General features: G+C 34.1%; 15 protein-coding genes and 1 long non-coding RNA gene across 22 annotated transcripts in view; 7 read left to right on the top strand and 9 right to left on the bottom strand.

Annotated features, from left to right (window-relative positions):
• APS1 (ATP sulfurylase 1) overlaps positions 1-2007 on the bottom strand; it is a 2689-nt gene extending 682 nt beyond the window's left edge. Inside the window, exons 1-3 of the mRNA XM_022282377.2 lie at positions 1354-2007; positions 352-757; positions 4-264 (exon numbers count right to left, since the gene is read on the bottom strand). Of these exons, the coding sequence (XP_022138069.1) occupies positions 4-264; positions 352-757; positions 1354-1859 (1173 nt within the window). The 5' untranslated portion in view covers positions 1860-2007. The remainder of the gene's footprint in view (positions 1-3; positions 265-351; positions 758-1353) is intronic.
• Positions 2008-21191: 19184 nt separating this feature from the next.
• AGO10 (Stabilizer of iron transporter SufD / Polynucleotidyl transferase) lies at positions 21192-28975 on the top strand. 2 transcript variants are annotated; one of them, XM_022282228.2, is made up of 22 exons: positions 21192-21666; positions 22549-23206; positions 23551-23759; positions 23974-24123; positions 24234-24367; positions 24456-24565; positions 24666-24772; positions 24909-25047; positions 25268-25384; positions 25719-25826; positions 25921-25992; positions 26258-26380; positions 26472-26631; positions 26754-26875; positions 27069-27206; positions 27292-27434; positions 27562-27624; positions 27718-27781; positions 27871-28006; positions 28104-28177; positions 28278-28404; positions 28484-28975. In XM_022282228.2, the coding sequence occupies exons 2-22, from the start codon at positions 22727-22729 to the stop codon at positions 28663-28665; spliced, it is 2958 nt and encodes a 985-aa protein (XP_022137920.1). In that variant the 5' UTR covers positions 21192-21666; positions 22549-22726; the 3' UTR covers positions 28666-28975. The 2 variants fall into 2 exon arrangements, with proteins under 2 accessions (XP_022137920.1, XP_022137922.1); XM_022282230.2 differs by lacking the exon at positions 21192-21666 and adding an exon at positions 21757-22027.
• A 2421-nt stretch (positions 28976-31396) lies between these two features.
• LOC111009143 (uncharacterized) lies at positions 31397-33589 on the bottom strand. Of its 2 annotated transcripts, XR_015790731.1 has the most exons (3): positions 33256-33545; positions 32860-33077; positions 31397-31909 (listed from the first exon to the last, which is right to left on the bottom strand). It is a non-coding gene; the product is annotated as an uncharacterized LOC111009143 (long non-coding RNA). The 2 variants fall into 2 exon arrangements; XR_002601201.2 differs by having other exon boundaries at positions 31397-33077; positions 33256-33589.
• Positions 33590-38678: 5089 nt separating this feature from the next.
• Positions 38679-47514, bottom strand: LOC111009184 (Leucine-rich repeat protein kinase family protein). Of its 2 annotated transcripts, XR_015790880.1 has the most exons (12): positions 46707-47514; positions 45471-45735; positions 45095-45260; positions 44253-45000; positions 43709-44135; positions 43423-43604; positions 43030-43180; positions 42632-42859; positions 42199-42546; positions 39753-39837; positions 39533-39634; positions 39384-39401 (listed from the first exon to the last, which is right to left on the bottom strand). XR_015790880.1 is itself a non-coding variant. In XM_022282158.2 (11 exons), exons 1-11 carry the CDS (start codon positions 47216-47218, stop codon positions 39039-39041), a joined length of 3492 nt encoding a protein of 1163 aa, XP_022137850.1. In that variant the 5' UTR covers positions 47219-47508; the 3' UTR covers positions 38679-39038. The 2 variants fall into 2 exon arrangements, 1 of the variants encoding a protein (XP_022137850.1); XM_022282158.2 differs by lacking the exon at positions 39753-39837 and having other exon boundaries at positions 38679-39401; positions 46707-47508.
• Positions 47515-50860: 3346 nt separating this feature from the next.
• DMC1 (DNA repair (Rad51) family protein) lies at positions 50861-54859 on the top strand. The gene is given in 15 exon segments (XM_022282511.2): positions 50861-51116; positions 51227-51312; positions 51765-51856; positions 51933-52004; positions 52119-52157; positions 52384-52441; positions 52531-52576; positions 52685-52730; positions 53178-53239; positions 53375-53441; positions 53531-53623; positions 53697-53765; positions 53875-53953; positions 54192-54368; positions 54577-54859. Coding segments are annotated over 15 exon segments (1065 nt in total). The 5' UTR covers positions 50861-51099; the 3' UTR covers positions 54639-54859.
• Positions 54860-55059: 200 nt separating this feature from the next.
• Positions 55060-57011, bottom strand: LOC111009449 (aluminum induced protein with YGL and LRDR motifs). The gene is made up of 4 exons (XM_022282533.2): positions 56675-57011; positions 55926-56166; positions 55696-55816; positions 55060-55481 (listed from the first exon to the last, which is right to left on the bottom strand). Exons 1-4 carry the CDS (start codon positions 56872-56874, stop codon positions 55291-55293), a joined length of 753 nt encoding a protein of 250 aa, XP_022138225.1. The 5' UTR covers positions 56875-57011; the 3' UTR covers positions 55060-55290.
• A 3058-nt stretch (positions 57012-60069) lies between these two features.
• Positions 60070-63411, bottom strand: LOC111009500 (emp24/gp25L/p24 family/GOLD family protein). The gene is made up of 4 exons (XM_022282593.2): positions 63084-63411; positions 62122-62308; positions 61903-62010; positions 60070-60328 (listed from the first exon to the last, which is right to left on the bottom strand). The coding sequence occupies exons 1-4, from the start codon at positions 63306-63308 to the stop codon at positions 60195-60197; spliced, it is 654 nt and encodes a 217-aa protein (XP_022138285.1). The 5' UTR covers positions 63309-63411; the 3' UTR covers positions 60070-60194.
• Positions 63412-65102: 1691 nt separating this feature from the next.
• On the top strand, positions 65103-66147 carry ELIP1 (Chlorophyll A-B binding family protein). The gene is made up of 3 exons (XM_088124018.1): positions 65103-65346; positions 65439-65513; positions 65593-66147. The coding sequence occupies exons 1-3, from the start codon at positions 65200-65202 to the stop codon at positions 65935-65937; spliced, it is 567 nt and encodes a 188-aa protein (XP_087980144.1). The 5' UTR covers positions 65103-65199; the 3' UTR covers positions 65938-66147.
• A 1906-nt stretch (positions 66148-68053) lies between these two features.
• LOC111009331 (dyggve-melchior-clausen syndrome protein) lies at positions 68054-75141 on the bottom strand. Of its 4 annotated transcripts, none has more exons than XM_088124017.1 (18): positions 74660-75141; positions 73950-74189; positions 73722-73785; positions 73510-73639; positions 73296-73437; positions 72443-72685; positions 72257-72341; positions 71673-71775; positions 71086-71211; positions 70857-71009; positions 70190-70308; positions 69832-69919; positions 69630-69722; positions 69434-69523; positions 69177-69296; positions 68989-69080; positions 68646-68703; positions 68054-68344 (listed from the first exon to the last, which is right to left on the bottom strand). In XM_088124017.1, the coding sequence occupies exons 1-18, from the start codon at positions 74847-74849 to the stop codon at positions 68261-68263; spliced, it is 2220 nt and encodes a 739-aa protein (XP_087980143.1). In that variant the 5' UTR covers positions 74850-75141; the 3' UTR covers positions 68054-68260. The 4 variants fall into 4 exon arrangements, with proteins under 4 accessions (XP_087980143.1, XP_087980142.1, XP_022138071.1 ...); XM_088124016.1 differs by having other exon boundaries at positions 73722-73794; XM_022282379.2 differs by having other exon boundaries at positions 70896-71009; positions 74660-75140.
• Positions 75142-78287: 3146 nt separating this feature from the next.
• On the bottom strand, positions 78288-80913 carry HSFA6B (heat shock transcription factor A6B). The gene is made up of 3 exons (XM_022282409.2): positions 80334-80913; positions 79945-80142; positions 78288-79126 (listed from the first exon to the last, which is right to left on the bottom strand). The coding sequence occupies exons 1-3, from the start codon at positions 80628-80630 to the stop codon at positions 78623-78625; spliced, it is 999 nt and encodes a 332-aa protein (XP_022138101.1). The 5' UTR covers positions 80631-80913; the 3' UTR covers positions 78288-78622.
• Positions 80914-83884: 2971 nt separating this feature from the next.
• Positions 83885-87007, bottom strand: LOC111009441 (acireductone dioxygenase 2). Its single transcript, XM_022282521.2, has 7 exons — positions 86850-87007; positions 85605-85716; positions 85420-85514; positions 85108-85222; positions 84892-85016; positions 84427-84497; positions 83885-84311 (listed from the first exon to the last, which is right to left on the bottom strand). Exons 1-7 carry the CDS (start codon positions 86865-86867, stop codon positions 84245-84247), a joined length of 603 nt encoding a protein of 200 aa, XP_022138213.1. The 5' UTR covers positions 86868-87007; the 3' UTR covers positions 83885-84244.
• A 6534-nt stretch (positions 87008-93541) lies between these two features.
• Positions 93542-94299, top strand: CLL1 (allergen-like protein). The gene has a single exon (XM_088124287.1). The coding sequence runs from the start codon at positions 93849-93851 to the stop codon at positions 94113-94115; it is 267 nt and encodes an 88-aa protein (XP_087980413.1). The 5' UTR covers positions 93542-93848; the 3' UTR covers positions 94116-94299.
• A 4540-nt stretch (positions 94300-98839) lies between these two features.
• Positions 98840-102831, bottom strand: LOC111009163 (VAN3-binding protein). The gene is made up of 6 exons (XM_022282127.2): positions 102341-102831; positions 102097-102216; positions 100708-101125; positions 99783-100070; positions 99599-99706; positions 98840-99158 (listed from the first exon to the last, which is right to left on the bottom strand). Exons 1-6 carry the CDS (start codon positions 102605-102607, stop codon positions 98950-98952), a joined length of 1410 nt encoding a protein of 469 aa, XP_022137819.1. The 5' UTR covers positions 102608-102831; the 3' UTR covers positions 98840-98949.
• An 8450-nt stretch (positions 102832-111281) lies between these two features.
• On the top strand, positions 111282-113853 carry LOC111009329 (protein IQ-DOMAIN 19). The gene is made up of 4 exons (XM_022282376.2): positions 111282-111971; positions 112439-112678; positions 112777-113388; positions 113572-113853. The coding sequence occupies exons 1-4, from the start codon at positions 111576-111578 to the stop codon at positions 113590-113592; spliced, it is 1269 nt and encodes a 422-aa protein (XP_022138068.2). The 5' UTR covers positions 111282-111575; the 3' UTR covers positions 113593-113853.
• Positions 113854-128734: 14881 nt separating this feature from the next.
• On the top strand, positions 128735-133919 carry LOC111009127 (sulfate transporter 3.1). The gene is made up of 12 exons (XM_022282071.2): positions 128735-129167; positions 129254-129461; positions 129538-129709; positions 129814-129879; positions 131414-131527; positions 131635-131751; positions 131999-132125; positions 132357-132643; positions 132734-132924; positions 133031-133116; positions 133201-133277; positions 133502-133919. Exons 1-12 carry the CDS (start codon positions 128852-128854, stop codon positions 133688-133690), a joined length of 1950 nt encoding a protein of 649 aa, XP_022137763.1. The 5' UTR covers positions 128735-128851; the 3' UTR covers positions 133691-133919.
• A 4073-nt stretch (positions 133920-137992) lies between these two features.
• On the top strand, positions 137993-139721 carry LOC111009372 (Leucine-rich repeat (LRR) family protein). The gene has a single exon (XM_022282433.2). The coding sequence runs from the start codon at positions 138226-138228 to the stop codon at positions 139411-139413; it is 1188 nt and encodes a 395-aa protein (XP_022138125.2). The 5' UTR covers positions 137993-138225; the 3' UTR covers positions 139414-139721.
• The last annotated feature ends 2389 nt before the right edge of the window (positions 139722-142110 follow it).

Consider the following 142110-nt stretch of genomic DNA (forward strand, 5'->3'; position numbering starts at 1 on the left):
TACTCTGAAAGGAAGGATGTTTAGCCGCTCCAGTCCAGGTGCCATGCTCAGTACTTTCTTCCCATGGTCAGCATCATACAGATCCCTTTTCTCAGTAGGATGACCCATTCCAGCAGGGTCACGGCCAACAATGTAAAAGTTAGCCCCTGCATTGATTCTCGCCTTTGCATGCCACTGCACCTCTGTTGGCCCTGCATAGTGCATTGGAGATGGAAATATGGAGACCACCGTTGTCTCTGGATCAAGAACACCATCCTCAAGCACCTGATAGAATCGACGCAGTTCATAAAGTTAGAGCTTTCCTCGTACAATCAACAAAAGGAGTAGGAAAAATGGTTCAAAATTAGGCACCTTCTCATGTTGCTTCATTCGCCAACTAAGTGGAACATCATCTGCCTTGGTGTAGCCACCCAGAGGATGAAGCAACAAAATGGGGTTCTTGTACCCCATATCGAGCAGCCGACGGCGGGTGTCAGTCATTAGTAAAGCATGCCCGTTATGGACTGGATTGCGAAGTTGGAATGCAAATACTGCATCTGCATTTCGCCGGGTAAATTCCTCCCGTAGTTCTGCAGGTGACTGTCGGAAACGGTCCAGACCATCATGGTACTTGATTGGTTCTATAACCTCCAAATCACCCCCAATCAGCCAATTACCAGCATTGGTTATAGCTTGATCAACGTAAGGGAGTCCTGGGGCAGTGGTGCCCCAGGTTCTTGCTATCCTTTCTTCTTCAGGGTGCTTGTAGATCTCAATACTGATAAATCCAAACAAGACATTAGAGAACTTATTAGAAAGTATGAAAAGACCACTGCAGAAAAGTTACTGCAACTATTAGACTCTATCAGCATATACTCTTCAATGGGAGTTGGAACTAAACAGTAAACAAGTATGGTTATAACAAATCTGATCTCCAACAAAGTGAATGTTAATCAAAATCTTCAGAAGGCCGACACCAACAAATAGTCAAAATCTTCCTCGTGCTATCAATGGTATAGTCCCAAGAGACAAAATATGTGAAATCCAATTCCAAACAGAGAAAATCTGAGCTCTGGAATATTATGACAAAGAGAAACACAGATGCGGATGAAATTCTACGTATATTTGAACCTTGGTATAAATCTTAGTATTGTCAAAAGTTAAAAAGAGGGGGTTCTTTCTGGTAGGAGATCTCACTCAGCTAATTAGAGAACTGACCTTCAAATGAATTAGAATTACATGCATGTGTTATTTTCTTTTGCAGACTAACACAGAAGTAAAACTTAACAACGAATTGCTCATACAAAACATAGCGCAGAGATATATTAGAGATAGATTCATAAGGAATTAAGTGAATGGGTAGAGAAATCTCACTCTTTGAGAATGGCGATGGGATTGTTGTTGGCGTCAAAGAGAGCGACAGAAGTGGAGTCGGCGATGCGGTGCTTTTGGGCATCGTCAATGGCGAGAACAATGGGCACTGACATATTCGCCACAGACCCATCCGGGAGCCTGAGGGAATTGAAATGAAGCGTTTGGAGGAACTCGGATTCTCTCATGAATCCGGTGAGAGGGCTGGCCCAGCCTTCGCTGAGCACATGAACCCACTGGATATCGATGCTGGAGAGCTCGATTCTGGGCAAGGATAAGGCCTCCCTCTTCTTCAAACCCCTCAGAGGCTCCTCAACCAGAAGCTCCACCAGCCTTCCGCCGTCCGGTTCGATCAACCCGGCCGAGACCCGGAGCCGGAGGGGGGTCCTCGCCTTGGAGCTCCGAGAAATTGAGATTTTCACCGGAGCGGCGAAATGGGGATTGGATGTTCTGGTAATAGAATGAAATGGGGATGAGGATTTGGTGAAACGAGTCGCCATGGACGCCATCTGAGATGGAGACCAAGGCCTCAAAGCGAGGTTATGGAGAAACTGAACTCAGAAATTGATGAAGAAGACGAAATGGAAGGGAGGGATTAATCGGAGATAGTGGGATGGGATGTTTGATAAAAGTTATTAACTTATAAGAGAGGAGGAGAATTGGAGTTGGAATATTTATGGGCGCAATTGGGCGAAGAAGATTCCTTGTGTTGAGTTTTTTCCTTTTGGGGTTCGGAGGATGAATCTGGACACCCTTTTCCCCTGTCATTGTTTTTGTTTGTTTCTCGCTTTTTGATTTTTCAAAATTGGTCTTTCATTGGAGTTTTTTTAATTCTAAAGCTGTCATTTGGGAGTGGGACCCATCAATTCAAACTGATGATGGGTATTTTTTTGGTGGAAAAATAAAGGCTATAAATAAATATGGTTCTCTCTTTAATGTCAATTTTAACGTTTATATTTTATCCCTAATTTTAAAGGAATTTTAGTCTTTTTTTCTTTATATTATATAATTATTCATTAGTTAATATAATAATATTTCTATGAGTTGTGACGTGTGAATAGGATGAATTTTTAATTTGATGTGTAGAATTAAGTTATGTAAGGGTTCCATTAAAACATAAAATCGTTTTAATTTATACCTAAATCATAGGGGTAGTTATTAGAAAAAGGAAGGAGGAAAACACAAACACATTAGATTGATATTATAAAATTAAAATAAAATATTTATTTCTAAATATTTAAAAGTTCTCATAGAGTCTTATGTTTTCTTTGATTGGATAATGATAAATTACTTTCATCATATGTATAATATATAAGAAAAATACAGAATCCTGGCAATGCCTAGACAATATTGGAATTTATGATAAGTTTCTTTTTGTTTGCAATCATCTTTTCCCTATGTCCTTTCTTAAAATAAAAAGTATGTATGTTGTAAAGTTCCATTTACTCATGAAAACTTCTCAAAAAAATTCGTTCAAGATTGGCCGACAGAGAATAGGAGATTCGCATTTGTCACAATTAGATAAATTTTAAAGTACGATTGTAAATATATCTAAATATTATTTTATTTGTAGTTATTATCACGAGAAATTATAGGGTTTAGTCGTAGATAATTCATATATCTATGACTTTGGTTTCTTGTGAAAGAAGATGATTCTCTAATATTTTATTTTTTTAAGAAATTGCGTTGTTTTCAGACATAATAATATCTTTAAATTGTTAAAAGAAACGTTATAGAGAAAAGATTTTTGATTTTCAAAGTTGTTCCATAAGCATTCAGCATGCGTAAAAAAGATTCAATTGATTTGTATAGTCATAAATTAATCCATAACAACAAAAGGGAACAATCTTTTTCCTACTTTGGTTTCAAAATATTTTACTCAAAACAATGAATTAATGTTATAACGTTTTTATATTTTTTTAAATAAATGGCATACTGTATGATTTTCCAAACATGACATGGGAGATATTATGGTTTATTTCCTATTGTATTATTTAAAAAAAAAATTAAATAGAGCACTAGCAACCAAGTATTTTTTATTGTGCTATTTTTGTAATGGCATCTTTGGATTTCATTTGCATATAAAAAAAATCTAGAGGGACAAAATATATTTGGAAAACATAAAACATATGTCCATTGTGTTTCATGCCATTTATTTGTTGAATTATTTATAATAATGTTTTCTCTTGGAAATCACTTGAAGGGGTAAGTCAGACATTTACTTTCTCAAATCGGGTGGATGCATAAATTCTTTAAAGATAGAATGAGCCAAGTATGATGATATTCTGTGACAGATCTAGAAATTTTGTTGAGGAGACTTCATATAAAGAATTTATAAAGCTAACAAGATCATTTTCGTAAATATGTTTTACGAACTTAGTCTCGAATATTACAATTATAATAACAATTTTAGCTTTTAAATCAAGATATGCCAATAAATTTTCTAAAGTTATTATGTAAAATATCTATAAGAACTATTATTACTTGTTGATGGCTTCATCGCTTTTTTTAATAGTATCTCTCAATTTAGATTTGAAATTAAATCTACAAGAACATTAATAAAAATAAAATTAAAAATTAAAAGATAAAACAATAAGTAAAATTAGTTTAGTTTCGATTTCACTAACTATTATGTTTAAAATAACTTCAAATAGTCCTCAGACGGGAGAATTGGGGATGATTGTTGATGAAATTAGGGATCTAGTCTGCATTTTGTGCGATTTTTTGGTTGTCCCCATTCTTGCAACAAGTTTGCCCATGAACTAGCCAAATATGCCGTGGATTTTCATAAGCGTGTGGCTTGAATACTTCCCCCTTTCCCTGCAATCAGTTTGGGTGGAAGAGATGAAGCTGTCATAGTGTTACTTTTTTTTTTTTTTCTTTCTTTTCCGTTTTTGCTATTTTGTCAAAAAATAATAATAAATAACCTCAAAGAGTCAAACTCATAGTATATACAATGTGAAGTTAATAAAAATATACCTTAGACAATTAATTTTCAAATTGTTGAATTTTTAGATTATACAAAATTGAAATTAAAACTTATATAAAATATCAATACATGAATTTATAGAAGAAATATTACCTATAATAACAATGTATAAATTAAAAACAAAAATAAGCTTTGGAATTGCTAGCCATAATTAGACCATAAAGGTCCCATCAACCTTTACATATATATATATAAATTGACATATTTAATTGTCCAAAAAAAATTAACATATTAATATAGAAAAATTTATAATTTCTCATTTGTAATTCATTTTTTAAAAATTGACCTAATTGATGATTTATTTTCTGTTTTGAAAAATAAAATTGACGAAAATTGTTTTCTTTTATAAAACTTACGAAAAAATTGAATAGAAAAAATTATACGAAAAGCACAGGTGATGAGGGATAGTGAGGTGAGGCAAGTCAAAAACCCAGAGATGGATGCTCGAACACGGGCTCAAAGGTGTGAGAGGTGCCACAGAAGTAAGGTAAATTTCATGAACATTAATCCATTTGTATATTCGGATCCTATAGTATTAAAGTTCGGGGGTCGAGCCCTCCCTCGACTCTTCGTATATCCATCCTTGATACTATCGATATGCATAAGGAACTTGTAACCCTTTTGAAATAATAGTTAAGCTAGATATTCGTATAGGTCCGTTATCAACTAAAATGGAAGACTTGTCTTCCAAGATTAATCAATAAGTGACACACACCCCTAAACATCGTATCATTAATTAGATATAGACATGACAAAAAAGAAATATATATTTTTTAAAGACCATGGGGAAGCTAAGTGTTCTCAATTCTTCCTATTCTCTTCCTCATTTCTCTTTATATTATTGTTCACACATACGCTTTCGTAAAGAAAACAAAGAAAAATAAGTTGATGGGATAATATTTATATTTTTAAGAAGGGCAAAATTAAATATGATAATTTATAGGAAGATAATGCCAAAGGGTTAGATAAAGATGCCACGTTCCACTTTCCTTGAACCTTCTTTTGTTAATGTTTGAATTCAAATAATCTCACAATTCCCCAAACAGAAACGTGATCTATCCGTTAGATTGTGTCAGACTGAACTTAGACCCTTTTGTCGGCGAAATTCAAGTCCACAAAACAGAGAGAAAAGAAAACCCAAAATTTTCCTCTGCTTCTTCTCTATTTCTTATACAAAGTGTTACCAAAATTTTCCACATTTATTATGGAATTGAATTGGGCCTACATGTTGAAAACTAAGTCCTTAATTGGAACCCTCATGGCTTACGAATCAAGCGCCCGCAGCCGCCTTCTTTCTTTCTTTTCTTCTTTAGGTAACTTTTCCTTTTTCGTTTCTCATTTTTTGTTATTGTATTTCATTTTTAGAGAACAAAAAAATTTTAGAAAAGTACACAAATAATTGTCAAGGTTGTTCTATCTCTTTGGTTGTCTCAATATTTAGTATTCTTCTTTTTCTTGATGGTGATACAAATTTTGAAATCAATGTCAATGAAAATATCGATAAACTATTATAGACATATAAGTATAAATTTTAATGAGTTTAAAGTTCTTATTATTAATATTATGTCCACATTCACCATACTTTATCAAAAAAAAAAAAAATTTGTATATTGTTTGATCAAGAATCTGACCAAGTCCGCAAACCTCGACTCAGATAGAAGATGACTTAACAGTCGAGCTGGAAGTATGATGAACAGGAAACAAATCACTCTGACGCCTAAGTCAGTGAATGACCGAGCTATATTTGAGAGAGAATATAGTTTAGCGTACCTAGGAATGAAGCGGCAAATTTCTACTTATAAGTGGAGCTTCCGACAAGGCTTACGACAGAGCTCTAACGACTTTTTAAGGTTCTGAAAATGACGGTGCAATGTCGTGGAATATGTCATAAAGGCAATCTTGACGAAGTGTCCTTTCGTCAGCTCGAATGGCCAACGTGTGGAAGATAAGGTCAGCTCGGCCGACTCGCATAGGGGACCAAACTGAATCAGTTCGGCATATTAACATCTAATGCCACAAGTCCTTTTCAGCGTATCTAAGACTCCACGTGGTCAGTGAGACATTACCTCCACAATATATTTTCTTGATTTTTTTTACAACATAATCGAAAGTTGATTCATTGATATGTATGTCAATGAAAACATCGACATGCTAATGGAAATTTAATAGCTTGGATTGATTGGCTAACAAAAAGCATGTGCATTTTTTTTATAATTGTTATCAATTTTGTTTCGTTACTTGAATGGTATTATATATCACAAACTTGTTATAACCGTCTTATAATTGTTTTAAGTTACATCATATAGTTTTTTATATTATATCTACTCAACTTTATTTCAACTAAAAAGCAAAACACAAAAAATAATTATCAAACTCAAGAAACATAAATAATTACTAAATATATTTGAACATTTAATTTGACAAAAAAAGAGAAACGAGAAAGAAGAAACATTCGTAAGTTTACTTAGATTCTTTATTTATTTTTCTCTCTTTTGGGGCCAATTGTCTCTTACAATCATGGTATTATATTATATTATAATCTCCGTAGAGATGGACATAACTTTCTTATAGAGTTTGATTGGAATTGGACGAAGTCGGGGAAAAAGTTACTTTTAAAGTTGATGGTTGAGGGAGTAATTCCCTGAACCATATATGAAAAAAGATAACACAAAATTGAAATTAAAATAATTGTGATTATGTATGATTGGAGTATAACTAAACTCGTTTAATATATTAATGTCTAGAATTAGATATTTGAATCTTCCTACTACTCCTTGTTTGAACTTAAAAAAAAAACCTTGATTATTGTAGATAAGTTATATAACTACATCACATAAACAATTAAAAAATAACGAAGGAAAGAGGACAACGATATAGGCGTGAAATAGTTGGTATTCTCCAAAATGCGTTGATGCGTAAAAGTTGAATGAACATCTTTTTTAACTTTTTATTGAAGCTAAAGTTCTTATTTCATATTGAATAATAGTAGGACTTCTTTATCTATTATAAAAGAAAAAAATCATCAACTAAATGTTCAATTTTCTAATTTGTATAAACGTGAACAATAAAAATGAAAGGTAATCATTATCCTTTAATCACAAACAAATACATCTTTTCGTCAAATAATATTAGGGTAATGACTTGACTTCTTATCATTTAAAATCTGACAATCATTTATTTTTAAATAAAAATGAAAAAACTCTCTCTTCCTTCATTTATGCATTCTTTTTTTAAGTTGGAAAACATTATTTGATCAAAAAAAATGACCAACTCTGCAAACCTCGGCTCAGACTGAGAGTCGTACGAAGGATGAGCAGGACGGGTGACCTGCAAAACAGAACGCACTCCGATGCTAAAGTCAGTAACTAGCTGAACTAAACTCGAGAGAGAATTTAGTATTCGCGTACCTTTGAACGAAGCAAATGAGTTTTATTTATAGAGGAGATTTTCAACCGTGTTCCCAACAAGGCCTCAACGGCTCTTTAAGGTTATCATGAAACGTGGCGTGATGTCGTGGAGTCTATCGGAAACGAGACTGAGCCGAAGTAAGTTTAATTGGTTCAACTTACAATTTGGGAGCAAGATCTCAAACTTGTTCGACTCGGCCTCTAAGAGTTCGGCTCGATCATAGGAGATATGCTCGAGGTGGTGTAACTTAATCGTGGGTGTTGAATGCCACATGTAATCTCTACGAAGCAATCATTATTTGCCACATGTGATCAGAGAAAGCACTTCCAACAAACATAACGGCGGACAATAGAAAATACCTATTTATCCGTCAGTATCAAATATGATTCTATTTCACCCTTGGCAAATAAAATAAAACCAGACGCTTGCCACTCATCTTTGTGCTTATTAGTTACTATTAATAAAAATTTGACAATTTATTATTATTATTTTTTTAAAATCTGTATTTCCTTTCTTTACTTGTTAAAACTTTAATGATGATCAGTAAAAGATGTCTACACGTATTTTTCAATAAAATAATTGAGTTACAGAAAATGGCAACTCATTCACAACCAAACCATGAGGACTTTTTTTGTTCTCTGTCGGCATCGGCGGTCAAAGGAGCAGTTCCTTATGAAGTTGGAGCCAAAGCCCATCAAATTTTTATTCAAACATTATCCAAAATAAGAGTTTGAAATTCCGTTTTTAAGAGGAAAATAATATTTTGAAGAGTTGAATTAGGATCACGTCGACATTGTTTTAGATATATAAATAATTAAATTTACTTTAATGCATCAACTTAAATTTTTTTGTTTTATTAGTGGTTTAACAAACGAGATGACTTTGATACCATGTTAAATCATCATTTAAATTAAAAGCTTAAGCTTTCAAGTTAGAGGATAGATATCTAACAGATATATATGATTATAGTAATCACAGTATTAAGGGTATGTTTGGGAGTGAGGATCGAAAAGTGATTTTGAAAAAAGAGATTTAACTATAATTTATTCTCCAAAATCACCATCAAAGTGATACATCAAAAATCAATTTAATGTGGTTTTAAACTTTCCTAAAATCAAAATTTTAATTTGCTTAACATATGAATGGAAAATGAAGTGATTTTGACCACAGCATGCCACGATCATTCCCAAACACACATTAATTATATTAAGAATGTGTTTGCGAGTCATGATAGAAGGAGTGATTTTTTAAAAAAAGAGATTTAAAGAATAATTGATTTTCCAAAATCATAATTCAAGTGATATTAATTTTTAAGTGATTTTACGTCTTCTTAGAATTAATTTTTATCAAATCAATCAAGTTTGTCCACCATTAAAGGTTAGAAAATTATGAGGTGGCGGATAACAAAAGGAAGTGTATCCTTAGTTTTTCTTTTCAATTAAAAAATATATGATTGATAAAATATAGTCCATCAGATTGAAGAAAGGACGGGAATGTCGAAATTGCCCCCAACTGTGAATTTCTCCATTTTGATCTCGCTTCGTATCCGATGGGGAAAATGAGGCCCATGCTAAAGCACAGCGTGTGGAATAAGTAAGATGGCCCAATACTCGGCCCAAGCCCATGGCCCAGTAAATTTGGAGAATATTCTATATTGTTTTGTATGATTTTAGTTTTTAAAGTACCGTATCAATATTTTTACCCTTTTAAATTTCACATGTAGAGCAATATGCTTGGCCCACTCATAATTAGTGCAATAATTTTGTTATACTTATCATTGTTATTAAGTTAATACATAATTCTATCATTAATTATTGTAAAATACTTTTTTTAATACAATAATATGCGAGGATGGAATTCGAGCTCACTAGATGCTTTAACAAGTTAAAGAAATTACTTGACAAATATATATTTCATTTACTAATAATATTTTATTTATATATTTCAATGATAGACGTATTTACTTATATATTTTATAATATGACTCATATATTATATATATATATATATATATATATATATATATATATATATATATGAGATAAATACTTGATTTTAAGTGGTCTTTCGTACATGTTAGGGATAAAAATTGTGATATTTAGAAATATTACAAGATAGCGGTTAATTTTAGTGGTTTTTAAGTGGTCTTTCGTACCTCTGTTAGGAGATAAGGGTTAATTTTAGTGGTTTTCAAGTATATCAATAATGTGAGCGGTAATTTTTCAATTCAATTATAATTTTAATAGTAATAATACAATTTCTAAAGTGCAATCATTTTTTTAAAGGCCATAAAGTAATTAGTAATTCATGTGCTTATTTTAAAACTCTTTAATATACAACTTTAATGATTGCTATGTTTCACATGTTGCATATGATACATAAGATCTTGGGGATATGGATAAATGCTCTTTTTGCTTTTTAATTCTCTTTCTGCTGTAAGTAATATGCCTCATGGATTGGATTTGTATAATCTGAGATTGAAAATCTACTATTAAGTTGATATATGGTTTTACTTGTTCCAAACTACAATTCATTTCTAGAATATTATAATTCAAGACAAGGGACCTAATCAGGAATTCAGTTAAATTTAGCATTTCAAACTATTAATTTAGTAAATTCACTTTGCGGAACCAATAACTCCTTAACTACGTACTAATTAATGTTTCGAGACCTAATTGAACCTTTTCAAAATTTAAATTTTTATAATTGAAACTTTTGAAAGTCTGAGAAAACAAATAGACCTAATACTCAAACTCTAGAGACTAAATCTATAATTTTACCCTAAATGTTTACCTCACAAACTAAACATAGTTTATCCAAACACAAGCCTTTGAAACCAAAAGTAGTACACAAATCCAGACTTTTCGCTCCTCTTCTTCCCTACCCACCCTAGACCCTTAGCAACGTATATTCGACAATGAGACAAGTTTGACTATTCATAAAAACCAAACATTACACATTCCATGTTACAAAGTACTATCATTAGTTTTTGCGAATCTGATCAATTATTATGTTTGTTTCTGAACCAAATTTTATTTTTCTTAAAATAAAAGAACTCAATTTAGGTGGTCTCTTCAATAATGATAGGGAATCAAAACCCATCTGCAAAAAAGAGAAGGAAAAAAAGAAAGAAATGTATGTTGATGAGAGAGACCCAAAAGAAAGGTCTAAAGAGGAGACAATGCAGTCAAAAAAGAAAGGGATAATGTTTGGTTTTCAGTCTTTCTCAAAACACACACACACACAACACAATCCCTTTTTTTTTTTTTTTTTTCCTTTCTCCTTTAAAGTTAAAGTCATGCCCAATTCCAATAATACCCCCCTTTTTTCTAAGTTTCATCCACTTTTTAAGATAATGATTTTCATATTTTTCCCAAAAAAAAAATCATGATTGCAGATTTAGACCAATCCAACATTATATATTTTTTTTTCTTTTTTCTATTTTCTTTACTGTAATTAATATTATTATTGTTATAGTAATTATTTTAGTGGTTTTGTTGAAGCGAAGCAACCCCATTTGATTGAAAATATTGTGTACTATTTATTTCTTATTTCGCTTTCATTTGTTTTCAAATTTGTACGGATAGGGGGAAAATTGTGGGAGATTACATGGGGCCCACAGTGAAGTCTTGATGAGCTCATGGACTTTGGATTTACGTTCGAGGTGGGGCCCAATAATAAGACAATAAAAGACAAATAAATTTTATTTTTATTTATATGTAGATGAAAAAATTGTGGGAACTTTCCGAGAGTTGGAATGACGGGAATGCCCCTTGTTCCTCTTTTGTTTCTTGGGATGGGGAGAGATTTTTTTAGGGTTCGGATGAGTGATGATTAAAGGGAGATGGCAAAGTACTTTGTGTGTGTGTGTGTGGGGATTTTATTTCTTTTATGTTTTTTTTTTTTTTGGGAGTTCTGACCATTTTTTGCTTTTTGGGTGAAGGATTAAAGTGTTTTTGGTGCCTTTTGATGGCAACATGGGCAAAGTAGAAAAGAAAAGGGAGAAAGAGAAGAAGAGAGTGAAAAGACAGAAATGCCATTGAACAAATGGAATGAGAAAAGGCAAAAAAATAAGTTATAAAAATAAGGCTGAATTACAAATAAAAAAATTCCCAACTTTCTACTTTGGTTAAAAAATACTTCTATCTTTTTCAAAAAGTTGCAATACTATCCTTAATCTTTTATAAATATTTAAAAAAATATATCGTTTTGAAAAAATTTATTAATATTTTAAACGAAAAGTTGAAGTGTCAGAATCTGAAACGATGTGATTATTAATGGAAGTTTGTTTGAAACGTCAGTTAACTGATACTATAACAAAATTTACCTTTAATATATGGTCAATTGTGGGTCGGTTATTATCTCTATAAGTGAATTTTTTACAATCATTAAAAGTCAAATCCGTTGTTGTATCAACTAATTGTTCCCAACAAACTTCACTTAATTAACACGTCATTTCAAACTCTGGCACATCGACTTTCCATTCAAAATATTAACAGATATTTATTCAAATGATATTTTTTAAAAACGTTTATTAAAGATAATAGTAGTATTGAATCTTTTGAAACGATAGTGGCCACAAATTTCAGGAGTTCCTTTTTTATATATAATTTACTAAAAATAATTAAGTTGGATGTGATAAAGGGACAGAGATAGATTGATGAAAGCTGCAAACCTGCACCAAGCTTTAGCCACTGATAAAAGAAAATAAAAATGGCTTTTTTCTTGTTCTTGTTCTTGTCTTGGAATTCTTAGTATCAAATTTCAATAAACTTTTTTTCAATCTCCAAGGCCTATAATTGTCAATGGAATAGTGATTGTTTCTATTCTTCCCGTGATAAGATTGTGAGTCAATTTCAAAATTCTCTCTTTTTTGGTTCAATAATAATAAGTTAATTTAGTAGCCTTTTTTATTGTTTAAAATGTTTTTCTTTTTCTAAATTTTAGTCCAATTTTGAAGAGAATTCAGAATCCGTATGATTGATAGAGGTATATCAAAATAATTAAAAAAAAAATACGTGGAGAATGAGATTAGTGTGTTTGGAAAAGAATTTTCAATTTCTTTATGAATACTTTTTGGCTAACTAAAAGTAGTTTATTATTTTTCTGTACGATGTTTGTAGTTGTCCAACAAGAATTGTGTTTGAAAATTTTAGAGCTTTTTCTTTTTTTTTTTTATTTAAAATTTACTTCTAAAAAAGATTTTAAACCCCTAACCAAAGCTCATTTGATAATATACTAAACACGTGTTTATTTTACAATATACTTTCTAAGGTTGTTTTTAAAACCCTGATGAAATCTTCAAAACTAAAAAAAAAATTTATGAAAAAATTGTATTCAAACTTAGTTAATGCTTTTAAAAGGACATTAACTCTACGATCACATGTTGATAAGAGAAGGTGAATATCATATAATATATGAGCGATCACTACAAGAATTTTTAGATTTGACGATGGAAAGAATCGTCGCCAAAGGTCAAAAAATCGTCGGCAAAAGGTTTTGGCGACGAAATTTTTTTGTCGCCATCATCGTCGCTATAGCCCCGTTGCGAAAGGTCTATGACGATGAAATTTGAATTTTCGTCGCCAAAGGTCTATGGCGACGAAAATTAGATTTCTATTCAATCAAAAGTATCCAAATTTCTATTGGTCGTCAAAAGTTCTGTCGCCAAAAAATAAAATTTTTGTAGTGGATGGACAATGTGTCCATTAGTACGAGGCACTTTGATTGAATAGACTTAATCAAAGTAGACAATATATCAAAAGAATTTAGAGATAATGAGTTTAAACCTCGTAATGGCCACGTACCTAGAAATTAAACTAATTGGAATGCTAATGGATATAAAAAAGAAGTTGCTAATACTCTAAATTTTATAGAATTAATGAAGGTTATATAGGGAAAAAAAAGATGATGATAGTGCTTATGAGTGAAACATGGGGAATGTACCCCACTTTTTTCAGCTTGTATTTTGGGAAGCAATATTGCCTAATTATTGACAATTTTACTTTTTTTCTTTTTATTATTATTTATTTTTGGGTGCAGCTCGAATCTTGCTATTTGTGGTGTGGCCCAGCCAATTGAGACCATTTTAGATTTCCATGGGCCTTCTGGATTGATCCCCTGCTTCACATCCCACTCCCATTTGAACCCACCAAACAGTCCCCTACACTGTTTTTTAAAGTGAGTAAACCTTTGGACCCCTTCTCAATCATTTATCTCAATTCCCCGCCATCTGTTGCTACTAAATTCAAAAGTTTAAACTACCCGATCGAAATTCACATTTTAATAAGTTTTCATGATGTATCATGTATCCCTTACATTTGAGCTCCAATTTATATTAGTTTGATTCACGAGAAACACATGCTTTTCTCTCTCTCCCCTCTTTCTATTTTTTGGTTAAATTATCATCAAACATTATTATTGTTGTGGACGAGATTAATAACGAAGGGAAGAATGAAGCTTTTATAATATTGAAATTGAAAGGAGAGATCTCCCATAATCAAGCATATCTCTCTTTTTCATAAACTTTATTAAAAGTTGAGATTTAACCTGACATCATTTATCCTAGCTAAATGTTACATCATATTATCAAAGAAAAAAAATTTAAGTGTATTTATATTTGATTAAATAATCTAAATATTGAGGAAGAAAGGAATCCTATTAGAATATAGTTCGAATTACTTGGTCTTTATTTATTTATTTATTTATTATTATTATTATTATTATTTTGGATAGAGTGATTTGTTTTATTCAATTTGGGTAGTAATTTTATCAGTTGATGAAAAACAAATTTTGGGAATGTAAGAATATATAATACCAATTTGTTATAGAAATTGGTGAGAGTAAAAGGGAAATAAAATCCATGGGTTAATGAGTAATGAGAATGGATGTTTTTTGCACAGTGCACACAAGGAGGGAGAGGAGTAATCAATTTTCACCAAAAAAGAAGAAAACAATTAAAACGAACTGACACGCATCATACGAAACGGCAGCGTTTTAGGCATTATGTCCTCTCTCTAGAGTCTAGACTCAGAGTAGGCTATAAAAATGAAGGGAATGGGAAGATTCTAGTTTGCTCTATTTACCTCCACTACCCCAACCCACTACGACATGTCGTAATGCTACTCTCTATTTGTTTGTTTTATTTTTATTTTCTTAGTGTTTAAATTTGTATGGTTAGCCATCAATTTAAATCTTAAACTTTATAGCTGTGATTCCTGTGTAATGCTGGCTAATTTAACATGATGTAGGAAATATATAGCAAAATAAAATAGACTAACATGATGTATAAAAAATATTACATAGAGAAAAAAAAAAAAGGCATGTTGTGCCTAGTTCAGTGGTTAACAGGTTTATATTTGTTTTTTCCAAGAGAATGTAGGTTTCAATCTTCACATGTATGTATAATGTAATGTTGTATATATTGGGATTGGTTGGAGCCAAATAAATGTTGAAACAAGTCAAGATCGAGTCGAAATGAAATGGGAATGAAAAATAATTAAAAAAATGTGGAGCTACAGACCATGAAGGTCGAGGAGGTAGCTTTATGTGGCAGTTTTGAGGCAACGACTCGGATATTAGCAGTAAAGTTGAGGCATATCAAGATCAAGATATTTATTGGGACCTCTGAGAAGATATTTGTGAACGCTTGTACTAATCTCATATTAGTAGAAACCACATCTGAATGGAATACTGAACGTGAACGTAACTATTGTTGAGTGAACCAATATAAAATTGTTTGTGTCAATTATTGTTTTTTCTTTATGTATAATTGTCTTTTAATCTGATGGATATAACTGGAGGAGAAATTGTTACACCCTCACAATACGAAGAAGTTAGAATGTAAATATTTACGTACACTACTCATGAATTTAATTAATTAATTAATTTTTAGTTCGAGTATAGATTTTATAATTTGAGAGTGGGGAGAAAAGGAGGAGGGCTTTGCTGTCTGCCCAGGCTGCTTAATTTTGGAAAGGTGAAGACATATATTTATTATTAATTATTTGGATTTGCGATGCATGCCCATTGCCCATTGCCCATTGACCATTGCCCATTGCCCACGCCCAACCATGTCCACCCCCCTACTTTATCCATCTTTTTAATTATATCCCTTTGTTTAATCACTCTTTTACACTCTCGTTAACTTAATTAATTCCACAATATTCAATTCTATCCTTTTCACGTTTCACTTTCAATAATTTCCTTTTTTCATACCTGCATCATCTTTTTAATACCTTTCCCGGTTTTTACTTTACATTTGAAATCCCTTTTTTAGTTAGTTTAAAATATAAGAAAAATCGGTTTTTTAAGTACAATAAATGTGGGATACGGAGATTTGAACTTTCGGTCTCAATGAAGAAGTAGACGTCATCTACGAACACATCTAAAATCTCTTACCCTTTTTTTTTTTGACTACCGAACATAGGAGGGCTCAAACCTAAATCTTGGATGTCAATACCCAAACCTCTCAACACTGCACCAATATCCTAAGATGCTCTAAAATCTCTTACTTGTACCTTGTTGATCACGATATGAAATTCGTTGGGAATATATAAGTAATTACGACATCTTTATTAATATAAGTTCTTTTAGATGTGTATGTATAGACTCAAAATGAGTAATATCATATTTGTTATGGATGTGTAGAAAAAATGATTATTATTTTAAGAAGTAGTATAAGAAAGCATGCTCCGCCAAAGATAACCCTCAAAATTGATTCACACCTCAATTATTATTTTAACACTATGACTACTTCCAACAAACATATAGTATAATTTGATAGAAAATTTGTTGGGAGGAGGATGGATTGATTATTATTCAATGAGATGATTATTGACGGTGAAAAAAACCGACTTTTAAAAGATGTTACTACTATCTTCTTATAATTTAATTGTGTTTTGGAGGATCATAACTAATCCATATTTGAGTTATTACCGTTTATGAGCAGCTTTCAAGTATTATGAACAAAAATATTATTTAATTTTGGAATAATCTAGAAAAAAAAAGAAGACAATAATAGCAATATATAATAATAGAGAAAAGGTAAATGGCTCGCTAAAGAGGCATTCACAAAACAATATGTCAAGTCACACGCGTGCTCCACCACGCTTAACCCTAATAAAAATTATCTTTTAAGTATTATTTTCATATATCTGGATTTTGTATTTTGTATTTTCAAAACAACTATTTATTTTAATATTTATACTTTCAAAATATCTATTTTGATATTTGTATTTTTTAAGAGATTTGTATTTTTTTTTTCATTTTTCTTATCTCATTTTTCAATCACAATTTTACCATTACTTCACTCACTAAATTTATTGGAAGACAACTATAAATTTATATTAAAGATATTATATTTTTATCTCATTTTTATTTCATTACAGGAATCAAAATTGACGTTTTGAAAGTATGTAGATTAAGATGAACAAAAATTGAAAGTAGAATAATTAAAATAGCCCTCTTAAAATATATAAAGACTAAAAGAACCCAGTACATGAATAAAAATAATATTTGAATTTTTTTTCTTTTTTATAAAGAATATTTGAAGTTAAAAAGTAAAATAAAATAATAGTAATAAATTTCTTTAGGAAATAAGAAACGAGGAATTAATTGGAGGGCATGTGTGGATATTATATGGAGTTTCACCATATTCTTATTCAATTCCTTGGACCATACCTTTACCTTGTCTTATATGCGTTTGACCCCCCCCCCCCCCCCCCCCCCCCCCAAAAAAAAAAAAAACCCTAATGCTCAAATTGGCACCACTTGTTTCACAAGCAAACCACTAATAACTTATTTTTGTTACTATATATTATGAGAATTTCAACTTTTAACTTGTAGGAATATTATTAATATTGTAAACATGGAAAAGTGATCCATGAATATTGAATAGACTAAACATGTTTAAACATAAAATTGTGTTTTGTTGTTGTTATTATTTTGGGACTGAGTCCTGAGTCCTAGTAATGATAGATTAAACTTAAATAATTATGAATTTGTCCTATAAAATAACATAATTCTGAGTTCTAAATACTCCTACTTAATATTGATAGTGAATTTTATCAATGATACGAAAATAATATATCAATATGTTAGTAATATAAAGTTATATTATTGCAAAAACGAGCGTGAAAATCGATGTAATAAATTTGCAAATATGGTCCTCCATTCTATCATTTACTACTTTTTTACTTGTGAATGGACATCTGTTATATTATTCCATCGTGTTTAATATATAAAAAACAGCTTTTAATTTGTAAAGAAAGTAAAGAGACATTGAAATGTAAGAAGAACCAATATTTTGATATTTCTACAACTATATGAATTATGATACTGTAAAAGTTGGAACATTTTAAGGTTAAATTATGTGGAAAATTAAAGTAGATGCATGTCGAAACCAATGGCACTACATGGGGCGGTGTAATGTTTTGTTGGTTATGCAATTTTTTTTTTTTTATAGTAAAAAAAAATTGGTGTCCGAGGAACACAATGTCTCCGACGAGCATCCAAATTTTAATCTGCGGGTGGAATTTGGGCCCCACCACACGCACTCTACTTTTTTTTTTTTTTTTTTTGGTTTCTCTCTTTTCTAATCCCTTTTTCCTTGGGCAACTGGTTGAAGTGGACATTTTACTTGGGAAACTCCCTCTTATTCCTCCCTTTCTTTCTCTCTCTCTTTCTTAAAAAGTTCTCTCATTAGTTGGATGAAGGGAAAGCAAAACAAATGTTGCCCATCTTTCTTACTGCTGTGTGAGAAGAAAATTTATGTTCTTTTTAAAACACTGCTCGTGTGGTAGAAGGAAGTATGATATTTTCGTAGTACCAGAAATTTTCTTCTATGTCACTCCTCTTCTCTCTTATCCAATATTCAAAAGAGTGGGACTCTTCCCGCTAATGAGAATGAAAAAGTGCCACAATCGCCAAAAAAACACCAAGCAAAACAAAACAAGCCCATGCCCCCACAAGATTTTATTTTTCTCCGTGGGATTAACCAACTTACCATCTCTATTAATATGAAATTAATAGTAAAATTATATGGGCTTAGCCGCAAAATAGGCAAAACCCTAAAATATTTGTGTGTGCCATACTCATTCACTAAATACAAACTAAATTAACCAATATGAGTCATAGTCAATTCGATCGATCTCGTCAGTGTTGTCCTGCACACATCACACATCTTCGTCATATACGTTGATACGAAGCTTTAAATCTCATTTCAAAATTGATTTATGTGACCATAAATTAAAGGGGTTTTTGTGGTCCTATGGCAGGGCGGCCGTTTGTAAGTTAAGGACCAAGTTGCGTTTGATCCTTTTCACTAATTTTTCCAAATACTTTGGTCTATAAATTTTACTAGCGTCACATATAACATCAGACTTATTTAACAAAGAAAAAAGAAGGTGTTTCAAGGCTTACGTGGCGAAATGATGGGGCTAGGGGACAGGAATGATTGCGTGTGAGCTGCCCACACCGAAGCGCAGCACTGTACAGAATCGTCAACGAGAGTAATCATCTGTAAACTAGTTTTTCTTTTTCCCCCCACAAGCAATCACAACCGTCCAAAGTGTAATGAGTGGCCTTTGCATCAGACTTAAACCCATTACACAAAATGGACAGGTAGCATGTGGGACCCAGCTCAACCCCCCTCTACGGGTCGTGGATGTCATCATACACAATCACTACTCTGACCTGTCCCTTTATCCAAATCGGCCACGCAAGTGATCTCCTACTTCGCGTCCCATTTTCCTTATGCTGCTCCCTTCTCTTTCTGGCCGTTGATTTGGTGGCAAGATTCTATGAGTCAACAGGTGATTTGTTGGTTGTTTATAAATAGACAAACATGTAATTTGTTTTCCTTTTTAAGCTCCACGACTTGAGGGAAATAAAGTAAACATTACGATTTCTATTTATATCCACTAGGATTTTCATTCCCCTTTCACATCATAATTCCCTCCAAAGGCTTTTTTAGTCTATGTTTTTATTTATTCATAGTTGAGGAGTTACTCCATCTAATTATAAATAATATCAAATAATATCGGATAAATTTTATGAATTTTACTTTTAGTTTTGGCATCAATTGAGATAATTATCTTTATTTATATATCATCATTTTCATCTAGCAGGTGAGCTATGCACTGATAGAGAAAGAGAGGGTCTAGAAGATATGTCTTGATGGCGATCATAACAATAAAAATGTGTATGCCTCATAGTTAGATAGGTATACTTTTAGTAATTAGAGAATGATGTATTGCGACATTAAAATGGTGCTTAGTGTCATGGGACGACACAAAAAGATATCTGTTGCAATGCAATGATGTGATTTCAAGTATATCAAGATTCTAAGTTTTATGCCCACGTGGAAAAACACATGAAGCATTTGGGAGAGTGCGAGCCATGATGAAAGAGAAAGATCTTTTAAGTGTGTTCTTGATAGTTAGACACAATTTTGAGGTTTCGTAAATGTTTCTATTATTTTGTAATTGTTCAACTTTATCATCATCTTGTAGATAACATAACACATGAGAATTGATGTTCGAATAGGTCTATTTTGTCTTAATAAAAAAGAGCAGATTCATTCGAGCACCGAATTGGAATTGGAGAGATTTCTAAGCTAGTTGTTTGGGTGGGCACAAACAAGAACACTACACAAAGAATGAGACGTGTCGTAGGTTTATCCCATATATTTTCACTGTACTAGGAGTTAGGATGGACCATCTCAAAATAAAATCAAAGATTTACACTCCCTTAGAAGCCAACCTCCACATGAGACCATTAACCTTGAAATAAATAATGACAAAATTCATCACTAAATTTCACCCCTCCTTATATATACAATAAAATCTGTCTCACTCTAATAAGAATTTATCTCATAAATACAAAAATATTAAAAAAAAAATAGCAAACCAACACGAATATAACTCAAGTAATCACGATACCACTCACTCTCTAATCAGTCAAAATCAACAAAAGGAAAGGGTGAAAATGGAAGGAATTAAAGAGAAAAAGTGGTGGACCCAAAAATGAAAACCATGGGAATCGACCGTTACAACAAAGCGTAGCAAAAGCCAAGGAAAAGGGTCAAGTTGAGAATTGAGATGGACTCACTCGCTCCATCATAGTCTAGTTAGGCCACACCTCAAAATATTGAATTTTTGGGCCTTTAACGCATAGGGAACAGACACAAAACAAAATAGACAAAAGAAATGAATGGGTCTCAAAGAAAATTGAAATGGGATGGGAGTAGTAGGCTTTAATTAGAGAGAGAGAGAGAGAGAGAAAATTGAGGGTAGAGGAAGCACAGCACAAATGAAGTCTGCAGTAGAGAGGACTGCAAGTTCGAATTATTCTTCTTCTGTGTATGATTGCTTTTATAAATACTCAGTAGTCTCATTTGGACTCACGCCCTCTCTCTGTCTTCCTCTTTAATTTATGGTATATGGTACGTCCCCGAGGCTGCGCGATCAGAACAGAACCGAATTGGAGGAGAGAGAGAGAGAGAGAAGAGACTGTAATTTTTAAACGCGAGGGCCGAGGGGGATGGAAATGGATGGGGGGCTCATGACCCTTTAACACGTGATAAAGAAAACACCAAAAGCGCATTGCATGCGTGTATAAAGCTTCTTCATCATCATCATCTCTCTTTCTCCACGCCCCTCTCTTCTTCCCCTTGCTCTCACTGCAATAAAGCTTTTGTTTCTCCCCCTACTTTTGCTTTTTCTTCATTTATTTACATACCCACCTTCACGTTCTTCACCACACTCTCATTTGTTTCCATTTCCCCTCTATTTTCTCTGTTTTTTTTTCTCGTTTCTTTCCTGTTGCCCCCTCCCCCTTCAAATCACTGCCTGGTTTGGTTTGTTCCAGTTTTGAAACCTCACTGCTTGATTGGATTGGATTGGGTTGCTTTGGTTTTGGTGAGTTTTTTTTTTCCTTTTTCCTCTTTTTTCAAATTCTGCGTTTCTTCTTCACTGGTACTTCGCGGGCATTCAATGGGGCCGGCCCTTTTTGCATCATTAAATCTTTGGGTATCAGCCGGATAGTGATTTTACTACCCTTTTCAATGTTTATTCTTTGTCTTTGGATTTGTTCATGGGTTTTTGTTTTCTTCTGGATGTTTTTATTCTCCGTCTCTGCCACTTCTCCAAGTTCCATATCTTCTCCTTCCTTCTAATACCCTATGTATTTTTTTAATTTACTCCTCCGTTTTTATCTGCTTGGTTTTTGTTTACTCATCGCCATCGAGACTTTCGTTTCAAATAGGCAGACAGGACAATGGTAAATGGTCTGCCTTCTGGGTATTTCCGCTTTGGGTTTCGACACGGTTTATTTTTCTGGGTTTTATTTTTTGTCTTGCCTAATCAAAGATTTGGTCCCTGGTTTAGACCCCGGACTGCTAAATAAGATCTGGGTTTCGAAAATTTTGTTAACTTTTTGGAACTCTTGTCCTTGCATTTAGGAAATTTTCACTCGTTGGTGATGACTTTCTCCGGCTTGTATAAAATATGGGTCCTCTGTTATTTTAAACATTCGTTGGTTAAATTACTTTTGGGAATATGTGTGCTGAAACAGAGGAAATATTATTATTGGGTTTTCGATTTGGCTAAAGGAATAGTAATGCTTGAAGATGTTGAAGAAACGGCCAAAGTTTTACCCGCTTGCAACTTTACTTTGCGTATGAAACAATGATGCATTTCTCTGCACCATTGTTTCTGTTTTTTTAACCTTTGAAGGTTTTTTCGTCATATTTTTGCTGACATGCAATTTTCCTCTTCTGGGTTCTTTTTTTCTCTCCTCAGTTGGATGACGTCTTTAATCAGTGAAGAAGAGGGAAAATGAGTTCAGAATAGACGTGATTCTGAAGGCACTCCATGTTATAAGTTATAACCATTTAGTGAAGCTTTAGCTTCTTCTTCCAAACAATTTCTCGTGCATTGCGATTCGATTTTCAGACAGTAAAAAAAGGATAAACCCACCATGCCCGTACGGCAAATGAAAGAGAGCTCGGAGCAGCACCTTGTAATCAAAACCCACTTTCAGAACGCTGTTCAGAAAGCCCCAAAATCAACCCAAAATGGGAAAGGCCCGCCGAATCTGGAGCCGCCCCAGAACATCAAATCCCGGAACCCAACTTCCCCTCCGAGCAAAAACAGGGGCCGGAGGAGGAGCAGAGGCGGCCGGAAATCCGATCAGGGAGAAGTCTGCTTGAGGCCCAGTTCTCGGCCCTGCACGGTGGCGCGTAAGCCCGACGGACCGGAGATGACCGCCGGAGCCCTGGTGACGAAAACCACTCCCAATGGTGTAAACGCTTGTGGGATGGCAATGGGGTTTCGGAATTCAAGCAAATCTTTGAGCTTTGCCCCGAGGCCTGGGTTCGGGCAAGTCGGGACAAGGTGTATTGTGAAAGCAAACCATTTCTTCGCAGAGTTACCAGACAAAGATTTGAATCAATATGATGTAAGCGCAGAGGAGTATTAACAGTGTTTTTTCCTTTAGCATTCTAGTTCATGTGCCTACAGCAGACAACATATTTTATTTGTTCTTTTTTAACAACTGGGTAGGGGGGAGAAGGGGGTCCCTTCCATCTGACAATCAATTTACGTTGCAATTTTCTTGTAAATTTTTTTGCTGTTGTATTGCAGATGAAAATGAATGTCTCTCTTTTTCGACATGTCCTTTTCTCATCTTAAATAGCCTCTTCACGTTTGTTCTTTTTGCTCGCTTGACTTGTAACTTTTCTTCCTTTTTTATTAATTTATTTGTTTGTTTGTTTTCCCGCCGTTGGGGGTGGGGTTCTGCAGGTTACAATTACCCCTGAAGTGGCATCAAGAACTGTGAACAGAGCCATCGTGGGTGAATTGGTGAGATTATACAGAGAATCTGATCTGGGAAAAAGATTACCAGCTTATGATGGCAGAAAGAGTCTGTATACAGCTGGTGAACTTCCCTTTGTTTGGAAAGAGTTTAACATCAAGCTTGTGGATGAAGAAGATGGAGTCAGTGGTCCCAAGTAAGAATTTACAGTCTTAACAGTGCCTTTGTTTTTTCTCCACTCCCTCTTCGAATTTGAAAAACTTCTACTTTGTGTGTTGTCAATTTCTTGTATTTCTTCATTATGAAACTTAACCGATGCGAAAAGAAACAAATCTAAGATTTTGAACTTATGAGAATGCTTTGCTTGTCATTTGACTAATAGGACTGCAAACTTCTTTACAAATTTTCAGGAGGGAGAGGGAATATAAAGTGGTCATTAAGTTTGTTGCACGGGCAAATTTACACCATTTGGGTCAGTTTCTTGCGGGTAAGCGCGCCGATGCTCCACAAGAAGCTCTTCAAATATTAGACATTGTATTAAGAGAGCTGTCATCCAAAAGGTAGAATATCGATCATTCTATTTATTATGGTTAAGTTCATCTAAGGATCAGCAAAACATGCTCATTTTTGTACCTTTGTTTTTCTCATCATGGTTTAAGTTCATGTATAGGTACTGCCAAATAGGGAGATCCTTCTTTTCTCCTGATATTAGATCACCACAACGGCTTGGCGATGGGTTAGAATCATGGTGTGGTTTTTACCAGAGTATAAGGCCTACTCAGATGGGACTTTCTTTGAACATTGGTAAATAGAGAAACTTCACAACAAAAGCTCTGTGCATAAATTTTTACAGATTTTACTTATCTAATTCTTTTCATTCTTTTGTTAATAGATATGGCTTCAGCTGCATTTATTGAGCCTCTCCCTGTCCTTGAGTTTGTAGCTCAGCTTCTAGGCAAAGATGTTTTATCGCGGCCATTGTCTGATTCCGATAGAGTAAAGGTGCTTGTCGTTATCTGGTCATGTGTTTTTTTACCCCCAAAAGTCCTTTTGATACTTCTTTGTTATTCTTGAGTATAATTTAGCCTGGGACATAAAACAGATAAAAAAGGCTCTTAGAGGTGTGAAAGTTGAAGTAACTCACCGGGGTAATGTAAGGCGGAAGTATCGAGTTTCGGGTCTGACATCACAACCTACAAGAGAACTAGTGTAAGCTTTAAAATTCATGATATGAGTATTGTATTGTGGGAAGTACAAATTCAAATTTTACTCTCATGTTTTTTCCATATAGGGATAGCGGTAATTTATGGAAATGCTCTGGTTACTGATGATACCTCTTTGTCAGATTTCCTGTTGATGACAACTCAACCATGAAGTCAGTTGTTGAATACTTCCAGGAGATGTATGGTTTCACAATTCAACATGCACATCTTCCTTGCCTTCAAGTAGGAAATCAGAAGAAGGCAAATTATTTACCAATGGAGGTAGTTTTTAATCCTTCCCCTATTATGATTATAGTAAAAACATAGACCCTACTGCCTTTGGTCTTGTTTTCTTATTTACCCGAACCCGTTAAAATGATGGTAAGACATGAAGTTTTGGTTTCTAACCAGGTTTATGCACCCAACATGACCCGTTTTCCTTACAGTAAATGGGAACTTTTTTTATGTTTTTACTGCAATTTAAATGCTTTTGTGTTTGCAGGCCTGCAAAATTGTAGAGGGGCAAAGATATACGAAAAGATTGAATGAGAAGCAAATAACTGCACTTTTAAAAGTCACGTGTCAAAGACCTAGGGATCGAGAAAATGACATTTTGCAGGTAATCTTGGGAGACATTTTACGGGCCAGTCTTTGTCGTGTAAATATCGTCTTGGTACTTCAGTTTATTTGGCTATTACAAAAAATTAGCATTCAAAGAGATCGGTCTTCTTGATTATACTATTATAAGATAATTTAGTCTTATCGTTTCTAAATTAAGGTTGTTGATTCTGGTTAAATTGTTCAAGGTTTCATATGGCTGAAATGTGAACATATTCAGTGTCCACGAGGCAGTTGATAGAAAGTTAAATTGAAATATTTTTATGATGTTCTTTCTTGGCTTCATCTGATTACTGGAATAATCGTTTCTTCTTTTGTTTTCCAAATTCTGGTAGACTGTTCAACATAATGCCTATGACAATGATCCTTATGCAAAGGAGTTTGGGATTAAAATCAGTGAGAAGCTGGCTTCTGTTGAAGCTAGAATTCTTCCTCCTCCATGGGTATGCATTACCTCTTTCCAAGTTTTATGTGATTCGGTAAGTTAATAAATAGTCTAGTTTATGCTAACGGCTACTTCATGATGGACTGACGCAGCTGAAATATCATGATACTGGCAAAGAGAAGGATTGCTTGCCTCAAGTGGGTCAGTGGAATATGATGAACAAGGTATATGCCTTTTTAGATAAACGTGGGTCCATTATTTTTCTATCATTTTTACATGTACATCATATTATCATATTTTAATTTCCAGAAGTACCTTAGGAGCAAGTACTTTGACTCTTGTAATGAATTTCCTCCTGTTCTAAACAAAGCACATTTTAACAACCGCCAATTTCTCCTAGTCGATTTGGATGTTATTTTGTGCAAGCTAATGCAAAACTATACTTGCTTGGAAATTAATCTTACACTTGCATTTTCCCATGTATTGCAGAAAATGATTAATGGAATGACTGTTAGCCGGTGGGCATGTATCAACTTCTCTCGGAGTGTGCAAGAGAGCGTCGCTCGTGGGTTTTGTTCCGAACTTGCTCAAATGTGTCAAGTGTCTGGAATGGTAATATTTGGGCTGGTTCTTTCTTGGTTATTTCAATTAAATGTGTATTCATTTTCTCAACCTGTAATTTAACTAAATTACACTAATGTAGGAATTTAATCCAGAACCGGTTATTCCAATATACAATTCAAGGCCAGAACAGGTAGAGAAAGCTCTGAAGCATGTTTATCATGCTTCCACGAACAAAACAAAAGGAAAAGAGTTAGAGCTACTGTTAGCTATTTTACCAGACAACAACGGATCTCTTTACGGTGAGCCTATACGACTTTTCCGCCAAAGATTATAGGCCTTGTAATTGCTTACAAAATGATCAGGAAATTGAGGTGGAACTTCTAAAGTGATATTTTATCTTTGCTATTATTCTGACTTGTAGGTGATCTTAAACGAATATGTGAAACCGATCTCGGTCTAATATCACAATGCTGTCTTACAAAACACGTGTTCAAGATTAGCAAGCAGTACCTTGCTAATGTGTCCCTGAAGATCAATGTCAAGGTATGATTTATGAAGAACCAGTGCAGTTACTTCGTCATTAACTGTCACTTGACCTGATGATAGTGCTTCAGTTACCTAGGAATGAAAACTATGTTTGCTTATTTATATCTCATGGATTGCTTGAAACTCAAATCACTCTGCATTCTGATGAATGTTTACTTTTGATTTCTTCTTCCCCACTTTGCTATCCCAGATGGGTGGTAGAAACACTGTCCTTCTAGATGCTATCAGCTGCAGGATACCGCTCGTGAGTGACATACCAACGATTATATTTGGAGCAGATGTGACCCATCCCGAGAATGGCGAAGATTCCAGCCCTTCAATAGCTGCTGTACAGTCTCTAGTTCCTGATATATTGAACTTGTTTTCATTCCACGTTTCTGCTATATTACTAATGGAATTTGGATCCATTGCAGGTCGTAGCCTCTCAGGATTGGCCTGAAGTGACAAAATATGCTGGACTAGTATGTGCTCAGGCTCATAGACAGGAACTTATACAAGACTTGTATAAAACTTGGCAGGATCCTGTTCGTGGCACGGTTAGTGGTGGCATGATCAGGTATTAGTCTATTAGGTCTCATTCGTTGTCGATTATTTTTCACGTACCTTTTTCCAGAAATGGAAGTAGATAGACCGGAAAGCTTTTCGTGGAGTATTAATATTTGCAGTACCGATTGTTGTCACAGGGATCTTCTGGTTTCTTTTAGGAAGGCAACAGGGCAGAAGCCATTAAGAATAATATTTTACAGGTCATCAATCTCATCTTTCATGTGATTTTTACTGGAAAACTATGGCATTCGGCGACTTTGACTCTATAACTTTTTCGGTAATAATCGTTTCAGGGATGGCGTGAGCGAAGGACAGTTTTATCAAGTATTACTTTATGAGTTGGATGCAATCAGGAAGGTGAGAAACTGATTAATTCTTCCTCTTAAGTTTTGCTTCTGACTATATTTGTTTTAGGTTTTAACTCTCTGGGTATCTTTTGGTGTTAGGCGTGCGCTTCTCTTGAACCGAATTACCAACCTCCTGTAACGTTTATCGTCGTACAAAAACGACACCACACCCGATTGTTCGCCAACAACTATAGAGACAGGAGTAGCACAGACAAGAGTGGGAACATTTTGCCTGGTACATTCTTTTATCCTTGTTTACACTATCAACATGCCCATCGGAGAAGCAAGTGCAAAGTTTTTAGTCCCATTATGTGTGTCGTTTCATTTTTCAGGCACCGTAGTCGACTCGAAAATATGCCATCCAACTGAATTTGACTTTTACCTCTGTAGCCATGCTGGAATTCAGGTATTTACCTCCTTCCTCTCCAAAATTATTATCAGCTCAGCTGAACTGTTGGTTCATAATCTTTGTTTGAATAAACTACAATTTGTTCTCTTTGTTGCAGGGTACAAGTCGGCCAGCACATTACCATGTTCTTTGGGATGAAAACAATTTCACTGCAGACGGAATTCAGTCGTTAACAAACAACCTTTGCTACACATATGCAAGGTGTACGCGTTCGGTTTCTGTCGGTAAGCCAGCTCGTAATAACCGTGCATTAGTTTTTTCTTCCAACTTGAATTTTATAGTTTCGTTTCGACATTCCTGCAGTCCCTCCAGCATATTATGCACATTTAGCAGCATTCCGAGCTCGATTCTACATGGAACCAGAGATGCAAGAGAATGGGTCAGCTGGTCGTTCTGCCAAGAGCACACGAGCTACAGGGGAGACTGGGGTTCGTCCTTTGCCAGCTCTAAAGGAAAACGTGAAGAGAGTAATGTTTTACTGTTAGAAATCAGAAGCAGCAAGCACAGGAGAGAAGCTTGCGGTGGTCGGAGCGATGACCGGAGAGATTCAGCCATCAGAAACTCAACTTGTAAATGACGAATCATCATCAATGTGGTTTGAGGTTTTAGTTTGGAATAGATGTAGAGATGGGTTAGTTAGATCCGTTGGTGAAGAGTTTTTACATGCTTTAATGCTGCACTTAGTGTCAAAATCAAGTAGCACAGCCCACCATAGATAACAGGTTCTCTCTTCTCACCCACATTTGTAAAGAACTGTTTTCCCATAATGAATCAGTATAGATGTGTTAGAAATTCCATCTCCCTCTTCTTTTTTATACCATTTTTCTTGGCTTTCCTGCATGCCTAATGCAACATATGTTACGGTAGATTCTACGTCGAAACAATGTCACCAAGATCGCATTGTCATAGAATCTGTTAAAGTCGAATACCAAACTTATACTTAGCATCCATATAATGTTAGTCGATCTAATAGTCAACCTAACTATATAATATTTGAGTTGAGATGGTTTGTGTTGAGTTTAAAAATAGTAGTGGAATGTCCGGCATTCTCACTGGTCTAGCGGTCGAATATCTCTATTTATAGGCTAAATGTAATTAGTGTGCGTGGACAAGCTATTTGATGATTAAGTTGCATGATCTTAAAAATGTTAGTTATCAAAAGCAAAATAATTGAAGATTAAAGAAATCTTAAAATTTTATTGGGTAAAATAAAATTAGATACCATAATTATTTGAATTTTGAAATGTGTTGATAAACATCCTTCTTTGATTTGGTATAGCTTTTACTATTCCTCAATCCCGCCATAAGTAAAAGAATTGTTTTTAACTAATGAATTTGGGTAAATTTTGGGATTAGGGATAACTGTGTGAGCCAAATTATTTGAATCCAGAATATAAGTTAATAGAAATTCCTGTGAACTACTTGGGTTAGGTTGACACAATTTCAGAGTCGTAAATTTTTATTTTTTTTTTAACTGCACCATTCATGAGGTGAAGAAATTTCTGTTAAATTTATTTAAATATTTGTCAACATCTGGATTCATTCCGTGAATGGAAAGATTGACATCAATATTATGAGTAAATCAAGATTATTTACATATTATACAACTATCGATAAAATATACATGTTAAATGTCACCAATAATTACCAATATGATTTTTGATCTAGTAATAAAATTTATAGCTTATTTGAGGAGTGTTGTAAATAAATTTTATAACTTTTCTTAAGAAGACGTCAAGATTTTAAACTTTATACCAATATGAGTATAAGCATAGTTTAATCTTGGTTGATTTCAAACATTGAACTAAAAAAAAGAAAAAAAAAGTAATTTTGAAAATTAGAACAAAAAGTCACTTAATTTTAGTGCTTTTTACACAAAACCACTTTTTTTAAAAGTACATCCTTAACAATAACACTGGGAAAATTTTATAGATGAAATTTTATTTTATTAAAAGTCTATTAATTTAATTCAAAAGAATGTATTGTAGAGATATCTTTAGGAATCATTAATTTTGACAACTTTAACCATTATTTCATAATGAGTCTGGCTCATTTTAATCGGGATATTTTAATGGATAACAAAAATATTTACCAAATTTGTAGATAGGTATAGGATGAACTCTCCTTTTTTTTTTTTTTTTGCAAATATAATGAAATTTTTAGAATTATTTTTCACTTTCTTTGTTATTCCAATTTTGTTCTCTTAAGATACTTTATTGATGTATATAAATTATAACTTATATACTGTATATATAACTGATACATAAACTATAAATTATATCACAGATATATTTGATAATAAGTATATTAACACGAGAGTTATAATCGAATTTTCTATTTTTCTTTTTTCATTTGTTTTGAGCCTCTGTTTTTTGCTATATTTGCAATTAACTATTAATTTTTTCATTTTTAAGGAGAAAAAATAATTGTTATAACTATCTTGTTTTTTATTTTTTAAAATAAAAGCATGAGTTAGAAATTTAACTATCTTTGTTTAATTTTATTTTATTTTAGAAATTAAATGGAGAGTAAAACAGTGAAAATATGCATTGAAAAATTCATGCAAAAACATGAAATTAGAGATTATTGCAAATCCATAGCTTTTCGAAAACCAAATTTATTTTTTGAAAAAAAAAGTTCTATAACATGAAATTATGTAAAAATCTATCAAAGTTCTAAACACGTTGAATGAAAGAAGTAAAAAATGGCATTAGCAAAATTTATTTTGAAAATATTGAAAAATAAAGTGAAAAAGATATCTATAGCTCTGATTTATTTTGAAAGACTTATTAAGTGTCTTACATGTCAAGCTTAAACTTACGTTAATAGTCTCTAATCTAAACAGACTTATTAGTACTAAACTTTTAACTTTTATACTAAAGTTCCTAGACTTCTATAAAATTTTATTAATGTTATTACTTTATTTAACTATGTAATATAAATCTTGATCATTTATTCCAAATAAAAAATTAAAAAAAAAAAATCTTGATCAGTTCCAAAACTCAACTCATGGCTTATTAAATCTAGCTCCCAACGGAATTAAACTATTACATCTGACTTCGACTTCCGAGAAATGTCTACATAAATATTTTCTCATTAGGTAAACAGATAATTAAATGACACACGACATATAAGATTTTCTTCAATAGATTATGTAAATTTAACAAAAACTAAACTAATATTTATGCCAAATCAAAAAAATTAGAAGCAAATGTATAAAACAAAATAAATATCAAGAGATATTTCTCCCACAAATATTTTATTTTTCCAGAAGTACATACCGATCAGTTACATGGTATTCTGCTTCCAAACAGTACCCAATCCCAAACTTGGAAAAAGAAAACAGTAGTGGTAAATGAAAATTAAAGAATCCTTGCACACTATTCATCAATACATCTCTCTTTTGTGAAACCTAAGGCCTAAGGGGGGCAAAAAGAGAAATCACAGAGATAAAAATAAAAATAAAAATAAAAATAAAACCTTCTGAGAAAGGAAAATATAATGTGATATTCTGAAGCTCTTCAGTGGGTGACTTTTCCTAGGCAGCCTGAAATGGCATGTAACAAACCTCTGCCAAAAACTCCTCAATTCTTAACTATCTTCCATCTTCATTTCATATTTGAAAAAGCCAACAAAAAAAATATATATATCCTTGTAAAGTTGTTTTGTTGTTATGTTACTTTTAATGGAAATATGAAACTTCTCTGCATGGACAAAGCTTACAGATTCCTACCAAAAATAAGAGAAAAGTTCGAGATCAGTATTCAAAGAAAGAAATTAAACCAACAAATATATCTCCGAAGCAATACAATTAGTCATTATTAGTGTGTGGATTAATCAAAATCCCACTTTGTTTATGAATGCTGTGGGAAGCACTATTCATCGAGACAAACAAAAAAATCTCCATTTCTTAAGAAACTTTTTCTCAGTACAACCAGTTCAAATTCATGATCTCTTGGTTAGAGAGGTATGTCAATTACCATTAAATTAAGTTCACGTTGACCCCATTTATTAAACTTAATGCCACTCAAATAGAGATCGTCTCCCCATCAATCTCTTCCAGCTGACAATCATTTTGATCAAAATGAATTTCGATCCCTTTTTAGGTATGCAGAGATCAGAAACCAGAGGGGAGGAGAGAAAACAAACAATTTAGACAACACCCACAGGAAAAGAAATGAAATTTCAGTCATTTTTTTAATCACAGGCTTTGCTTAGAAATAGGATTTAGCAAGAAGAATCAAGAGATGAGACAAAGGGATCAGAAGCATCTGCCATAAATTAAGAGTTGTTTTGGTGCAGTTTTTCAACTTTTGATTAACGCCGTTAAAACTGGTGTATATTATGATGACACTCTTCATCCAATTTTGTTCGCAGAGGGAGAATTAATGCTCTCTCTGTCTTGAAACACACACAGCAGAAGGCAGAGAGCTGAGAGATCATTCACAACATGTGAAAATTTTTATGGCATCAATCCCAAAAACTATATACCAAACAGACAAATAGCATCACCAAAATCTCAATAATTAGGGTGCCCTTTGGGCTTTGCCACAAGTTTTCTACACACAAACACCCTTTTTCTTGTATATAAGCCACAAACAAAAAACCGAAGTAAAATTGAAAACCCTAGCTGGGAATTAGAGCACAAATATACATACATATATATATATTTTTATAACCTGGAATCGATGTCCTGTAGCTTACACCAAAAGCTCCTCGTGTAATCGGGGCTATCAATGACCACCCACTGCTATAACCGACATTGTGGAAGTTGCCCCCAAATGGTGGAACCCTGGCTATACACCCCGCGAGCTTCGAACTAGGGAGAGGTAACCCCATTCGGCAACAAGCCCTCTATGCCACCACCACTGGTGGTGGGAATAGCACAAATACAAACCTACACCAAGGGGAAACCCAAAATTATTTTACCATCTTTTTGGCGATTAGACAAATTAGAGAGAACTTTAAAATCTCGGCCGGCCCCTAAGTTCTCCCCGAGACAGATGGAATCCAATAGTAAAACTAGAAGAAGATTGGAGAGTAAAATGAAATGAGAAATTAAAAGGATGGCATACCTGAATCCATGTAGGGCAAAGAGATAGAATTTTTGTTTAGGGTTTGGTAGGGCAGACCAACAACAGGTGAAACTGCCGCATGATCTGATCTTTCCTCAACGAAAAAAAGGGAGAGAGAGAAGAGAAAAGTTAAGATCATGCTGGCAGCTTCAACTGGTAGTGGTGCACCATTAATTGCTTCTAGGGTTTGGGATGGAGAAGGCAGAGGTTGAAGAAAGGGGTATAAATAGAATAAAGAAAACAAAGAGCTTAGAAAAAAGAAAAAGAAAATTAGGTGGTCCTGAATTGGGAGTGGGTAATTGAATATTATCATGCATCTCTTTTGCAGAGAGCTTAGTGGGTGTTTTGTTTTCTGCATTAATTAGCCTTTCAACCCTATATTTGGCCTTCGCCCTGGCGTGGGGACCTATTTTTTCTCTCTCTCTCTCTGCCTATGAGAGAGAGATTTTTTACTGTTCTTGATGATTCACTACAAAGGTACCAAAAGAGCTCTTCCACAGAACAATCCAAACAGGGGAAAAAAAGAAAAAGATGAGGCTGTTTCTGCATGGGAATTCTTAGTTGTCACTAAGTTTTGAAGATTTTTTTAGTTTTTTTGATCTTTTTTTTTGTTGTTGTTTTCATTTTGATTGATTTATTACAATACAAAACTTTGGTTGTATGTATGTGTACAAAAGTTTTGGATCTTTTGCTCTCTCCTGTCCTCTCACTCTCTCGTGTTGTTCTGGTGTGTTTCTTTGTCTTTTTGGAGATTATTTTAGGCCCTAATATCAAATATGATGTGGCTACCGTTGAATGTTTGAATCGGAACAAAAGGAATTATGGGTTATGAAAAAGTTTGGATCTTGTTTTTTCTCATGTATTGATCACCTCTCATGTAGCAAAGGGTTGTCCCCTCTTAATTTGTTGTGTAATATATATGTATAAAATATATAAGATTATTGTGGAGTTTTATCTAATATATGACTCTCCTTAAATTTTCATAATTGCAATATGACTCTTTAAATTATCAACAATCGTGAGATTTTATATTATTTAGGGATTACTTTATACTATTGATATATATGAGAAAGAATTAAAAAACACTATTTCAAGCACTTATATTAAACTGTTGCAAGGGTTGGGTAGATAGATTGTGAAATATAGCATTCTTAGAAAACAACCACATTGTATAATTTTTCTTTAATATCTTTGACCCGTAATTATTTGGGTGGCTCGTTTGTCCAAAAGAAGGGTTAATGTAAATTGAGAGGGAATGAGTTTAAACTCCATGATGGTACCTTAGAAATCAATTTCTATGTTTTTCTTGACATTAAATTGGAGAGGGAATTCACCTGCGATCAGGATCCTGAGATGATCGGTCCGAACATTGTTTTGGAATTTGGGATGAATCTCTCCTGACATCATTAAATGAAGTTGATGATGTTGTGACTTTGGAGGAGGTAGACATTTCTTTTCCTTCATAGATTGTGATGGTGGTGCATGGACACTATGGTTACGCGGGTCCTGTTTTTTCAGTACATTATTTATTTGTTAAATAAAAAAAAATATGGCTTAAAAAAAATTCTCTAAAACAGCATTTAATGTGCCTTCCAACTGCCAGCTCACCTCTGCATCCTCCTCTTTGATAACGACAATTTGGAGAGAAAATACAAGTGTTTAATTAATGGGGTTGAATGTTAATTAAAACTAAAGGCGTTTGCTTTAATTTCTATTTTTTTATATAGTCCTTTTGATCTAACTTTGTAATCTTTTTTTTTAATCCCATGTGAATATATATAAATGGATAGCATATCTTATGGATAGAAAAGTTTGTGACAAAAAATGTTTATTTTTTTTCTGTAAAGTTGTTGGGTAGATGGATAATACATATACTCTCTCTCGAGGAGTCTCTCTAGAGAGCTCGGAAGAGAGGAGATCTCCGTCTCGCTCGACTCCTCTCTCTCTCTCTCTCTCTCTCGCTCTATCTCTCTATCTCATCTCGCTATCGCCTCTTCTCTTCTCTCTTCTCTTCTCTACTTTCTGGTATTTCCATAAACAGGGACTAACTGTAAAAAATTGTGCTATTAAGAGGGTGTAAGATGCAAAAAGAGGATTTTTAATTTAAAAATTAAGGGAAAAGATGACGTGGAAAGTAATTAATGATATTACTTTAATAGAACTCTACTCTACTCTACAGGGCTACCCTTCTTCTTCTTCCTTCTAGGGTTTCTTTTATGCATTCTTTTTTACTGCTGTAATTTGAGATCACAGTCACACCCATCCTCTGATTGGGTAAATGTTTTTAACAAAAATTATCTTGCAAAAATTCTTAAAAGAAGAATAACTTATGAATAAATCACAAGAGGAAAATAAACCCTTAGTCTAAAAGCTAGGTGTATGTCCTAAATTTATCTCCATTGAATTTTTACTTTAAGATTGAAATTGTTAGAAACTTTTCTTCAAAATAGGTCAAGAGTGATTGTAAAGGTTATTGGATATATAATCATTATTCAAAGGCTCATACTTTTGAAAGAGGACGAGTGTCTGTTAAATTCAAAAAATATATATAAAACGCTTAAGATTTTTAGAGTTTTTTTTCTCTAATTCTTTATGGAAAATACTTGATTCGAGACACGAGACCCACATAAAAAATAGAGACTATTTATAAAAATTAATGAGTTGTCAATTTTTTAATAGTGGTAACCACAAGATTTGGTCCTCACCGTCAACAAACCAAGCATTTTTCAAACTTGGACCATACGTATAAAATATTATATTGTAAAATTTTAACCCTCTCCTAAGAAAGTTTCAAACTAGCTATTCTAAAAAAGCAACTTTTGAAAAACTAATTAACCAAACTTACTTTTACTTAATTTTTGTTTTCATAAATAAAAAATATATATTTTCAACCACAGCTCCCAACGACTTTTTAATATTTATCAATTGGAGCAGATTGACGGTTCAATCTCCCACTACCATCCGGTACCACCCCTACAGTTGAACTCAAAAGGAAATTTAATATCTACGAACCTAGGTTTTACAAGTGGACCATACCAGTTGCTAAAGGAATTTATTCACAAATATTATAGTATTCTTACTTTAGGAAGAGAATATAAAGAATCTAAATCTTTGTAATCAAACCGAACAATTTCATTGCGTTATATAGCGTATAATCCCCTGAATATGATTTTTTCTTCCATTTATTCAATTAATAAATTAATTTCAGTAAATTAATAATAAGTAGAAGAAATTTTTTGACAGATTTGATAGTGGGCCTGGCCCATTACCAGGTTCCACTGTGCTTCAAGATCCCAATATTTGTCGAGTTTCCTTTCGTGGGTACAAATTTTGATGCATAGCCACGCCAATTTGGAAATATGGATCTCACTGATCCCTTTACCTTTAATACCCACACCTACAACTACAAGCTATAATATTTTTTTTTATTTCATTGGACATTTCTATACCATTAATCAAGAGTAAAAGAATTTTAAATAATATTAACAAATTATTTGTAACTTAAAAAAAAAAAAACAAACAAACCGGTTCAAACAAGGGGTGAGAGGTGAAGATTTGAACTTTTGACTAGTTAAAATTGACTCATATTTTACTTCATCACAGAAAAGAAAAGTGATATAAATCTAATGAATTCGATAATTTTACTCTAGAATGAGATTTAAAACTTTTTAAGTCGACATAATAATGCCTCCTCAATGGTTGAGATGTTTGGTAAGTTTTTAATATTAAGAAAATAACTGAAATTTATTTTTTTAATATTACTTCATTGGCAAAGCCCAAAGGGAGTGTCTTGATATTAAACTACCCAATGGCACAATAATTGAACTTTTAAAAGTAGGTGTAATTTAACTATAAATTAATTAATCACAAAAAAGAAGCTAATATACCATCTAGATTAATCGCAGTTAAATTTTCACCAATTAATACTGATATGAGAGGAACCAACATTTAAAAATGTTGTTGGATGTGTTATGTTTCTAAGCTCATTTTAAGTGCTTGGAAAAAAATAATAATAATAATCCAATTTACTCTCATAATTGCAAGTGTGAAATGAAGCACAAACTAGCTCCATCCAAGCACACAGTTCGAACGCATTGAGGATGATTATGACCAATAGGAAATCTGTTGACAGCTAACAAAACGTCAATTCCACTAGTAAATGATCTTCTTACTATCAGCAGAAGATCCGTTGAATGAAAGTACAAATTTGTAGAGTCGTGTATCCCAAGGAATCTCACATTCTTAAAAATACACGACCACTTTGCATTAAACTCAAGCTCAGTTCGTTCAACATCAGCTCATACTAGATACTAACTTAAGCTTTAGAGTATACGTGGTCGAGCACATACCGATGTGAAGTTCTATCTGCAAGTTTCTAGCTAAGCCCACGTTATAGTCCACATCGAATCTCTTGACGACACGTCACACAAGCTAAAATCTCACCTCAACAACAATAAAAAAAAAAAAAAAAAAAAGATGCAAACGTCATATATCAAGATCACATGGGATGATCATAAATAGTTGAGAAATATCCAAAGGTTGTCCGAAAATGTAGAAAGCTACAAAGCTTTGTACCAACCATTTAAATTAAATGCTTATTGTCAACTTTAAGCTTTATGAAAGGAGGAGGAGAGAATGAGAATCAAAGAATAAAACTTAAAAAGAGTAGGCAACGAGGCCTATGGATGCTAGAAAGTAGAGTAGAGTTAGAGTGGATGGTCGCAGGAATAAGGGTTTTAGAGTGGTCCTTTCGGGGCAGCCAATTCCATCGCTCTCTGTTATATATTATTATTTATTGTACACAAAAAGTAAAGATCAGAGGGATGCCATGCCAGGCCAGGCCAATGCATTGTTAATAACTATTATCATAACTTTTTATTAAACAAATTTTCAGTCCTACCTACTATTAGCCATTAGGGTGCGCCAATTAAGATTCCAATTTCAGAATAATCACTCTCTCTGTTTTAAAACAAAGCCGGCCACCTTTTTCTTTCCAGTATTTGAACATTTGAACTATGTCCAAGATACTACCGACAATATTGAATCTGTGAAGACGTACTCCATGTGTCATCAACATAAGGTTGAGTGCGACAGACTCAGAACTTTTTCTAGTCATAGCTTATGCCACATAGCATAAATTGGTGTCTATATATAAGGTTACAAGTCTTGATCGTGGTGCGAAAGCCTATTAAGAGAAACTTTCATACATTTGTTTGACAAAATAATATTTAAACCTATAATATTATTGAATCAAATCTTTAAGATCAATAACCAAACTTAATACCAAACTCAAGCCCATGGTTTGCAGTATTTTATTGGGAGGGGGACTGTGGATTTGAATGAATAAACACGTGCAAAAAGAGGGGAAGAGGGAAGACATACGCGTGACCATAAAGGTAAAATGTCAATTCAAAGAAAGCGTGTGGGTAAAATAATTGATAATATAAAACTATATTGAAGCAAATGATGAGGTACAGCATCAAATGAGGATCCCAATTTCTCTAGAACGGCCTCAATTTTCTCTCAACACAACTGCATCGCATCACAATTGATTCTCCTGTCTAATCGGGCATTGTCCTGTGAATGGGGTAAATCTGCCTAAAAACTTTGTGGATTTCAATTACATTACGATTAAATTATTCTATCTTACCTGACTACTTGGCCACTGTATCCTAAATCAACCTGTGAGACTAACTCATTCTTGGGACAAAGGCCCTACAAGCATCCAGTAGGGCGGCTTCAAAAATTCTGATATGGTTATGGGGTGGATGAGGGTGTTGATTTCATGAAGCTAGCTTTTGTAAAGATTTAACTTTGGCTGCGTGCTCAAGCAGAATTTTGTGGAGTTCTTCAGCTGTTGGTCGGTCGCTCGGTTTCTCCTGAGTACACTGGCAAAACAAGTCGATCAAGAATGCTGCAGTTTCTTGGTCTTTCTCTGAACTATCTGATCCTTGAACAGATTGAGGCATTGAACTTTCCTTTATCGACCCCAATGTCTCCTCTTGCTCATCGTCAATCAAGAATGCTGCAGTTTCTTGGTCTTTCTCTGAACTATCTGATTCTCGAACGGATTGAGACATTGAACTTTCCTTTATTGACCCCAATGACTCCTCTTGCTCATCTGTCAACTCCGGTCGCTTGCCCTTCTGTTGAGATAAGAACAAAATTATTGATCACAGAACATCCTTCAAATTTTCATCTAAATGACAATTAAAAAAGTGAGAATTCAAGCGTGCTGTGTCGATTTCTTTTGCTGACTTAAAAGAGTAGAAAAAACCTGAAGCTGATCGTAGATCTGCAACTCTGTAAGCCCCAAGTAAGGAACTTGCAAGGTCAAGAGTTCCAATAACAGACACCCAAACGACCAAATATCTACTTCCTGCAACCAAGGGGAAGAATAAAATTGTCGAGTTATGGACATTGTAACTTGACAAGATAATGCACAGCTCAATCTAAATGAGGTCAGAAAAATAAGATAAGAAGATAGACTTTCATACCAATTCGCAAAGTGAACTGGAAATAACAGGACGGAAGCAGAATGCTAATTCAAAACCACGATCAAAATGACAATAAAGATAATTTCTACAGAACACGAGAATGAAAGATAAGAGTTAATGGGGGGCAATAATAAAATCTCCAAACATTCGAGAAGCTTGAATCACTCCAAAACTAGTATATCTCCCAAGTCCATAGCTAAATATTTGCTTGACTCACTCCCATGCTCCGTTTCATTCTAGTACTGACGCCTAACAAACTCCCATTCATTCCTAGCTGATGGTTTTACAGGCAAAGGACAACAGAGCCCTTTGACTCCCTAGCCCCATATTACTTAATTAAGGGCTACGTCCTCTCCGCTGATCACATTATTGATTTTTTTCCTAGGCAGCATGAAATGGCATGCGACAAAAATCTGCATTCACTCCTCTCCATACTTGACTATCTTCCATCTTCCTCAATATTCATTTCATAGTTGACAAACCTAAAAAATAAAATAAAACACCTTGTAAAGTTGGTGTTGTTATGTGGGTGTCTCCAAGGCTATAGTTTATATTCTAACTCAGAAGTTATTCGACACATGGCTGAGGGGATGGCCTTAGATCCGGCCCATTTAGCTAGGTGTAGCTGTGACATATTGCAGTTGGACATTTGTACGCGGAATTTGCAACCAGTAGGCTACCTGTCCCACTCACAGTGACAGGTAGACAACTTCCCATTTCTGTTAGCTGCCAGTGAATTTTCCTATAAGGTTTCACTTGATCAACACAAAGTTATCCCCCCCCCCCCCCCAAAAAAAAAAAAGATGGAAAAGATGAACACAAAATCCTGCTTGGAATTGGACATCACTACATCCTAATCCACTGCCTGTTCATTAGGTGCTAGGCTCTTGACAGTTGGAAGTTAAGACCATCCAAGATGGCTTCACAGTCATGTAAGATCTGATATACTGAAGATACTGGGAAGAAATTGAGCATTTTGAACTGATGGAGAAGCTCCCCCACCCTCCCTCCATCCAACCAATACACTTTATTTATAACTACTCTAGCAAGCCCATTATCTAACGATTTTTTTTTTTTATGAGAAACTGCACTTTCACTTGATAGCCCATTATCTAATGATTAGTATGCCCTTAATATCCTAATATTTATCCTGATAGTGCATCCCTAACAATACTCCACCCATAAGAAACACATTATATCATCAAGGAGTGACTTAATTGACGAAGCTAAAATGTAAATGAAGCAAATCCATTGAAAGTCTCGATTTTCCCCACCATGCCCCTTATCAGTCCACTATCTCTGTAGTCTGTTAATAGGGCCCAGATTTTGCTGGCGACACCCAAAAACTGAGCTCTGGAAAGTAGCTAGACTTTCTACAAATAGGCCCACCCATAGGCCATAAAAATTTGTGGCTGCTTGTGTACATTTTTCTCCACAAACAAAATTTGAATGCACTAGAGCTTGCCTTTCCAACCCCATTTGATGTGCCCAACACCCAAAACCCATTTTTACCCAAGTCTGTAATAATATAGAACCGTAACCACTACTGCCTACCACCCCCCGCCCCCCCAAAACACACACACACACCAAGAAGAACAAGAACCTCTGTTGCAAACCTGGCAGAAAACTAAGGGTGGGATTACTTGGGCCTTAACTATTGTCTGAACCCATCCTAAAATCAGTCTCCTTTACGGCTCATCAAAAAGTGTATTGCCGTATTTTATTTGCCTCATTCTTCTTCAAGGTCATGCAGCCTAAACCCAAAACCTCATATACCTCTACTCCTCCCACACCCCTTTGCTGGAATTATGAGTTCCTTCTGCAGTTCCAACTTCCAGCCTCCAACAAGGTAGAACCCAATTTGCTAACAGAACAACATTAACCCAAAAGTCTCAGATACCCTTTACCGGAGGTCCTCAAATCATGTTGCCACCTCAGGCCTCACCGCTGTTAAACCACCCTACAGAGATGCTTCCCAATTTTTAGGGGAAATATTGTGTCATGATTTGAGGGACAAAAAATGGTTTTAGTTGTCATTCTTCTGAAATTGGACTTAATTTTCACAATGTACTTTAGCTGAACCCATGGTCTGTTGTGCCATTAATCTGGCAGGTCCCTGGGCCCAGAAATTCATAGCATATGGCTCTGCACTTTTCATTTTTGTCCTCCTGATTTCCCCATCTACAGAGACCTCTCTCATCCGCCTACTTTATGACATCTCCAATCCCATTCTAAACTAGAAATAAATATTTTCCAGAGATAATTTCCTGTCACTGAGTTTCTCAAATAATTCTTCGTTACTCTAAGGTATTTCGATTCAGCTAAAAGCTAGAATATATTGTATGGTAGAGCACCAAACTAAGAATGATGCACTAGTATAAGAAAGAAACCTTGATCTGAAATAGTGAAAAATCCACGAGAAAAAACCAAAAGCCAATCTACATACCAGTCCATAAACATTTGGTGCATGCATCGATCGTAGAACTTCTGGAGCCATCCATCGAGGTGTTCCAACACAAACATCAGGAGGAGGTATTCCAGTATGAGCAATGCAACAAGTGTGCAATAAAGCGCGAAGGGGGACTGCTCTATCAAAATCACAAAGCTTAACAATGGGAACTCCATCAAATTTTTCGTCAAAATCTATCAAAATATTTTCACTTTTGATGTCACGATGAATGATGTGTTTTGAATGCAGCTCTACCAAAGCACTTGCAACATCTCGAGCTACATGCAATGCCAGATCCATTGGAATGTGCTTTTTCCCAGCTTTGTACAACTTGTCCATGTAGCTCTATAACATACAAAATAAAATGTGCTATGAGAAAAACTATCACCGATATAAACATGGTAACACAACAAGCTAGAAGACTGTTTACCTTCAAAGATCCTCCCTTTACATGCTCTAAAAAAATTGCAGAACGAAGTAACCGATGGTTTGGTTTTCCATTCTCAGAAGGAACCCATTCAGAGGATATCTGATGTCCGTACATCTGTACTATGCAGGAGTGTTTCAAAGCACCCAGAATTCTAACTTCACCTAAGCAACTGTACTCAAAGTTCCTTATCTCATCAAATGAAGATTCACAAACTTCAAGCGTCCGTGACTGCAATATTCAACATGATAGGTGTGTACCCTTTACTAAAGGTTTCTAAGTAAAAATTACAAACAACGATACAACACACAGCATAGCAAAAAATTAATTAAAATAATAGCTCAAATCAGTACCACATAATTTAAAGATAAACAAGACTTTTCACTGGCCTACAACATTACCTTTGCTGCAGCCTCAACTGATCCGACTTTGCACTTCATAACAGAACTAGAAGGTGACTTCTCAATCTCATCACAATCGGAAAGAGAAGGAAAAGTAAACCCCGGACTTCCAAAAGAAATAGGAAGTTCAGCACGACTGAGAGGGATGTACCTATCACAACAGACAAAAGGTGAAAAAAATTCCAGATTATGGTACTGAGTCAAAGATGTGTAATAAAGATAAAAACAAGTACCATACAGAACAGTGCCAAAAATAACACATGAATCTACATTCTCATTAAAAAAAAGAAGAAGCAAACGCACAAGGACACTGGATGTTCAGAATCAATCATCAAACAGGCATCTTTAATTGGACAAAATTCAACGCCATTAGAACTGACAAGAGAAACCTACCTGCAAAAATACTCGGGGTCTGCTTCGTCTCGTATATCATTGGGACGACATGCATCAACAACCATTCGAACCAAAGAATTACCTCTTTTCACTAAGATCACATTCCAGGCATGAGGCATGAAATCCAGGTAGCCTCTCACAAGCTCGCAAGGCAGTGGAGGCTCCATGCGATCGCACAAATACTGAAGTAATGAAAGCTTTGTTAAGTCCGAGTAGATAAAATCAATTATAATAGAAAGACCCAACAACAACGAATATTGAAAGGTTATTGCAATAACATACTCACCTTAAGAAGCACCGCTCTATGTCTGCACACACCAAACTGCAGAGCTCCTAAAGGAACTACGATGGAATTTCGACTGGCTTTAATAGCACGAAGAGACCTCTCACAGATATCAGTAAATAGAATATCCTCATAATTATCCACCATTAATTTGGTGGAAACAGCAACATTATCCCGATCTCCAGTTGAGCAGGTGCAGACAAAAGGCTTCTGGTACTTTGAGCCAGAGACAGCTTTCCGTGTTTTCTCAACCATCGCACTTCTATCACTGCCTCCAAAATGATCAGATACAAATAAAGCAAGTAATTGTGCAATATGCACATCATCAAGAACTTGATGTCTATCGTGGGTTATGTGGTTAATCTGCTTTAGACGGAGCATCAATGACTTAGCAGATATTGCTATAGAGTCTAATACTTCATCGTGTTCCCTGGAGGCACATACAAATAATCAGTATTATTTTCAAGCCCCCAGTATGAAAATCATTGGAACTCATGTTACTCAGTAAATAATCAAAATAACCAATATAATTTCTTAACTGATCTACCTGTTGAGAAGAATGACTTCACGTGAATCAAGATGGAAATTTTGCTCATAATTCCTTAATGGCATGAAGGGACGATCACGCCCTGCATCATAAAATCCATCAGGTAGATGATCCTCAATGCTGCAAAATGAAATACTATTGTACTTGCAAGATAAACTTGAGCTATCTTCAGCTGGCTTTCTTGACTTGCAAGGTTTAGGATTGTCAAGTTCCCTCTCAGAATATCTTTTCAACTTAGCCATATCCTTTGATAATTGGGGAGATGACCCTTCCTGCTCATGTGCTCCATTTCCTGCTGAGGACAAAGACTCGCTAGGCTCACAACATTCATTTTTGCCACTTGTCATTATTTCTGAAGCAGCATCACAGATACTTGAGCAATCCTCAGAATATTCCTTTTTGGGATCAAAATTTTCGTTCTCGCAGCTCTTGATAAGATTTTCCCTTTCAGCTTCTCCAGAACATATTTCTTTACTATCGTATAACTCCTCAATAACTGATGAACTTTCAACTCTAGTTTCAGAAGTAGGAGAAGAATCTAGCCTCCCCAGTTCGTGGTTTTCATGGATCTTCACTTCAGTATGATGATCTACTCCTCTCCACTTCCTGCTGCTGTTCAAACGCTCTTGGCGAGCTTTCTGTTGTAAATAATGCCTTCTCCGCCATCGCTTACCTGATCTTCGAGATGCAAAAGATCTACTATTTGTTGAAGATCCCATTAATAGGTTCGACGAAAGATTACGAGTACCTGCAAAGATAAAGTTTTGGAACAATGAAAATCATAGAACCAAAATGACAACTCCACATTCAACCATTTGGCATAAAATTTCGACAGCACACACCTTTATGGGAGAATTTACCATCACTGTCTTGAGTGGTGGCTTCATAAACATCCATTTCAACTGTAGAACTAATCCAGTCTTCATTAGCTCTATCATCTTCACAATTTCCTTCAAAATTGCAGCATATCCAGGAGGGTATCTGACAGCTTCTTAGAAACTTATTGTACTACACCACAGAGAAAAGCATAGCAAAAACTAAATTTAAGAAGAAGAAAAACATTATGATAGTTCCTATTCGACATAGGAAAGTGCATGGTAAAATTTAGTGAACAGGAACTCACTCTGAAAAACATTGGATTGGTCAGAAAGATTACTATTACCGACTTCCCAAAGAAACTACGTAAATATACATAAAACAGAATCAATAGACAAATACCTGTAAATTTAAGCTTTTAAGGCTATGCATAGATACAAGTTCAAGAGACCCCAATGATGTTAACCTATTACTTGATAGGTCCAAGTTCTCCAACTTTTGCAGAGAGGACAGAGCTGGAGGTAGTTCCACCAATTTGTTATTGGCAACTCTCAATGATATCAAGGCACTCAAATAGCCTATTTCTGCTGGAAGCCTCTTCATCTTATTAAATGAGAGATCTAGATATTCCAAACTATCCAGGCAGCCAATTTCAGGAGGTAGAAATCTGAAGGAAAAGGTAAGACAACATAGATACCTTGTTAAAAATAAAAAGTAAGAAACTTAGAATTCTAGGATGAGTAATGGTTACGGCCTCGCACTAAAGCTCCAAGTTCACATCACAAAACATCATACCATACCACCGGTCTACATAAGTGATTTTATGCAGCATTACATCACAATAAGTAATTTTGCGTCCAACGTTGGTGCCAGAGTTGCATGTCTAGCAGAAATTTCAGTTAAACCAAAAAAAACTGGTTCATATTAACACTTCTAAGACATTAACTATAGAAAAATTGACACTTCCCAAAGTGATATACATGTATGTGCACTAGAACACAAGCTACAAAATTACATAATTTATCATTTAAAATGATTGCCTACAGCAACAATTGAGAAGAGATTCTAGTTTTGGATTCCAACATCACCTAATGGAAGAGCCCACAAGTAATATTTTAAAAGAAACTAAAGAGAGACCATGAGGCTGAAGTCTTGCTGTTGTTCATACTTGCTACTAACATTTTATGGGTTCTGTTATTTGAAATGAGTGGAATGATTCCAGATAAAGAGATGGGTCTATCACACAGATTTGGCACTGTTTTAGGAACCATATAGTCTTGCACTATGACTTGAGAATCTAGGGAGCAGATCCTATTTTTACATAAGGGAGATGGTTAAGAATGTAAAATCAAGTCATAAGATACTATCTTTACTCTCCATGTATAAAAAATAACCCATCCCCATTTATCAAAATTAGAAAATAAAATCATTGGGTTGTTCAAAAGAGAAATAACACTTTAACATTTGTTCAGTTCATCTATTTCTAAAACATCCAACTGACAATAACACGTAATGTTAAAAACAGATAAAAATCCAACAATCTAACTCGTTTCATCATTTTCTTGTTGAGTTGAATATAAAAGATTAGTTAGTTATTCTCCTATTCGACAACCAAGGATATAAATGAGGCTCACTCACCTAATAGAAAAGTGACAAACAGAGAGCTTCGTCAAGCACTTAAGGCCAACAATCTCACTGAGAATTGGAAACGAGGAAGGTTTAGGAGGCATCTTAGATAGCTCGAGCTCCTTCAGACCCTTCAATTTGTGTAATGACAGACCACCAAAAGCCGGTGATGATAATTTCACCTGCAAGCATTCCAACCCCACGAAGTTCTTCAACTCTGGTGGAAACAAGTTAATCTCATTCCCGAAGAACTTCAGCATCCTCAATTCTCTGAAGTCGCCAACTGATTTGGGAATCAAATTGAACGCATTCCGGAATATGTAGAGACCCTTCACTGAGCTGTTGGAGCCTTCCAAGAAAGGGGAGTCCAAGTATCTCCCGGAGACATCAAGAACCGAATCATCATCATCGTTACTAATATCATCGTCAAACGAAGCCAGCTTAGACGATTTCAAATTTCTTGCCTCCACAAGGCTGCTTTCCGAGGAGTCGGCGACCGTTTCTTCAGAGTTAAGAAGCTGCATTGAGGGTGAGATTAGCCGACAGGAGAGAATTGCTGAGAATTTGAAGTATTGAGGGCTTTAGGGCAGGTATCAAAGAATCTGGAAAAAAGATTTCTGCGCAAGGCAAAAGAATTTGAAGCGTACAGCATGGGAATTAGAGGTGAGAAGAGCAAAAATTGAGTTAAAGAGAGGGATAATTCAAAGAAATGAAAGAAGGAGCGGGAGGAGATGGCCCGGAAGAGGTCCGCTCCTGGTCAATAAGTTAAGAAGAGAAACCCTAGAATCCAGTGAGACAGTGGAAAAAGAAAACGTTATAACGGGACGGGATCGAGGAGCGAGAATTGAATAATTGATTAAGTTGGACTGTTGTGGTATACGTTTTGGTTTTGAGCACTCCTTCTCTCCAACACGATCGTTTTATTTTAAAATTTTAGATTTTTTCGAATGTCCATTTTCAATTAAGGGTTTTTGTTTTTTTATTTTTAAATATATATTTTTCAATAATATCATAATTTACTTTTTGGTTTCAATATAACTTTAAATTAGTGTATTTTACCTGAGTTTGACTTTGATCTTATGATTTTTTTTGTAAAATTTTAAACGTTAAGCTATGTTTTAAAATATTTTTTTTTCATTGTGCTGGTAAAATTTTATAGATTTGGCGATATTTGAAATTTTATGTTATTTATGTTAGTGTCTCTATTTTATTTATCTACTTTTATATTTTATTTATTTTTTTGAATCTCAATTTTATAAATATTGTCACTTTGGATTTCGATTGACCCATCAATATGGTGGAGAGTAGGATGTAGGACCATATCAGTCAATCTATAATTGGTATAAAGTATTTTTATAAATTTTAAATTTACTTTTGACCACATCACAAATACTTTTATTTAAAAAATAATAACTAGTTAAGGTATCATTAAAATAAAAACAAAATAACTAAATTTATGTTAAATAATATTTTGATAACTTGTTCAACAAGTATCATTAGAAAACTTATGGCTAAAAAATTTTGTCACTGTATTGTTTAAGGCTAAAATGTAGCAAAATTATAGCTACTGAATGATACACTTTGTCAAAGGATAAGATGTAGCATATTTGTGACCATAATTTTTTTTTATGGTGAGTTAAAAGTGTGAAGCTTAGTTATATAAAAATGGATGACATTTTCTGGGGAGAGATTTTGTTATCAATAATGGAGAAAATTTGTAACTCTTATTTTTATTTAGTGGAATTATTTTATTATTGTTTAGGGTTTTTTTTTTCGGGGATTTGTAATGGGTAGTATATAAGTTTTCTATATTTAACAAAATAGGCATGTCTTTTTTATATTTTCAGATATAGCATTTTTTTGAAAATCCTGATTTTAAAATTTTCAGTATTCCCAAATTACCCTTTTCAGTTATCGCTTCGTTATTATATATCAAACATATATCACATATATATCAGGAGTATATCTGACAACATTAATATATCAGAAGTAAATCAATAGTATATCAAAAGTCAATCAGTTCTATATCAATTGTATAATAGTAAATCACTATTTTACCTGCTTTAATCCTTTGTCTTGTATTTTTTTTTATCAATAAGAAATTAGTAGGTATTGGCATGCATGGAAAATGAGAAAAAAATTTGTATACTTACTGAAAGTGATAAAGAAAACTTGAAATGAACGTTAATGTGAACGTCAATGGTGATTTTCGAAATTACTGTGAATGAGAAATCAATTAGAAATTAGAGGTAAATAGAAACTTAGGGTTTTTCTGTATATCAATAATATATCAGTGATATATCAAGTATACATTGTACATATATCGATAGTCAATTAAGTTTTATTTAAAGTTTTAAATATCAACATGAAAGCAGCAACAATGTCATTCTTAAAATGTTTAAATATCATTCTTGGGTATCAACATCAACATCAAATCAGCAGCAAAGTCTTTCAACCAAAAACTTAAAGGTTTAAACATTAAAACGAACCAGTAGCATAAACCAAAAGTAGACTAACAATGTCATTTTTAAAATTCTATAAAAAAGAAGCATAAGTTCCAATAATCTAGAAAAGCGTAAGTTTCATTCTTGTATAATCTTTAGGTAAAAGCTTGAGACATCAATCTTCGTTCTAGGTGATTGTCGTGTTTTCGGAGATACTATCTTTGAAGTTTTCCGTTTTTCCATAGGCAACACTTTTGGTGTTGGTTTATGTTGTCTTTTGAGACGAATGACATCAACATTTTCGACGATGTTTTTTTATTTCATTTTTCATGTTTGTACCATTGCTTTTATTTGAAAAAAAATTATTTCATATATTAGTATATCATAAAACATATATTAGAGGTAATATGTTCAAAATAATTGGTAGATATCATATTTATATAAGAAGTAAATCAATTTGATATCATATGTATATCAAACATATATCACATATATATCAAGAGTATATATGTTAATCATAGTTATATCAGAAGTAAATCAATAGTATATAAGAAGTCAATCAGTTCTATATCACTCATGATATCAGAAGTAAATCAATTTCATAACATATGTATATCAAACATATATCACATATATATGAGGAGTATATATGTCAATCATAGGTTATATCAAAAGTAAATCAATTAATCAATAGTATATCAAAAGTCAATCAGTTCTATATCACCTATAATAGTATATATCATAGTTATATCAGAAGTAAATCAATTTCATATCAAATATATATGAAACATATATCACATATATATCAGGAGTATATCTGTCAATCATAGTTATATCAGAAATATATTTGTCAATCATAGTTATATCAGGAGTATATCTGTCAATCATAGTTATATCATAAGTAAATCAATAGTATATCAGAAGTCAATCAATTATATGTCACCTATAGTAGTAGATATCATAGTTATATCAGAAGTAAATCAATTTCATACCATATGTATATCAAACATATATCACATATATATCAGGAGTATATCTGTCTTAGTATATCACAAGTCAATCAGGAGTAATTTATTGTTGGTTCGGGCCTGCAGGGTATATTTGTAATTTATAACGTGGGCCTCCGTTTTTTTGCCAAAAAAATGCTATATTTGAAAAACCCAAACTTGTTGCTATTTTGCTTATTTTCCTAACTTTTTTTTGCCATATTTCAAGTTGCCCTTTTTTTTTCTGATTCATCTAGGAGTTTTCCATGTGAATTCACTGTATCCTATTATTTTCCTTATTTTTATCTGTTATTACTTCTATTTTAGTTGTGTCAACTTCACCCTAATTCAACTGGTTAAGACATATATCTCCAATTAAGAAGTCGTGATCGAATTTCCACCGCACATATGTAGTAAAAAATATCTATTATAGCTATGATCTCACTCTATCGAGTCTCAATCCTCAACGCAACGATTAAGGTAAACTAAGTTATTCTTCGATTCGTCTCTCAGGAGTGCCCAAATAAATTTATTTAAATTCTGTAGAAGAAGTTATATGCAAATTATAAGGTATGTACTGAAAAATGTTGAATGTGTTCTGTCCGATTGATTATTACTTATTAGTCTAGCAGTGGAAAGTCAATTTTATCCACCCAGACAGTAAAATCAGGAGCGCCCAAATAAATTCGGGAGCGTGCTCTCAGGTGGTGGGAGATCTCCTAAATACCCATCCAAGTAAACACGCTTTTGCAAATGGAGGTCGGGTCGTGTTAAATCAAAACGCACAATTTCACCGCCGTTTATGCGGCTGAATACGACCTCCGTTTCGCCCGATTCCCGCCTTATAAATTCGGTCGTTCGCTGCCAATTTCATTTCATTTCTTTTTCTGAATTTCGCGCCACCTTCCTCCGTTTCGTCCTTCAGCAGGAAACGGTTCTACTCTGACTTAGGCACCTTCAATTCAACCAACAACAATGCTCGCAACGCTTAAGTGAGTTTGAGATGATATCATTCTCGTTATCTTTTTTGAAATCCTGCCAAATTACTTTGGAATCATTTCGTCAAATTCTCTCTCATTATCCATCACTGATGTTGCTTCAGAGCGGAAGAACAAAGCCAACAACTACAGCTCGTTGAGCGCGAAGATATCGAGGATGAAGACGACTTGTTCGAAGCGATTGATAAACGTATGTTTCAGAGCTTTTAACTAATAACTAAGTTATCGTTTTGCTATTCAAAGAATTTCCTCGACGACGCTTGTTTCGCGAACTCAAACAGAACTTGATTTCATGACGTGGTGTGTTTAAGTGATTCGATAGTTGTCCGTGGAGTTTGATACGCAGAACTCCAATGTTGATCAATTTTCTTTTCCAGAAGAGAAATGAGATCACCTACCTTACTTTTCTAATGATTCGTTCATTCTCGAGATAGCTCGGCAGCTTTATTTTGTAATTGATTCACGATAGCAATGGCATCCGATTTAGCTATGTTTTATATATTATCGTTATCTATTTTCTTAAGACATGCAATTCTATGAGAGTTTTGCTAAATTCACCGAGGAAGTAGCACTAGTTTTAGCCACTTCACTGACGATCATATCGTTTCACTATCTCCGAAACTGTGGCATTGTTCTGTGCAGTGACTTCTCATGGAATCAATGCTGGAGACGTGAAGAAGCTTCAGGACGCAGGGATCTACACGTGCAACGGTTTGATGATGCATACGAAGAAGGTAGAACAATTTTCACGTCAAATTCTATATATCCTGAATCTGATATGGTTATAGTGACAAGGATTTTGTATGTTAGCACTTGACCGGGATAAAAGGTTTATCTGAGGCAAAGGTTGACAAGATCTGTGAAGCTGCCGAAAAGCTAGTGGTCAGTCACCACTTCTATTATCCACGATGCGTTGAATTTCTTACACGATGCCATAATGCCAGACGTTTATGCTTTTCGTCAATTTACAATTATTACTTCTCTGTCGCTTTTCAGAATTTTGGTTATATCACTGGAAGCGATGCTCTGCTCAAGGTAAGTTGCTTCTGTTTTTTATTAGTAACAAAATGGAGTGCTTATTTCGAACCACATAGATCCATAGCTCACCAGAAAGTGTAGTTTGCATCGTCTCCTTTTTTCTGTTTTCGTTTTTTTTTTAGTTTTTTCCGCTTGCTATAAGTAGCTCGTATGAGTTCAATATATATTTTAGCAACCTACTGCCTGTCGTGAAATGCAGACTTACCGTGATTTTTGTTTGTAGAGAAAGTCTGTGGTTCGCATTACGACTGGAAGCCAGGCTCTCGATGAACTCTTAGGAGGCAAGTCCTGCTTTACGACATTATTTTTTTCACTGTCGCACGAATTATAAGCACTAAAGGAAATTTCTGTTTCTAATTCCTACCAAAAGGTGGTATTGAAACTCTAGCGATTACGGAAGCTTTTGGAGAATTTAGGTGAGGATGTATATGTTACAGTTACTTCCATTTTGTTTATTGAAAATCGAAGTCCTTCCGTAATTAATTTCCATGGTTCTCCTCTGACTTCGTTAAACGAATGCCTAGGTCCGGGAAAACGCAACTTGCGCATACTCTGTGCGTCTCTACGCAGGTTCATCTAAAGTTTCATTTGGTCGTTTACTGGGGTGTAACTTAGTCTTGATCTTTTTTTCGGTTCTCAGGTCGAAGACATTATAGTTATTAATAGAAATCGTTTTTACATCGTCAAAATCTAACTTGTACCTTTCACTCTCCTGCACCTACTATAAAGCTTACTCTTATTATTTTCCAGCGAAATTTAAGCGCTCATAGATGTTTATGGTATTAAAATTGAGATTGCATTTCAGAAGAGCTGGAAGTATTTAATTGTTGTTAGGCTTTACATCTGATCCTTAGGATTGAACACGGCTTATCTAATGCTATATTTCGTTACACATGCATTGAAAGAAAATTTAGGTTTAGCTCGTCTTTCTTATAAACCTCATAGCTACCGAGCGTTTCTTAAACTGCCTCAATCTGGTGGCATCTGAGTAATTGTGCTTGGCGCTTGCCTTCGCAGCTTCCTACCCACATGCGGGGAGGGAATGGAAAGGTTGCATACATCGACACTGAAGGAACTTTGTATCCTTTTTTGAAGCTTTTGTTAATTTACTTTTCATTTTTAAAATTACTGTCACGTATAATGAAATGATATTATTATCTTCGGAGATGCTCCCCTTCTCAATATGTCCTCTCCTTAACTACATGCACTTGCAGCCGACCTGATCGAATTGTGCCTATAGCTGAAAGATTTGGCATGGACCCGGGAGCTGTACTTGACAATGTGAGCGCCACTATTTTGTATTGTAGCTTATACTTCCGACCAAAACTACCGGTTACAAATCTTTCATTAACATGCTGCTAATGAAATAGATCATATATGCTCGCGCCTACACTTATGAACATCAACATAACCTCCTGCTAGGCCTTGCCGCAAAAATGTCTGAAGAACCATTTAAACTTCTGGTGAGTCACCAGGAAACCTGTGACTCAAACGTACAAAATTGTGTCTGACGTACATTCGATCTCCTAATTTCAGATTGTTGACTCTATCATTGCTCTTTTTCGAGTGGATTTTACCGGAAGAGGAGAACTTGCAGAGCGCCAGGTCGAATCAAATAGAACTTTAGACAATCTTCAGAATTTGATTTCCCTAGCTAAGTATAATTTCTTGCTTAGTTTCATCATTGATGACACAAGCTAGTTTTCACATGCAGCAAAAACTGGCGCAGATGCTGTCCCGATTAACTAAAATTGCAGAGGAGTTTAATGTAGCAGTTTACATGACTAACCAAGGTAGACATTGAACTTCATGGGAATGGCTTCCCCTGTTTCATCTGATCGTTTATCTCATTCAGAAAAACCATGGCCAGATTAAATGTTAACTCAATTCACCGCCTGAATTTTCTAACCTTGTTATTTCTCGTATTAGCATAATAGACTCTGACCGAACTCGTTTGCTGTGAGAACACTAAACTGATGTTTAATCATTCAAAATGCTAGCTACTGAACGCAATCGAATTGTTCACAACAGTGGTTGCAGACCCAGGTGGAGGAGTGTTCGTATCAGACCCCAAAAAACCAGCAGGAGGCCACGTTCTTGCTCATGCTGCTACGGTAAGATTGATGTTCAGAAAAGGCAAAGGCGAACAACGCATCTGTAAGGTGTTCGATGCCCCTAATTTGCCAGAGTCTGAAGCTATATCCTTACCTCATTTCACATCACACTTTACACCTTCATTCATTATTTTCTGGTTAGTATAAACATCAATCCCACTGATCTCAACGATTTCGAAATCATCAAACTATGATGTAACCAGATATTCTACATTTCACCTCACTCATGATCCACACCAACATTGCACCTAACAATTATTGTAGAGAAAACAGAAAAGAAGGCTACCATTATCACACAAATTTTTCTTGACGGAAGCACGTATTTCAGATAACACCAGGGGGCATTGCAGATGCAAAGGACTGATGTCTCTTGCGATGGCAGAATAACAGATGCAGCACAGGTTTAAGTGTTTAATTTTTCATCTAGTTACTAGATACGTATTTTTAACGTGGTAGTGAAGTGACAAACATGTAGGGCGTCCATGTGTACAAGTGTACATTGTAACTTTTAGCAGCCCATAACGTTTTTAGCTACCCCATTGGAAAATATAATGAAAAGAGCATATTCTCCTAATCACAAACAGAATGAATATTAAATCGCAGCTGTAGCTGTACTAGGATAACGCCAAATATGCCGTTGGAAAGGAGCCACTTTATTGGCATAAACCCAAAACTAGAGCAAAATTCTGTTACGATCAATGCCCTTCAACCATTATGAACACAAATAGAGCCAATTTCTAGAAAAGGTCATGACAGAGAGGCAACCCCAAAAGCAAATAAAAATATGTCTAAAAGCATTTAGAAACAAACTATTATTCCACGTATCCAGAATGTAATTCAGTGGAGCCAGCAAGATTCATAACTTGTAAGTTATAACTGCATGAACATGCCCATTACGGAAAGTAAAGTATAAACCTCAGTACCCATTTTCAAGGGCACAGTCAGGGAATAAAATATGGAAAGAAGCCGAAGGAAAGGCAAAGGCAAAGTAATCAAAGCCTTGCCAAATTGTGCACTCAGTAGTTTGAAGACCAATTTGCAGCACTCCCAACTCTAGGCATGCCAGAACTTTCCTTTCGAGCCTCTTCATCCACCTTGAAATTGGCTCCACAAACATGACCTGAACTGTCCACCCTTGGCACTGGCTTCAGCTCATTAAGTGGATGCTCAAAACTCCTCAACCCACCCGAGGTTGTGAAGAAGCAACCTAAAGCACCAAACGTAGTGCAGAAATATAAATGAACAAACCAAAGAAACAAGTATCTAGAACTAGTTGTATTTTACTTATTTCAGAAACAGGCAATCCCACAAGGTATGCAAGCTATAACATCAATGAACCAATTCTCAAATTTGAAGACAACGAATTAGAAAGGGAGCAAAACTTTTTATTCGTGACATAGCAATTCGATTAGAAGTTTTACCTTTGGGGAAAGGAGCAAAAGATTTTCCACAACCCTTCTTCATAGTTTCTATATCATCTGAGAGAACAAGATGTCCTTCAGAATCACTTCCCCAGTGGAGAGGAACGCTCCCATCGGCATCCTGCAGATAAAAAGAAAAGACACCATAATGGAAAAAAAAAGCTAACATAAACAACAATAACAGAAATCTGCAGCAGTCATGGTTAACCTAAGGGATCAGGGCAACTTACAGAAGCGAAAAATGCGGTTTTTGAGGAACTGTCGTATAGAACAAACACGAATTTCCCTTGAATGTCTCTCACAACCTGATCAGCAGGGTATGGACCCCGATCTCTTAATGTTCGATAGGCTTCTATAACGATGATAACCTCGTTTGCAGCTTTGTTCAAACCATATTGTTGCTTCAGCTGCGCAACATTCTCAATGTGCCCTTGGAACAAGCAGAAAATGTCGTCCACAACCGCAAATAATCTAAGGTCATAAAGGCAAAGTTCGTCAATTTACCAACAGCAGGCAAATATAACCAAATGCTCATGAAATAGAGCTACCAAAAATTGCAGCCGTAAAATCCCCAGCTTTCTTACCAATGATTCAACACAAATCTCACAATTTAAGTTGATCATATAAAACAAGAGTACAATCATTTAGAATCAGACGAGTACTAAATCGTCGATCTCGAAAGATTTGATCGTCCACAGTTCCGATCGAGTCAACATGGAAAAACTCGAGAAAAAAAAATGGCAGAATGGCCTCAAAGAGTACAAGCATTTCCCATCAAAACCTAATCTCCACAAAACAGAAAATATGATTCTGTTGAATTTAAACAGATTCTCAGCAATCAGAACGAAACACCCGATAGAAGAGACGATCAGTAGACAGTAAGTAAGCACGATCGTCGATCAGATCCAGAACAAATCAAACACAGCAAATTTTAGTCGAAAGAGACATAGCAGTATAAGAGAGAACAAAAGCGGAGTACCTCGGGAGGAGAGGGTTTTGCTTTTCAACGGAGTAGGCCAAGAGACCGGCGGAGCCGAGGTTGACGATGACGGAGGCAGGGTAGAGAGAGCCGAAATGCCGACCGAGAATCCCATCTTTGAGAGCCCAAACGGAATCGGAGTGCGGGCTCTGCAGAGCTTCGGGAGTCTTCGCCACCGATTTGTCGAACACGGCGAGCATTTTTTTTTTTTTATTTTAAAATTTTCAATATATTGTCGATCGGAAAATGAGAGAACTCAGACACACGCTTGATTTTGCTTCTTCCCTTTGTGAACGCAGAAATAGCAGCTGATGAAAGATCGCATGCGGTTGGAGGAGGAGATACTTCAAAATAAATAAAAATAATAAGGTCAGTCAAATTTCCACTATTGCCCCTCTTCTTTTATCTAATTTTCATAATTTACATACCAGGCCACCCACAGATTTATGAAGACATCAGACTAATTTTTTAAGAAAAAAATGACAAAAGCATTTATTCTATTTCTTTCCTACTTTTAGCATCGCTTTATATCTATATAAGATGCTTTTAGTTTTTTTTTTTCATCCAAAATTTTCTAGCTCGGAATCTTTACGCATCGGTATCATAATTGAATAAATAAACAAATAAATGTTTAAATTTCTTTGTTCCTCAACTTTCAAGATATTTCTTTTTGTTATGACCTAACTTTCAAAATTTTTTTAATTTTTTTTCTTTGTATAAAAAAATGTTTTGAATTTTTAAATATAATTATTTTACTATTAGTTATTTAATATATATATATATATATATATAAAAGTTAATATGTATTGGTGTATTAATTTGTACATATATTAAAGACAATATTAAATTAGTGAAACGATTATTCAATCAAGTAGATATTAAATAGTGGAATAATAGCTAACCTGAACATAATTCAACTAATCAAAATATTTATCTTCAACTAAAATATCATGGATATAAATTCCTATTTCTACTTATTGTACTCAACAAAATAGTTGAATAATAGGAAGGACCAAAAGTATTATTTTAGAAGTCAAAGAATCTGAATGATAATTTATTTATAATTTAAATATTAAGATAAATATTTTAAACCTTCATGAATGATTTAAACAAATTTTAAAAACCCCTCCAATTTGTCATGTTTTTATTTCCTAGTCTCTAAATCTTAACCCAATTTTTTTAACCGACAAACTTTAACTTTGGTTAAGACATAAACATCAATTAAAAGATTAGAGGTTTGAAACTTCACCACATTGAATTAAAAATTAATTTTACAATAGCGATAATTTAAATAAATAGATTTAACCATACAAATAAATTATAAATTATAAATTATAAATTATAAAAGGACTGAATAGATATAATTAAAGGAAAGTTTAATGTCCAAATTTGTAATTTAACCTGAAAAAATATATTCACGGTAAAATTTATCCAGTAATTTCGTTGAAGCTGCGGATTGGAGTGGTAATAAAGAATTATGTAGGGTAATAAAGAACAGAAGTTTGTGTTAAAAATTAAAAAATAAAATATATGGTTTGGTACATTGAATATTGGTGGAATCTGAAGCTTATCCATTCCCAATAAGCTAACGTGGCATGATGACGTGTTAGCAGTTCGATCAGAATATTCAGATTAATCAAATAATAAATAATTAACTTTTTTTTTTTTGGATGTGATTTTGCTTGGAAGGTGGAGAAATTTTGGGGAAAGGGATGGGAGGGAACCCTTTCTTAATTATTAGTATTATTTTTTAAAAAAAAATAATTTTCAGTCAACCAATTTGGAAATATGAGCAAGCAACACGTGGATGGTATAGTTTTTTTTTATGTTGCACCGTCCTCAGCTTATCCAGAACCTTGTTTTCTGTCTCTAAATCAGTCCGAAATTTTGAATTTTTAAGTTATTTTTCTCATGCTTGGATTGGATTCTACGGTCGTTTTTGTTTCTTTTTTATTTATTTTTATTTTCACTATTTTTACATGTTGGGTGGTTTTAAAAACAAAAATTATGAAGGAATTTAATTCGAAATAAGTCAAAGTTTAAAGTAAATGTTTTATATGAAGATATTATTTGCTAATTTTTTTTTAGCAACACAGTTATATAATCAATTAAAAACATAATTTGGAATACACAATCATTTTAAATGAATGGGTCTATCTTAATTTGTAATTTCGAAAGATTCTGTTTCAATCCTTAAATTTTTAAAAAATAATTGCTTTCATCTCTTATTTTATTTTTTTAATCTCATTTTTATATCATATTTCAACACACTATACTCAATATATTCCTTGAAATCTAGTCATAACTTTATATGAAAGAGTTTCGATTATATATAAAATTTATGTTAGAATTTTTCAAATAGGACTAAAATGTAACTTTTTACAGATACACCAACCAAAACAAATATTTTGAAAGTACATAAAATAAAATAAATCAAAGTTAAAAAGTACATGAATTAAAACAAAATAAATATTTTAAAAATAGAAAAACGAAAATGAACCAAAACAAAGTACTAAAATAGTCTTTTAACTTGAGAATTGATTTACTTGAATAAATCTATTTCATTTTTGAAAGTACGTTACTTATGGGGGAAAAAAATCCAACCGACAATCAACTTGGTTTTTTTGTAATTTTAAAATAAAAAACATTTTGGTATATTTGATTTTGAACAACTTGATTAATTAAAGAATTATCTACTTAATATTTTTTCATTGACCTGGTTTTTTGGTTAATAACCCAATTGTACCCCTAGTTTCTGAATATACAATTATGCATCATCTTCGAACCACTTGTACAGTTCTGACAAATATAAAATTGGACCGATTGTTAAATAAATGAAAGAAATAGCAAAAACCTAATCACAGAAGTGCAAAAATAGTTAATATATAAACTAAAAATCAGATCATAATTTCAAATTTAAAAATGCAATATTTTTATACTATAAACAGACTGAGAGAAGTATTTTCCAAAAGAATTTATGACTATTTGAGGTGTGAATATTGTATCAAACAAAAATTAAAAGATCTGGGTAAATTAAGAGGACAGGAAATTTTCAAACCCCCAACCCAGATTCCAAATAAGCAACACACCTAAAAGTAGAGATGGTTTCGGTTTGTTGCTCACAACCGTAATACGGTATGATCGCACGGTTCGGTTTTGCGATCACACCTTATCATATGGCCGGATTTACTCAATTTGATGAGTTGCGTACTCGCTCTAGTTTCTGTATATAGACTCTCAACTTCTCATAACAAAAGAAGGGCAATGAGGATGGATGATTATCTATAGTCACAAACATACCTTCCCCAGAAGCATGGGGTAAATAACTAACTCTTCCCCAACTTCAAGAAGATGCTAACAAAGAACCCAACTTATTAAAATTAAAAGCTGTAGCATAGTCAAAAAAGTGAAGATTATATAATATACCAATGTAACTTTTTCAACATATGATTGTCTATAATTCATTTCTAAGGTTCCTGAAATCTAACAAACAGACAACAATGTTAAGAGACTAGGATGCTCACACCCGGTTATATCCAACCGACTTGCTGAAGAGCCGACGGATGTAAATGACCTGAAGGCCACTTACAACAGCAAGCAACAAATACTCTCCCACTGTGTAGAAAATTACACGCTTTCTTGTACTCTCATTTGCTGCATCAAAAGAAAACCGATGAATAAGTTTTTGGAAAATACTTCCTGTATACACGAGTGAACTCATGATCTCGACAATGATGTAACAAAGAGATAGCAAAGAAAAAAAAAACAGAATAAGTTTTTGGAAAATACTTCCTGTATACACTAGTGAACTCAAGATCTCGACAATGATGTAACAAAGAGATAGCAAAGAAAAAAAAAACAGAATAACAGGTAAATCAGACTTGAAGAACTCCTCGTGTGCTGTTGAATCACTAGTTAACAGGTTAGGATAAATTTAACATTTTCTCATTTCTCCCCTCATGTGTGGACTAAATATATTTTCATTTGATGATAAATCCTAACATGTGGGCTATTGACATGAAAGGGAGAATGATATCTCATATTCTCTTGATCAATTAAAATTTTAAATCACCGCTAGACTCAAAAGAGTTTACATTTGTAGGCTTAGTAAAAATATAACCAATTAACATGTGTCCAGAAAGAGTAACTGACATTGGAGAGAGGAGAAAAAGGTCCTATGTACAAAGTGTGTAGATTGGCGAGAAACTGTAAAAAGAGTTATGAAGTATATCAGGAGAGATCGTGATTACTTTTATCATTTTCTTTGGAGAATAGACCATCTCTCCTGATATACTTACTTTCACAATCTCTCCTCGTTTAGTACATCACTTTTCATCAATATCTTTATCTATAATCCAAAGACAATGATAAAAGAAATTACAATCTCTCCTGATATACTTAGCTTCACTGTTCTCTTTCTAATATATTATCTCCCTACTCCATAACAAAAAGCAAGATGGAGTGGGGGGAGAAGAAAATTATTAATTGAAACCAAAAGGAAAAACAAAATCATTGTCAAATATATTCTTTGTCCGAGCTTTACTGTGGACAATTTGGACAGAAAGAAATCAGCGAATTTTCCAATATAGGGAGCGCACACATCACCTCATTTTCGAATCTATAGTTTTTTTTGTTATCTCTTGGTGTAAATGCTCCCCTCTTTTCCATCATTACAGTTATGCCTCCCTCTTATCTAACTGGAGAGCCTTTTTGTAGCCCTATTCTTGGGCCTTTTGTTCTCATATTTCATATATCAATGAAATAGTTTCTTTATCCAAAATATATATATATATATATATATATATACTCTTTACGTACCATGGTTAACCAGTTCAGATAAAAGACCAGTATGGATAGTCTGTATTGTCTATACCTCTACATTAGGATATTGGACTAAAAACAAAAAAAGAAGTGTACTTTCTTAAACAATTTCATGACGTATAACGCTAGTGGACAATTGTAGAAGCCAAGTTAAATTAATAAATTCAGTTAGTGGTTTGCACATTAGATCCTACATGCATTATTAACCTATCATATGTCAAAATTCCCATGCATAGACATCGAGATCTGATTGTATCCATGATAGTTTATGTTGAGTTGTCTTAGAAGAAAGATTTCCATCTTGAGCCAAAGAGTTGATATCACATTAGCTAGCAAGAATTCCATGAAACGGCATAAATAAACGAATTTAAGAAAACAAAAACCATGCACAAGAATAAACCACATACTGTGACGGTGGCGTGTATCACGTGCTTTCAAATATTTCTGCTCGGCAGTGACCGACTCCAATGCCTCTCTAAGCTCGGCAATTTTAACATTTATTGGGTCTAGGTGTTCTGCAAGAAACAACCACAACGAAGTGAGAGATCAGAAACGTGTTGAATTATCATAGCAACCAAGACCTGGAAACACACTAAGTGTAACATTTATATAAGTTAGTCAATTACCATCCTTGGCAAGGTCATGTTCGTTTGGAATATGACCAACATGTATGTGGAAAGAAACGGTCTCCGGAGTCGAGTAGGGATTGTGAAAACAAAATTTATACATTCCACTGCGAGGAGCCTTAAACTCAAACTTGTCACCAGATGTCTCCTTCAAAGAGTGTACCACATTACCTGCGGGGGATGTAACCTGCACGTAAAATAACCCAGATTAGGTTGTCTCCGAACGAACATTTTATTATGAACACGTAACCATCAGACACTAGATAAAAAATTCCAACAAGAGATACAGGATACCCAAATATCCAGCCAACCATAACCAAAGAAAAAACACATCTAGATTCATATGGATTAAAAGAAGAAATGGAATTGCATCTAATATACTTTCCTAAACCTTGTTTCCACCACCACTTTAGGACCCTTTGTGATGAGTCCCTCCATGATTAAACCGGAGAAATTGAGGTGCAATAAGCGATTTATGACTCGTAGGAAAAAAGCAAGAGATCGTCAATTAGAAAATGCCTGGCCAATTGAACCATAAATTCTCCAAAACAAAGAAAACTAAAATTGCAAAACATTATTGGAAGGTGAGACAAATAGAACGGTCAATGGATGTCAGGTGGCGACGGGTCCGAAGAGAGGATTATAATTGTCGACCCATTGATCATTCAGTTTAATAACGGTTCATCTCGCAGCTCGGAAGAGATAGAAATACAATTATCAATCTAAAATACCATCTCATACGAGCCCTATAGGTTCAATTAACAAACGGGCAAACATTTCCAGATCAACGAACAACCTTTTACCATTTTCTGTCTACACCAATTTCATAACGGAGAAGAAAATTTCCCAGAAAAATTAGAAATTAAAAACCGATCCCCCCCACCCCAAAATCAAGATCCAATCTTAATCGGTCGGAAACAAAAATTCAAAAACAGATTGCGGAGGGGAAGATTAGCGCTTACAGTAAAGTCGATGCCGGGGTGATCGGCGCCCCAGAAAATGTCATGATCGACCACCACGAAATTTCCTGAAACGGTGTCGCCTTCGTACAATACGTACTCGTAGACGCATTCAATCTCGTTCACGGTGACTGAAATGGAATCGATTCCGGCGATTAGGCTCACCAGAAGAAGACCCGCCAACAGGTATCCGAATCTCCTCTCTCTCTGCCTCTGCCTCCTCTCCATTTCTCTCCGTTCCTCTTCGTTTCTCTCTCTCTTTTTGTTCGAAATTCTGAGAATGGTTAATCAGGTCTTAGCGGCGATCAATTTTCGAAAATAGACCTTTTTCTTTTTCGGAAAATTAATCTTTCCATAATATCACCTATTGGAAAATGAGCACGTCCGTTTAATAACCCCTTGTGTTTTTATCCTTTTTCGGTTTTTTGGTCCCATGTTTAAAATTAGGCTAAATTACCAAAAAAATATATGTATATATTTCTGTCGCGTCAAAAGTTTCGGTATTTCAAGAATAAACATTCATTCGTATTTTAAACGAAAATTTGACTTGGTATAATTTAAATAGTAATTAATGTTTTAATTTTATCGTAAAAGTCTTATTCCTCCATTATCAATTATCAAGAGAATTTGCTTCTCTATTGTCCCAATTTTATCCTAATTTCCTTTTAAAAAACGATACTTCTTAATTCTTCCACATTTATCTCTTTTCAACTTAATAGAGGTGATCTTCCACGTTCAGTGCACGTCAACTTTCCATTCGAAATATCAGTAGATGTTTGTTCAAATGATGTTTTTGAATCGTTTATAAAAGGTAAATGGTAGTATTGAGACTTTTGAATGAATATGAATATTTTTAAACAAATGACAAAGTTTAATTGTACAACGTAATTTAGCCAAATTATTATGTTTGAGTGTTAAATGGGTATAGTTTAATCTCTAAATTTTTAAATTTATTCATTTTGGTCCTTAAAGATTTAAGAATATTTATTTTAATACTTAAACTTTTAAAAGATAACTATTTAGTTACTACGGTTGCTTTTGCCGCTAATTATGAATAACATGTTAATATAAACATGTACGGGACTCACATAAGTTAGATGATTGGTTACGGATGAATAGATCAGACGTTAGATGGTATGATAGACTTTTTGTTATTGAGGTTTGGGATAGATGCCTATTTAGTCTTTAAATTTTGAAAATGGACACTTTCGGTTCCTATTTGGGGTGGGTATCTATTTGTTCGTCAAGTTTTGAAACAGACACTTTTGGTCCCTAAAACTTGTAAAATAGTTATAAATTGTCCCTTGATCGCTAATTGATTAACCTTAAGAATGACGTAGCTGTTGAATTATCGACGATAATCAAGAAGTCTCCTTTTCGAGATCTGAAATCTCTCCCTCCTTGGAGAAGTCTCCCCCTTGTTTCCATGAAGAAAAAGTTTCTGGATCTGGAAGATTTAATGAATCTCGCCGTTTGATATGAACGAGGATCCAGATGAGTGCAGCTAAGAGGTGGCCGGCAGTGAGAAGAGGAGAAATAAGGAAGAAGATAAAAAAAGTACAATCACCCTAATAATTAATATTATATTAATATATTTTGCCTAATCACACCAATTTAAGAGCCACATCATTCTTAAGGTCACATACTCAACTAATAGTGGAAATGTTTTAAGAAGCATTTAGAATCATTTTACAAACATCAAGAACTAAATGGACACCACCTCCCAACCCATTTTACTTGTATTCTATTTCTACTAGCTTGTTCTCTTTATCTTTAATGGAAAGCAAAAAAAAAAAAATAATAATAATCTGGAAATTTCCTACGACCACGTCACTGCAGGAAAGTTGCCTTTGTTTCTTCTGGTGAATTATGAAGCCACGTCATTGCCCTTTTCATGTGTGGACAAACCAACCCACGTGACTGTCCTATTTGGCATTAAATAAAAATGATGACGTGGAATTTAAATATCCACCACTCTCCTTCCGGCTTCCCCATCCTCCGCTATATAAACCCCGCCCAGGGTTTTGCAAGAATCGTCATAAACAATTCACAGTTCACTCGCCGTTTCAGCCTCGATAGACAATTTTCCTTCTTTCCGACGTCGTTTAATTCCTCCGCGATGGCCGCCTCAGCCGTAATGCAATCCTTTTTGGCGAGCTCGGCAACTCGAGGAACCTGTGGAAACCCGACGAACCGCCGTCTCCCGGCGGCGAATCTGCTGTGTTCTCGGAGGATGGCCTCCTTTCGAGTGCGATGCGCGGCTGAGGTACGCTGTCGGCCTCTTCGTTTTCCTGGTGATTGGTTCTACTTCTTTCCTAGGGTTTAATTTGTGGATTGCTTTTTTGAATTGATTTCCAGGAGGAACAGAGAGAGCAACCGATTCCTTCCTCGATTCCGTCACCATCCCCCGCGCCTCCATCGCCTGCGCCGAAGGTAAATTCCTAATTATATTCACTGCATACTCCCGATCGCCGGATTGAGTCGCAAGATCTTAATTTGTGGATTTCTGCAGGTGAGTACGAAGTTTACAGATATCTTGGCATTCAGTGGACCGGCGCCGGAGAGGATCAATGGGCGGCTAGCGATGGTCGGATTCGTGGCCGCAATGGCGGTGGAAGCATCGAAGGGCCAGGACGTGTTCGAGCAGATAGCGAACGGAGGGATCCCATGGTTCGTGGGGACGAGCGTGGTGCTATCGCTGGCGTCGCTGATTCCTCTGGTTAAAGGGGTGAGTGCGGAGTCCAAATCGGAGGGGTTGATGACTTCCGATGCAGAGCTGTGGAATGGAAGGTTCGCTATGTTGGGTCTCGTGGCTTTGGCCTTCACTGAGTATGTGAAGGGTGGTAGCCTTGTGTAAATTGAAATTTTAAGATGCAAAATTGAGGCGTCTTCTGTCGCTTGGTGGAGTTGATGAAGAGAGTGGTATTAATTGGATGTTGAATGTATAGACTCATGTGCAAACAAGCTCTGAGATTTCACTCTCATTTATGGATAATTAAGAAATGTTTTTAGATCATATAATTCAAATTTTCTTCATTCTGTCTGGAATGAGAAAATTCAGTATCAACATCCGTAAAATTTCTTGTTAGAATAACCATTGAAAAAAAAAATTATATTTTTGCTGGGTGATGTTCAATTGAGATGAGTGACCGTTTATAACTATTTATCAATTTTAAGGAACTAACTTTACATCTCATAAACCTCTCCAGGAACAAAAAATACACTTAACTCAAACTTTAAGGACAAAATTGTAAATTTCTCTTTCTCTAGATTCTTCTTTCATGATGTTCATCTTAACCATATAATTTTACATGCCTGAATTAGCAATAAAATTTAAAATTTCATTCTTTTCAATAAAATAAATAAATAAATTTAAACTTTTATTTGCTAAGATAGAATTCTTTTCTAACCTCTCAAATCTTAATTAGAGAAAGAGAAGTACAAACGTAAAACTTTCATTTATCACGAAATGATTTATGTAGTAGTATAACATTGTAGCTATGCTTAACTTGGTGAAGCTCGATAACATTAAAATTAAAACAACCGCTAGATTTTAAATAATAATAATATCGTTTCTTTTTTTTTTTTTTTTTGCAGCAACTACTTGTTGAAAACTTGAAACATTTTTCAACTATTCTTCTTTTTTTTTATCCTTAATTTTAGTTTGCCAAAAATTTCTTGCACTCATGATGTCTTAACCGTAGAACTCCGGTTGTCAGTGGAAACATAAGGGTTAATACTATTTCAGATCTTAGACACTTTCACCTTTACCTTTAGTTTATTTTAATATATGCACATTTAACATATCCATTTCGATTGTTATACTTCGACTTTTGTTTTATTCTATTTTATGTAATTCAAAACATTAGTAAAAGTTACTATTTTTACGTCTATTTTTAAAATTTTAACACAAATTATATACCAACAAAATCCTTTAATACAAATTATAAATCCAATTCAAAAGATCTTGAATATAGTATCACTTGAAATTGTGATGATAAAAAGAATAAATAATAAAAAGACTAAACGATCACCTTTTAAACTACATCCTAATGCTTTAAAATTAGAGAAACTAAAATAGACCAGAACAAAAAAATACAAGACCAAAATAGACGTTTTAAAAGTACAAAAACCAAAATAAACAAAAACTTAAAATAACAATATTTAAACTTACAATTAAATAATTTTTCAAACTATGGAACGTATTATATGGGGTATCACATTATTATCTCTCGCTTATGCATTTGATTTGAATGGGAAGAATTGCAACGTTTATCAATTATTCCGTGTCACGAGATGTTAATAAATTTCTTACTCTGATGTATTTTCTATAATGTAACAGTGAGACAATGAGCAAATATTCAATTAGAGTGAGGTACAATAACAAAAAGATCAAATACTGAAGTATTAAATTGTGTAAAATAACAAAGAGAAGCAAAGAAAGAAACTAAAAGCCCGTTTGGTAACGTCTTATTTTTTATTTACCCATAGATTCAAGGATGATAAAACAAAATCTTTATTTAAGTTGAAACAATTAGAAACGGGAACAACTTTTTCTAAAATTTTTAAACAATTTCCAGAACGTTTCTAAAAATTGAGACATAAATGGTTAAAATGCTTAGATTTCTTAATAAAATTCAAAACTAAAAACAAAAAATAAAAACGTTACCAAAATGAACCCTAAGCTTTATGGATAAAGGGAGAAACTGGTTCGAGACCTAAGGTTTTAGGGATAAGGGTTTTGGAGAGGGAAAAAAACAGGATCGGGAGGCAAGCATTAACTAGCTAATATATTTGAATAAGAAGCACATAATGATCCCTAAGGTTGCAAATATACAAATAAACTGGCTAGCCTTCAATTGAAGATAATCCAATCCAGTTCCAACCCACTCCCATATCAAAGGAACTTGATTTATTTTTTAACCTAAAAACAAAAGGTTTTATTAACCAAAAACTTTTATCTTGATATTGGATTTGCTCACAGTGTCTTATTCATTACACATTTTATCTCCTGAAAACAATTTATCTACAGAGGGCCTTGCTTCAAAACATATAAACAGAAAAGAATGGATGAATATATTTTTCTAGTATTTTCATCTATATACATATTCATATTCACCGTAAACCATCCACATCTCTACTGGGGGGGAAGCGGGGCATATTATCATACCTTGCATCTCCTAAGGATCCACGTAGATCGCCAACTTCTGAGCCTCACCATTTGGTTGCTTATCATGTTGTGTCGTATTTTCATCATCTTCTTTCTGTTATTGTGTGTATAATAAGCATACAAATTAACTCATGATTCCAATTTTGTTGTTCATCCATAAGTATTTTGCCTCTTGGTTTATTGTTTATTGTTCATTGAAAAGCAAAGTTCTGTTTCTTATGTTTATTTTTTCTTTAAACATGTCGAAGTTTTAGCCAAATTTCAAAAACAGAGATTGATTTTAAGATTTTATAAAGCTTATTATAATTATATATTGCATTATCATTAATAAGCGTGTACTGAAAATTCAGGTTACCTTATAAAATTTAATTCTGTATAAAGATAGAGGCACTTACTTCTGAAGGTAGATTGGCCGGAAACAAATTTATAACTCCAGCATTAAAGTTGAATCCGCTGAAAAAATCAGACGTAATAGTGTAAGAGAAGACATGGATTAGCTACACGTACAAGACTGATTTAGAGAAAAGGCAAGCAAATAAGGAAAATATGATGCATAAGAGATTGAATATATATGTTCACTGCATCACTGAAACATAAAATGATAAGCAGCAAAGTACTTTTAAAATATGGTTACAAGAGAGTTTCATGGATCAACAAGAGGGACAACTGACTTTATTTCGAGATGTCCAATGAAATTATTTAAAGATTATACAGAAAAGGAGAATGAAGGAAAGATACCAGGTTGATAGTACAAGCTGCCACACATATGGAATGAAAAACTCTTCAGGATGACTCTCTTGCTCATACGTGAAACGTAATTGAGTAAACATCTACACGAATATAAAATCATTAGGAAATAAGGACAATAAGAAAAGTGATCTTCAAAAACCATTGTTAATCTGCTTAGCGTTGGATTTTTTCCTTACCTTCAAGCCTTCCCCACGCCAAGATCTGCAGTTGTTAATGATAACTTGCAGCACTTTCTCTACTGACCAATCACCATCCATTCTTTGAGCATCTATGCGGCTATTGAAGAAATCTAATACCTACACAATATTAACAAGTAAATAAATAGGTACCTGCAACTGACTACCAAGGCCTAACGAAGTCAAATTGCAATATTAACAACAGCAGGGGATGAGAAGACAAAATAAATAAAATTATAATATTTTTTGAAACATACAGTGTAGATGTTCTCGAGAAGTTCATTAAATCGTGGGTGATTCTTAAATGGCTGAAATACTTCCTGCCTGTGCATTATTGCATATATAAACTGCCAAAGCGTACAGATTGAATAACAGATGACGTAAGTCAGTAAGAGTAAATGGCAAAAATATATAACCAATTATTGAATGTTCTGTCAGTTTCCATGATGTTACCTCTGGATTCCGGGGTAGAGCATAAGACAGAATAGCATTCAGAATTTCAAGGACAAGTCTCAGGAAGTCGGTATAAATATGCATCTCAGTTGACTACGACATAAAAATATCTACTTTAGCAACAGATGAAATATATTGTGCAACTACGCATATAATCCATGTACGAATTAGACTTTGACCCTACAAATTATTAGTAAATTACCGCATCATCAGCTGGGAAATTTACTTCCATGGAGTTGGTTTTAGCATTATCAACCTTGTTGTCTCTAAGTTCTGCTGATCTATTATACCTACACTCAAAATAACAGCAAGAACATAACTCGAAAGATTAACTAAGAATTATGATACATGAGTTGTTCCATGGTCTGCATAATTATGATAATAAGCCTTCCCATAGTAAAATTAAAAGGTATGCATAAGGGTCCGCCCATTTCAAAAGGTAAATTAAAGTTGGAGTCAGCTCGTCTCTGATACTCTCTATCAGCAACATTGTCTTATAGGCGACATACAAAAAAAAAATGAAGGCAAAAATCTAACAGAAACAACTAAGAATGACATACTTCCTTGAGAGCATATCAAAAAGGCTGACCAGCCTCTGAGATGCATATGAGCTCAAACGGTGGACGTGAGGAGCCATGTTTGCTAAAGTTGCAAGACAAGTCGTATGAAGATACACATCCTGTTGAATAATTACCAATATACATTATATAAGCACGTGTCTGTATTGAAAAAATGAGCAGCAGAAGAAGAAACTGAAAGGGAACATATTCCAAGAATATTCTCAAGTTGAAATATTTAACAACCAGTATATTATATAACTTATAACGTGATTCAATACAAATCAATAATTCAAGAGAGTCAGTTATTCAGTCAATCAATGACGCCCTGTTGAACCCCTGAAGAGAAACTACAGTAAAAGGATGAGTGTCTGGAGGAGAGAGATTCAAGGAACGGAGCCAGACTCAACCCATTATAATAATCATTTTCATATTGCAAATGGATAATGGTATTTATCTGGTTTAAAAAGCATGTGCCCGCCCCAAGGCCCTGACTTAGTAGATAATAGTATTCATCACTCCACAAGCATTTGCATATTTATTAATTCCATCCAAAGCATTAAATAATTCCACAACACCGAGGTTTGATAAAAGGAGCATATGAGCATAATTATCATCAATATGTCAATAAATTAAACCACAAAGAAAGTTCATTTTGTAACAACTCAACTAAAATTATATTTAAATGATATGGCTCGTCAGGGTATACCCGCAACTTAGATAGGTTGAACTGTACAGTCCTGATCAAGATTATCACCATCAGGGAACCAAGAGATGTTTGATGAAGAAGACGCTCCTTGTACCAAGGAACCCCTGGAAGTATCTGTGCTCATAGTAATAAAACTTAAGGGAACCTCATATAAGTAAGAAACCATCCAAGCAAATATTATTGACCTCACCAGCTTGTGAATGCTTGCATTGAATGAAGAATCCTGACTAAGAATGAGAAGTATAATAAGCAGCATGTAGATTTGATTAGATGACCTCCTTGAAGCATTATAGAGTGCTTCCAAAATGGGCATCAACTGTATATAATCAGCAAAATGGGCATCAACTGTTACATAACTGCATTAATTGGATATACAGCATGCCAGATAATATGATCACTAGAAACACACAGACTTAACACAGCTACATTTTTTTTGTATAAATTTACAAACAAAAATGACCAGTCAAAATTGAACCTCGTCAAGCTATCTAAGAATAATCTTAGTCACAACATCACACTGAAATGTGCTATAATTTAAAAAATATGTATGTATGATGTAGGCAGCCCAAGACACAACATCACACTGACCGATCAAAATTGAATCTCATTGACCAATCAACATCGCATTGACCATACAAAATGCTAATCAAAATTGAATCTTATCAAGCTATATAAGCACTTAGTCATGACTTTACACTGAAATTGTAATATTATTTGATAAATGTGCATGTATGATGCAGTACAATATTTTCGGGTGTGCAAACTCCATAAACTTACCAATGTATCCAAATCCGTTCGCACCAAAACATATTCCAGGAAGTCAGAATTCCCTTGCAATAACGAGTAGAGCAGAAGCACGGAAGCCTCATCAGCTAAGCACCTGCAGAAGCATAATCCGGTCAAGGATAACTCAAAGTAGAAAGTTGTCTCATCTCATCTGCCTTCGTGCCTAAAAGTAGTGTGTCAATGCAGATATTACAAAACATTCATATATTTTCTCTTAACCAGGTGTTACAGGCTAGAGGCTACATTACAGTAAGATCGAGTGCCTCCAGAATGTCAGTCACTTAACAAAAATTGCCCAAGAAAAAGTGTAGACGTGAAATTCAAGATGAGCTGGAAAGCATTAAATTCATATTCAGAACTAAACTGAAATATAGTTCACCAGAATAATAAACAGAAAAAAGAAAGGTTTGGGGATTGGGGGAGAAATATGAACTTGGAATTAGTATGAAAAAGAGTTTCTAAATTCATGAAATTATAGGACTGTTGCAACTAGAGTCCTAAAAGCATAACATTTAACAAATTGAATTTGAACATATTGTTCTAAACGTTTGTTAAACAAGAAAGCAAATACATACATTCCAAGAGTATCAAACAGCAAAGCAAATGGCAACCGCACAAATGGACCATTATGTGTACTTCCATCTGCATCAACGCGATCAACTGCAACCATGAGTAGAATTTAACCAGCATAAGATATACATGAACGGGATAAACCATAAGAAGCAAATAGTAAAGAAGAAAAGAAAACTAAAATATCTTACATTCAACATCAGATGCATTTTCCAAGGCCTTGCAATACGGATTATCATAAAAGGTTCCATCCTCTTTTAAAAGAGAATCTGAAGTAATGTTATCACCACTTTCTGCAGATTCATTGCTAGCAATACACTTGCGATAATGAATGAGAATAAGCAGAACGTTTAGACTGCAATCAGCCAGTGGACTTCTTGAGCCTTGGGCAGTTGAATTGACCAGATAATTGAAGGGCATTAACACAAGACTTGCTGTAGAAAGTTATATATATGTTAGCAGAGACTTCATCAGTAAAATAATCTCCAAATGGTCTCCCACATTCAACAAACAAGTACACAATAAAAAATATAATAAATGAGTCAAACCAGATATGTAGGCTTGGATTTCTTTGGGTGAATGAAAGAAATAAAAACGAAACTTCTACAGACGAGTTAGGACAACAAAGTGATATGGGCTTATGGATGTAAAGAACTTAACAAGAAAAGCATTAAGCATAGTAGCATGGTGACAAAATTGATCAAACCAAATCCTGAAAGACAAATTTGGCAGTGTTTAATGGAGAGCCAAGTAAGAGAGAAAAATGCCTCTTGAAAAAGGTTTACTAAATCTGTCAAAAGCAGCCTCTTCAGAAAAGATTTCTTATTTTAAGATGACATATTCAGAGATCTAAAACCAGCAATTAGACAAGAAATCGCACCAACTGTTCAAGCCGCACAACAAACAGAAAATGGCACATAGACTCTCCAAAATCAGCTCCAAGGTTACAAAGGAATGAAATCAATTAAAAAAATATTAAAGTGATCCCTATGGCTTAGTTTCCGTTGACAAACTGCAAATAAAGTGAAAGAAAAAGTGTCATACCTGCTGCAGAACCAACTCTCTGTAAGACGCCAGACTGGTTTCCATCAGAAAATATGGGATAAGAACCATTTAAAGGTATGCTGGGCCGACTTATATAATTGAGTAGTAATTTGCGCATGACTACAATAACCAAGGCACTGTCCTGAAAATTTCAATAGTCAGCAACAATAAACTTTGAACTTTTTTAAGTAATGACAGTTGAAAGTCCAGTTACCTGAGTCATGGCTGCATCAATAAATGGGTTAAAATCCTTTGGCCTAGGAGATGGACCAGAAAGAAGTTGAGTCGACATGGCAATCAACAAAAAGTTAAGCAGCTCCACATGGAGGAAATATTTATCGTCGCTGTTGGAACCAAAAAAAAAGTATATAATCAGAATAGTCTACATATCTCTCCAACGAGATAAAGGAGTGATCCAACATTTACCTTATATTAACTGAACCGACAAAGCTAAGAACAGAATGCATAACAAGATCCTCAACATTTTGATCTGCAAAACCTAAAACGAGGCAGAATGAAGCCTACAGAACTTCAAATAAACTACAAAATACCAATAAAACAGCTAATACAAACTTAACCAACGTCATACATGCAAAGCAACTGAGACTGTGAGATTGAAGTCACCTTTTTTCTAAACACATAAGAAAGAATTACCTCCTGTGAATTCATTTGGTACATGTTCACTATCGTTTAAGGACAGATGTAACTCCCCAATCCTGTCACTTTTCGCATTTTCAATCAAGTGCTTCAAGAAAACAGATGAGATATAAACAGCGTTAATTGCCTTCTCATAAGTCAAGGACGACGCTCCAGAATTCGTAATGCACTCCTGCAAGCACCATGCCATGTGGATTAAAATCTTTGCAAGATGCCTCGTCTTGTAGTTGTTTGTAGCTGCACAAGTAACGCAATAGCCAAAAAGATGTAAAGAGATTTACAAGGTTGCTAAAACCTTTCACTGCAAAAGTATTTTAAATATCGAAATTGAATTTATCTAGTCGCACAGTTGTAAATGGAAGCACAGCGAATTTCATATTAATATCTAGTGGATTAGCCCACCCCAAACCATGCTAATTGCTAAGAACTCAGCATTTGCTTGATTACAACAAATGGTGTTATGCGCACAAGAATCTGTCAGTTTAAGCCATGGCAAATAAAGCTCTGACATGGCAACTACGCACTAATCAAGGCTTAATGGAATCTCATATCGTGTCCACTAACATAAAATATCAAACTAATCCAGAAGCTAGATCGCATTTAATTCCACATCCAGACTTCCCTTTGAGCAAAACCAAACCATAACTGAGTTTAAGCTAACGAAATCCAACTCTAAACAATTTAGGGCAATTATAGGCATAACCGACCTAAAAGCTCACAAGCTTGTCGAACGCGGTGAGTCGACCATTGCAGATTAAGAGAAAGCTCGAGCAATTTCTGCCAGAAATCAGAGGAAATGGGGAAGGACTCGTCTCCGACAAAAGTTCCGATTAGGTACTCCGCCGTATCCTGCGGCCGTGAGTTGGTCCGACGCGGCGTAGAAGGCATAGCCCCCATCTAAACACCGAGTAGGAAAATGGAAAACCCTAGAGATGCTCAGGTGCTCGACTCACTCCTTCAGTACGGTGCCGATACCGATCAGAGTCCAAAGCAGGCAAATTCAAGCCGTAGTAAATTCACAGCGACGGCATTACAGGCAGAGAAAACAAAAACTCAGAGCGAAGCGGCTTGACCAGACTTGTCACCAAGAAAACTAAGAATCCTTTCCCGTTCGTAACGAACAAGGAGAAATGGTGAGAACCGGAGGAACTTCCAATCGAAGGCTTAATCAGAACTGAACAAAGAAAAATTAAAAATCAAAAAAGAAAAATTGAACTGTCGGTTTAACGACGTCGATGGATGCGTCATAAAATTTACCCCATTTCCAGAATTGTCCTCGGTAATTCCTCAAAATTTTCAAATATTGATATCTTTTTAACAATTAATTCTATGGGAAAAAGGAATTTCAATATTTCTTTCTTTTGGATTATATTTTTAAAGCTAAATTATAAAAAATGCCTCTTTTAACTTTTCCATTTATTTATAAAAATACTCCTATTTTTCCCAAAGTTTCAATATTACATTTGACCCTTCATAAATTTTTAAAAAATACTCTTTAATATTTAACCTAAAGTTTACTTGGTAAATCTGGTACAACACGTCGATTAACACGTAAACTTGTTTAGAATAGTGGACGACGCCATTTTGAAATGTTGGAGTTAGGACAATCGATGTGCAACGATTATTCTTCTTCCTCTTCTCTTCATCGAAACATATTCCACAAACATTAGATGGTTATTCGTTCGGCTAATTGTTTTAGGCATTCTTTAAGAGTATTTTATTGTAATTCATCTTGAAATCTTAACTATCCCGTTGTTTCTGATTTTATCATGTCAACTTTCCGGTCAAAATATTAATAAATATTTATTTTTAAAACATTTATGAAGGGTCAATGATAGGACTTAATCGTAGTAAAAAAAATGATAGGACTTAATCTTTTTAAATAATATGAGCATTTTTTGTTTAACAAATGACAAAGTTTAAGAGGTTTTTTTTATATATAATTAATCATATTTTTTAAGATTAAACTTAGCAAGTTATATCAATTTTGATCATATTTATAATTATATCAAGTTGAATTTCAAACTTCGATAAGTGTTACAATTTGTAGATTCTATTTAATTTATGCTAATTCACTCACAAATATTAACAAAGAGTTTTCAAACAAAAATCTATCCAAAGATAAAAATTGTAATACTTCTAAAGTCTAGGGTTGTATTTGATACATCTTGTCAAATTAAGGGTTAAAATTGACGTTTTCCCTAATTTTATTTGACTCCATATTTTATTAACTACACATTTGAAAATTATTTTCAATGTAAACCTAATTTTTTTTTCTTACAACAACATAACAAACGATATTTAGATTATGACATGTATCTTAACTAATTAAACCAAGTAAAAAAAAAAAAGAAAAAGTTAAACCATGATACCTACTATTTTAAAGTTGGAAGTTGAAATCCAAGAATTGCTGTTATTTATTAAAGTTATCAAAAGCCAATAAATACGTAATGGTAAACTTTACATTTAAGATTCTTTTGAATAATACGCGTAAGAGGACAAAAGGAAAAGACTTAGACTTTAGTTTTTAATTTTAGAGAGATTAAAATTTCACTGTGTAAAATATAATAATTTTGATTTAGTGCTTGACGTGGGATCAACTCCATTCGACATTGACTTGGCACTGATTGTTTCCTTAGCTATAAAGACATGTGGCTTTAACACGTCATTTTATAAATTAATTAAAGTACGGTCAAAGTTGTCTTCTTCTAAGTTCTAATCAGGTGTCTGCGCGTCTACCCAATTGATTGGTGCAACTGCGCTCCAGCGAGTGATCGAGAATCAACGGCTCACAACGGAGAGAGAGATACGACGTTGATGAATTGGGCTGTTCGGTGGACTGATGATTGGCCCATTAATGGGATGGAGGCCCAGAGAATTTGAAAGGGCCGTTGGATTTCAATTTCTTTTAAATGACATTTTTACGCGAAATGCAATTATATGCAACCGACAATTTTGAATTATTTCATTGGTTAAAGGAAAGATGGGGTGTAACTATCTTCTAAATTTCAAAAATATGATTGATGATAAAATTTGAAAATGTAGATAATGGGATGGGGTACAAGTATCTCTTTGGAAATTAATATTTTCAAATATCATTTAGTGAGAGAAAAAAGAGGGAGATAGAATGCTTAAAAAAAGAGAGAGGATGGATAAAGCAAATGATTAGAGAGGAGGAAAAAAAGAGGTTGCTAACATAAAAAGAGAAAGAAACAATATTTGTATGGACTTATGTGCACCATATAGTGACTTTTGTCGATGCAGATGTCATGTCGTTAGAGAGGACTTTTGTCGATAGTAAACTATTTTGCGTCAACATAGGTCTCTCAATGGCCACAAATTTTCCACTAAAAAATTTGCATTGTTTTTAGATATTATTTCTAGTTGTGCTAAGCTAGATGAACTTACTCTCACCATTAACCGTAACTTTATAAAACTAATTGATCAAATTTAAATTAATTTTCAATAACTCAACTAATTAAGACATTATAATTTCGACCACAGAGTCACATGTCAAAATGGTTAGAAAAAAAGCTCAAGCTAATTTTTTTATCATTATGACGACTGCTTAAAAATGAGGTATATATGCACACAAATACCATAACTCAAAGTTCTCACTCGTGTTATAATTTTTTTTCGACTGATATCACACACTAATTCTTTCGACTCTTGTATTGAAATATTTAATTAAAAAATAAATAACAAAAGAGTCTTCTTTAAACATCTAAATGAAGGGTCTATGCCGGTCAAAAAAAAAAGAGAGAGAGAAGAATGAAGTGTATGAAAATTAATTACTTTCGAAATAAATTAATTTTCTATTGTTTCTAAAAAACATATAAATCAAAACCAACTGTCAAATGGCCTTAAAACTTTTCTAGAATCCATCTCTTCTCCAACCCAATTTATCATAATTAGAATATTATATATATATCAACACACATAGAATAATTTATATTTATGTTGTAAAAAACTAATCTTTACATTAGAAAGAAAAAAACAAAATAAAAAATGTCGTGTTCTCTTCGATATGATCTACTGATTTTATCGAACAAATTTCCAAACCTCAATATTTTTAAAGATATAATACTTGCCTATAAACACCGGTCAATATAAATTTCTCATGATCATTTCTATCGTATTTCATGTTGAGTTTTGGCAAAATATATTAGAATTGAAGTTTTTTTCACATCGTACACGAAGGGGTTGTGCTAAAAGTTGTCTCACATCAAAAAAATATGAAAGAAGTGTACTCCTAGTGCTATAAAAGAAACTAGTGGTCTTGAATTTTAATTCATCAAATCGAAATACTTTAAGCTTACTATTGACAAATATGTGTGATTATAATAATTTTTCACCGACTATATTTTTTTGTGAGCCGTGTTTTTTTTTTCGACTTGAAATTTTCCACGCTTTCAGTTATTTTCTACATATTCTGGAGAACTTTTCCCATCATTTCACTGCACAGAAAGTCACTAAGAACTTTTAGGGAGGAAAAAAAAAGAGTTGAAACTAGCAATGCAACTCTCTAGTACCCAACACCTAAACTATAAATAAAATCCCCGTAAATGAATAATAATGTGGGAAAAAAATAGAACCACTAAAAAATGACTAAAAAAAAAAGTTTAATAATTAGAAGATTTGATATAATCTGTGATACTATTATATCCTATTTAAGGAGTGGAATTGAAGAATCCAAATTGATGAACAAAGTCATCTCCATTATCATCTTCTTTATAATTATCATCTTGTTGATCCTCAAACCCAAATCCCTCCTCATTGGCCTCGTTCAGCAGATTCTCCCAAAACCCGTCGTCTAAGCGATCGCTCTCCACACATTCGTCCACGTCATCTCCTTTCTCAGCCTCGTCCTGCGGCTGGTGCTGGATCTGAAGGTCCAGCAAGTCGACATCCACGTGGATGTCGTCCTCCGGGAAGGGGCCTTGGTCGATGTGTCGTCTTCTTTTGCGGTTAATGGCTTCATGGAGTTCTCTGTGGGAGTGTTTGTGGTGGATCAAGTGTTGGATAAAATCTGGGTTTTGGATGGCTCTGGCCAAGAAGTTCATCATTAGTTGCTGCTTTGTCTCTGTTTTCTTCAGCCGATTTTCCATTGTTTGAAGGTACGTTTTGGTGCTCTGCTGCTGTTGCCTTAGTTTCACCAGCTCCGCCATTAAAACCTAATCAAACGTTAAACATTCATTCTCTTCTTGTGCCTTTTAAGAAATTAAATATATGGTTCATTTCTGAATTTTGGTATATTGTAACAATAATTTAGTATTTATAGTTTTGATTTGGAAATCAGGTTGTTGAGAGCATCTATCAGTTAGGCATCGAAACACATTCCAATTAGTTATAAAAAAAAAAAAATGAATGTTAGAGAATTAAGGGAACAAATAGTTATTTTTTAGAAGTTTAGGAAAACTAAAAAAAGATAGTACTTTTAAGGTCCTAGCTCGAAATGACTTAGTTTATGGTTTGATTCTAAACAATTTGTTATGTGTTATAAGGTATAATTGTAGCGTTGCAATAGATTTTGATAGAAATTATCGCACTAAATAGTTGCAATTTTAAACTTTGTAAACTAAATTGTTTCGTAAGTTCTACTAAATTATTAAAAATTTAAATTGTGATAACTAAATGTATATTAAAATATAGAAACTAAATCATGCCTAATGCAATAAAAAAGTATAGAGACTAAATAAAGATTAATACATCATTAATTAATAATGAACATATACATTGTTTTATAAAAATGTAGTACCTAGTATATATCTCAAATTAAGAGGTTTTGAGTTGGATTCCTCACTCGCACTCTATATTAAAAAAATAATAATAAGGTCGTGTATTTAAACTATTAGTGCGTAAAAGTTATGTTCCTACCTTTGAATAATATTCATAAGAGTGTATATAAGTGTTAAGTATGAGTTAATGCAATAGTCAACTTAGCATATATCATCAAGACCGTGAATTCGAACTCTCAAATAGTTGAACAAACCTGCTTGTCACGGCGCAGCCGATCAACCTCTCCATCGAGCCCGAACCATCCGACTTCGACACAAGGGTCCGAAGCTTGCTGAGAAGCGTTGGATTGCGGCGTTTTTCTCCTCCGAATCAGCTTCAGAAGATGCTTCTGCCCTCTCAAAAAGCCTTCATGGGCGAACTCCCACTTGTCTGGATCCACCTTTCTAAATCCCTACCATTATGGAAAAAACAAGTCTCAGATTTCAGATCTATCAATTAACTCCTCCTAATCCGAACCACAGTAAATAAAATAACATTGCATTAATTTTCTTTATGCTTTTCTCGTTTAATTAGAGTTACACCCATTTGGCCCAAAAGCTTAGAAAACAAAAATCAAGGCTCGAAATGAAGAAAATTACTTACATAGGTATTCAACTGTCTGACAAAGCTTGAGAAATTGCTGTGTTTGAAGTATTTAGGGAGAAGGGTTAAGGAAAACGACTGAGGATCCCAAACGACGAAACTGTTGTTACCTCTGCTCCACGAGACAATATCATTGGTGGCTGAATCTTCGATGATTTCATATGTTTTTGTCAGAAATGGCGGAGGACCCGTTTCGTGGAGCCCCTCCAACGGCCGAGGCGGCGGCGGGTCGCCGGAAAGTGAAGAGCTTGACGCCGCCGGAAACTCCTCCTTCACTCGGCGGGGACGATTGTTCATGATCTGAGTCGTCTGGTTTTTTCGAAATTTCGAAATGGGGTTGCCCAAAAATTGAAAATCAGCAAGAAAGTTTCAAACTTGTGGTGAAATTCAAAACAAAAATGCTTGAGAATCTGGAAATTGAATTGGCAGTCATCTCAGAGAGAGAGAAAAAAAAAGTGAGAAACAAGAGTAGGTGATGAATGGAGGAATCAGTACTAATTATATAAACAAGTGAAATGAAAGTGAGAGTATACTTTTTTTTGGGGTCCAATATCCCTTTTTTTTTCTTTTTGCCCCTTCCCTTTTGAGCATGGCATGATTAATTAGGAAGGTGGACAGTAAAGGAAAAAAAAAAATCCAACAGGGGAGAGATATTTTTCTCTCCCATCCTAATAATCTTCCTTCTCATTTAGGAAAGTTATGATATTATTGGGAGTGTTTGGTTTTTTTTTTTTGGTTGGGTGTCGCAATCAAAGAGTGATGTTTGTAGTGCTTGTGATGGAAATTGGAATGTTCTAGATCGTGGAGTGCCACAACAATATTGAAGAAGGGAGAATCGTCAACTCTAGAAGATTCTGAAATTTTATGGTTAGTCGTAGTGAAATACACAGCGAAGTTAGTATTCTTAGTGCAATGTGAGGGTGGGAATTCAAATCCAATAATCTTTTGGTTGACAATATATATCTTAATCAATCGAATAGTATTTACGTTTTCAAAAATTAACTTTTTGTGATTGGTTTAGAGTTATTTGACAAATAATTTGGATATTTTGAGATGTTTTGAGTTTAAACCATGCAATCTTTCTATCCTCCTCATAAAAGTTGTGTTCAAAACATTTCAAAATATATAGAAAAATCAGATAATTGACCATGGTTCAAATGGTCAAGACATAAAATTTCGATTAAAAAGTCAGAAGTATGAATCTCCACTCACATATTGTTGAATGTAAGAGTGAGATAACCAAATAGAATCTAGAGGGCCATTGAAATTTTAGAAGATGAGAAATCTTATCCAAAGTTTGGAAGGCAATTTACAAGTTAGGGATGAGTCAAAGATCATAGTTTGGTAGGTGGCAGCGAACCAATTATTTTGTGAGAGAGTGTGTCCAATATTATATATTTTTCAATGGGTCTTAGACACATCAGCTTCAGGAAAACGTGAAGTATCCAATAGAAAGAGTACACGTGGACTGAACAAGATGATATTTTTAGAAATTTTCGCCCTCATCTTAGGTTACGTGTACGGTCCAAGAATTCCCGGAAAACATAGCAGACAGGCCAGGCATCAAACGCTCCAATCGAATTTTCACAAATAATTTTTAGAATTTTAAAAAATTAACTAAAGTGGGGTTAAAACCGTATTTTTGGAATTCTAAAACACAACTAATATTTAAAAAGTTTTTTGTTTTCTAAGAAAAGTGTAGACGTGGACTAAGGATTCTTCATGTGGGGCCATTTTATAAAATGAATAAGAATATGTGGTAGGTTAGTAGCTTTCTTATGTAACAATCAAATATTTTATACAAAAAATATCTTAATTTTAAAAAAATAACCTTCTAACTATTATTATTATTCAAATACTTGATATCATATACCAAACGAGCATAGCTTAATGATAATTAGTATATATTTTTAACTATGATATTGTGAGTTCGATCCATTACCCCACATGTTGTACTAAAAGAAATACTCGATGTCGTGCATTCAACACTCTTTGAGTAAATTTGATATATGCTTACTTTAGGTACTAAAATTGACATTCTAAAACTTAAAAACCATAATAAAATGCACCAAAAAGCTTGAAGGCCAAAGTATGATTTAAACTTAAATTTTTAGGTTGAATTATATGATGTAATAGATTTCCGAATCTTAAAGAATGTCCGATAGATCCATAAACTTTAATTTTATTGTTGATTTAATTAGACTCATGAACTTCGCCTAATAATTGAGAATTAAATTTTTGTATTTGATAAGGTACGGTCGCAAGAATGAAACTTAAAGGAATTGAGAGGGCCCACACAAGCAATGAAAAATGTAGTTTAATTCGAAGTAAAGTGAATAATCTAGGTTTGTTATTCGTAGCTTTCATCTAAATGAGTATTTTACAGAGAGTCACAACAGATTCTATTAATAAACTGGTTCGACCCTTCTAATTCTCCGATACAACTCTATAAATTTAGTAGATGTTTTTAAGAAACCAAAGGCGAACTCATAGATCATAATCTAATAAGAACTTGAAACCTATAACAAAAAGTTTTTTTATTTTTATAATTGAAAAGGGCAATTAAAAAAAGAAAAGAGAAGAAAAGAAAAGGCGAATTAGAAAGGGGGTTTGTGGGGTAGGACACGTGGTGGCTGTAGAAGGGGCATTGGGAGGTGCGCTTCTTATAATAATGAGAGTAATGGGCGTTCTCCTTGCCCAATGACGTGTAACTTAATACACCACTTATTTTATTTATTTTTTATTTCAATCTTTTCTTTTTTAAATTCTAACAACACATCGAGGATTTGTGTAGAACTTGCTCAGGACTTAGCCGACACAATCTTTTTTCTTTTTCCCTTTTTCCTTTCATTTTAAAAGTAATTTCATGTTCCACAACAGTATCCAATTCTTTTTCTTTTCAAATTATTTAAAATATCCAAAAATCAAGCTTTGCTTAACAACATTGAAAAATTATGATAATAGAATATTTTGAATAATTTGAAAAGAAAAAGAATTGGATACGCCTAGCAGTGTAGAGTAGCACAGAAACTTGGTAGATCCCATTTTGTCTCACAAGAGTGATAATAGAATTACTAATTTTGAAAAAAAAACTTAAGCATAATTGATTTTTTAAGATCATCATAAAAATGACATCTTAAAAATCAATTTAAAATAATTTTAAACTTTCTTAAAATCAATTTATTTATTTACCAAACATAAAAATATATATCAGCTTCTAGGGACTCTCTCTATCCCTGCTTGTTGGATAAGACAGGTTCTTAATTCTGGCTTTTTCTATTAACTTAACTTCTATAATATTGTAATCTTCATATCTTAGCAATTACACTTGGTAAATTTGATCTTGAATCAAGGCTATAAAATAGATCAAACTTGTATGATTTTAAATACCATTGACTTATTATCATTCAATAAAACTGGAAAACTTCATGCTTACCTCCACTAAATAACTTTTAACTTTTAAGCTTGAACACAAGTAGCCATATATTCTCGATAAAAAAAATCATGTCCCCACCACGGGGCATCGATACTTCGCTTTCTTTGGACATAGATACTAAACACTTGACTATTTATTTCACCCAAATGAAAATTGGTCAGAAATTTAGGAACATGACATCCACCATTACCAAACAGTCGACAAATTAATGCACAATGACTGCTGATAAGTTCAGTGTTTATTCCATCTATACCACGAGCTAAGATTACATATATTTCAGAAACAGCACATGAAAGACACCGAGTATAACTTCTTTTAAGTTTGCATAAGCCGCACATAAGGTAGGCATTGACTAGCAAAGCACGACAAAGCCACAGACATACCCAAGAAAGGGCATGCATACCAGACCATACAAATAGTAACAGATTTCAACAGCTGAGACTCGATTTTCAAACTCCAGACGCTTGAGCAGACTTCAAGCTGCAGCATTAACCGCTTGGTTACCGACTTCCTTCTCCACAAATGTTTTGAGATACTCCTGCCTGCAATGCAATAGCAGCAAAAGAGTTGAGAATGCTATTTATACTCGAGGCAAATCCATGGCAAGGTTCATAAACAACAATTCATGACTGCACCAACTACAAGCAATAGCAATACCTTGCAGGAAGATGATCATTGGGACGGTTGTGAGGAGTCCAGACAGGATCACCAACAAAGAGACGCATAGCCTACATTAATTTGCTTCATCAGAAACATTGGTCCAGTTGATAATGCAGTTATAATATACACCAATACCGTTAAGTGATAGAATTGGCATTGTTAAGACTGAACTGACGATATTGTTTTCAGGGGTTTTGGTTGGAAAGACAAACTAGGCTTTTCCAAGGCATGGGGAAAGCGCTACGTGGCGCTCCAAATCAAAGTTACTTTGCAACTATTTTCATTTTTCTATTAGTACCAACTGGAGGGCCTTTAAATCATTGCAAAGTAGATGAGAAGAGTTAAAAATGAACCTATATCAAGTGAGGAAGAAGGAAAATAAATGGTGCGAAGGGGTTAGAAGCTCGTCATCGGTAAGCATCCAGAGGATACTGACACTTGTTCTCATATATGTGATCTTACCTTGATGTAATTGTCAGAATCCAGTGTAAAGCGATGATAAATTCCAGCAGGCAAGACAATCATTGCTCCCTTCTTTACCCAAATGCGAATCCATTTGTCATTCAAATCCCTAACATCAAAATAACCTTCATCCACCCACATTAATGAAAAAGAAAATTAGAAGCCGCAAAATAATGACTAATTAAGATCTAGAAGACAAAACATAGCTAATCCTACCACTCCCAGCCACACAATAACGGATCTCCTCATCAGTGTGAAGGTGTTCCTCATAAAAGCTTTTAATCTTCTCTTCATAGTTTGGAAGCTTTTCTGGACAAACCTCACAAAAGTCCTGACAATAATAGTACAGTCAAGTCAGAAGATAATAGAAGAGATAGAGAGATCCATAGAGGGGAGTGAACTCGTTGAAGGAAAAACAAAAATCTGCCAAAAGGCAATTTCAAATCAATTTTTCACGAGCATCAGAACATTTTCTAGTCCAAACAGGATAATTAGAAGGATATGGCCACACAAGTTAAAGAAACGAACCATGTAGGAGTAATTACGATCATGACGTATCTTCTTCAATTCCTCATCTGTTTCATATATGTCTGCATCTAGTCTCCAGCTCAGAACTCCAAGTTCTGAAAGTTTACCATTATTCACAAGATATAAGTCTTAACTAAAAATCACATAACTCTGTACAACTGTAGGCTATTCTTAGCAAGGATTACCATCAAGTTGTTTCAGGGATAGAAACTGCTTCGGTTCTAGGTGATGAGGAAGCCTCTGGTCTTCATTGCTATCATCCATATACCATGCCTGTATCACTTCCTCTCTTGGGTCCTGTAAATGCAAGTTTGAAGAAGTTGTAATGATATTGATATTGGTAAACACACGCAAAACTGGCTCGAACACCGACAAATCCAGAGCAGCAGCCTGAGAGAACCATAATTTACACCACCGGACACTGGTGCATGCCATATCTAAAGACATCATTTCTTCTAAGAGTGAGTAAAAGAGAAACTAAGAACCCAGAATATCAATCAATCATCACCACCAGTACTATCAGAATGTCATTTAAACATTAAACCTAAATTTTCCTCAATAGCTTTATGATGCTTAGGCCGGTAACCACAAACTACAGAGCACAACAAACATAATAAAATTTGATAGCAATTTTTTTTAACTTCGAGATTGAGCTTTACTTCAAATGATTAACATTCAACACTTGGATGCCTATTTAATAGTGACAGCAAACCAAAAAACCAAATATAACATCGCACCAAAACAGAAAACTCATAAACAATACTGCAACCTTAGGGCAGATTTGGCAGCTGCTTTTTGCATAGATATATTTCTAAAAACTATCTTTAAAAACCGCAGCCTAGTGGTAAAGTCATGAAGCAACAACGTGATTCTCTACGGCTCATATTTGCTCTCAGTGTTCGAAAAGAAGATGATTCTCCTTTCCCCCCCCCCCCCCCCCCCCCCCCCCCCCCCCCCCCCCCCCCCCCCCCCCCCCCGCGAAGCTTGCCAAGGTTATTGAAAAGAGAAGCATGGATATTGGATAATTATACAACATACAGAAGTTGAAATTCACAAATCGAACCCGGACTTTTGGTATTTTCTCCGTAGAAAAGGCAAGAAAAAAGGTCTCTTCATGAAGGAGGTCGCTAAAACACGATCAGTTCCAAGTTTCAACGAAAAGGTACGTGCATCCGATTTATTCTAGGGCAGCACCATCTTGATGTTGGGAATTAACAGCATATTAACCCCCATACGATCGATTAAAAAAAAAAGAAACTCTAAGAAGAAATCCTCCAAAATGTTCCATGAATTTGAAGCATCAAAAGCTGATTGCCAATTGACCAAAAACTCAAACCCGCTCTGCTTAGAGGAAGGAGTCCAAATTCTCTACGAAAATGAAGAACAGATATACAAAGAAGCTCGGTAGAGGGAAACAAAGAGAAATTTACCTTCTCCGGAATGGCCATCGTTATCTGCTACTCTGGGCTTCTGCTTCAGAAGAAAAAAATCCCAATCAAATTCGAATGCTTGAAGACAACGCAGGAGAAGGCGAAACCCAAGGAAGCTATATACAGAACCGTTGGACTATAATACCCTTATCTTATGGGGTACTTCTTGTCTAGATCCATTAGGATTTGCATAATTGGATGAGAAATTTTCCATTTGACTTCACACAATTTTATCGGGAAATTGGGATTTTTGACTCCTTTCAATAACCACTCTGTATTTTTGACCCCATTTTGTTTTTTACTTATTCATGACCCCTTCACCTCAGATTTCTGACCCTTCTCTTATTTTATCATGTAAATTGACTAAATTGCTCTCATTTCATAATAAATGCATTTATGATATAATAAATTTCAAACCAACCCACCAACCACAAACTTAGGGAAATTGGGATTTTTGACCCCTTTCAATAACCACTCTGTATTTTTGACCCCATTTTGTTTTTTACTTATTCATGACTCCTTCACCTCAGATTTCTGACCCCTCCCCTTATTTTATCATGTAAATTGACTAAATTGCCCTCATTTCATAATAAATGCATTTATCATATAATAAATTTCCAACCAACCCACCAAACACCAACTTAACAATTCTCACTTTGTTTTTTCAACTCCAAATCATCACACACACACGCAAGTCACGTTTTTTTTTTCCAATACTCAAGATTTTCTCCACGTGATTGTTGGCCCACATTATCCAATCGATCGGTCCCCACATAATCTGTTATCTCGAATCCATTGTTTTCACAATATAGGTATGTCCATTTCATCATTTTAGAATATTGTACTTCTTCAAACTTGTAATGATACGAAATTTTATCATTTTTCTAGAAAAAAACGTTATTTTACGGAAAACAGAAATGAAGTCTAGAATTTATCTTGGACCGGGATTGGTACCGGGATGAAATTTAGAACCGGGTTTGAGATCGAGATAGAAGGTAAACTCAAGCCCGGTCCTTCATGTCCAGATACGACCGGGACCGGGACCGAGATGGGGATAAACTGGGGTAGACCGGGATAGGGATTGGGACCGGGATAGGGATTGGGACCGGGATAGGGACTGGGACCGGGACCAGGATAGGGACTGGGATCGGGACCGGGATAGGGACTGGGACCGGGACCGGGATAGGGACCGAGACCATGCAATATAAATCTTGAATTTTTCTTGTTTGTTTGTAAATTTATTGATTTGTATTTAATTATAGTGTTTTGGATTATTTAATTTGTAAATTTAGTAGTAGCTTATGATTGTTGTTTTGTTTAAGCTACTAAAAAAAACACTTTTTGTAATGGGATGGATGGATGGAGCCCATGTTTCCTACTTTAATAAATCAATTATTATTATTTTTGTTGTTACTGCTTGCCTACTTTCTCAAAATCATACAGTATTCTTTCTCTTACATGCTCATTCTCGTTCGTGGTAATTTTCGTTGATTTTCGTTGTACTTCTAAAAAAATTTATCCTTATTGTCATCACGGTCGCTTACTTATTACGCTATTTTTCTTCTTCCACATTATTATATATCCACTTATATGCTGTTAATCCTTCACGATGGCGTCTCATTTTCGTTCAAGCTCATTCTCGTTCAAGCTTATTCACGATCTCTTTCGTTATCTGTTTTGCACTCTCGCTGCTATTTTCCACTGCACCCGTTTATTCTCAATAGACTGAAATCGAATAAGTACTAAAAAAAAAAATAGATGTAGCCTTTCTTTAATTTAAAAAACATCAACCAACAATTGAAAGAATTAAATTTCACGTCTTTTCATCTCTCTCACTCTCGTTCATGCACGCTCTCGATCAAGCCCATGCACGTTCTAGATGTACGCTCTCGTCAAGCTCATGCACGCTCTCGTTGTACGCTCTCGATCAAGCTCATGCACGCTCTCGATATCGATCACGATCAACCTCATTCACGCCCTCGTCAAGCTCATGCACGCTCTCGCTGTACGATCTCGATCAAGCCCATGCACGTTCTAGAAAGCCCGAGATGGAATCCAGAAAACATCTCGGGCCTCGTCCCCATCCATTTCGAACCGGGATGAGTCCCAAGATGGATTCCAGAAGGATGGTCTTTCTGGATACCATCTCGGTCTTTATCCCGGTCTACTTCGAACCGGGATGAGGCCCGAGATGGAATCTAGAAAGTCCATCCTTTTGGAATGGACTTTCAGGGTTTCATCCTGGTCCTAAATCCACCGGGCTTAAAGCCGAGATGGAACCCTGAAAGTCAAAAATTAAAACAAAACAATGGAAGCAACAATAAATCAAACTTCATAATAACCTTGGCTACTTCAGATAGAGCCGAAGGTTGAAATCATTCACACCCACGCAAAGAACGAAGAAAAAAAGGTAGAAAATCATTCACAATAAGATAGCAAGTTCGAAAGAAAAATTACCTCAATTAGGGAAGGGGGAAAGCTCTGATAGAGACGAAGTGAGGGGGACGAAGAAGAAACGACGGAGATGAACTTTCTGATTGTGAGGGAGAGACCGGGATGAAGACTGGGATGAACAACGAGATAGTGAATGAGGGAGGGGAAGGATTGAGACAGGGAGGGAAAGGAAGGGAGGGCTGGGTTTGATTTCTTTTTTTAAATTGAGGGTAACTTGGTAATTTTACAAAACAAAATAAGGGGAGGGGTCAGAAATCTGAGGTGGAGGGGTCATAAATAGGAAAAAATCAAAAGGAGGTTCAAAAGTCCAAAGTGGTTATTGAAAGGGGTCAAAAATCCCAATTTCCCAATTTTATCGAGCCATTTTTGAAAAGAAAAACAATTACTTTTGAGAAATTTCTCTAATTTTTATGCTAGAGAATTTTCAATCAACGTTTAACTGCTATTTTTTTGCTCTCAAAATATTTATTTTAATCTAAATATTTGAAAACTCATCTTTTTATTTTGCTCACCTTATCTCATTTTTTTTTAAATGTAACCAAATTTTATATTAAGAAATTTTGTTTGGAGTAGAATTTATATTAAAATTTCACGAATAAAAGTTAAAATAGTCCATTTTCAAAAATGCATAAATTATAACAAGTATTTTGATGATAATATAATTAAAATAAAATAAGCAAATGTCGAGAATACAGAAATAGGTTTTTTTTTCACTTGCAAAATTAAACCATTTTTTTAGTATAACATGTGGAGCGACGTGGGGACGTAAAAAAGGGGAAGTGGAAACAAAAATGCAAAATGAAAATTACAATTTGGGCAACAAAATTGCAATATTACGTAAACGAAGTCGAAAGTCAGAAGACTAGAAGAGGGTATTCTCGTAAATAGTTCCATTTAATTTACGGGTTGCGGGTCGCGGTTGGCCTACGAATACGGACCCGAAAATGATGCGATTTGAGGCCATATTTTTCCAGGTTTGCGGGTTAGAATTTCCCAACCGGATCAGGGAAATTCAAGGACTTCGTAGAATGTTGGGGGATTGTGTTGGAAAACTCTGGAGGCGAAGACCAATTTCAAAGCCTTGGGTGCAAAACTTCAACTTCTTCTCCTTTTATTCCTTTTTTTTCATTTTTTTTCTTCACGACTTTATAGGTTGAATGGGGAATTGAATTTTATATGCTAACTTTAGACCCATTAACCGCCGGTAATGAGCGAAAACCCAATTATTCCATTTAAAACATCACCACTCATTCTTATGCTGGGGAGGTTCAAATATCGAATAAAAAAATAGTTAGGAAATCCTGGGTAATTGCAAAATCCACGCCACGCTAATAAAATTAATTTTTAAAAATAGTCTACACCTTTTTTTGAAAAAAAAAAAAAAAATTATGCATGGAGTAATTTTTGATCTTACCTCCACCCACATATGCTGTTCTAAGTTCACAAGGACTGCCACCACGTATTTTGACAATTTTACCTCATCCACATTTCAGGAGTCATAAATTCTGTTTCGAATTCAAAATTAAATTTCTAAAATCTTCATATAGATTACATAGAGCTAAAAATTCGGCTAAAGCTGCTAAATCTCTTTTAGATATCAATGAATATCATACATACAATAGGGTAAGTACCTCAGACACAAGAAATGCTACGGTAAATAGAGTTCAGATTCGATATCTATTAAAATTCAAACTAATTTGAATTATCTTCCAAAATTAAATCAATCTCTCCAGGCCTAATTGGTATTTAACTAATTCCAACAACTTTGTTTGTGGCATCATCATTGACGCAATACCTCATAATAGGAATTAGCATGCAAAACAAGATTGATGCGGAAAGTATCCATGGTATTGAGGGGACCTCCAGAATTCGGGCTTCCGTGCTTGATGTACATGCAATGGAAGATTGGCGAGATAACGATGACAATGAATGCAGTGATGCTAAAGTAAGACATTTTTGATCTTCCCTGGAGTTACAAAGTGCCACATGAGAATGAATACGATGGCGGTGAGTGAGAATGATAATATCGGGTGTGGATCAATCCTTCCGACCATAATGCAATGCCGATAAATAATAGCATTGACCACCATGTAGAAGACAACGAGTGTACCAATGATCTCCAATTTTTAGACCATACTCTTATGAAAAAGCAGTCCATCTTTTTTCAAAAGCAAGAGATCTTTCACAATCAAAGAGACTGTTATCTTCCATTATTGTCTAAGTGAATCATCGAGAACATCATTTTTATTTGCCAACATCGACGTTATAACAGGAAACATGGATGGGAAGTATTGCAAAATCAAATCTACTTCTAATCTTCTTCCTCCTATTGCTATGACTGTTTTTTGTCATGAAAATGCAAAATTCAGAAAACATTTTAACAATCGGGATGGTGTTAGACTTTGTGATAGAGGGTACACACCCATCCTAGATGCACCAGCAGATGTGTTATTAAAAAATTGCAAGAAGTTGAAAAAAGTAATAGGCCTTGTAACTCGATAAAGATAGTGTAATAGAGAGCACATACTCGTTTTAGATATACCAGTAGACGCGTTGTCCAGGTAATATAAGAAGGAAGGATAAAAGCCCGTTTAAGAAAGAAGCTTGCTTCTGGTGGGCCTTGGAACACAAAAATGGGCCGGCCTCACCGCTTTTAATGGAGTATATAATATAATATAGGATAAGAAATAGGAATATTAAAAACAAGAAGCGTCCAACTGAGGGCAGGCTGCGGATTCTGTCTCTAGGTTCTGCAAACGGAGGGCCCCACGACACATTTTACGAGGGCATCGCACCATCCATGAGTTCGGAACAGACGGTCCAGATTAAGAGAGAGAAAAAGAACAAGGATGAATAATGGCGTGTAAGTCAGTAAGTAAAGACTCAGATGTTCGTCCCGTACGAGACAGCTCCCCGCTTTCCTTTTTCTCCCGCACGTACGTAATCCACACGTGTGCTCTTTTTTACCATTTCAAGTCTCTTTTCAAAAAGGAAAACGAATTTTATTACTAACACAGTATGTTATATGATCACGCGTCTGTTGTTCGTAACATTGATTCACGGTCATCATAGTAAATAAGTAAAATTGAAATATGTTGATCAATTTTTTTCAAAAATTATGTTATATTTACAAATTTGTTTATCTTATACTATATTTTTTTATTATTATAGGTTGAGTTACAATATTGCAACTGTTGCTCTGAGCAAATATTATTAGAAAAGGCCCCAATTTACTATTTCTTCAGAAATTACTTCTCTTCTCTCCAATTCTGTGATACCTTATTAGTATTTACCTATATTTCATTGCATTTAATAAATGAATAGAGTTCCACTATTTTGGAGCCACTCTAAATAAAGTGCATTTAACAGGTTAGTCCGAGGGAATTCATACACACAAGTACTAGAAAAAATATATAATTTTAAGTATAATTTTTTCCATAATAATTGCCTTATCAATTTTTCTAATTACTATCACTAAAAATTTAACAACTATTTATTTTTATTTTAAAAAATAAAAGTTTTAGCTTCTATTTTTTCTCCTAGATGTCAAAAAAAAAAAAAAAAAAAAAACATACAATAGTGATTAATAAGAAACACATGTTCACCAGTAAACAAGCAATAATTATTATTAATTTAACAATTAGATTCGAGCTCCAACGGCGATACTCCGACTAATATGTGATAACACAATAGATTTACATATCGGTGTGGTGTTAATTAAGTCCAACAATACACTTGAATTAAAAAGAAATTAATTTATTGAGATTAGCAAAACATAGAATTATTAAGCGTGTATGCACTGCAAGGATCTGGAGGATTAGAGAGGGAGTACCTATGTCTCTGAATCGATAAGATGTCATTCATTGCGTAGGCGAAGGAGACAAGGGCGAGTTACACCCTTTAGACCCTTCGCCCACCACCCGTGGAAGTAAGTTAGGCCCCTATGTTGGTTGCTCCTTTTCCATCAGCTCCTTTCATGAATCAGTGCGGTTTTACGAAGCCTCTATCACAATTCCCTCGCGTTGATCAATCAAGAGTACAAGCCAATTATGGTTGAAGTTGGCTTCTCCCTTTCTGCATTACTCTCCTCATTTTAAATAGTATTAAGTAGTAGAGCTTATTAATTTATTGTGGTAGTAAAAACAGATATATGTAAGATGGAAGGAAGGGGTGTTATGGGTAATTTAGATGGGAATCCGACGCTCCAAAGGGCGCCCCCCCACCACCACCAGGTTGGGCCAGACAATAAGACAAACCCATTACCAACACATCTCAAAGTTCAAACCCCCCTCTCTCCTTTCTCCTTTCCTTCTCTCTCCCTGTCTTTGACTTGAAAATCCCACCTCCTTCCCCAAATACACCAACCAAAAAAAGAAAAGAAAACAGAACCCATATAATATTTTACAGAAAGGGCAGAAGCAGCATGCAGTGGCAGCCGCAGCTGCAGCAGCAGATGATCCAGCAGGTTCCTTCCAGTTTCAAAAATTTCTCATTCTGCACCCTCAGCTCTTCTTTCCTTCTCTCTCACTCTGCGCCTTAAATTGAATGGGATCACCACCCGCCGCCCGCCGCCTCCTCCTCCTCCTCCTCATCTTCCTGCTGTGCTGCGTAGCGGGAATTAGCGGGGGGCGGTGGGGGGAACGGGAGACCGGCCAGCTGGGATCGTGTCCGCCCACGTGCAGATCCAAGTGCGGCCGGTGCTGGCCCTGCGACCCGGTCCACGTCCCAATTCAACCCGGTCTAAGCTTTCCATTGGAGTATTACCCAGAAGCTTGGCGATGTAAGTGCGGGAACAACCTCTTCATGCCTTGACTTCACCAACCCCAACAAATTCAAGCTTCTTCTTTTCTCATTTTTTACCGACAAACGAAAAAATTGTTATATATGTACATTACATGGTTGTCTTGTCACTGCCGTGGTGTGTATGTGTGCGCGCTTTAGTTCTTCATTTCAAGACCATTAATTTAATTTCCTCGCTTATGCGTCCATCCTATTATTTAAGAACAAATCTTATGGGGTTGTGAATTCGAATCCGACCTACTAATTTTTATTACCCTCTTTCTCTTTCTAAAAATGTGACGCTGAAAGAGAGTCAAAACATGGAGTAAGCAGTTATTTCTCTCGCAGTCTCAGGTCCACACCCACAAGGACTCACCATTTTTGTTTTTTTTTTCATAAATAATTTAGCCACTATTATGTACCCAATTGATTGAAAAGTTATGTTAACTTCAAATTTATATATTTTAAATTTCAGATTATAAAATTGAAAGTTCATAGATCTAAAAAAGGGTTTAGAGGTTAAACTTGTATGCATGGTTCCAAGCCATTTATTTTTCTTAATGACAATGTTATCCAACAATCTAATCCCTCCATTCTAATAAATGTATGCACAGTAGGAGTGGGGTTTCAAAATGTGAGCTGTTGAGAAAATAAAGAAGGGATTGGGCCCAATTATGGAAACAAAACCAATCTGTGATGGGTTTCAAATTTCAATATAAAGCAATAGGGAGGGGGGATTTGGTATATTTGCATTGGAAAATGCAGAAAAAGAAGTGGAATTATTATTATATATTTGGGTTAGTTAATGATTAAAATTCTGCATTGCTCCTGTGTGTACTTTTTTGTTATCCTCCACACACACTTTCTTGATAAGGAATAAAGTAAATCTCCTCTCTTGTTCACTGTTACAACAATTATCATAATATAGTAATTGCCATATTGTCAGGCCCAATCCTTTCCAATTAATTTTCGTATGTACCACCATCTCATCTCAACCCCTTCTTTTGAAGTTTCATCACGTTTTTATCACAATTGAACTTTGAAACTTGTATAATTATATAGCATTGTAAGGGGTAAAATCTAAAATCCTACACGTGGTTTGAAACACGTCTTCGAGCCTCAACTAGCACATGGTGAAGATGAGAAAGAACTAGTCAAAATGTGCACGAGGCGAAGTTTAGTTTGGCTCCAACTTGAAGAAGATTCTATCGACAGAAAACTTGCAGCTCATAGAGTATCAATTCTATTGGTCGGAGATCTACTTCTAGCTAACATAAGATCCACTAAATGACATGGGTTAGGAGTTTGAACACAGGACTCCCTACTTTAATACCATATAAAGATAATTAAACCACTACTCAACTAAGCTTAAGCTGATGGATTAGGTAAATTTAATTCATATATATGGATTCTCGACATATTTGAAACACTAAATATTTTACTCTCTCATCTTATACAATTAAGAAGTTTGATTTTTCTTTTTTCTTTTTAGTACAACGACTAGGAGGAGAGAATTCGAACTCATCGCCTCTTTATCAGAGACATGTAACAATCATCGTCGAGTTAAGTTTATGTTGACAAGAAGGTTTATCCTTGAGTCTCATTTGGATTTGAAATGTGAGAGGAGAAGAGTGGAAAGGGATATTTTGATTAGTAATAGAATGTGTTGAAGAGAAATGAAAATGATGTATAAAGCTTTGAAAAGAAAGGGAGTGGGGAAATTGTGGAAAAACAGAGAAAAATAAAAAGAAAAGGGTATGTGGTGGGTTTTGTGAGCATAATCTCAGCGCACACACGAGCACCAGCAGAAGCAGCTGATGAGGATGAATAAACTTTATGCTTGTCAATCACCACTTTTGCCTCTATTCAACTATAAAAAATAATTGTAATTGAATGACACCTTAGTAATTTATTAATTTTTTAAATATAAAAAACTTATAATTTAACAAAAATAATAATCCCTCCAAAAGCCACAATTTGGTACCTGCAGGCTGCAATGCATTCAGATGAAGGGACTCCATTGTTGTTCTTTCGTCCCAACATTCAAGAAAATCCAAATGTTTTTACTTTTTTACATTTTGAATAAATTTGATTTTTTGCGGTTACAGAGACAAAATGGGGCCAGCAGGACTGGAGTTTTAGTCTATTTAGGTAATGATGTTGTTTGTTCCTTTGTTTTTATGTTTTTTTTTTCCTGGTTTTAAAGAAAATTAACTAAAACGAGCGGTAATTATAGAATAAGAATGAATATTATATCAACTACTTTTATTTCTCTCTAAAAAAAAACCAATTTTTTTTTTAAACATATAGTCTTGCCTGAAAAAGCAAGTCCAATAATCAATAGGAAATATAAATTTCATTAAAGTTTTGAAAGATACTGTGGTTTCGACATCTTAAACTCGAGAATGTCAAATTTGTCGGATCTAAAAAATATACGAGAGTCAGAAAAATGTGCAAGAAAATGAGTTTAAGATATTGTCGAACTCTATTAATTTATAAAACAACCCTAGAGTTTGACAAATTTGGGGTAGAAACATGAATTTTAGAGTTCAAACCCAAATGGGCTAGAAATAAGATAGAAAAACGTGAGGTGGGAAAAAAGAGAATGGCAATGAAAGTGGTGAAAAGTTAATTGGAGAGTGGAGTTAATAACTGTTGGGGGTGGATGTCCTTCAAAAGCCCAAAACGTCATGTCGTTTTCAGCAGATCCCCTGCAAACGACATTGCACTCCCCACACCTTTTTCATTTTGTGGTTCTGGTTCTCTTGCTTTCGGCTTCTTATTTTCTTAATGCTTTATTTTTTTCACCTTTTTAATTAAATATTATTATTTAATCTGAAAGCGAAGCAATATTTGATAAGACTTTTTTATTTTTTTGGTGCAGGTGAAAGTGAAACCCCCCACTCCTCTCTCCATCAAATCAACTCTCTTTTTTGACCTGTAAAGTTTCTATCGACCGTTCCAAACTGGGCTCCCCTACCTGTTATGGGCCTTCGTTATCCCCAGCCCACTTTCTCATTTCGGCCCAACCTTACTTGGGCCTCCCCCACGCCCAACCTTGTTACACTTGTAGTTCGTGTCATACTAGACAATCTCATCATTTGTGCTGGATTGTTTTCCAAGGTGGTAACATCGAATCTTTACTCTTTTATTAGAAGTGTAATAAGAGGAAAGGGAGAAGTTGGATGCTAGTTAAGCAACCGTGAATTAAAGAATTTAGTTGGAGGGTAAAATATAGCTTGCCGCATGGACCATAAGAAGGGGCGATCATGCGTCGCTCATTCACGTTGTTGGAGGTGACTTCTCAACTCACACGTGACATAAGGTAATTGGATCATCTGAACTGCATGTGTCTTATATTGCCAAAACACAAGTTTCATCACCTCGACCACAACTCTTATGGCTGAGCCGACCTGTTTGTATTAAGCATCGTTCTCCAAGTCTTTGGTTGAACTGCTTACCTCACCTCGGTTCAGCCTCTTCTCCGACAAACTTTACGACAACGCACTGCATTTCATGCCAACCTTAAAGAGTCATTGAGGCTTTGTCAGGGACATGGTCGAAGATTCCGCCTATAAATAGGACCATTTGTTCCTTTAAAAGGTACGCGAATACTAAATTCTCTCTCGAGTTTTAGTTTGGCCAACTGACTTTAGCATCTGAGTGTATTCTGTTTTGTAGATCACCCATTCAGCTCATCCTTTGAGCAACTCTCAGTCCGAGTCGAGGTCAGCGAAGTTGATCATTTTTCTGATCAAACACACGCCACAACTCATTTACCATTACCGAGCTCAATGTTTCGACCTATGATAGATTATCTATTTTCGTGAAGCTCACCGATTTATGTAACTCGCATTACCTAAAAATGCTTCTACAAGCATTAAGACATGCTACAGAGCAAAATCAATTACAATTGTGTACCAAATTCTACAATAACTACTATAACAGAACGGTCTCTCTCCTGACTCATATAAGGTCTTGACTCTTCTGTGTGGTATTCATTCTCGTTTGACTCTTGGAATCACATCCAGCCGTGGTAGTGATAAAACAAACAAAACGAAAGAAACCTCATTTCTTTAGATCAAAACGGAACCTTAGTAGGCACTCATTCTTGCATACATGTATGCGATTATGTTTGGAATTGACCTACTAGCTCGAGCTGTAGATTGACTTGAACATCAAAGTATTCGTTCATTGCGTGTAGGTATTCCAACATAGTTCGTTCTGTTTAACTCAGTTAAAAGCTCAGCCCAAATCTCAGCTTCTCAGGAATCCAATATCAACAAATTCAATTTAATTTTGTAATAAAGTCCTTTATTCTGAAAATGAGACGTTGACGAGTACGACGAGTGATTGCGAGCAGATAAGAGTGACGGGTGACAAAATTTTTATGTGAGACAAGACAAATTAGGAATGAATTGACACCTAACACCTGCTCAGCTCCAAGTTTTCCCAAAAGGGACGGAAATGGAAGATGTGGGGCTACTAGGATCTAGATTTTGGTCCCCTAGAGGGCAGGAGGAATTTTGATCAGTATTGTATTATTATTATTATGAAACTTTAAAACGTTTTATATAGAATAGGTGGGATTATTGTTGCGTGACCAAAGGGAAAATCAACACCCAAATCAAAGAATGGTTCTTTTTGACTAATCCAAATTGCAGTCTAAGAAACCAACTCCCATATTAACCCCATTCATAGGAACGACCCTGAAAACAATTTAGAAAAGCAAAAGAAAAAGACAAAAGAAAAAGAAAGGAAAGAAAAGGGTTTCATAATTCAGAAATGGTGCTGTTCCCCTTTGAAGGTGGAGAAATCCGTTGTACATGGAAGAACAAAGGCAGGTGAAGGCCAATTCACAAACAGATCAAAACCTGCAAATTCTTTCGGCGGCCATAATTAGGAGCTTGGCCACGCCCTGCGTCCACATATCGTACTCCCTCTGGTTTCTGCACTCGAATTCCACCACCCCTCGCAGCAGCGTCTTCACCCCGAAGTACCGCCGCTCCTCCCCGCCCTCGAGAAGATGCCGCCCCGGCCACGCCGGGATGTCTTTCATCACCTCCACTATCAAATCTGCCACGACATATCCATATATGAATTAAATTTACTCAATCTATCAGTTTTGTCAACGATACTAAACAACCTAACAAGGGTTAATATAGTATAAAAGTTCAAAACCCTCTGGAGCATCCGGTCGATTCCACGTCGAAAATGTAAGGAACATGAATAACCTTAAACTTTATCCTTAATATGATATCGGAGTAGAAGCCCAAAAATCTCGTTTCCTTCTAAACCCGTCAACTTCAAGCTTAAGATCAAGTGGAGGATTTATTCGTTCTTAGCAGAAAAACACTCTCTTCATTAATCTTTTAATTAATCCTTTCTTTGTTTTTTTCCAACTTTGCTGCGGCTGCTCTGCTTTGGCTTTCGTCAATCCCCATAAGAGATAACGCCCACCACACCAATTTCCACATCCCTTTCAAATCAAAAATGAAATCTAATTTAAAACTTACTTTTTTTCTTTTTGGTTATGGTCCCAGCCACGTGCCTGCTCTTCATCTTCAACACAACTTGATTCGTTCTGTCGATATAAACAGAGACGATTTTCCAATGAAGATCACCTGCAACAACAATAATATAATATATGCTTAGTTTAGTTTTGAATGGAAAATGAAATTAATGGGAATGATTAATTACCATTACGGGTGCGTTTGAGGAGCTCACAGCCATTAGCAAGCAATCCTCTGAAGCAGAGGGATTGGAGATTGTCTTCACGTGGAAGCTGAACCAAGCCGCGCTGAAGCTCGCCACTGAAGTTTCGATCCAGTACAATGTTGTTATTATTAGAATTATCAGCAATATTAATAATAGTATTAGTAATGCCGCTGCTTGAAGCTCCGATCCCTTTCTCCGCCGGAATAATCGCCGCCGCATTCCACACTTCCTTCATCCCCCGCGACTTCAGCGTCGCCGCTCCTCTTAATGCTACAAATACCAATATCCAAATTTCATTACCATCCAATACATTATTCTCCTCTAAATTAACCTTTCACAGTTCAAACATAATAAACTTTGTTTCTTTAACCATTTTGTTTTTTAAAATTATATTTGTTTCCTTTCGAAAAGAATTATGTATGTTTTTAACTCATTCAAACTCTTAACTAAATAAAAAAAAAATAAATTAATTTTGTTAGTACGTGCAAAATAAAAAAATACATGATCAAAATAGTGTTAAATTATAAAATTTTGGCTAAAAAAATAAATAAAGATGGAACAATCCACAATTTCTTCCCTTAATTTTGAAAATATTGTATAGAATAGTTAAAATTTCAATGTCTAATTTGACACTTTAAGGCCAACCTAGCTTTAATGTTTAATTCCAACTAAAAAAAATGGCCACGGCTATGTTTAATAATCATTTATTTTGTTTAGTTTTTTAAATCACTTGGGTTTGTTATGATTTAATCTAAACCAATATTTTTAAGAATTAGTTCAAATATAATTTTTATAAATAACAAACTAAAAAGAATTGATATCAAAGGAATGAAACTTAAATCTTTATAATTTAAGAAGTTAGAATGGCAAAAAATGTATAGCTCCGAGGAGAAAATCACAATACAACCTGTTGCGGCGGCGGCGGTGAGCGTCATAATATCGCCGGCGGACTTGACATTGACGGCGGAGTTAATGACGGAGGCGAGATGATCGTGTTCCGCTCCCATCGCCTCGGCAGCCTCCACGCATTGGGCGGCGACCAAGGTGGCGGCGGAGGCCATGGCGATATCGGTCTTCGGAATTTCTTTGCCGTCATTGGCACCGGAGGCGGAGGCGGAGGCAATGGCGGCGATAGCCGCCGCGACTCCGGCAACCGAAATGGCAGCATGGAGCTGCGCAGTCTGGACTCTGTTCTCCTCCTTCCTCCTCTCCTTCCTCTCCTTGAGCCACCTGCCGACGGTCTTGCCGCCGGCGGCGGAGGCGCCGGACCCACTCACGGTGGCTCTTAAATGGGAAGAATTCAAAGCGTAGTTGGAGCGGTAAACCTGCATGGAATTTTGGTGATCCATCATTGGGGAAATTTAGGGGAAATTGGACGAAGTTTGATTTCGTGTAATCCAATGATTGAATTCTTCGTCATAGTAGAGAGGATTTGGAATCAATTTCTCTCAATAATTGTTCGCCGGAAAGCCCTGTTTTTAGGACACCCAATATTCAATTGGATGAACCAAACAATGGCCTCGAGAATCGGTCTTTCAAATATTGGGTGGTTCAATTATCCTTACACAATTTAACAGATCCTGGTCATTATTGTCAACCACAATTCTTTAAGCCTAGACTGAAAACTATAATTCCCAAGTAAGAAATCCAAGGTTTTAAGTTATATTTAGCTCAATTGAAAAAAAAAAAGCCGTTAAACAGTCTTTTCTTTTAATGGCTGGAATTTAAGGTACCTTCCTTGACTAAGGTAACGTTCTTGGTCCAAAAATGGGAGAGGAAATTAAATACAATTGACGACTGACTCGACCGAAGAAGAGTTGAAGACTAAACGTGTGCACTATTTTGATATCAACCGCAATATTAGAACAACAAAAAAAAATATAAAAAAGATATAAAAATAATCAATAATCAATTTAACTATAAAAAAATATTTCATTGACACAGAATTAAAAGATTATAAATAGGAAAAAAATTCCGCTCCTTGAAGTTAAAGATGAACTTTCCTCTTGTTACGAATAAATAGATGTTTTTTCTTCTTAATTTCGGAGCCAAATTTTGTCCGTAGAAATTAAATAGATGTTTTCTCTTCTTTTTCTTTTGTAGAAACTACTTAACTCCTTGCTATAAAGACTAATCTTATCCTTAGGTATAAAATGTTTGAACCAATGTAAAAGGAGAGATATTTAAGAAAAAAATATATAATGAATTATTAAATATTTAATGGTGGAAACAGGTTAAGTACTCACGAGTCCAAGAATTTAATTGAAAAAGAATAAGAGTGAGTAGAAAAAGGAACCTTGTTGTCGAGGTCGGCGATGTCAGAAGGAGAAAAAGGTGGGCTGTCGGTTAATGATGCGGCGTTTAGTGGGCCGCTGCTGTGCGACAACCGCCCGGAATTCCGAGGAGAAACGTCTTGCTGTCCAAATTAAATTAAACCACAAATTCAATTTTATAATTTTGTTACAAAAATTATGCGAAACAAAATTAAAATTTTCCAATAACAATAATCCAAACATTTTCAAATGCAAGAGAAATCATACCGAATGCGACAAGATACGTTCCATGACCATTTGGGAGGTTTCTGAAGAAGTATAGGAAAAGGGGTTCATAAAGACCAAAAAGCCGTCGGAGTCGGAATGGCCGGCGGAATTATTGTCCATAATAATGTCGCCGGCGGCGTAACCCCCGACCGGAATCTTGGAATTGAGGAAGTTAGTGGAGGGGGAGACGGCCCAATTAGACCGGTAGAGGAAGTCCAGGGAGGAGGAATCGAGTGGCGCGGCGGCGGAGGACGGCGGCGGAGGCATGGCGGAGGCGGAGGATGGAGGAGAAAAGGAAAAAAGAGAAAGAAAGAAGACAAAAAGAAAAGGGAAATAAAATGGAAGATATATGTGTGTGGTGTCCGTAAGGCATGGAATCGCTGTAGTACGGTTGCAGAAATGGTTATGTTATGCAAATTTGTTTGGAGTTGGAGAGAGACAACCTCTTTTGCTTTCAACTTTATTCTTCTTTCGGACCTAAAAGCTTCTAAACACAGCATACCAACGCAACAATGCTACATCTATTCCATTTCTCCCACACTTTTTTTTTTCTCTCTTTTCCTTTTGATTATAAAATTCAATTACTGTTTTCCTTTATGATATTTTAAGTCTAAGTACCGTCGACTTTAACCGGCTCCTAAACTTTTTAATCTCGTGTCTAATAAATTTGAGAGATATATATTTAATGAATCTATTTGAACAAAAAATACAACATGACATATGGACTTGGAAACTCAGCTCTTGATATCGTTCGAAGGGGTTAATAAAGCTACTAGAAAATATCGATCTAAACCCAGAACCGAGCTGGAGACTGTAATTTGGAAAAGCTTACCTGAAATTCTACAGAGCCGACCTGAAGACTCCGACCTGGGGCCCAACAGACACAATCGCTCATGGGAGCGGTTACAACTGTCTTGCTCCCCTACCCCCAACTGCCTATAAAAGAGACATTCTGCCTCTTGACTCAGGTATGCAATTATGTTACGAGAATGAATTACCATAGCTCGTGCCACTTCTAACTTGAGTATCAGAATCTGCGGTAGCTGGAAAAAATTATGTATCAACAGAATCTCTATTAGAAGTAAAAGTAAATTTTGTGTCTAATAAGATATTGAGCTTTAAATTTTGTGTTTAATAAATTAAAAAATACATCAAGGATCTAGGCATACAAATTAGTTGTTAAATTTTTTATGATCTATTGGACACAAAATAGAAAGCTTAGAGATTTGTTAAACAATTTTTAAAGGGGTGAGACTTATTTGAAAATCTATCCAATAATTTATAAAGTTTAAGGAATCTTTAGGCACAAATTTGAAAGTTTGGTATGAAACTAAATTTTAAAGTACAAAACTATATACTTTTTTAAAGCTTTTGTTCAAACAAGACTTTTGTGACATAACTAGGTGTTTCGTTTCATACTTAGATCTTGCGAGGATCATAGGAGAATTGTGAAAATTTGGAATTGCGATATAATTTATATACTAATTTGGTGTATAAAATTAGGTATTTTTCAAAATAGTTATATAAATAATATATAATAAATATGTAAGGTTAAAGTTAACGAAACAAATAGCGAAGACATTACTTAATACTTATCTCTGTAAAGGTGAAAGTTCAAATATTTTTCTCTTGTAACTAAAAATATCAATAATATGTATTTTTAAATATATCAGAAAAATTTAAACTTTACACAAATAATATATTCTAAATCTAAATCAAACTCAAACTCAAGGAATGTAGCGAGAAGAGTGACACTTTTTAAGTTATATTTGAAAAAAAAATCGTTACTTTTTCAAAAAATACCTATTAAATTTGTGTTATGAAGCTAACATTTCTCTCTCTTTTAATAATAGTAATAAAAAAACTTCTCTACTTTATTTTGTTTTTTTATTTTTAATGTAATTAGATGTTGTGTGTTAGGCTACTCTAACAAAGGAATATAAATTAAATTGTTAGCCAGAGTACTTGAATCATAAACATAAGAGACAAAGTAGTGAAATATGTGTAAATTTAAGGGCTTGTTTGTTAAACTATTTCTAATACAAATTTCTATTTATTGTTTCAATAGTACTAAACTATTTTCCTAATTTATGAGTTTCAAGAATGTTTGGATATTACTATTTTTCTACAACACGCATTTCTATCTTAGTCACGTTTTAAATGCTGGTTCATAATGTTGTTCTTAGTTTCACGAGAATTTTGTTAAATTCACATCTATTTAATATTAAAATACCATAATAATAAATAGATAAATAAATAAAAAGTAAAAAATATTAATAATAAAATAAATAAAAAATCGCACTTTGCTTCATTTCTCTTTCATACCCAGAGAATTCTGCATGGCCCAAAGTCGAGCCCCCTTCATTCCAAGCCCAGGCCCATAACTTGATAGAGTGTTATTGATAAATTTGACCACTTTTTAGATTGAAAATCAATCATTCATGCAAGAGATAATACGAAGGACTATTTTGAAATCTTAATTACATAAATGTCCCTAGGTTTCAAAATTTACACTTTTTAGATATTTGCAGTTAGGATTTTATTTTAATACCGTTTCTACCCTTATTTATTACTTTTTATTTTATTATAATTTTTAAATTTTAAAGATTTGAATTCTTAATGTGTAATTATATTCATTTAATTCTTGTGGCCCCATTCAAAATTTCAACCTTAATTCCTCAAATCTCTCCTTCAAAAAAAAGATTTTTTTCTCTCACCAATTAATAACTTCCAATTTTGTTAAATGAATTAAATGCTGCCGATTCTCTTTCCTCGTTTGCTGTCGATTTTCTCCGGCCACCGTGCAAAGCCGGTTTTCTTCACCGCTGTCTTCGTTTCCAAGGTTCAAAGACGTTGGCTGCCAGACCTTCATTTTCCATCTTCAGGGATTTTATGAACAAGGTATTTATTTCTTTTGCACGTTTCCAACGCCGTTCATTCCCGTTCATTCTCGTCGTCGTTCATTCCCGTCGACATCTTTGCAAGTTTCCAACACCGTTCATTGTACACCAAATCAACGAGGTATTGATTTCTTCTTCCCCAGACACGTCCAAACCTTCAATTTCCGTCGCTGAATAGACTTTCTGTCGACGTCTTTGGACGTTTCCGACGTCGTGCAACGTGTTCCTCGTCTTCTGTCCCCTTGTGTTTATACCATGGGTAATTAATAGTCTTCCGTTGAGATTGGTATATATGGGGATATGGAAGTTCTAAACGTCTCACAGTGTTAGTATTCCTGATTATATTCGTATATATAGGTATATATTGTATATGTGAATATATCTTATATGTGTATACATATATCTTATAGTCTTCCGTTAAGATTGGTATATATGGGGATATATTTTGTTTATGTGTATAGAAAATTGAAGTTCTAAATGTTTCATATTCTTAGTATTCCCGATTATATTCGTATATATAGGTATATATCTTATATGTGTATATATCTTATAGTTGTATACAAGATATAAACGCATATATCCTATAGTAATGTAGAAAGGGTCCTCAAAAACTGAAGTTTTAAACGTCTAGCGAAAAAAGTTCTTAGATTTCGAATTTAGATTTTTGGACGGGATTTGGAGATATTTTGGGAGGTTATGACTTCAATTTTGGGGAATTTAGGGTTTTGTTTTTAATGTTTTGGTGTTTTAATTTGTTTTGGGAAGTATCATTAACCTAAAATTATGGGATGTAAATTATAACCTTCCAATTAATTAATTTTGCATATTAAAATGAATTTAAAATTAATTTGTAAATACAAGAGGCTATTTAAGTAATTTATATGATGGGTACCCTTTCAAATAGGGTTGATACATAACATTTGTAAATTCTATACCTTCCATCATTTTATGTAATTAGGATATTTAAATAGTTCATCAATGTACTAATCCCTTCATACAAACAAACGATTACTTCATAAAACAGTTAACAAAAATAATCACTAATCAAATTAACGAACGAAATAATATTTTAAAGATGTAATTGACAGTTACTTATATATTTATAATTATATTCATCCACTGTGATTAACAGATTAAATAGAATCATAATTATTTAAATTTTAATTGGTGTCCATTTACGTTACCATGTTGGTAAATATAGTAACATTATTATGATTTTACAAATATGACAATTTAAAAAAAAAAGTTTTTTTAGGTGACTAATTTAGACTTTTTTACGTAATTCCTTTTTTACTCTCCTATATCATTTATAGACGTTTTCATTGATAGATGCTGATAAGTTATAAATGTCTATCTTTGATAGATTGATAATCGTAAATTAGTGACAAATGTTTATTTCGACTGCATTTGTTTGTTTGTTTTTTTTGTTAGTTGTTATATCTGCAATTGTTTTGCCATATATGCAAGCACACTATTTAAAAGTTCATAAAAAAGTCAAAAACCTTACTTTAAAAATTTGTAGGAAGGTCATGTAACACACTTTTTTTTAGTTAGACAGTAGAGGAGCGAATCGTAATAGATACTTTATCTATTTCACCTATGCTTAGATCGAGTTTTCCACGAGATGAATATTTTTTGAGTCTCCAAATTTATATAAATATTTAAAATTTACCTATGGAATGAAAAACGTTGGGTGGTTGTGTTTTAGCTAGTTTGATGGGAAATAGGTGAAAATTTAGTTAGATAATTAAATAAAAGTGTGAGCGACCGACGGGCACCTCAGCGGGAGAAAAAACATGGGAACGTGAAGGAGATCCGACAAGATAGAGCGGCAACAGGCAATTCAATGCTACCCCTCATCTTCTTGTCTCAAAACCCACTCCATTGTCTTTTTTTTTTTTTTTTTTTTTTTTAAAAAGAAACAACTACTTTCAAATTTCTCCAAACCCCTGTATTTATAAATCTCTTTCAATTTCTTCAACACAACTACATATATGGTGTTTGAAAATTTTAAATAATGCACACTAACATAAGAGTTATATCTTCTTAACGTGTTTTGTTATATCTTGAAATGTCAGGTTCAAACATTTAGAGTGGTTATGAATTGATTTTGTAAATAGATGAAGATAGAAGGATTGGAAAATGTATAAAGTTTGTGCTTGGAGCTGATCGGGTTGCTCCAAGTTCAAATTGAAATATATATATACATAAATGTTAGTTTGAGCGAAGTTTGGATCAAAGTTAAAAAACAAGAGAATTGTATGTGCTTTATAGCTCATGTACTTTCATGCAGTGAGGTAGATGCATTCATGTCTACGCTATAACATGACAAAAACTAGCTTGCATTGCTTGAAAAGATGTAACTTTATAGTTCGGTTGTACCTTTGTTCGGTGTCAAATGTGATGTTGCGTACCGAATCGTGTATTATGTCTTATGCGCTACGCTCATGTCTCCTTTTATAATTTGAAGACCTTGTATCAATAATATGAATCATGGTGAGAGAGGGCAATTTTAAGGTTCTAGGTTATGTGGGCTTGTGAGAAGATCAAATGACTTAACCATGACTTAACCATGTTTATAAGATAACAACTTATTCGTCTTATTGTCCATTAATTTTAAGATGAACCAGATTATGTAAAATTTATAAGAGTTTTAGAAAGTAACACAGAGAGGAAAATGAATCATTTGAGGGGTTTCTTTTGAATCTTTTTATTTTATTTTATTTTTAATATTTAAGAAAATTTTAATCAAATTCAAATGCAAGTCTATTTCGTTTTCCTTTTTGCTATTTCCAAGCTAGTTAATTAGTATACATATCTTTCAATTTAATGTTCAGACAAGAACAATGATGACTAACGATAAATTAATTTTTTAAAAAAGGGAGAAAATTAAAATCCAGTAGAGAAAACAAACTAATTACGCGCTAATTAATTAATTACACTTGTTTAATCCTTGCACATGGAAAGATAATTGCTTTGTTTTTAAATGAACTCCATGTGGAGAGCACCTAAGCAAGTAGACGACATACTAATCAAAAGATTCTCACGTCAAATACACCAATTATTTGCAAATTAATCTTTTTAATCACATTCCCAATAAAAATTAATATTATGAATAATCCACTAATGTTATTTGTAGTTTTGCTTTCTTAAGCTTCATAATCAAACCCAAATTATTCTAAGCATTTTTAGGACCCAAATCGAAAAAAAAAATGAGTTCAATATTATCTAAACTTATATTATATTTTTTTAATTCAATAATATTTAATTCAACAATATGTGGAAGTAGGTATTTGAACCTCTGACACTTTAATCAATAATATATACCTTGACCAGTTGAACTATACTATATTCATTCAATGTAATACAAATATGAGTTTATTATATAGTTTGAAGTATAGTTTGATTATTAATATGAATATCCACAAAGGTAGATGAAACAAGGAAATTGCTTCCCAAAGGCAAAACACAAGCTCAAAGGGGGAATTATTTATATAAACAAGCCATGTGAGTGCCAACTAATTTTTGTTTAATAATTTGATATATGGATATATGTCCTTAGCAATAATACAAAGATTAATACTTCATTTCTATCCATTGGTGGTAATGTGTGTTGTCAAATCTCCATCATTTTCATTTTATCTCTTATATTCCAATTTTGTTTTTTAAATAATTTCTTTACATAATAATTTAAGTCTTATTTTTGGGCTAGGGACATTCTTAATTATGTAAAATGTTATGTTTTGATTGAACTTAAACAGTGAAATTTTGTTTACAGATCTTATTGTTTAAATTTCTTTGTTGCATTATTACTAAAAAATTGTACATCACATAGAGACTTGTATTATAAATTCGGTTCATCAATTTTGAAAACAAATAGGTTATAATTAATCATGTTTATTACAATATGAAAACTTAGTGGAGATGAATATATGGAACTTCAAAAAATGAAACTAGAATATTGTTTGAAAATATAATGAAGAATATGTAGTAAAATGAATAGTTAGCTAGATCGGTTTGATAACAATTTTCACTATTCCCACCTGTGTATCCACTTGTCTTCTTATCAACATTAATTTTTTTAAAATACAAGAAAAATTTTGAAAATCAAAAGGAGTAGTTTTCAAAAAAATATTTTTATTTTTAAAATTAACTAAAATTTCAAATGTAAACGAAGAAAAGTGAAAACTATAACGAACCGTGACAAAACAAATATACTTGGTAAATTTTAAAATAGGATTCAAACCAAGAAAGAATTAAAAAAAGAAAACTAAACAAGAAACATAAAATTGACGTCGTTTGTGTGTATTTTTTTTTTTTCCTTTTTAATGAAATTTGACCCTATTCGTTTCTTACAATTTTTTTTAGATGATTATTTTAGGTAAATAATGATTGGACTTATTATTATCTTTTTTTTTTTTAAGAATAACCAGTAAGGCTACCCAGCATGGTTGTCACACCCAATATTCCTTAATTGCTGATTTAATGGATAATAGGGTTAATGAAATGCTTTGACCGGCGTTTTAATCGATGCAATTAAATTTTCCAATAAATTAAATTAATTGGATTTACTAATCACAATCACAAGAAGTTGACATTTTATTTTATTTTCTCCCATTTCTCTTCTCTTTATGACCTTATACATATTTTCCTCAGGGTTGGGATTTGGGAAGGAAGAGAATTTTTTATTCTTTTCTAAAATGGACAGTGACTTATTGATTATTTTAGAGCTATCTCTGTCCAAACGAACATAGCTCCGCAGTAATTGATATATATATTCAATCAAGAGATTGTAAGTTCGATTATCTACTTCACATATTGGATAAAAAATTAATATTTTTGAAAAAAAATAATAGAGATAAGATTGTCTTTATTTGGGAAGAGAATATACATTTATCCAAATCTAAAGTCGAATTTGATAAAATTGAACGTTAAAAATATTTTGGACCATTTTGTCAAATTTAGAAGTGAGAGTTGAATTTGTCAAAAACAAAAAAGGGGTAAAAATCATCTTGAATTTCATAGATTTAAGACGAAAAAGGAAAAGAAAAGAAAGAACTATTGTGTTTAATTTTAATTATAACAAATTATGAAAAAATGAATCTCAAAATCTCAATTAATTAATTCAATTTAACGCAAAAAAGAGAGTAAAAACACATATAACTGCGAATAATTGATTATTTTTACACTTATAAAATTATGATACGTAGTTGTGATGGGCAGCTTCATTGCACATGACTCCTTAGAGTATTTTACAAGAGTGGCCATGTTCCTTGAAGCTTCACCCTCGACCCTTCTCTTCATTTTCCTAATTATGTTGAAAAAAAGACGTAAGTAAAATTGGCAAGTTTAACTCAACAATATCTACGAACTTATAGATTTAAATCTCTATTTACCCACTAGTAAATTGCATATGAAGTAATATATATAACAAAAAAAGGTTGAATTCGCTTTCTAAATTTTGCATAAAATATTGTATTTAAAACTAAAACAAAATGTTTTAGAGATCAAAATAAACAAAATAAAATTTAAATCTTATTTTAGTCCCTAACTCTAATGTTGATCTCTAAATTTTTTAAATGGATGTCTAATTTTGTTTTTAACTTTTAAAAAACAAATATTTTGGTCTCTAAATTTTCAAAATGTCTATTTTACCTTTAAAAAGTGGCAGTCAATAATATCTCAAATACTTATGTGAATACTTACATGCCCACGTAAACATATATTTGAAGTCTATTAAAGAAAAAACAAGGACAACATCTAAGAATTATTTTTTCAAATTTACGAAGTAAAATAGATATTTTGAAAATAAAATCTTAAACTTGGATAAACATAAAGATGAGAGGAACTAAAATGAACCATTTTGAAAATGTACATATTAAAATATAAAAGTCTGAAAAGTTGGTTACATTCAAACTTAAAAATTAAATATAAATTCAATGGTTCTTTTGTCTAATACAACAAAAATTCAATAGTTGAGGGTGGTACAGTGCAACATATCTCACTTTAATAGAAATTTAAGATTGTCTCAAAAAAAGGAAAAAAAAAAAAAGAACACTTGGCATTACAAAATTGTATATTTAATTCAATGAACCAAATAACTGAATAATACAAAAAGAACAACACCATCAATATTCCAGAATCTGTGGCTCGGGATCTTTCCTCTCTGTTTCTCATCCCATCATTTTCCTGTAAATTTATGAGTCCTCACAAATCCCCCATTTTCAGACAAATGAAACACTCACAAATCCGCCATTTTCATCTGGAAACCTACCCATCAATCACACACAAACAAATACCAGAAATCTCCATTTTTTAGCTGCCTCACCGGACCAATGGGCAAGGCCGGAAAATGGCTCAAGAATTTTCTCACCGGCAAGAAGGAACATTCCCCAATAGCCCATCAGATTTCTTCTGAAAACTCAACCACTCCGATTTCCACTCCCAAAGACAAGAAGCGATGGAGTTTCCGGCGACCCTCGCCGTCCAAGGACCTCAATCCGCCGGATCCGAATATTTCCGCCACCCCTCCGGCGACCACCACCACCACCTTCGACGTGGATAAGGAGCAGGAAAAACACGCAATGGCGATGGCAGCTGCGACGGCGGCGGCCGTCGCAGCTGCCCAAGCCGCCGCCGCCGCCATTCGTCTGACCGCCTCGGCGAACGAATCCACCGCAATTGAAGAAGCCGCTGCAATTGTAATCCAATCCGTTTTCCGATCTTATCTGGTACACACCCAAAACTCAAATTAACCTCAAATTTTGGATTATATAATTAATATATGATTTATTGAGTGATGATTTATTTATGGGATCAAATCTCTGTTGTTTCCTTCGAGCCTATCAGTGAACGGAGTGCTAGATATTCAAAATCCCAATTATGGAACTCCTTCTCTCCTATTTACTTTTCTCTCTCACTTCACACCTTAGAATATACCAGAGACAAACGGGACTTATAGTTTAGAGGATTGAGGATTAGAATACGTGGCTACGAACCACAGTGTTGGGGTTCCAATCCTTCCTCGCTCACACCCGACTAAAAAGGAAGAACTTTTTTCTTTGAAGTATGAAAATCATGATTGAAATAGTGGATCTAAAACTATGAAACTTGTTAGAACTAAATTTACCGAATTCAAGTTTTTAGATTCAGTTCTTTGAACGAATGAAACGATTAATTGGTGATTGGGAATTGGCAGGCGAGAAAGGCTCTTTGCGCACTAAAAGGGTTGGTGAAATTACAAGCGATGGTGAGGGGCCACCTGGTCAGAAAACGAGCCACCGAAACTCTCCGGTGTATGCAAGCTCTAGTGACGGCTCAGGCCAGAGCCCGAACCCAGAGGATCAAAATGGCCGAAGATTCTAAGCCCACCGCCAATCACTGGCACTCCGCCCACCGAAAATCCTTCCAAGAAAATCGCCTCCGTCAATCCCATCAAGTAATTTTCCCAAATAAAAAATTTGGGTTCAAATCAAAACAGAATCTTCTTCACAAATTTTGACGAGACGAAACGACTCTGTTCTTCCTTTTCTGCAGGAAATCGACAGAGAAATGGAAGAGAACATAAAGATCGTGGAGATGGATTTGGGTGGCCTGAAGAATCGCAATAGCTACAGCCATTACGGGTACTCGAATCAAGAAAGCTACCATCTCTCGCCGGCGCCGTCGGCGCTGACGGACATGAGCCCCAGGACTTACAGCGGCCATTTCGAAGATTACGGCTTTCAGAACAGCCCCCAAATCCGGTGCTTCTCCACCGTGGAGAAACCGGACCCGAATCGGCCACCGTTCGAATTTCCCAGATCGGAATATGCGGAATCTTTGCCTTATGGTTACCCACTTTTCCCCAATTATATGGCGAATACAGAGTCGTCGAAAGCCAAAGCGCGGTCGCAGAGTGCCCCCAAGGCGCGGCCGGAATCGTTGGAGCGGCAGCCGAGCCGGCGGCGGGCGTCGGTGGAAGGGCGGAACATTCCGAGGGCGGTGAGAATGCAGCGGTCGTCTTCGCATTTGAGCTCCGCCGCCGCGCAGAGCTACGCGTATCCTCCATGGCCGATCAAGCTCGACAGGTCCACAGTTTCCGAGTGCGGATCCACCTGCTCCGTCCTCACCAATTCCAACTATTGCCGATCGGTCGCAGGACACGAAGTAAGTATCTATTAAAGATGAATAAATGATAGCTCAACTAGACGAGCTCTATACCATGGATGAAGAAACCACCATTAACAAAAGTTTAAATCACTAAACAAGATAATTTAAACATTAAGTTCAAAACAATGGATTGAAGCCCATTTTGAAGGGAGGATTGATTGTTGTTTGGTTTTGTTGCAGGTTCATGGAATCAGGTACTAACAAACTGCATCAAAGCAACTGATTTTTTTTTTTTAAACCAAGAAGATGCTGAAAATAAACTAGCCAATTCCTGACCTTTCTTTTCATAACTATTTCCTTATTGAGTGTGTGGGTGTTTCGTTTTAATTCTCAGTGCCATTCCCATTGGACTGTAACTATCATTGTAATGTTTTTGTAAGTTTAGTTTAATTGGTTGTCCATTTTGTTTATAAGATTGAGAGATATTGATTTGTTATTTATAGCCCTTTTGAGTTCATGTTATATCATTTTGTATCTGGGTGAAACTCTTCTTATTCTAACATTTTTGTTAGTCAAATAATTGTCTTACTAAGTTCGACCCACATGGAAATGAAAGTTTTAGATTCTACCGATAGGTTTAGTAATGACTAATCATAAATTGTCACACTTACAAATTGACATATCTCCCCAAATTAAATTAAATGACATAAAAATTGGCGGACTTAATAAATACAACTTGATAATGAGAGACATGTCTATTATAAAATGATTTCAAAATTTAGAAATTAGAATTAAAAAAAAACTTTCATCAAGTAATTAGAAAAAAGGATAGATCATTTATGAAGATTAGAAAACTTCGATTTTACAGTGAAGAAGACTTCAATCTAAATACGAGAATAAACTTCCCAATCTTCGAATCAAATTTAAGAGAAAGAATAAGGTACGAACTCAAATTTCAATATAAATTATATCTTCACCGCGTACGGAGTATAATTTCTCGTGAAATCAGGTGTCAACAACACTAATGTTCATAAGTTAAACCCACAAAGATATATTTATCTTTCATGCTTATATTTTTATTGGAAGATGCGAAGAGATCATATTAAAATTATGTTGTATCAAAGAGTGAAGTTTGAGGCTTGTTTTATTGAAAACTGATCCATATTCAAACATATTGGGCTTGAAATAGACCTGATCCATATATTGTGGAATTTAAGACATGCATATGATTTTCCTATACAGAAATAGAAATATATAGACTAGAAACTACATTCTTATCTCAAATCTCAATGATCACACACTAAAAATATTAAATAAATGAAATGTACTCAGTTCTAGCGTTTTTAGTTTAATATATCATTCAATGATTATTTTAATCAACGTTTCTTCGAGTCTAACCAAACCCGAATCCAACTAAAAAAACAGAAATTTCTTTAAAGCTTTATATTTAGTTCAATAAATCGTACAATTAATTTTAACTTTAAAAGCATGATATTAGTTAAGTATACCATATCAATCAATCAAATAGACTTTTTATGAATCCTTGATTGACTACTAAATCTAATGTCAATGAAATGACAAAATGTTAATATGCTTGTACATTCAATGTCAATTTGATTTTAATTCAATATATTTTTTTTCCTTTACACATTTTTGTAAATTTGTACAAATTGCCACTAGAAAATAAATTATTATAATTTATAACCGAATCTCTTCCAAAATTAATGCATTTGTTTTAAAAAGAAAAAATATGACAAACAACTTGCTTGAGCAATTAAAATTTACTCTATTTGGAATGTGCAATTGATGCCCATCACATTCCCTTGTCTACAACATAGGAAATGTGTCAGTTTTTGTTACCTAAATGTGAAGATTTTTCAAAGTTTGGTGAGTGAAAAAAAAAACAAGACTCGTGGGTTAACTTAGTCCAATTAGTTTTTAATTGAAAATATCGGTTTGTTTCGTCACTTTTCAACACTACATCTAAAACTGATTATACAAATATCAAACTACCGTAAAATTATTTCAAAGTGATTCTCGAAAAAATTTCGATAATCAAACTTTAAAGTGTTTCTTAAAAAAAAAATTAAACCAAACTAGTTATTGTAAGAGTGATTTAAAATATTCAAACCAACTAATAAATAATATAAGGTTTCAATGAATTAAATGGTATAAATTCAATGACAATCTTTGCTTAAAAAAGAAATGACATACTTTGTCTAAATCTAACCATAAAAATACTAAAATTAGTACAATGGGTGGGAGTGAGGATTTGAACTCACAATTAGAACTAGACGTCTTAATTAGTTGAGCTGTGCTAAAAAATTGTGTTTCTCACTTTGTCTAAATAATGAGAAGATCATGGATTTATAATTAAGAACAATTATCTCCATTGACACAAATCATTTTGAGTAAAATCAAAAGCGAAAATGTATTTCTTAATTACAAAATTTAAAGTAAATCACATAAATTGATTACATTCGTGCAATTTAGTATACACCGAAAAAAGTTTTGATTTCCAAAAGTTAATTTTCTTTTCTTTCTAGAATGAGTGGGTAAATCTAATGAGATTGTGGTGAGTGGGCGACGTTGAAAACGTGAAAGCGATGTTACAGAAAAGAAAATGACAGACCAATGAGATTGCGCCATATGTTCAATGGTCAATAAAAGTCAACTCCCAGGTCTCCCAATAGTCTGAGAAAATGAACCTCGGAATTGACCGACAGCCATAGTTCCTTTTGCTTGCATCTGTCTTTGTTTTTCCTTTTCTCTTCTCATCTCATCTCCAACATTTTTCACACACATTTATAAGTAACTCCACATTTACAATCATATACTACAAATTTTACAGTCAAATATTAAATAATTTAGGGCTTGCTTTGAATTTGCTTTAGAGATTTTTTTTTTTTAAATTTCATTTATAATATGCTCAGATAAATATCCTTAAATATACATTTTATCCTTTCTATAGTAAAAAATTTACAATTTCTATTCATATAAATCACATATCTTTGATTATAGTTTTTACTTGATGTTGGAGGGTGACGCCTCAAGGCTGACCTATTGAGAGAAGGCTATACGCCGACTTGACAGGTCGGTATCTAGCACTTACACGTTAGTGGGAGCACCCAAAATGTCCTACCTTGGCACAAGGAAGGATTTAGGGGCATTTGTGTGGACCACTGGTCCTTAGGGCGTCGCTCTTCAGAATAGCGAAATACCCCGACGGGATAGATAGCTACCCTCTCCTGTAGCTATAAATACACCACCACCCAGCTAACTTAGGTAAGAGAATCTGTTTGAAGCTGATCTGTCTATACTTGGACTCCAAACTGACTTGGGTATCGGAGTGGCCTACCTGTTTTTATAGGTACCCTCTGAAGGAATTCGCCCTAAGTTGCTCACTCCAACCTCACAGGTCACTCTCCGTGTCTTAAGCAGATTTTTGCATCAACACTTGATCTTTCATCTAACTAAATGGAAAATTCAAAATCTTATTTTAGTCTACTTTTTCACACTTGTGTAATATTTCATTACCACATGTCAAATTGGAATTTATCTTTTTGAATTATTCCAATATGTAGTTCTCTCCATTGTCATGAAATCAATGGATGTATATATATATATAAGCAAGCCATTTTTGAATGGTAAGAGCTGTTGATGAGTATGAAAAAAAAAGGCAGATATTTGGCCAAATTTCCCACAACAATATCACAAAATGAAACCAATTGGAGAAAAAAGGTTGAAAAGCACTTGATAATCTCTTGGACTACACAATTGCCCATTTCATTTTAACTTCCATCTCTCTTCAATTATTAGATTTTAGTCCACCATATGGCAAGACCATAATGCATCTCCAATTGTCCACTTTGCATATCCCTTTTTTCACTTTTATTTTCTTTCCCTCATATAGATATCTATTTTTTCTTTTGGTTCTATCATTTTCCTTGCTTCTTCTCACAATCTTATATATTTGAACTTTATAGATTGCTTTCAACCAACGTTACAAGTTGACCTAGTGGTACCCGCCTAAGATATTAATAAATAAAGTTTAGAATTACTTTTTAAGAACAGTGTTTTTAGATATAACACTTTTGTCGAGAGTTCTTTTTATAGTTAGTCAAGATAATACTTTTAACTATCTTAAAATAATCTCAAACTTATTTGTCTTATGAGTTCCCTTCTTATTTTCTGCAAACAATATTTATTTCTTTCATATTTACGTTGTAAGACTTTCTTAATAGATTACTGGAAGATTTTTTTTCCTTTTCCTTTTTGATTGAAAATATTATTAGTTGAAGATTTAGAGGTGCAGTTTAGTTGACCTAAGCACTTAGATTATAAAAAAAGGAAAAAAGAAAAAGAAAGTTATGAGCTTAGTTTGAAAAAAAAATATTTTTTTTCCACAATCATTCACAATAATAGTATATAGTGGTGAAGACTCGATATGTCTTAACTAGTTCAACTACATTACAAATTTGTAACGTTAAATAAAACAACAACTTCAATCATTCAAAAAAAAATCATTTGTGAGAATATATTAAAAATAATTTATTTATTTTTTAAAAAACTATCTAGATTTGACAGTCAAATTATATTGATTTGGTGACAAAAAGACTTTAGAATTTGGCAGTAAAAAACGACATGAAATATCTTGATTCATTGTGTCATTTCTCTTAATTACTACTTGTGAGTTGTGGCATAGTGAATGTGTTGATATAAAATAGTTTTGAGTCAGCTTTGAATTAAATTTTTAGTGGTTTGAAGGATTTTCTCCATCTGAAAAAGGTATCCAAATTTGAAAAGTAAAATTATCACAATATATATATATAGATCAAAAGATATACATTCACTAAATTTTTATTTTAAGAATATAGTTCCAAAACAATGTTAGTTTCTTACTCCAAGTTTAATTCTATATTGATAGGTATTATAGTTCTTGGTTAATCTTTAAATAAGCTTACTCAAAGAACCAATGAAACATATTTTCACTTTGATATGCACTAAAATTGTAATTCCAATCCAAAATATCTTTGTTTCGTCTGTACTAAAAAAATACTCAAGTTCTTAAGCACATTAAAAAAGCTGTTAAAAAAAAAGAAAAAATGTTTTTAAGAATTAGATAACTAAAACAAAGAAAGATATAGCTGTAGCTTAAATTTTAAAAAACAGTTATAAAATAGTTATTAAATAAACATTAATTCATTTTTATTTTTTACTTTTTAAAATTAAATTTATAAATATCACTGTCATTTATGTGTCAACTTTGTTATCTACCTTTTTAAAAGTACTTTCAAAATATAATTAAAATTTTAAAAATTAAAAAGTTAAAATGGATTGCCAAAGCGAGCCTAATTGACATATTTATTTTTTTTAAGAGGAAAAACGTTCCAATAAATTAGGAAAAATATACCAGCATTAACTTTTGAAAACAAAATCATTATCGTTTAATCAACTTAATTCTTCAAATCTATAACATTATTAAATTGATCGGATCGTTTCCCTATTTGGCATTAATAATAGTCGAAGCATATTATTAATTAGGAGGTTAGAAAAGAAATTGAAATTATTAGTGACAGGGGAGATGTATATATGAGACATTGGAAATGTTTGGATGAAGAATATTATATTGTCGGCCATTTCCAAATCTCACATTATTTAAGGAAAAAAGTGGAAGAGAAGGAAGTGGCTAAGTACGTATTAATTAGGTGTATCATTCTTGGATGATGATGTGATATTTGGTGGGTAAGTAAAACTTGATATATATGGAATTAAATTTTATAGCTTTTTCAATTCTTTATATTATTATTATGGCCTTCATTCAAAAAGTTTCAGCTATTTGGATTGGATTGGTGATTTCAATCACAATTTCTTTTTTTTTTTAATTATTATAATAATGTTTTCAGAAAGAGGAAAAATGCTCAAAAAAAAAAAAAGGAACAAAAGAAGTAATATAATGTTTAAAAGTAGAAAATTAAAAACGAAACCGGTATCCCATCATTTAATATATTACCACGTTGTGCTAAAGATTGTGATGGCTATTTAAAATAATAGAAAAAGAAAAATAAAAAACTTAGGCCCAAGCCTGAATAATAATGAGTTGAATGATTCTTTTATTCTTAGCTCGATAGAGGGAGGGGAATTTAGAGAGGGTTGAATATAATATCTTGACTAATTGAACTATCTTATTGTAGACGATCGAAAAGCCTGATTGAAATTTTGATGAAATCAAACTCACGCAATTGACACAAGGATTGCATAATGTCTCTTATTCAATTTGGTTCTGTAGCTCTGGTACCAAGACATATTACCATAAAATTTAGTAATAATTTAAAATGTCTCCTCTCATATGTATTCATAATATATATATATTTTATTACCCAAGAATCGACGGTCATTTGACCCTTTTGCCTCTATACCTGAGGTATGTGTAGTATCCGCGTGTATTCATAATTTAACAATAGCAAGTCAAAGTATATATAGGGTAGTTAAAACTCAGAGCTTCCTTGCTCTTCCAATCTCGTTGAAAGTCATCGAAGGAAAAGCAAAAGTCAGTAGTGGAGCGCCTTCATCGAGATTAGTTGGCTGTAAGATCTTTCAAGATATTTCATTAAACTTGTGGTACGAGACAACAAAGAAACTTAATTATATAATTACTTAATGTCAGTTCACCTCTTGTCTCTAAACTTCACAAAATATCTTCTGTAGTGTAAATTTTCTTCTCTCTACTGACTGCCTATCTTGCATCATTCCTATCTAAAAAGATAACGATTTCAAGATAAGTTTTGTGAGAACACAAGGTTTGTTTATTTTGGAGATAAATTGGGCACATTATAAGATAATTATGAAAGAAAGGCCTACCTTAAAATGGTGAAAGAATATTGACATTAGGAGAGGAAAAAAAAAAGGAGTTGAACTTTATAAATGAACGGTGTCAATGGAATATTCAATCTTTGTCTTTGGAGGTAGACGTGAGAGAGAGAAATAGTTGAGTGGATGGGCGGCAAATGACAATGATGAAACAAAGAAGCATGTGGGATTTTGGGCATCAAATTGTTTTCTTCCCTTTTGTCTACTTTTTCTTCACATTCTACCAACTTTTCCTCCATATACCTTATCCCACAACATTTTGTTCCTCCAAAACATGTTTCAAAACACAATCTCTTCAATCCCTAGATGCTTCTTTTGTTCCTATGCTTAATGCTTATATTATTCAATCAAAGCTTACCACACGTCATGTGCCTGGCTCGTTTGTTTTGATTTATTTTCTAAAAAAGAGAAACCGTTCCATTAAAGGGCTAATGGGTTGGGACCTACGACTCTAATACACCCAAAAGTTTAAACTGATGGGTTGGATATATATATATATATATATATATATATATCCTAATATATCCCAACATACAAAAAGAGGAAGATTTTGAGGCGGAGACGTTGATATCTTTCCAAAAGATGTCGGATGAAGAGGAGCTATCCATGAACGATTGCTTGCTTCTTTCGAGTCAAATGTTTCATGAGATAGCACTATATTTCTACTGCACCATAGGTAACTATTGATATGGGGTGAGTTGATTACATAGTAGTTATATTACAATTACTGATATGGATTGTTGGTATTGTTTTATTACGTCCTGTGTGCTGTGTGTTAAAATCAAGATCGAATACCTTTTTTCTTTCGTAGGTGGATTCGGGTATTATTTAGTGATTTATTGCCATGCATATCCAACTTGTATCTCAGGAACAACCCATTTGATAATTTGTTTTCATTAATTTTTTTTATAATTTAAATCTTGACTATATATTGTAACAATTCTCTTTGTCTTCTTTAAGTATGAATTACAAATTCCAAGAAATATTGAAAAAATCTATGATTGCAATAAGGTTCTTTAGTCAATATCATCGTTACTAGATATAGTTTAATTTGACTAGACATTTGATGGAGTTAATAATTGCCATCACATAGCATAACTTTTTAGCGTAATTTCTTTTAAATCATGACATAGTATAAGGGTAATTATCCTTGAAAAACTAACTATTTTTTTCTTTCTTTCAAAAGTTCAAATAGAATTAAAAACTAAAAAAAGATTCAACAACTGAGATCAAGACACCAACAAAAATACAAGAAAGTATAAACCAAGACATCACCAAAACCTAGCAACACGAGGAAAAAAAATAATAAGATCCATCCATCCACTGTAGCGAGCATTCGATACCTCACCTTCTAAATTTGAAATAGATACGTGTGATGTGTCACCTCTCTTAGAAATTAATTTGAAGGAGTTTCCAGTTTAGGTTTAAGTGTTTGTCAAAATCATTCCCTTTTCCATGGATCATCTCAAAATCAAACCCACTTAATTTTTGGAGTTCTTACGATTGAGTTATTGAAAAAAAAAATATACATTATTAACATATGTAGTAACTATAAATTTTTTTAATCATTTTCTTAACCATACTTCCATGATCTCGAGATTTCTTTCATTTGGATATGATATGGATTCATTCATGTACCTTTTCATGTTTACTGACTGAGTCAGATAATATCTTCATACCCCCTTCCTTCGAAACTTTCTTCTTTAACCTCTCTCTCACCCGCAAAAACTTCAACTTTTAACCTTTGCTGTTTTTTTTTCCTTAAGCAATTCTCTCCGCAAAAACTTCCATCTCTCTAGATTAAAAATATATACATTTGAAAACAAAAATTAGTAAATATTTGGGATCACAAATGTGAATTTCCCGACTTAAAAAGCTGGAAACAAAAAAGCAAGTTGTTGGTACTGTAAAAATCCGATGAGTACTCACTCTCAAGTCTGAGCAGAGCAAGAGAAAAGGAGTTCTTATTATTCGTTTTTAGTGCGGTTTGGGTACAACAATCTTCTGCGACGGAACCGACTTTAATTTGTACGAACCACCGCCCATCCACAGCCTAAAAAGTTGCCACTTCTTCAATCTCCATCACTCCATTTCATATCATACGGCTCATTAATTAATTAGGGTTCTTGAGGAGCAAGCATAACGTTAATGTAATATGTACTACTACCACTCAAACTCACAGTCCATTGATTTTCTTTCTTTTCTTTTCGGAATTTTGGATCAGTTGCATGGAAATCATCAATAATTTTTGTGGTCCTGATTCTAATATAAAGGCTGTGACATGCTTCTTCCAACAGTACCTCCCACCTAACCATTGAAAACATACATACATGCATGATTATTAGTGTTATCGAGCGGGACGGGATGGGTTCTATTTCCATTTCATGTCTCGTACGTCTCTATTTCATTCTCTGACTTTGTAATCTGGTTCTCCAAAGGAGGTTATTTCTCATTTATTTTATTTACGAAAATATAGAGATTTCCTATCCTATTTAGAATCAGGTCTCGTGAGAAAAATTAACATTCCTATATACACAATATTTCTTGGATTAAGTCGAAACTAATCTTGCATATATTTTCACACAATGATATAGTAATATTGTTTGATATGAACTTAATTAGATGTCCTTATTTATATACTCTTGAAGTTCTTCAACTTTTAATCGACATGAGACTATATATTAACATTATAATTATATTAGAGTAGGAGACTTTGTTTTCAATCTCCTAACTTCGTCATTTTTCTTGCACAACAAAATGGGGGTGCAACATGAGCCTTAGTTCAATAGAAAAAACATCTGTCTCTGACCAAGAAGTTATAAGTTTGAATCTCTCTATTCCCACGTATTGTATTAAAAAAGAAATTGGGGTACGAGATATTTGAACCTTCGACTTAATTACTACTAAGTTATATGCCTACGGTGGCATCTCCTACCTTGTCATTAATTAGTATTGATAGTCACTCACATTGAATGTAGTTAGGATATATATTTGAAATGTGGGATAAAAGTTTGAAAAGGGAAAAAAATGAAAGAAATACAAACTCAAACTATGTGAGAAAAATATATTCTATTAAAAATGGTAAGTATATGCTACTGCTCGACAAAAAAATATGTGTGTGTATATATATATGCCATTCTTTAATTTCATTTTGATATTTTAAAAGTTTTAATTAATTTCATCGCAGTTTTTAAAAATAAATATAGTAATTTTTTTTATAAATCGAGCTAAAATCGCCTTAAAGAATGACAAAATTTTCCCCAATTGTCAGTGACAATGAGATAATGCCAATGTATATATATGAAAGTAAAAAAAAAAAAAATCATATTAAACCAAATCAGACTCAGATCCACATGCATAAAATCATTATATTCAAAATTAATTTGGAGATGCAGCAACTTGGCAAATAAAATATGAGAAAAATTAGTTACTTTTTATTATTCCTCTGTTGAAATTTAATATTTAGTTGGCCACTATTATTGGACATTATTGGAATGGATCAAAATTATAATGAGATTGTTGACCTAATTAATTACATCTCATCCATAAAATTTACAGTACACATGTTAGTGTTAATATATAATAATATAATTGGATGAAGGGTAATTTTCAGCATCCACCGTGTTAGTTGTACAATAGTCGAAGAGTCCTGGAATTGACTTCGGTTTCGTTGACTGCTTTAGAGTCCGAATTAGCTAACAAAAAATATACTAGATGATAACCGTTTAGCGTCACCGCTATGTTCGGTTGCTAGTAGAGTTAATTGCAAGTCTCTTGTAAATACTAGAGGTAACATTAAGCTCAAGAATGGGCACAAATCTGATTGCAAATTGAATACGTAAAACGGTGATTAAAAACTTACTTGAACTTTGAAGAGAAGTGCTCCCTAAAACTGAAATATAATTTATATGTTATGGAGCAGTGTTTTTAGGTTATAAGATATGTTTATAAGGTCAAAATCACTTCCTTTTTCATTTTGGCACATTAAGAAATTGATTTTACGAAAGTCTAAAATCACTTTAAATTGATTTTTAAGATATCACTTTTGAAAAATCAATTATATTTAAATCTCTTTTTCAAAATCACAAATTCTACGATTACTTCCCAACCTTGGAATAGGTACCAATTAAGAGCTAAAATCTTTTCTTACCACACTGCCCTTAATCCACTTTTCCAAAATGGTAATAATGGATTAACAAATAAAAGTAATATTTAGTGGAAACAAAATCATGTAATGGAAGGTTAGTTTATGTAGTTGGTGGAGTTATTATGTGGGGAAGTTGAAACCTGTTTTTTTGGATAATTGAGAGAGAGCTCATCTGGGGAAACTCTAAACTGATTTTTCTAGAAAAAGAAAAAAAAAGTAATTTAAAGTCAAAAGGAGGAATAAGTGATTAGATTTAAGTGCACTAACAATTAACTTTCACTATATCACCCATTACCAATGGAGAGAGAGGCAAAGAAGCCCTTGAAAACTTGCACTAAGCTACCTTAGCTTGCCTCTTTTTGTCCAACTTTAGCTTATTTTCCATTTGTAAATGAGCATGCTTTCAATAATTTTGATCTTACCTTCCTCCCCCACTTTCTTAGGTCCATTTTTTTTTTTTTTTACTATAACATAGTCATTGGCTATGATTATAAAATGGGTTAAAAGAAGGTGTTCGACACTTCCAATGTGATATCTGTATATGAAGGTATATAAACTTGGATTACGAGTTTATTTATTTCTTAACGTTATAGGTTTGTTAATCCCACACATCAAAATTGTCATTGTCAATCTGAACACAAGTACTCCGTAGATATATATAAGACATCTATTATTATATTCCAAATGTTGATGGTTTGATCTTCCAGCCTTAAAATTGTTGAATTAAAAAATATATATATTAAAGGGTTGTTTTAAAAATTATATGCTAGTTATTGTAAAATTTTGTTAATAAGTTTTTCACCACGGTGGAAAATAGATTTGAATTTTTAGTCATATTTTAAAAACAAAAATAAATTTTGAAAATTAGTTTTTAAAATTTGGCTATTTACAAAAACTATATAACAAAATAAATGAACACATCGATGAAACTAATGTTTCTAAGCTTAATTTTTAAAAATAAAAATTGAAGTGCTTACGATCAAACGAGACTTACGCTACATAGAATCAAGATTTTTGTTATCTTTTTTTTTTCTAAATACAAACTTTGGTGGCTAAATTTGGGCTACATAAACCTTATTTTAATAAAATGATGAACCAAGAATTCCTGAGCTGTGTAAAAGGTCATTTATTATAAAAATTAAAACATATGATGTGGTGTTGTGTTGTTATCGTCCACAATTTCGTTTTGATTTTTTCATTTGATATGATGCATGCATTTGAAAATTAAAGCAAAGTTTCTAGATCAAAATAATTGAAAGAACTTTCTTGATCACAACTTCTACTCAGTTTACTATATCATATTCTTAATGGGAATTTCAACTTTTAGGGTCTACCAAACATTAATAAATAATTTTGATGCAAGAATTCACCCAGAGAGATTTGAAATATCTTACCTATCAATAATATCCCCTTAATTGCTTTGTCCTTAATTCATTTATTTTTCTTACCTTTGACTAATTTCATGAGACTGGAGCATGATTCTACAACATTTAATGTCGAAAAATATAAATGATCGGAATTAATTCTTAAGGTAGGTGGTCATAATGAGATTTATGAACTGATTGTTGTGTTGGGGAAAAGCATAAAGAAATGAAGTACTCAAATCATTTAAAACTTTGATATTCTTCCTCAACTCAACAAAATTCCAAATCCAAGGGACTAGAACAAGAAAAACCATAAAAAACTTGAATAATGTAGCTGGTCCAATTTGGAAACACAAGTGAGATCATATAAGAAATAATATTTTGCATTTTATTTATGGAGACGCCCACATGAAACACATTAATTCTATTGGTGTCCCTAAAATGGAAGCTTCTCAGTGACATTTCTCCACATAAAAACTCCTCTCTTCCCCCTTTTCTTTAGGGTTCAATCAATAATTAAGATGACCACTTGGCTAATGCTTGCAAGTTTATGTATAATTAGTAATGGAATACAGCATCACCCATGCTTAATAATTAATATTAATTACCCCTTAATTACTTTTTAAAAAGTATTCCTTAATCATTCTCAAATAATCCCTTTCTCCACTTACTACTTAATTCTTCACATCCTCCATCTACATTATTCTTTTTCGTTAAATTAAAATTATAATGAATGAATCAATAATTTACCCGATGGACTTTGGACTTGGAATTGATAATTTTTGTAGTTAGATTTCTTGAATAATTGTTAAGAGAAATACTTTTACATGTGCTTAAACGATTTGATAAACGAGATTAAAGATGTGCATGACCTATCTTTTAAAGTGCCTATGAAAGATTAAAACTGCTTTTGTAAAAATTGATAGGGTTTGGTTGAAATTTTAAATAGTGGTAATTAAAAACATTTTCTTTTTAATTTTCGATAATCAAGGTAGTTTAAAATTTTCTCAAAACATCTCAAACTACTTAAATTACTTTTACATGAAAGATTTAACTAAGCTTATCCTAAAAAGCACTTATATTAATATAATACGAAGACTATTTTTCCAAAAGACACGTGTCAAACACATATTAAAAGGACTACTTTTCTTTTCTTTTTCTTTTTTTTTTTTTTGTTGTTGTTTTTCTTTTCCTAAATTTGTAGGTGCTAGTAACTACATCCTAATAGAAAAATGTGAAAATCGAGAAGACTTATGATCTAAACTTAAAGTCTAATTCAATCGGATTGAAAGTTTAAGAAAAAAACTGTCTCATCTTATCACACTTTTTTGGTGCTTATTTTTTGTAGTACAGCAACATATGAGAGTGAGAATCTATAATTTTTTATTCAAAAGTATATGTCTTAACTAATTGAGATATGTTCAGGTTGGTTTTTATTTTTCTCGCTTAATAATTATATATTTCGTTCTCGTACCTTTATATATATAAGTTTTATGACACTTGTCATAAAATGTGTGGTCCTCTCCCTCTTTGAATTCATGATGCCAAAGGGAATCGGAAGTCTAGGTCATGTGAAGTTAAAACATTAAGTCAAACTAACTGAAAATGGAAACTTTATTGGCAATTATTTGTGTGAATTGTGTTGGATTCGAACTTGAAAATAAATTAAGTCGACATGATTTTTATATTTATATATATATATATATATATATATATATATATATATATATACACCTTTGCAATGGAAAATAAATATTAAAAGTCGACAATTATTTGATCAATTTTTTAAATAATTAAAGAGTGTGATTTTATGGTACTTCCCACAATCCATCCACAGCTTTTTCACAAGTAGTTGGGTCCATATGACCTTACCCTCTACAGCACTCACAGTCACACGGATTTGAAATTTCTTTTAAAAGAATAATATACATATGTATTATATATTTTACATTAAATTTAAATTTAGTCCACAAATTTTGATGAATGTGCCTCTATACTTAGTTTCTAAACTTAAAAAGAAAAAATTTAACTACGTCCACAAATTTTCAAATTTGACGTGGATAAAACAAAAGTAAGGTGGGCTAAAAATTTGATGTGATAAATGTTATTAGGACCCAACATGAACTTGACTCAACGGTAATTGACATTTATCCCTACCAAGATGTGGTAAGTTCGAATCTCTTATCTTATTTGTTGTGCTAAAAGCAATGTTAATAGAAGAAACTTATTAAAAATCAGAATGAATGTTTAGAGATACAATAAATTCATTCAAGAACTTTGAATCTTAGGACTTAACCAAATTTTGAAAATCAAAATACTAAATTTTCACGTTAACATTTCTACCTATCTACCGGTTCAAAAGAAGAATGAATCACGTACGTTTTTATAGTATTGTAAAAAAAAAAGGAAAAAATATAAAAAGTATCATTAAAATATAACCGACATAAGTTTAAGGCGTCATATTTCTAGGACACACACTTACAACAGGTTGAAAGGAGAAATTACAGAAGATGGCAGTGAGGCCAATACAAATAATTGAAAGAAAACACATCATGTGCATTAATCACAAGTTGGATTTCATATTGTAAATATTCCTCTGATTCTGTCCTTTTCTGCCCCACTGCCTCAACGCCAGCCACGTCCAGTAAACGAAATCAACCACTGTATTTTTCCACAAATTTTCGAAAAATACTTGTTTTTTTACCTAATCAGAATCAATCTTATTCCCAGTTACTAAATATTTAATAATTAAGCGAAAGAAATGTAAAAACAGATAATTTTTTAGAAAATTAATGAACACAGTGCCCAATATTTTCTAAACTTTTCACCACCTCCATAAACTTTAATATAAACTATAAAGTGGGTGGTTGCCCTATTCCCACAAAAATGAAAATTTAAAAACATGATTCATATGGTCAAACGGCTGCTGGTCTGCCACGTGTCCATCAAAAAATGGGCCCCAGCAATCCACTTTGGAGATCCCCCACTGAGCCATCGCCCACATTATATACCCTCTCGCAGCAACCCCATAAACCCCAAAAGCCAACCCCTCGAAATTAGGAACCCAAAAGAATTTAGAGATATCAATAAGGAAGAAAAAAAGTTGCCAACTTTGTGGCTGTGAGAGAGTTTTTGGGCTATGGGTAATGCAGATTTTGAGTGCCCACATCGTGTGGCCATCCCCCCCACCAAGCCATTTTTCGAGTCCTTAGCTTCCAATCTCAAGGAGACCTTCTTCCCTGATGACCCTTTCAGACAGTTCAAAAACCAGCCTCTTCCAACCCAAATCCTCCTCTGGCTCAAGTACTTCATCCCCATTCTCGAATGGGCTCCTCACTACTCCCTCGACTTCTTCAAATCCGACCTTGTCTCCGGTATCACCATCGCCAGCCTCGCCGTCCCTCAGGGCATCAGCTATGCCAATCTGGCCAGCATCCCACCCATTATAGGACTTTGTAAGTCCCTGCACCACAAACATAGAACCTCTTGTCTCGATAATGCATGTTAGATTATATATTAATTGTTTATTGGAGTACTGCAGATTCGAGCTTCGTGCCGCCGTTGATATACGCGATGCTGGGAAGTTCGAGAGATGTGGCGGTGGGGACGGTGGCGGTGGCGTCGCTGCTCATGGCGGCCATGATGGGGAAGGAAGTCAGCCCGGTGGAGCATCCGAAGCAATACGTTCAACTCGTCTTCACGGCAACTTTCTTCGCTGGAGTTTTCCAAGCCTCTCTCGGCTTTCTCAGGTACTTGTTTGATTTTACAAGAGCTCGAACACAGAAACTCGGAGGGATTTTACTAATGATGTGAATTGAAGTGCAGACTGGGGCTGATCGTGGATTTTCTTTCTCATGCAACGATAGTGGGGTTCATGGGGGGAGCGGCCACTGTTGTTTGTCTTCAGCAGCTCAAAGGCCTCATGGGATTGGTCCATTTTACACATGAGACTGATGTTGTCTCCGTTATGCGTTCTGTCTTCTCTCAAACACACCAGGTTTTTTTTTTCGCCGCCATTTTTTTAATCAGTTTGAAGCTTTGTCTCTTGTCTGAAAAAAATTCATTCTGTTTTTGTTTTTGTTTTTATTTTTGATGCGACAGTGGAGATGGGAAAGTGTTGTGTTGGGATGCTGTTTTCTCTTCTTCCTCTTGCTCACCAAATACTTTGTAAGCTTTCTTTGAGACTCCATTAATTAATAAAATTTACTTTTTAAGCGTTTGTGGGTGTGGATGTATATACCTGTCAAAAAAAACGAAAACAAAAACAGATGCATGAAAGAGGAGAGAGCAAATATTTAAACAACGAAAATAAAAAGCTACCAAATATATATACTTTTTATTTCTCTAGTAGTGGTCAAATATTCAACATAAACAGTATGAGATAGATACTTAAAAACATACTCAGAGAAGTAAAATACTTGGTTTCTCAAAAATAGAATGAAATTTATCCTTCTTAGCCTTAAATATTTGATAATTATTTGATAATTAGAAGAGAGATAGCAAAAATATAATGAATTGTCAAAATTTTGAAAACAAGTATTTTTCATATATATATATATATATATATATATTTGTGTTTTCTTTTCTCAAATATATTTTTAGAAATGTTATTTTGGATTTCGATATAAATAATTTTCACTTATTTAAAAATGGAAGGAGAATCTAAGAGGGGATATTGGTTTTGTTCAGTAGGTTAATTTCTTATGGTTTTTTATTAGGAAAATTATGTAACATTAATATTGTGGATAAAACTTATTCCTTGATTTGGCACGTGGTACGTTTAAGGTAGAGCAAGAAATGGAAATTATCTTCTTCTTTTATTTTTTTTTCACTATTTTACATAATCGTTATTATTACCTTACGTGTAGAAATTTTTTCAACAAATAAATACTAATTAAGAAATCTAAGAGGGAAAAACAAATTTCAAACGTGACTACACAAAAATTGCCATAAAAAAAAACTACAAATAATAATAAGATTATTTAATTCAAAATCGTTTGAAAATCACCATTTATAAAGAGAAAACAATAATAATAAGCTTGCTTAATTCAAATGTCCTTGTATGTTTTGAAAGAGCGAGAAAAAACTTCTATAGCAATATTCTTCATTTATAAAATTCCATAATTTTACTTCCTATTATAAACTTTTTAAATTATTTAGTCCCAAAAAAATATTGTTTCATTGATTTCCTCGACAGACAATGGAAGGGAATTCCTCCAAACTTTAAAAATTACACTATAAAAAATTCTTTTAAAGCACAAAAATTTAAGAATATGGAACATCGAACTTGGATAATTTAAATTTTTTTAATTTGATACATGGTTTTTTTTAGATTACTCCGACAAATCTATATATGAATTGGAAAATGACTAAAAATAATTTTACATTTAGAAATATCATGATATTTAAAACTGACAAAACTTCAGTCAAATTTTTTTATCTTATAGTTATTACATATAATCATATATTTTAACTCGTTGAGTTATATATGGTTTGGTCAGTATCTTGTAAATTAATCAACAGAACTTTTTATATATATAATATATTGCGATTCTAATAATTTTATCATGAACTGCAAAATAAAAAAATAAAAAATAGTAATAAAATAAAAGTAGAGGAGCAAAAGCAAAACTTTAAATTTGAAATGGACAAATTAAGGAAAAAATGGCGGGTTACTAATTTTTGAGTAAACGAATTGCAGAGCAAGAAGAAAGCAATCTTCTTTTGGATAAACGCATTGGCGCCTTTGACTTCGGTAATCTTGGGAAGTCTCCTCGTTTACTTCACCCACGCTGAAAAACATGGAGTTCAAGTGGTAACCCACTCGCCCCATTCCGTTTATGAAACTTTAATGGGTATTTTGTAGAAAGATCAAACAGATTTCTGATCTTTATCGGTCTCTCTGTTTTTGTTTCAATGTAGATTGGGCACTTGAAGAAAGGCTTGAATCCCCCATCTGTATCCGATTTAGTATTTGGGTCTCCTCATCTCCCCATAGCCATTAAAACAGGGATCATCATTGGAATCATAGGCCTCGCTGTAAGTTTTTTAGCCTTATCGTTTATGATTATTGGTAATGGCATAGCCCTGCAGAGAAGAGAAGTTTAAAGAGTAATTTCAATGAATAATAGTGCCTTAATAAGAGTCGTTTCTCATGATTTGTGGGTGGACTTAGAAACATGACTACCAAGTATTTGATAAAAAGTCCCAAAGAAAACAAAAATAGTGAATTGTGCTATCTATAATTGAGCCATCTTCATTTCCCTGAATCCATTGTATAATGCAGGAAGGGGTGGCTGTGGGAAGAAGTTTTGCTGCGTTTAAGAACTACCACATTGATGGAAACAAGGAGATGATAGCATTTGGGATGATGAACATCGTTGGTTCGTGCACTTCTTGCTACCTGACTGCAGGTAAGCTTCCATCTTAAAGTCAATGGCGGAGGTTGAGTTTTGGACCTTCGGTTATTAGATAATCAGCATTGAATTAGTTACTAACTTATTGAGCTTGTGATTTTGATAAATATTAGCTGATAGGTCGCAAGGAAACTTAGTATAATTGATATTTATATATAGATATGACTTTCTTAATCTGACTGTTGGTTGAGTTATAACTCAGGGGGCTAATATGGATAAAATTTGCAGGGCCATTTTCGAGAAGTGCGGTGAATTTCAATGCAGGATGTAAAACTGCAGTCTCGAATATTGTCATGTCAATTGCACTGATGATCACTCTGTTGTTTTTGACGCCATTTTTTCATTACACGCCCCTGGTGGTGCTCTCCGCCATAATCATCACTGCCATGCTTGGCCTAATCAACTATGAAGAAGTCATCCACCTTTGGAAAATCGACAAGTTCGACTTTGTCGTCTGCCTCGGTGCATATATTGGCGTCGTCTTTGGCAGTGTTGAAACGGGCTTGGTCATTGCGGTGAGCGAATCAATTAGATGAATTTATTTTTTTACCAAATCAAATTTACCAATAAGGTTCTCATTTGTATCAATTGGCATTGTTATTCAGATTGCACTCTCTATCTTAAGGCTGCTTCTCATCGTCGCGAGGCCAAGAACTTTAGTATTAGGCAACATTCCCAACTCCACAATTTACAGAAGCATTGATCAATACCCAACAGCTAACCGTGTGCCTGGAATTCTCATCCTTCAAATGGAGGCACCAATCTATTTTGCCAACACAAACTACCTGAGAGAAAGGTAATATTCTGCTACCACTAAACTGAGATGGGCTATGATCCTCATTGTATGCAGAATGAAGAGAATGAGGATGCTGATCTTCACTTACATTTCTCTCCTCTCTCAGGCTTTCAAGGTGGATTACAGATGAAGAAGAGAGGATAAAATCATCAGGAGAAACCAGCTTGCAGTACATAATTCTAGACATGTCAGGTAAGTACTTCAACAAACATCTGAAGTCGGCAGCATACGACATTACGGCCTCTCTCATTTACTGAATACAAATTTTGAATACAGGCGTAAGTAGCATTGACTCAAGTGGGATCAGCATGCTTGGAGAGGTTAAGAAGAGTGCTGAAAGAAAGGGTCTCAAAGTACGTGTTTCCGTGTTGTTGCTCATCCTAAACTCCCTCAAAAGTCAAAATACACTAATCCATATCTATGTTTAATGATCTAATGATCTAATGTTAATAGAAATTTATTGTGCTGGAACCAAATTAAAGAGTCGAAGTTCGATAGCTTGAACAGTTAGAATTACTGGTAATTTGACCCAAAATGGCACGTTAGTAATCTTTTCTGTGATGTTTTGTGATTATAGCTTGTGCTTGCAAATCCAAGAAGTGAAGTAATCAAAAAGCTGAACAAGTCGAAGTTCATCGAAGCGATCGGGCCGGAATGGATCTATCTGACAGTGGGAGAGGCTGTAACAGCCTGCAACTTCATGCTCCACTCCTGGAAACCAAATCCTGTTGCTGCAGAATTAGATTCACCAGTGAACAATGTCTAGCCTGCAAAAGTTACTCCAAGCAAAAGGAGATCAATTAGTAATAATTAATATATATCCACCAATCAGGAGGCAACCTGAATTATCTCCTTATCCACCAATGGAAATAATAGTTTCCTTCTTTTTCTTTTTATTTTGTTTTTTTTTTTTTGGGTGGGAGGTTAATATTAAAATACAAGGAGAAAAGTCATGAAAATTATTTAAAGGAAATCGTTTTCACGCTTTCATGTCATGTTCTGTTCATATTTTCATTATCGTCTCCATCAAACTTCCTTCATGACATGATTATCCCAAGAGAATTTGCCACTTTTTACGTGTTTCTTACTTTGTCAAGGATTAATAGGAGAATTACTATTGGGATTTGTTTATCCTTTTTTAGAAGTTAACAACTCTTTGATATTTCATCATAACTGGTGTTTCTACTCTATCCAGAATTAAGATTAAAAAAATTGCTTTCAAAGAATTCTGGCATATTCAAATATCTTAGTAAATAATCTATCCTTTTCAAAAGAAAATTTTACAATAATTAGAGTTTTTGAAATGTTCATTATGGTAACTTAAAAATCAAAAGTCTCTCTCTCTCTCTCTCTCTCTCTCTCTCTCTCTCTCTCTCTCTCTCTCTCACCTAAATAGTTTCAAGATGTCTATTCATGTATCTTGTTCTTGAGGGAGATTATCAACTCTCTCTTTCCACACAAGACTTCAAGATGAATGAGGTCAAGAGAGGAAAAAAAAAAGCTTCTAACATCACAGATCACATCCTTCAAAATGAAGATTTTATTTTTTAAATAAAGAACCAAATAGAAGAAGAGTATGGCATACTTATTTAATATGAAATACCACTCCCCATATACTTTCCATTTTTCTTAAAGCCATCATTACCAAAGCATGAACTTGACTAACATATAATTAATTAAGTGATTATCTAAATCCAACAACTATTGACATAACAATGCAACTAATTGACCTTTTCATCCCCAAAAGACAAATGGAAAAGTTCAAAGTTAAAAAGAAAAGGTATGAAAGCCACTCTCAATGTTCACAATATGCAATTCAAGATAAAGGGTCAAATTGTTCTTGGTGAGGCTTTTGAAGTGTTACCTCATCCTTCTAGAAAAACCCTTTTCTTTTACACCCCTCAACCTGTTTGATAAAATGCCCCACTGGCTGTTCCCCAACATTAACAATTATAAAAATATTTACTCTTGTAGCTGACTTTCTCTTTTTTGCCCTATGGTCAGTCTCAATGAATTTAGTATTATTGATCCAACTTCAACCCTTTGGCAACCAATTCTAAAGGTCGTTGGTTTACGAGTTATGCTGAAGTCAAATCTACGTTTCATGTATGAATATTTTCGTCCCTATACTCTATGGATTAGGTAACCTCACACGTATAACCCACATTTATAGTATATACTAATTTTTACGGATCATAAACTCCCGAACCAAATATTAGTTGCATAAATCCATGTTTCTATAACGTTTTTCTAGTACAATCCTAACTCATACTTCTTAGACTCGAGATTCTTGTGAAAAACAATTTGAAACCAAGAAAGTGTTTTGAAAGCAGGTTGGTTTGCTGTAGAGGTCATGATATTGTCAACTAAATTCACATTTTTTTATTAATTGGGTTTTGGTTGGTTTAAGAAGATTTTCTCCTTTTCACTTTTCTTTTTGGTTTTGAATGTTTCTTTCTCCATAAGCATAGTGTCTGCCTTTTTTGACTTTTGTTAAATCAAATTCTGTCAGCATTCAAAAATTCCATATCAGAAGCAAACAGCAGCCTCCATCTATAGTTAATGGCTTAATTAGTCATTTGGTTAATTTGTAAGTTGAGCCTAACACTTCATCTCAATTAGCTATAACTTTCAAGTGTCATTTTGTTTGGTGAGACCACTTGGGTTGCCCTCTCCAATGCCCTTAAAACTACCCTCATTATCCCCGATCTTTATATTTTTTTTCCTCGAAATTGATGTCGTGTGACTTACTCTAGTTGATCCATATAACCTGGGGTCATTACCTGGACTGAACAATATTGTGACCAGCACAGGACTCGAACACAAAACCTCATGGTAGGTGATACCACACAAGACCCTATGTCATTACCAACCCCAATCTCTAAGCTTTAAAATTTCTTATTGATTGTTAGTGCAACATGGATTGGTTTAGTTTGAATGATATTGATGTATATTTGGTCGACTAAAACGGAAAGAAACCTAACAAAATTGGAGGAGGGAGGGAGGCGAGAAAGAAAAAGATATAAAAACAAAAACTATTTTCAAAACGAAATAGACTAAATAGGAACTAGAGGGATCCATGGAAGAAGATACTTCTCTTTCCCATTTTTAGAAGAAAAGTAGGATCCATACAAAGTTGAGGAAACGAAAAAGACTCAAGTGAATAGAGAAAGGAAAAATCAAAGGTTGAATTCCACTTTAAAAATACACATTATCGAAATGTAAATAGACAGTTTTATAAATTTTTTGTTTTCTGGCTTAATTATCAACCAAACAAAATGCAAAAAATAGCTTATAGTAAAAATCTTTAAGAATAAAAGTAAATTATACTTAAAACTTTAAAGGAAAATTGATGGATTTTGGGGATGGAAGATTATATATGAAATGTTGGAAGAAGAAATGAATATGTTGGATCAGTAGGTTGTCTAAATCATTGGGTTAATGAGTTGTTTTCTTGTTGAGAATTTCAACGACCCAACAACATTCTACCTTATGCTTCATTCCCCCATGCAAATCATTTTGCCCCCGCACACTAATTAATATACTCAAATTATAATCTTCTTTCGGTCTTCTTAAGCTAATCCAAATTCACGTACTAAATGCCTATACAATTTTATGTTTGATCATAGCTCAACGTTATCTCGAACCAGTTCAGACAAATCTTCGTGTACTAAGCACTTTACTTATAGAATCAGTCGTGACAGCAATGATAAAGACATGTTTTAAATATTAGGGTCCAATCTACTCCATCAACCTTCTAGACAAGTACCATGTTTATTTAACTTTGAATATACAAAACGAAAAATCATATTATTTATCTAGTAGATTAAAATCACTGTTTAATGTCTAAAGTCTAATACAAATTGTCTAAATAATTAATTTAAAAAAGAAAAGTGAATATGATATAGAAATATTAAAAGTTTAAAGCAGCCAAGGTTGATTAAAACCGCGTTTTTGGTGAGGTAGGAATTAATAATAATACCCTCTGCTGCGTTTAATTTAACATTTATAAAATAATTGTGATAAAAAACATTTACAAAATAATTAAAAAAAAAAACCATAGTGATCTACTTGGCCTATCATTTTCATTTGTTCAAAATCCCTTCTTCTATTGGTAGGTGAGATTTTTCTCTTTTTTTTTATATTTTTTTAGGAGAAAATAGGTGCGATTGATATTATTGCTAAGTAGTAGTCAATTAATTTTAAATTGGAACTAGTATTTCCCACTCTTCTTTTCCAATTAAATATTTATTCATAACTAGCTCTAATCATCTCTTAAAAAAATTAAACGTAGTTAAGTGGGATACTACTTCAATCGAATTATATTAAGCGTTTAAATTTTAAAATTAGGCCATGATGTTGCATAGAAATAGAATTTTTTTTTATAAGCTATTTACTATAAGAAAGATATGTGCTATCATAATTGTATCTTTTACTTGCTAAAAAATACAATAGGCGAATAATTCGAGGATTAAAAGATATCTAACTAATAAACTTAAGTTTTTTGGTTGATTGATGATTCAACATAGTATTAGTGTAGGTTTCTTCTCGATTTAATATAAGTGAGGGAGAGCGTTAATATATCTATAAATGATTAAATTTATCGTAACTTATCAACTTAACATTTCAGATTGATTGGTGATTTAATACAAACCTACTCGAGAGTTGGTTTTATGAAAAAGACTAAAAAATAAAATTCTCAATTAAAACATAAACTAACCTATTAATACACTATAGTTTTTTTTTTAAATTAAATGTTCAAATCTCCACGTCATCATTTTTTAGTATAATATGTGGGGTGGGAGATCAAACTCTCAACATCTTGGTGGGAGGTTAATGTCAATTACATCATCCTTATTTTATCTAAAACATTTGTATTTTAAAAAATAATTTCATAATTAACTTAATTTGTCCATATGAGTATGAGTTTGACCTATATCGTTCGTTCTAACTCCCTTATCATTGATAGGGTCGATCTGAGATTAATTTCATAAATGAGTTGTTATATTTCGTCTGGTTTGTGAGATACATGTTTTTTGTACCCTAATCTACTTAGTTGTAATATTAACTTTATTAGTATTATTGCAACTTTATTCACGTATCTCTTTATTTTGTTTGTCTCTGTATCACATTTTTTCAAGTCACCTATAACATTTTTTAATTGTATTTTAAAACTGAAACACCATCCAAATTCCTTGATACATTATTTCTCTAAAATCTCTGTCAAGATGTTTGTTTGAAGAATTCCTCTCTCGATATAAATAAAAACCAAACTTCATAGTTCTTCTTACTAGCTTGGCCATGCCATTAACCTTCTTCTCCAAGATGAAAACCTCAAACTCCCCTCTCCCAAAATGGCTCCTCCTCCTCTCCATCATTTCCCTCCTCCCCAAACCTTCCGATCAACAGCCCTCTGCGTCCCCGTCGCCATCCCCATTGCCACCGTCGCCGTTTCTCCCGAACCCGAGACTCCTCAAAGCCTACTCCGCTCTCCAAGCTTGGAAACGCGCCATGACCACCGACCCCGCCAACTTCACCGCCGACTGGTACGGCCCCGACGTCTGCAACTATTCCGGCGTCTACTGCGCCCCCGCCCCCGATGACCCCCACATCCTCACCGTCGCTGGAATCGACCTCAACCACGCGAACATCTCCGGCACCCTGCCGGAGGACCTCGGCCTCCTGACCGACCTTGCTCTGTTCCACATCAACTCCAATCGTTTCTGCGGCAGCCTTCCGGATTCCTTCCGGTGCCTCTCCCTCCTCTTCGAGCTCGATATCAGTAACAATGACTTCTCCGGCGATTTCCCCGCCGTCGTTCTCTCCCTCCCTTCCCTCAAATTTCTCGATATCCGCTACAACAGATTCCACGGCGATGTCCCTTCTCCCCTGTTTCAGAAGAAACTCGATGCTCTGTTCATCAATAACAACGATTTCAAATTCTCCCTCCCTGAAAACATCGGCGATTCCCCTGTTTCTGTTCTGGTTTTTGCTAACAATAACATCAATGGCTGCCTCCCCTCCAGTATAGCCAAAATGAAGGACACCCTCAATGAGATTATAATTACCAATAGTGGGTTAATTGGGTGTTTGCCGCCGGAAATTGGGTTGCTGAAAAATCTCACCGTCTTCGATGTCAGTGGTAACAATCTCGTCGGGCCGTTGCCGGAGACGATGGCCGGGATGAAGAATTTGGAGCAGCTGAATGTTGCGGACAACCAATTGTCCGGCGACATTCCGGCGAGTATCTGCTCGTTGCCCAAATTGCAGAATTTCACTTTCTCGGATAATTTCTTCTGCAGCGAGTCGCCGGCGTGCCAGAAACTTCAGGCGAGAGATGATCGGAAAAATTGTATACCGGACCGGCCACTGCAACGCTCGCCGGAGGAGTGCGTCGCTTTCTACTCTCACCCTGTTGACTGCGGCGTCTTTGGCTGCACTCGCCGGCCGCCGCCTCCGGCACCGTCTCCTTATTATCAGTATCCGTAATCACTAAATTTGAGGACTTTTATTATCATTCTGCAACATGAATTTTATGCGAAAGGATTTTATAGAATCAGAGGTTTTTTATGGAGGAGGTTAGCGAAAAAGGGAGAAGAAACGACCCAGATTGGTTTTGGGTATTACTGTTACTAATTTTCTTAATTAGCGATGTGGTTTAATTCATAATTAGTGATGTGATTATGTATGTAATTTGATTTTTTTTTTTTTTTATTCTATAGCAGTATTGCAGGGGCTTGCAAATTTGGTAAAAGAATTAATAGTTAATGGTAAATAATAGAGCCCTCATTTTTCTAGTTTTCAGATATAGCCAAAAAAAAATTGAGGTCCATCCCCAATGAAATTTTGAGAAATCAATTATCTATATCTATCTATATTATAACTATAGGGAGAAACTTTCTCTCAATTTTGCCCTTTCAGTTTAATCTTTTTTTCCTATTATTTTAAGGACAATTTTGTCCTTCCAAATACAAATCTCTTTCTTTATACTTCCTCTCAAATTCATGTTTTCCTTTCACTAATTCTCTCTCTATTATTTTCTCTCCTTAATTTTTTCTTATCATTTAATGTTTTTTTGGCTTAATTTTAGAAAACTTATTCAAATTTTAAAATGGAGGATGTTTATTCAAATTCTAGAAAAACTTGTTCTCGTTAAACTTATCCAAATTCAAATTCTACATATTTCTCCACACTTTCCTCTTGGCAACAAAAAAATCAAGAGGTGATAACAAATTTGATTGAAATTTTTTCTGTTAGTGAGGAGGATCTGGGGGATTATTCTCCTGCTTTGGAAATTGTAGCTCGCGTTAGGCAATCAAGAGGAGAATTGATAGTAAAGAGAGAATAGTTAAAGAAATTGAAGTTGAATCGAAGTTGATGGTAGACATTGGCTTTCTCAAAATTTATCATTATCATGGTTGGATAACATGAATGCTTTTAAGTTTTATTTTAATTTTTTTATTTTTGGGAAGTGATGTCTTGAGTTAGGCAAGTACAATGTCCGAAATTATTTTTACAAACTTATGAAAAAAAATAATCAATGTTTATGTGACGTCCGACTAGAGAGGAATGGTACATGGATGTACTGATATCACATCCGAATACAAGGGATCCTGAGACCATGGAAACATGGTTAAGAAAAGGCTTAAAAGAAGTGATAGTTACTACCTATCCCAACGAGGTGCACCTTCATTTTCGGTAGCTCAATCGTAAGAACTCCAAAGTTAAGCGTGTGCTTGACTTGGAGAAATCTTAGATTGAGTGATATGTGAGTGAGGACAAAGCATGCTGAAAATACACGTGTTGGTCTGTAGGGATAAGTCTACGCTCTTTTAGAGTAGATGTGCCAATCTTGGGCTTGGGGCGTTATAGTTTATCCCTATTAATCTTAACAAATTCAACATTAAATTGTAATACAATGATCAATATTCCAGTGAATGAGTAGTAAATTAAGAACATTATATATTGGTTTATCGAATACGCTACAAATTGCATAAACTTTTGTCACTAGCGCGCACTCTGGAGAGAACTATAATAGTTGTGATTCTTTTCATTACCCACACAATTTCCGATATTTGCTTTTATGGTCAAAGAATATTAATAGAAGATTAATAAAATTTTTATTTTATTTTCAATTAGAGTTTTATTTTTATTATTCTGGGACGTAATTTACCATATCAATAAAAAATATTGACAACTCAACATCTATAGAATCCATAAATTGCAATAAAAAAAACTCCATTAAATTGAATACATACAAAAACTAGTACGATCTTCTGAAATTGAGAAAAACTATCCAGTGATATATCTAATATCAAGTACATCATTCATATATTTTATATGAAACGTCCGACTAGAATGAACCGATACCACATCTGAATGAGAGGAATCCTCATACCATAGAAGTATGGTTAAGAAAGCTTAAAAGAAATTATAGTTACTCCCTATACTAACAAGGTGCACCTTCCTTTTCGTTTGACCTGGAGCAATCTTCGGCTGGGTGACCGCTGGAAGGATTCGTGTTGGTCTGTAGGGATAGTCTACACTCTTCTAAGTAGCGCGGTCGGGTCGCAGGGAGATGCCGAGGCAAAGAAGTGTCAAATCCAGATTCCGAATCGTAGACTTGGGGTGTTACATTATATGACTATTCCATATCATATCATGTATATTAGTGATATACTTCGTTGAGTAATTGATATATCAATTAGAAACCTACAAGACCTCTAGGGGACCTTTGGCCTTTTTGCTTCTATAGTTGGGTATGTATACTATCCCCATATCCGTACATACGCAAGAGATCATTGTTTGATGAAGTTGCATTGTGACTTGAACCCAAAACTTCAATGATATTGCTTGAGGCTCAAAGCCACCCAAGCTATCCCCTAGGGACAACCCGAATGAGATTTATAGTTGTATATATAAATGATGCACTCTTGCAACTTGATGAATATGCCACCAACATCTCAAGATGTTTTCAATATTGAATAATCTTTGAGAAATGTTTTGAGAGAACTAAGAATAAAGAAGTAGTAAAACTCTAAATGTTGTGAAAAACATTGTAGAATAAAATGTATTTTTATAATAATAGAGGATAAAAAGTTACAAAAGCTTTTGAAATTCCAGTATAAATTATAATTAAAGGTAGGAAAACTTTTTGCATTCTAGCATTTTAAGTGATGTGGATTG

This window comes from Momordica charantia (genome assembly GCF_013281855.1).
Source record: "Momordica charantia cultivar OHB3-1 chromosome 5 unlocalized genomic scaffold, Mcharantia_2.0 BLBB01000005.1, whole genome shotgun sequence".
NCBI lineage: Eukaryota > Viridiplantae > Streptophyta > Magnoliopsida > Cucurbitales > Cucurbitaceae > Momordica > Momordica charantia.

Coding starts and splice junctions, on each gene's coding strand:
- AGO10 (XM_022282228.2), top strand. CDS start 22,727: ATGCCCGTACGGCAAATGAAAGAGAGCTCGGAGCAGCACCTTGTAATC. Junction 23,760..23,973: donor GATGGAGTCAGTGGTCCCAA/GTAAGAATTTAC, acceptor ACAAATTTTCAG/GAGGGAGAGGGAATATAAAG. Junction 24,773..24,908: donor CAACCTACAAGAGAACTAGT/GTAAGCTTTAAA, acceptor CCTCTTTGTCAG/ATTTCCTGTTGATGACAACT.
- LOC111009184 (XM_022282158.2), bottom strand. CDS start 47,218: ATGCAGCTTCTTAACTCTGAAGAAACGGTCGCCGACTCCTCGGAAAGC. Junction 45,001..45,094: donor TGGTAAATTCTCCCATAAAG/GTGTGTGCTGTC, acceptor TTATCTTTGCAG/GTACTCGTAATCTTTCGTCG. Junction 43,605..43,708: donor ATAGAGCGGTGCTTCTTAAG/GTGAGTATGTTA, acceptor TCATTACTTCAG/TATTTGTGCGATCGCATGGA.
- LOC111009449 (XM_022282533.2), bottom strand. CDS start 56,874: ATGCTCGCCGTGTTCGACAAATCGGTGGCGAAGACTCCCGAAGCTCTG. Junction 56,167..56,674: donor CAAAACCCTCTCCTCCCGAG/GTACTCCGCTTT, acceptor TTATGACCTTAG/ATTATTTGCGGTTGTGGACG. Junction 55,482..55,695: donor TTTTGCTCCTTTCCCCAAAG/GTAAAACTTCTA, acceptor TTGGTGCTTTAG/GTTGCTTCTTCACAACCTCG.
- LOC111009500 (XM_022282593.2), bottom strand. CDS start 63,308: ATGGAGAGGAGGCAGAGGCAGAGAGAGAGGAGATTCGGATACCTGTTG. Junction 62,011..62,121: donor ACATGACCTTGCCAAGGATG/GTAATTGACTAA, acceptor TGTTTCTTGCAG/AACACCTAGACCCAATAAAT. Junction 60,329..61,902: donor TGATACACGCCACCGTCACA/GTATGTGGTTTA, acceptor CTTTTGATGCAG/CAAATGAGAGTACAAGAAAG.
- ELIP1 (XM_088124018.1), top strand. CDS start 65,200: ATGGCCGCCTCAGCCGTAATGCAATCCTTTTTGGCGAGCTCGGCAACT. Junction 65,347..65,438: donor GAGTGCGATGCGCGGCTGAG/GTACGCTGTCGG, acceptor ATTGATTTCCAG/GAGGAACAGAGAGAGCAACC. Junction 65,514..65,592: donor CTCCATCGCCTGCGCCGAAG/GTAAATTCCTAA, acceptor GGATTTCTGCAG/GTGAGTACGAAGTTTACAGA.
- LOC111009331 (XM_088124016.1), bottom strand. CDS start 74,849: ATGGGGGCTATGCCTTCTACGCCGCGTCGGACCAACTCACGGCCGCAG. Junction 69,524..69,629: donor CTCTACCCCGGAATCCAGAG/GTAACATCATGG, acceptor ACGCTTTGGCAG/TTTATATATGCAATAATGCA. Junction 69,297..69,433: donor TTCTCGAGAACATCTACACT/GTATGTTTCAAA, acceptor AATATTGTGTAG/GTATTAGATTTCTTCAATAG.
- HSFA6B (XM_022282409.2), bottom strand. CDS start 80,630: ATGAACAATCGTCCCCGCCGAGTGAAGGAGGAGTTTCCGGCGGCGTCA. Junction 80,143..80,333: donor TCAGACAGTTGAATACCTAT/GTAAGTAATTTT, acceptor CCATAATGGTAG/GGATTTAGAAAGGTGGATCC. Junction 79,127..79,944: donor GGCTGCGCCGTGACAAGCAG/GTTTGTTCAACT, acceptor ACGTTTGATTAG/GTTTTAATGGCGGAGCTGGT.
- LOC111009441 (XM_022282521.2), bottom strand. Junction 85,515..85,604: donor ATCCCTGAAACAACTTGATG/GTAATCCTTGCT, acceptor GTAAACTTTCAG/AACTTGGAGTTCTGAGCTGG. Junction 85,017..85,107: donor TTATTGTGTGGCTGGGAGTG/GTAGGATTAGCT, acceptor GGGTGGATGAAG/GTTATTTTGATGTTAGGGAT.
- CLL1 (XM_088124287.1), top strand. CDS start 93,849: ATGGGATCACCACCCGCCGCCCGCCGCCTCCTCCTCCTCCTCCTCATC.
- LOC111009163 (XM_022282127.2), bottom strand. CDS start 102,607: ATGCCTCCGCCGCCGTCCTCCGCCGCCGCGCCACTCGATTCCTCCTCC. Junction 102,217..102,340: donor AACGTATCTTGTCGCATTCG/GTATGATTTCTC, acceptor TAATTTGGACAG/CAAGACGTTTCTCCTCGGAA. Junction 100,071..100,707: donor CACCGCCGCCGCCGCAACAG/GTTGTATTGTGA, acceptor TGGTATTTGTAG/CATTAAGAGGAGCGGCGACG.
- LOC111009329 (XM_022282376.2), top strand. CDS start 111,576: ATGGGCAAGGCCGGAAAATGGCTCAAGAATTTTCTCACCGGCAAGAAG. Junction 111,972..112,438: donor CCGTTTTCCGATCTTATCTG/GTACACACCCAA, acceptor GGGAATTGGCAG/GCGAGAAAGGCTCTTTGCGC. Junction 112,679..112,776: donor GCCTCCGTCAATCCCATCAA/GTAATTTTCCCA, acceptor CCTTTTCTGCAG/GAAATCGACAGAGAAATGGA.
- LOC111009127 (XM_022282071.2), top strand. CDS start 128,852: ATGGGTAATGCAGATTTTGAGTGCCCACATCGTGTGGCCATCCCCCCC. Junction 129,168..129,253: donor CCCACCCATTATAGGACTTT/GTAAGTCCCTGC, acceptor GGAGTACTGCAG/ATTCGAGCTTCGTGCCGCCG. Junction 131,528..131,634: donor AAAAACATGGAGTTCAAGTG/GTAACCCACTCG, acceptor GTTTCAATGTAG/ATTGGGCACTTGAAGAAAGG.
- LOC111009372 (XM_022282433.2), top strand. CDS start 138,226: ATGCCATTAACCTTCTTCTCCAAGATGAAAACCTCAAACTCCCCTCTC.